General features: G+C 35.0%; 15 protein-coding genes across 23 annotated transcripts; 9 read left to right on the top strand and 6 right to left on the bottom strand.

Annotated features, from left to right (window-relative positions):
* LOC109724603 (cation transporter HKT8-like) lies at positions 12,559 to 15,483 on the top strand. Its single transcript, XM_020253479.1, has 3 exons — positions 12,559 to 13,758; positions 14,377 to 14,604; positions 15,011 to 15,483. Exons 1-3 carry the CDS (start codon positions 12,638 to 12,640, stop codon positions 15,207 to 15,209), a joined length of 1,548 nt encoding a protein of 515 aa, XP_020109068.1. The 5' UTR covers positions 12,559 to 12,637; the 3' UTR covers positions 15,210 to 15,483.
* Positions 16,834 to 19,099, top strand: LOC109725066 (probable cation transporter HKT6). The gene is made up of 3 exons (XM_020254125.1): positions 16,834 to 17,996; positions 18,071 to 18,298; positions 18,630 to 19,099. The coding sequence occupies exons 1-3, from the start codon at positions 16,885 to 16,887 to the stop codon at positions 18,826 to 18,828; spliced, it is 1,539 nt and encodes a 512-aa protein (XP_020109714.1). The 5' UTR covers positions 16,834 to 16,884; the 3' UTR covers positions 18,829 to 19,099.
* Positions 22,092 to 27,098, top strand: LOC109724902 (basic leucine zipper 9). The gene is made up of 6 exons (XM_020253881.1): positions 22,092 to 22,441; positions 24,209 to 24,311; positions 25,016 to 25,169; positions 25,490 to 25,565; positions 26,098 to 26,223; positions 26,341 to 27,098. Exons 1-6 carry the CDS (start codon positions 22,184 to 22,186, stop codon positions 26,704 to 26,706), a joined length of 1,083 nt encoding a protein of 360 aa, XP_020109470.1. The 5' UTR covers positions 22,092 to 22,183; the 3' UTR covers positions 26,707 to 27,098.
* LOC109724801 lies at positions 27,644 to 30,889 on the bottom strand. Its single transcript, XM_020253730.1, has 4 exons — positions 29,789 to 30,889; positions 29,414 to 29,550; positions 29,064 to 29,287; positions 27,644 to 28,499 (listed from the first exon to the last, which is right to left on the bottom strand). The coding sequence occupies exons 1-4, from the start codon at positions 30,804 to 30,806 to the stop codon at positions 27,878 to 27,880; spliced, it is 2,001 nt and encodes a 666-aa protein (XP_020109319.1). The 5' UTR covers positions 30,807 to 30,889; the 3' UTR covers positions 27,644 to 27,877.
* Positions 47,303 to 53,338, top strand: LOC109724622 (CAP-Gly domain-containing linker protein 1-like). Of its 2 annotated transcripts, XM_020253503.1 has the most exons (17): positions 47,303 to 47,542; positions 47,644 to 47,742; positions 47,815 to 47,913; positions 48,301 to 48,428; positions 48,511 to 48,582; positions 48,650 to 48,763; positions 48,976 to 49,044; positions 49,118 to 49,174; positions 50,008 to 50,061; positions 50,138 to 50,200; positions 50,336 to 50,398; positions 50,558 to 50,722; positions 50,841 to 50,996; positions 51,470 to 51,550; positions 51,664 to 51,725; positions 51,819 to 51,915; positions 52,824 to 53,338. In XM_020253503.1, exons 1-17 carry the CDS (start codon positions 47,383 to 47,385, stop codon positions 52,830 to 52,832), a joined length of 1,548 nt encoding a protein of 515 aa, XP_020109092.1. In that variant the 5' UTR covers positions 47,303 to 47,382; the 3' UTR covers positions 52,833 to 53,338. The 2 variants fall into 2 exon arrangements, 1 of the variants encoding a protein (XP_020109092.1); XR_002219983.1 differs by lacking the exon at positions 51,664 to 51,725.
* LOC109724849 (V-type proton ATPase catalytic subunit A) lies at positions 56,275 to 63,352 on the top strand. The gene is made up of 20 exons (XM_020253791.1): positions 56,275 to 56,566; positions 58,044 to 58,170; positions 58,315 to 58,370; positions 58,460 to 58,516; positions 58,729 to 58,840; positions 58,978 to 59,015; positions 59,146 to 59,247; positions 59,353 to 59,409; positions 59,493 to 59,564; positions 59,656 to 59,757; positions 59,861 to 59,923; positions 59,999 to 60,131; positions 60,215 to 60,321; positions 60,937 to 61,131; positions 61,230 to 61,316; positions 61,704 to 61,808; positions 62,230 to 62,327; positions 62,416 to 62,494; positions 62,584 to 62,672; positions 62,950 to 63,352. The coding sequence occupies exons 1-20, from the start codon at positions 56,495 to 56,497 to the stop codon at positions 63,062 to 63,064; spliced, it is 1,866 nt and encodes a 621-aa protein (XP_020109380.1). The 5' UTR covers positions 56,275 to 56,494; the 3' UTR covers positions 63,065 to 63,352.
* Positions 67,228 to 73,112, top strand: LOC109725194. The gene is made up of 11 exons (XM_020254294.1): positions 67,228 to 67,458; positions 68,048 to 68,577; positions 69,421 to 69,519; positions 70,266 to 70,366; positions 70,450 to 70,521; positions 70,752 to 70,842; positions 71,259 to 71,339; positions 71,608 to 71,670; positions 71,757 to 71,879; positions 71,971 to 72,009; positions 72,572 to 73,112. The coding sequence occupies exons 2-11, from the start codon at positions 68,233 to 68,235 to the stop codon at positions 72,698 to 72,700; spliced, it is 1,143 nt and encodes a 380-aa protein (XP_020109883.1). The 5' UTR covers positions 67,228 to 67,458; positions 68,048 to 68,232; the 3' UTR covers positions 72,701 to 73,112.
* On the bottom strand, positions 75,207 to 80,957 carry LOC109725051 (aldo-keto reductase family 4 member C9-like). The gene is made up of 7 exons (XM_020254103.1): positions 80,767 to 80,957; positions 78,202 to 78,252; positions 77,634 to 77,710; positions 77,412 to 77,499; positions 76,607 to 76,882; positions 76,021 to 76,266; positions 75,207 to 75,514 (listed from the first exon to the last, which is right to left on the bottom strand). Exons 1-7 carry the CDS (start codon positions 80,875 to 80,877, stop codon positions 75,431 to 75,433), a joined length of 933 nt encoding a protein of 310 aa, XP_020109692.1. The 5' UTR covers positions 80,878 to 80,957; the 3' UTR covers positions 75,207 to 75,430.
* Positions 84,454 to 87,600, top strand: LOC109724557 (putative RNA methyltransferase At5g10620). 2 transcript variants are annotated; one of them, XM_020253410.1, is made up of 8 exons: positions 84,454 to 84,611; positions 84,723 to 84,760; positions 85,068 to 85,210; positions 85,883 to 85,949; positions 86,293 to 86,370; positions 86,628 to 86,773; positions 86,964 to 87,030; positions 87,217 to 87,600. In XM_020253410.1, the coding sequence occupies exons 1-7, from the start codon at positions 84,527 to 84,529 to the stop codon at positions 86,968 to 86,970; spliced, it is 564 nt and encodes a 187-aa protein (XP_020108999.1). In that variant the 5' UTR covers positions 84,454 to 84,526; the 3' UTR covers positions 86,971 to 87,030; positions 87,217 to 87,600. The 2 variants fall into 2 exon arrangements, with proteins under 2 accessions (XP_020108999.1, XP_020108998.1); XM_020253409.1 differs by having other exon boundaries at positions 86,909 to 87,030.
* LOC109724619 (cryptochrome DASH, chloroplastic/mitochondrial) lies at positions 88,310 to 93,602 on the top strand. The gene is made up of 13 exons (XM_020253498.1): positions 88,310 to 88,757; positions 89,740 to 89,879; positions 90,283 to 90,492; positions 90,578 to 90,718; positions 91,081 to 91,155; positions 91,468 to 91,584; positions 91,673 to 91,719; positions 91,852 to 91,928; positions 92,269 to 92,344; positions 92,465 to 92,534; positions 92,681 to 92,804; positions 92,993 to 93,042; positions 93,230 to 93,602. Exons 1-13 carry the CDS (start codon positions 88,343 to 88,345, stop codon positions 93,419 to 93,421), a joined length of 1,734 nt encoding a protein of 577 aa, XP_020109087.1. The 5' UTR covers positions 88,310 to 88,342; the 3' UTR covers positions 93,422 to 93,602.
* On the top strand, positions 93,008 to 104,483 carry LOC109724618 (TBC1 domain family member 5-like). 2 transcript variants are annotated; one of them, XM_020253497.1, is made up of 5 exons: positions 93,008 to 93,042; positions 101,025 to 101,128; positions 101,650 to 101,826; positions 102,032 to 103,599; positions 104,134 to 104,483. In XM_020253497.1, exons 3-5 carry the CDS (start codon positions 101,655 to 101,657, stop codon positions 104,278 to 104,280), a joined length of 1,887 nt encoding a protein of 628 aa, XP_020109086.1. In that variant the 5' UTR covers positions 93,008 to 93,042; positions 101,025 to 101,128; positions 101,650 to 101,654; the 3' UTR covers positions 104,281 to 104,483. The 2 variants fall into 2 exon arrangements, with proteins under 2 accessions (XP_020109086.1, XP_020109085.1); XM_020253496.1 differs by lacking the exon at positions 93,008 to 93,042 and adding an exon at positions 99,535 to 99,853.
* Positions 94,208 to 96,172, bottom strand: LOC109724620. Of its 2 annotated transcripts, none has more exons than XM_020253499.1 (5): positions 96,013 to 96,172; positions 95,387 to 95,469; positions 95,140 to 95,272; positions 94,757 to 94,820; positions 94,208 to 94,570 (listed from the first exon to the last, which is right to left on the bottom strand). In XM_020253499.1, exons 2-5 carry the CDS (start codon positions 95,427 to 95,429, stop codon positions 94,481 to 94,483), a joined length of 330 nt encoding a protein of 109 aa, XP_020109088.1. In that variant the 5' UTR covers positions 95,430 to 95,469; positions 96,013 to 96,172; the 3' UTR covers positions 94,208 to 94,480. The 2 variants fall into 2 exon arrangements, with proteins under 2 accessions (XP_020109088.1, XP_020109089.1); XM_020253500.1 differs by having other exon boundaries at positions 95,387 to 95,456.
* LOC109725273 (diphthamide biosynthesis protein 3) lies at positions 108,007 to 110,975 on the bottom strand. 3 transcript variants are annotated; one of them, XM_020254395.1, is made up of 2 exons: positions 110,667 to 110,975; positions 108,007 to 108,421 (listed from the first exon to the last, which is right to left on the bottom strand). In XM_020254395.1, exon 1 carries the CDS (start codon positions 110,910 to 110,912, stop codon positions 110,676 to 110,678), a length of 237 nt encoding a protein of 78 aa, XP_020109984.1. In that variant the 5' UTR covers positions 110,913 to 110,975; the 3' UTR covers positions 108,007 to 108,421; positions 110,667 to 110,675. The 3 variants fall into 3 exon arrangements, with proteins under 3 accessions (XP_020109984.1, XP_020109983.1, XP_020109982.1); XM_020254394.1 differs by having other exon boundaries at positions 108,007 to 108,408; XM_020254393.1 differs by having other exon boundaries at positions 108,007 to 108,382.
* On the bottom strand, positions 111,653 to 118,290 carry LOC109725006 (mediator of RNA polymerase II transcription subunit 8). Of its 3 annotated transcripts, none has more exons than XM_020254042.1 (12): positions 117,963 to 118,289; positions 117,280 to 117,404; positions 116,762 to 116,886; positions 116,227 to 116,410; positions 115,679 to 115,786; positions 115,477 to 115,544; positions 114,798 to 115,082; positions 113,542 to 113,598; positions 113,249 to 113,449; positions 112,936 to 113,028; positions 112,553 to 112,613; positions 111,653 to 112,131 (listed from the first exon to the last, which is right to left on the bottom strand). In XM_020254042.1, the coding sequence occupies exons 1-12, from the start codon at positions 118,193 to 118,195 to the stop codon at positions 111,956 to 111,958; spliced, it is 1,716 nt and encodes a 571-aa protein (XP_020109631.1). In that variant the 5' UTR covers positions 118,196 to 118,289; the 3' UTR covers positions 111,653 to 111,955. The 3 variants fall into 3 exon arrangements, with proteins under 3 accessions (XP_020109631.1, XP_020109633.1, XP_020109634.1); XM_020254044.1 differs by lacking the exon at positions 112,936 to 113,028 and adding an exon at positions 112,839 to 112,895 and having other exon boundaries at positions 111,956 to 112,131; positions 117,963 to 118,288; XM_020254045.1 differs by lacking the exons at positions 111,653 to 112,131; positions 112,553 to 112,613 and having other exon boundaries at positions 112,936 to 113,031; positions 117,963 to 118,290.
* Positions 119,196 to 121,739, bottom strand: LOC109725207. Its single transcript, XM_020254309.1, has 3 exons — positions 121,234 to 121,739; positions 120,111 to 120,212; positions 119,196 to 119,655 (listed from the first exon to the last, which is right to left on the bottom strand). Exons 1-2 carry the CDS (start codon positions 121,661 to 121,663, stop codon positions 120,142 to 120,144), a joined length of 501 nt encoding a protein of 166 aa, XP_020109898.1. The 5' UTR covers positions 121,664 to 121,739; the 3' UTR covers positions 119,196 to 119,655; positions 120,111 to 120,141.

The following is a 124,982-nucleotide window of genomic DNA, read 5'->3' as shown; positions in this document are numbered from 1 at the left end:
ATATATATATATATATATATATATAGAGTAGAGCTACTGTGCTATTAGGAGCACAGCACCCCTTGTGCTCCTAACTTTCTAACCACCCATCAAGTTTGATGGATGATTAGAATGAGATAGAGAGGAGATATTGAAGAGAAATTTAAGGAGATGAGAAATTGAAACACTCAATTTCTCCCCAATATCTCCTCCCTCTCTTATTCTAACCGCCCATCAAACTTGATGGGTGGTTAGAAAGTTAGGAGCACAAGGAGTACTGTGCTCCTAATAGCACAGTAGCTCTACTCTATATATATATATATATATATATATATTCCTATTTTTAACATTTTTAAGTTACTTGGGCTTGTGCTATGATCTTCTTGTTTTCAGTGTATTATACGGCGAAAAGTAAAATTGCATCATGGGAGAATGGCGGTTTGTTTATTTTTTAAAAAAAATAAATTTAGCTGAAAAATATGAAGTAATTAAATTTAAAATTTAAAATTTTGAGTGCCAATCATAATCTTTTATCATTTGCTTTAGGAAGTTAGAGTTGTTGCTCACATTATTTTGAGGAAGAGTTCAATTTTCCTAGGTTAATGCAACATGCATGCTATTTCATAAGATTAGGACTTATTTATGTTTATCTTTGGGTATAATACTGTTTGATAAAATATTATTTAAATAGTATTATTAGAATTTTATCTATTTGACAATATATAAGTATATTTCCAATATTTTGTAACAGTGGCAAAATTAAAAACACTGAATTTGAGTTTCTGCGTTTGCATTAATTCCAAGAAGTAAAAAAAAAGAAAATTTGAATCTCTACATCGTGGGGACCACATAATATATTGAAGAGAAAATTTAATTTTACGATAAACTTTAGATTATTCAACTTAGAAAAAAAATAATAGCTATTGATTATAGAAATAAATAAAATATAAAATCAATATTAATGATAATAATAAATAATTAAAAAATGCTTTGGATACTCTCTATTTTCACTGATGAGTTAATCATGTAATATCACCTAGTTAATTTGTGTGTTACATATCAATATGTCAGTACATATCTATAACTTATAATAATTTATTTTGATATGTAATAATAATTGAAACAACTTAAAGATTATATGTGGAACAACAAAATCTAAAAGGTTGATTGAAACAATAATAAAAATGTTATCTCAATTATATAATCCAATTTAACTATACAAGCCATTTTCAGGTTCTTTTACTTGCTCTTCTACTTAGACTAATCAAATAAGAGAAATAACTTGATTTATTCTTTTCTATAAAACCAACCACATTGTGCTATGCATGTTTGCAGGTACAAAAAGGATAAGTGGGATAAATTTTAACCCTATAAAAAAAAACAAAGGAGAGATGGATTTGATGCTTGAGAGAACGTGGCAGGTGATAGGGAGCAAGTTTTGCATGTGAAGCACCATAATGTACAAATTTTTAAATTGCTAAATTATATAAAACTTTTCTGTCAAAATCCAATTTTTCACGTTTTTCTCCTGTCATTTAAAAACCTACACTTTGTCCTCTTGTTAAACGAAAAATGTTCACTTCGTCCCCTACCGTTAGTAATCCGTTAGGATTCCGTTTATGAAATATTATTATATATTTTTTTATGTCAAAAATACCCTCAGCCTTCTCTTCTGTGAACATGATGAGGGGCAAAATGGTGAGAGGCAAAATAGTCATTTTATCATCACAGTTCACACCGTACCCCTGTGAATATTTTTCATTTTATAAGGGAGCAAAGTGTAGATTTTTAAATGACAATGGTGAAAGTGAAAAATCGAGTTTTAACAGAAAGATTTTCTGTAATTTAGTCTTTTTAAATATATTATATTTTGTTGCACAATTATTAAGTTTCACAAAAAAAAAAAAGGTTTACTATTATTGCTACAAGAGCCCATTTAGTTTGTTCTAACTTCTAATCATTTGGTAGTTTGAGCATAATTGACTTTAATATTTAATATGCTGTATAATTATTAAGATTTGGGAATCATTAGTATATCAACTTTTCATGTGTTTCCATTAAATCAATCATTTTAATTCGTACAGTACTTATCACAGGAACTGTAGTTGTTATGCTGTTTTTTATTTTTTTTAGGTATTATTAAAAAAATAATAAAAAACTTCTACATCAATCTTTTTTTCTTTTTTTTTTTAGGTATAATTATTATTATTTTTTAGCTTCAAGGAACACATTGTTTTCTCATGTACAATGATTCTTTTCCTCTTAAAATTTGTGTTAAAAAAGTTTTGCTAACAATTGGAAATATTTGAATGGTGAAGTTTTTGCATAGAAATTTTTTAGTTATGTTCGACTTGTTTCTTATATGGTTTTCAACTGCAGTTATTTGTAATATATTTGACAATTAATGAAACTTAGAACTTCTCATTTTGAGGCCCGAAATTAGTAGCTCCAATGTTAATTTTTTTAAAAAATTTATTACAGACAGAAAGTGTTAAAAGAATCTTAATTCTGTGCTTCTCGTAATAGTACTTCTGATCCAGTAGTATTTTATTGAACAATACTATAACTAATCTACAATAGAGCCAAATAATCTCTAATTATCTTTCCAAAATTTTGTGTTGAAATCGAAATACAAACATTTTACTTGAATGAAGTGAGTCAAATTAGTTTTTCTTTACTCTGGAAGGTTCATACAAAATATGCATAAAATCTTAGATCAGAGCTGCTTATTTAGACCTAATCACATGTTTCTCTGTTTAATTATTTTGTCCCCAAAAAAAACTTAAATTATACCTGTACTTTGGTCAGAGTCTGAATTAATGATCAGTGAGCTGCTACATTGTACTCTAAACACTTGGATTTTGACCTTTAATTTGACCAAATTCTATGTGCTATTAATCTTGTTATTTATAATAACTCCATCCTTTTTCATTATCTTTTCTTGGAAATTCCAAAAAAATTGTTACTAATTAAGGTAAATAAGTTGCTAATTAAGCATGAAAATGCCTTTTTATTATCTTTTATAACTCAAGGGTGTAACGTACTATCCATACGTACTATAAGCCAAAATCTAAATTCTCGAAGCTCCTGTAAAATAAACTCTAATAGATATATATGATATCATTGATTTATACAAGACTCTAATCATCTCTCCAACATTGTCTACATTAATCCTCTACGATAATGCTACGGCATTTTGTGTCACCTCCTCAATTTTTTTTCACACTTACTATCCAATTTAGGTATTGCATTAAAATATTACTCATCAGCAACAATCTCGCTACGATACTCATTTCTCTCAGTCTACTCTAGTGATAAAAGAAACAACTTACGGGGTACGAATCAACTCGAACGAGGCGAACGGTTTAAGTACCTAGCTATGGCCCTAAACTTAGGTCAAAACGCTAAATTTGTGGTGGTGCATCGTATAAGGTAACTTAGGGCTTAAAAAATAAGCTGCATATGGGATTAGCAATATAATTATCTCAACTTATCATTTTCTCATTACTTAACAATAAGAGCTTTTTATTTAAGCACTTCCTAAGTGGGACATGTTGTAAGGAAATTTTTGTTTAAGAGAACCCTAGTGGGAATTTCTGCTAAGTCATGTGATGTCCCTTGAACATTATCAGGCTCTAGTAGTGAGCTTATGATTGAGATTCTCTTCTATTATTTGTTTCTTTTTTTATTTTTTATTTGTTTATTTTTTTTTTAAGTAAGTTTATATTATTTGTTTGCCTCTAGGTACAAATGCAATCTTTGGGCATCAGGTGAAGCAGAAACACTCACCACCAAATTATTTTTTTTAGCAACTAACTTATGTACTCTTTGGTGGTGCTATAAATATAAAATTATCTTGTTCATGATAAAAGAATTATTAAAAAAAAAAGACCTATTGCATGTTAACAAGTTGTTAGTAGTTTTTGACTCGCACCATTCATTGATTGGACTGATCGAACTCGCTCTCCGAACTCAGATAAATAGATATAAAATTTTTCGAATTATAGGTTTTTGTAATATAAGTTGGTTTTATTATACCTTCTCGATTCAATATTAACCTGTCAAGTAAGAAAGATAAAATTAACGATCTTATCTGAATCTGATCCGCCAACGATTGACTTGTACTCAATTTGTATATACTCAGCATATCAATTTGAAGAAATTGTGTTCAATCGATCGAGTCGGGTTGAGCCAACTAGTTTGAATCAAACACCTTCATATGAACTCTAGTTTGAAAATACAAACTCCTTAATTGAAGGGTCATTGGCTGCTAATCTATATATAGCTTCTTCCACTTCCCTTTTTATAATAAAGGGTAACATAAATATATTCGCATTTTTAATACTTAGTGACTTAAATTTTTTTTTTTTTTTTTAACCTCTGCAACAATGTGATGTGAAAACTTTGGACAGTGGGCCATTGACAGTTATTTTAGTTAGTAACAGTTAGTCAAAGCCTAAGTTCCTCTTCTCATCTTTCAAAAATTCCTGTGATTTTTTATTTTTTTTATTTTTTTTTTTAGTGGGTAGTTTGGATCTAAAGGAATGCACATGCCCTTGGTTAGCTATTTGATATATTTTATGTGTTTTTTTTTTTAAAAAAAAATTGGGTGGTTCTCATGCTTCAGCTTGATTGCATGTGATTTTTAGAAGATGACCATTTTAGTCAAAGATGCAACCATCTTTCTCGAAGCACCTTAAATTGTGCTCAGTACTTAGCCTCGAAAATAGAATAAAAAATACATAAAATTAAATGACTTCTTTGTGTTTTAGTGTAAAAATAATAAGAAAAAAGGAATTCAAATGGCTTTCTTATCCTTTAAGGCGCATTTATATTTCGCTAGTCAATAATTTTGTTGACGCACTGTAGGAACATGTATTAATTCCAACTAATTGAAAGTACATATGAGTGTAAAAATAGAGTCGTAACCTTCACATATCATTCTTTTGAAAAATATTTAGAAAAACGGTACACTAAATCCGGCAATTTGAAAATTTGCGAGGGCCCGTACTAATTTTCTATTTCTACTAATCTTGCAATATATATGTATATAATTAGACTATTATACTATCAATAGTATCAGCACTTGGTGTTATTAAGTTTTCAACGCCTGAATGAAGAGATATGCGATTAGGATGATAGAAGTTCTCTAGGATTAACTAGATGGTCGGTTGAATAGTATGATCTAATGGTGAAAATGGTCAAAGTGATAGATCTAACAACGAAAAATTCGATAGTATCAAGCACTTCAATAGTACAGTAAGCGAACTATATATATATATATATATATATATATATATATATATATATATATTCTAATTGACTATTTAGAGGAGCTTCTAACCACATAGCAAATATAGTTACGACAGGATAATTAAGTACAATAATTAACTAAATAAGACTACAATAAATATGCGGTCATTGGATGGGCCATAATAGTTCGTTTAATTGGGATGGTATGAGCCCACGAAATTATAAGCCCAATCCATAGAACACATTTGGGCCCTTCACATTTACTTAGCCTATATGACACCTTTTCGTTTTTTTAAAAACAAGGCTCACGGGTTCTCTCAAACTTGATGGGTGGTTAGAAAATTAGTAGCACAAGAATTGTTGTGCTCCTAATAGCACAGTAGCACTGCTATATATATATATATAGGCTGGAATACTATCAATAGCACCAAACTATTGATGCTATTAGTTTTTTAGCCTTTCGATTGAGAAATGTGTGGTTAGGATAATGTAGGGGTGTAAACGAGCCGAACACAAACGAGCTGGGGCCGGCTCGTGTTCGGTAAACGAGCCNAGATTAGATTAAATATATATATAAAATAAATTTATAAAATCTTATCCACTAGATTTTGATCTAATAGTTGAAACTTTACATATAAATGAGTCTTTTTATAATTAAGCTCGCATTTATATTTTTAGTTTGCTAAAAATTAAATAATAAAAATATATATTATATATAATTATTTATTTACATATAAAAATATAAATTAAATAAATTATATAAATATAAAATATATGTATTCGAGCTATTATCGAGCCGAACACGAGCGAGCTGACCCCAGCTCGTGTTCGGCTCGTTTATTAAATAAGCCGAGAAATTCAGTTCGTGTTCAGCTTGTTTACTAAACGAGCGATTCGATCTCAAGCTGATTTCGAGCCAAGCACGAGCTCGCGAACAACGAGCTGGATTGCCACCCCTAGGATGATGTGGGCCCCCTAGGGTTGAGTGGGTGGTTGGTTGAATAGTATAATCTAACGAATAAAAATAATCAAACGATTAAATCTAACGTGGAAAACTCGATATCACCAAATTCTTGGTGCTATCGATAATATCCCAGCCGGACTATATATATATATATATATATATATATATATATATATAGAGTTGAGCTATGATATTTTTACAAGTATCACCATCATGGTGCTATTAGGTTTTAAGTCATTGGATCTACTTTTTNATATATATATATATATATATATATATATATATATATATATATATATATATATATATATAATTTCAATTTCCATCCCGGGCAGACCGGGCGGGCGAAGGGCCCGGATAAACCCTAAGGTGGCATCCGCCCGGCCCTGCACCGGGCGAGTGGGTCCGGCCAGGCAGCAGCGGGCCTGCAGGCCCCACCTGGCTGCAGCAGGAGCGCGGGCCAGCCCGGCCTGCCTGGGGCCCCACTTTCTTTTCTTTTCTTTTTTTTTTCTTTTTGGGTTTGATTATTTAATAAAAACAGAAAAATTATTTCTTCGTGGTAATTTTTTTTTGTAAGATACACAACAACACAAGAAAAAATATTTTTTTTATGTTTCTGTACCGCTGTACGCCTGTACGGTACATTTTTTATACTTGCGTAGCATACGTGTATTGTTTGTCTTTTATTGATTTACTAGAAAATTTGATGTGGACCCCTAATTAATTAATTTGCGCTTCTAGGGAGTACCTAATCCATGCACTCGTCCTATGCAAATTGTATAGAAAACATGAGAGGAAATTTCCAATTTAGCCTTCAATGAATTTAGGTATGGTCTATATCATAGGACCTTATTCAAATAACCTAAATCACGTTTAAAAACCAGCCTTTTCCAAAAACCAATAAGTTTTTTTTTTTTTTTTTTTTTTTTTTGAGAAATAGGTAGCTTGCTACCTGCTTCATTCATTAAGCAAAATGAACTAGGCTTACATATTGGAGGCAGCCAGGGCCTCCGAAGCGAATCCAACGATTACAAAAAAATGCAAAAGAAAATCTAGACTACCCTATAGCTACCATTACAAATAAGATACGAAAGGCAGAAACACCTCAGTCCGAAGAACTGGTTACCTGACCTCGATCCAATCTGTGATCAAAGAAGTGACTCGTTCAAGAGCCCGGATAGCATTAGGGTTCCCCTCACGGAAGATCCTGTTGTTTCGCTCTGTCCATACCACCCACCAGATTGCCGCCAATCGGGTTAGACTTTTTGCTCTCAACTCGGCATTGTGGATGTTACCTAATTCAGCCCATATCCTCCTGACACCCCCTACTTCCGATTCGCTTATGTCTACAACTCCCGTACAAAGTAGAAGGTATCTGACGAATACACATTCCCGAAAAAGGTGATCACAGGTTTCTGCTATTATAGCACAAAAATTGCAATACTGATCGACGTGACCCCCTCTTCGGATAATTCTGTCTACGGTAAGCAATCTCTTGCGGAGAAGGATCCAAATGAAAATTTTGATTTTTGCCGGAATTCTGAGCCTCCAGAGGTGAACGTACACGGAGTCTCTCTGCCCTGCATTAGTGATGAACTCGTAAAGCAATTTGACCGTAAAGATTTGATCCATAGTCCATCTCCACTTAATTGTATCTGGTGTATCCGATGGGCTATACTGAGCAATCAGATTTTTGAGCAAAGTCCTCTGCTGGCGGGCGTCGATGTCTGTATTCGCAATACGGGTTCTAGTTATAAGATGCCATCTCCACCCTTTATCATTCCAGCATTTTGAAATTGTGGCCTCCTTGTTGACAATACTGGAATGAATACCTGGAAATCTAGTGCTGAGAGCGGTTTCTTCAATCCAAATATCTGACCACAGCCTGATATTTTTCCCATTGCCGAGCACGTACGAAACACCACATTTGAACACTTCTCGACATCTCACCACACTTCTCCACCACTGGGAGTGGAGTCGGAAGGCTCTTCCCTCATATAACGGCCTTCTTCTGGTGTAATATAAAGATTTAATCAACCTCCCCCATAGCTGATTCGGCTCTTTGAAGAAGCGCCACGACCATTTGGTTAGTAGAGCTGTATTCATTGCTTCCATGTCTTTGACCCCTAGTCCCCATTCTTTTTTGCTTCTACAGATTAGTTTCCAACTCACCAGACATGAACCCCCAGTAATTTTCGAACTACCTTTCCAGAAAAACGATCTTCTCAAGCCTTCTATACGGTTCAGCACCGATTGCGGCGCTTTGAATATACTGAAGTAGAATAGCGGTAGGTTCGAAAGTACCGAGTTGACCAGGATCAGTCTACCCCCGTGAGAGAGGAGTTTTGCCTTCCAACCCTCTATGCGTGCCTCAATACGATTAATAATCGGGACCCAATCTTCCTTCCGAAGGGTTCTGGTGTGGAGAGTCAGTCCCAAGTACCGAAATTGTAGCTTGCCTACTCTACATCCCAAAATATCGGCGAGTCTACTAGCTCTACTAACATTGGGTCCCAAGTAGATTAGTTCCGTCTTATTCGTATTTATCTTGAGGCCTGAGGCCCATTCAAATATCTTCCAGAGGAACAGCAGATTCCGCATTGCACCCTTCTTTGGGTTCGAGAAAAATAAAGTATCGTCTGCATACTGAAGAAGTACTGTCTGACAATTTGCCGAAGGGCCGATTCCTTGAATCAGGTTATTCTTCCTAGCTGCTTCCGTGATCCTGGCCAGACAATCGGCCACCAGGATGAAAAGGTAGGGGGAAAGCGAGTCTCCCTGTCTCAGCCCTTTCCTAGTTTTGAACCACATTGTCGGCGTTCCGTTTACCAATATAGCAATTTTGGCATCGCAAATACATTGTTCAATCCATGACCACCATGTCTCATTGAACACAAGCCACCTCATTATGCCATGCAGGAAGTTCCATCTCACATTGTCGTAGGCTTTCTCGAAGTCAACTTTAATGCCGCCACACTTCTTACCGGATTTAGCAAACCAATTAAGGAGTTCACTTGCAGTAACGAAGGAGTCAGCTAGTAGACGACCTTTCAAAAAGGCCGACTGGGCCGGAGATATTATCGTCGGTAAAATGGCCGCAAGTCTGTTCGCCAGCACTTTCGATATGATCTTCTAAATTTCATTTATGAGGCTTATCGGTCGGAAGTGTTCGACTTTACTCGCTCCTTCCTTTTTCGGGATGAGGCAAACGTAAGCATAATCTGTCGAGGTCGTAAGCAAAGCGTTATTTTGCAGATCTAAGAAGATATTAAAAATGTTCTTCCAAAAACCAATAAGTTAAAGGCACCTTTAAACACAAGAGGAGAATCTTTGGCTACAAAAAAAAAAGAAAAGAAAAAATTTGGGGTAAATAATGAACATTATCACCCACCCACCGACTTGGGCTTTTGCTATTTTATATTGCTTCTTTTCCTTTATTATCTCTTCAATGTGGCTAACACAATTCATTCTCCATATAAGGTATATATACCCTTGATGAGGACTTAAGTATAGTTTGTTATGACACTTTGTGTAAGAACATAAATAATAATAATAATTATAATAATCATTAGGTTACTTGTGTAGAACGCAGCGGAAGTATTGGTTCGTACCTTTTGCGGAAGCGATTTGCGCAAGAACACGATGAGCCCGGATCGTTTAGATTGATTCACGTGTCCTCGGATCGTGCTTGAATGTCTTCTCACGCTCCACGAACTCGCGGTGGATCGAACTACAAACGAGCGCGATCGCAAATCCACCGTTCAAGTTCCTCTTAGAATAATAGGTCAATGGAGGATGTGGTTTCTCTCTATTATTTTCTTATTCTCTCTCTTTTTACGTTCTTTCCGTATATTACGTTATGTGGGATCGCCCGCATATTTATAAGGGATTCTAAAATCCTTATGGCGTTAGAGATAAGGCCAAATCGGTTATTAATTGTTATCCTAATATGACTAGGATTTATCTCTAACTAACTTTCCAATTTGAAAGCGAGATTAATTCCAATCCAATTAGATAACATAATATCCGTCGGATCGAACCCGCTTATGGGCGTACCCGATTCGATTTAACCGAATGCCAACAACTTGTGATCACATCATCAAGCATTTCTACTTGTTGCTACTTATTTATTATGTGGTCAATTAGTTTAGTACATTTGACATATTAGTGATGCATGATTACTTTGGTTAACTCTTTTTTGTTTTCTTTTTCCCTTTCAACAAGATAATATAATATATGCATTTGACCATCCACAAAGAATTATACTATTATTTTAACTATGCTTGTATTAAGATTGTTCTTCAATTATTTTCAGAGTTGATTTTGAGTCCAAGTTTTAATTTTCATATCCATCATAATTTACACCTATTATTTAATTTTTTTTTGGCTATGCATTTGACATGGCGGCTTTGTGACGCTTTCGTGACAAAGATAGAGTCAGTTTTATAATTATAAATTTTGTGAAATAATTTGTAAAAAAAAATTATAAGAGGGCCAAATGCAAAAAAACCCCCCACTAAGTATAAGTGCTTCTCCCACTTACATCAAGCGCTAAAGAGGGGAGAATTTGGAGGTTAAGTTGGCATGCATTTGGTGGCACATTATGAAAGCACCAAAAAAAAAAAAAAAAAAAAAAAGGTTCTTGTGGCCATAGTACCAGATACTTAAATAATGAGAAAAATCTTAGCCACTTGAACTAGAGTTTCTGGTAATTAAATATGAGATTAAGTGTTCTAATTAGTGAGGCCCTTGATCCAACGGTTCTCAAAATTCGAAACATCTATTTGGGTACCACGAATTCGAAGGATCTGTACTTAATCTTCTGAAATTTTTTCATAAAATAACTTTTATTGTAGACTTTTCCTTGCATTTTAATAAAGTGTTTCAGTAGGCAAATAACATATCTGTTTGTTTTTCCGAGAACCGCTTTAGAAAAGTTGATGCTTAATATTATATTTTTTTTTCCTATTAAATAGGTTAGTTAGTCATTTTCAGAGAAAATAAAGAGAAGGATATTTGAGTGAAAATATATATATATATATATATATATACAGAGGATATATATATTACGGGGATAACAAGAGATTTAAGGAAAGTATNTATATATATATATATATATATATATATATATATATATATATATATATATATATAAAAGTAACTAGGAATATAACGTAGGGAGGGGAAGCTACTGCTATGCTATATCAGGGTTGTTATCATTTGAAGCAAGCATAAATCAGAATAAAATTGACGAGGAGAATAAGAACCTGTTTTATTGTTGCTTTTTATTCCTTGAGGAGAAGAATAAGTCTTAAAATTGACAAGGAGAATAAGTTTGGTTATTTTTGTATGATCAATAAGCCTTCTTTTGATCATGTAATGCATGTTTTGTACAATTTCTCAACCACATTTTAAAACAGTCACATGATTCCTTTTGATTAGATTCTAACACTGTCACATTATTGCTTTGAATAGTTCTTCAACATAGGAATTTATAAGATGATTGGTTAATCCAGCATCATATAATTGAGCTCGGCTTTATATTTCTTTTACTAAAAATTAAATAATAAAAATATATATTATATATAATTATTTATTTATACATACAAATATATATAAATATAAATTAAATATATTATATAATATAAAATATATGTATTCGAGCTGTTATCGAGCCGAACAAGCGAGTTGACGCCAGCTCATGTTTGGCTTGTTTATTAAATAAGTTTAAAAATTTAGCTCGTATTCGGCTCGTTTACTAAACGAGCGATTCGATCTGGACCTCATTTAGAGCCGAACACAAGCTGACTCGCGAAAAGCAAGCTAGATTTTCACCCCTACCTGCAATATATATATATATATATAAAAGAATTTTAATTAAGAAGAAAGAGTAACGAAGTAAAAAAAAAAATTCACTCCAAAATTATTATAAAATAAAGATTTTGCGAAACAATTATTTTCTCTCACTACTTAGCACTTGATTGTGGGCTCAAAATTTTTGAATAGGCACGTGACAAGAACTTGAATTAAAAAAAAATAAAATTAATTATACTAAAAATCTGTTACTCAAACTCAGAATCTTTTAATATGTTATAAAATTAGTGTCTCTGTTTTAATTTGTTTTAGACAACTGCTCAGTTGTTTTTTTTTCTTTTACATTTGGTTAATTTAGATTGTCTGCTAACTTTTTGAATAGTAATTGCGTGGAAATACTAGTTTATATTGTGTATTTTTTTTCTATCTTTTTATCAACGGCACAAAAAATTACAACCCCCACCCCAACCCAAAAAAGAAAACTCAACTTACTACAATACTACTCATACCTCTCCCTATATATAACATAGTTCCTCATAAATTTCCACCCATCCTACACTACCCCAAATATTTCTATATCTACATCCACTATACACTCCCTACTAATCCACCTTCACAGTACTAAACATGGAAACCTCTCCTCCTCAGAAAAGATCACCACTTCATCTTCACACTCCATTGCACCTACTTAGCTCTCTCTACCGATTCGCGCTCCATCGCGTGCACCCATTTTGGATCCAACTCTTCTACTTCATCTTCGTCTCCTGCATCGGCTTCATCCTTCTAAGATCACTCCCTATGAGGAGAAGAGCATTGGCGGTCGATAGGCCCGCGGACTTGGACCTCTTCTTCATGTCGCTCTCCGCAACCTCGCTCTCCAGCATGGATGTGGTTGAGATGGAGAGCTTCTCCACCTCCCAACTCTTAGTATTCACCCTTTTGATGCTACTTGGTGGAGAGGTCTTTGTTTCCATGCTTGGTCTCCACTTCATGAAGATAAAATTACCCAAAAAGGAAACATCACATAATAGTGCAACTATGGAACTCACCTCCAACGACCAAGTTGAGCTTGAATCAATAAAGCCCACTGTTACTACTCCCTCAATAACTTCGGATCACTTAAGATACAATTCTATAAGATACCTAGGGTTTATAGTATTGGGTTATCTCATGCTAGTCCATTTCACAGGCTACATACTCATATTATGGTACATAACCCTAAACCCTAGTGCAGGAGAAGTGCTTTCGCGCAAAGCGATAAGCCGACACACCTTTGCTGTCTTCACCACCGTCTCGTCCTTCGGGAACTGCGGCTTCCTCCCAACGAACGAGAACATGATCGTGTTCAAGAAAAATCCGGGGCTTCTGCTGCTGGTCATGCCACAAATCCTCGCGGGGAACACGTTGTACCCCGCGTTCTTGCGATCGGCTGTGTGGGTACTGGAAAAGTGCACTAAGAAAGAAGAGTTTGGATACATATTGAGGAAACATGGAGAGATTGGATATGATCACTTGTTTCCGAAGCTTCATACCTCGCTTTTGGGTCTCACTGTGGTGGGGCTTATCGTGGTGCAGTTACTTGCTTTTTGCTTCTCGGAGTGGAGAGTTGAGGGGTTGGAGGGGATGAGTTCATATGAGAAGCTTGTCGGCGCACTTTTCATGTCGGTGAACTCGCGCCACTCGGGGGAGATGATTTTGGATCTCTCCACACTCTCCTCGGCTATGTTGGTGCTATATGTGGTGATGATGTATAAACCTTCTCTACTATATATACTCTCCTTATTAGTTATTATTAGTATTAGTAACAATTGAAGCAACAATAAACCAGTAATGTTACTTGTTTAGGTTTTTACTACTTGAATTAGTGGTTCAATTACTTGGTTTCGTTAGCGGATTCTGATGAGTCTAAATCTAGATATATAGCCCGTTGAGTGTATTTTATTCATTAGTTTGGTCTATCTACAAATTAACTAGAACTGTTTGATCTAACTTGAGCTTCTGTATATGTACTGCTTGAGAAGAGTTAACAGATCTAATTCGGTAATGCAATCGACGTCTTTAAGTAGACGATTCGATGCTTTAGAGCTCCAAAGAGCATCAAAAAGCACTTTAAACTTCACTCTTCCAGTGCCAAAATAATGATGAAATTAAATTAAACTTAAATGCTTTTTGGGTGACGCAGTTACACGAAGCTTTTGCTTTTGAACTTCAAACTCATTTGGCTCCCTATTTATCAAATATCTATTTTTTTTATTTCTCAGCTTGTTTCATAAGTCAGGTCAAACATGCACCCTAGTCGTGTTATGGCTATCGAAGAGTGCTAACAGTAAGCTTTTTTTTTTTCTTTTTTTTTGGTTCTTTCTCAGGTATCTACCACCGTACACTTATTTCCTTCCGCTCGACGGCGATGATCATAATAAGCATTCGAGAGATCGAAACAACGAGAAGAGGACAAGCATTTTGCAAAGGCTAATGTTTTCACAGGTCACGTACTTAGCCATTTTTGTCATTATCATTTGCATCACCGAGAAAAGAGGGCTCTCCAAAGATCCCCTTAACTACAATGTGTTAAACATTGTTGTGGAGGTAGTAAGGTACAAATTTATTTTAGTCCCAAGTATTATTATTATATTTTATCAATTTTGGTAAGTATTTTAATAACTATTGCTTCACAAATATACTGATCCACTTGAAACTTTGATTTGTTACATTCAATCAAGTGCTTAAACTATTATATAATTTCAATTTCAGTCTCAGAACTCTATTTTCTAAACTTAATTTGAACTTTGCATTTTAGGTCTTTTTTTCCTAAGAAATTTTCTTTTTTAACTCATTTATAATTTGATGCTTCGAGACCGGTATCTTGCTTGGTCAATAGATATCTTTTCTTTTCGAGAATTTATTATTTAAAAAGTCAGGCCAAATAAGCACTACTTTTCCGTGACACAACTTATCGTTGTTATTACGCCCTAATTTAGAGCTATAAATTGATCATGGTAGTGCATATGGGAATGTGGGCTTCTCGACCGGCTACAGCTGCAAGCGGCAGCTGAAGCCCGACGGGTTTTGTAGAGACGAATGGATCGGCTTCTCGGGGAAGTGGAGCAGCAAAGGTAAGCTAACTCTCATGGCGGTCATGCTATTCGGAAGGCTCAAGATGTTCAGCATGTCTGGGGGCTCGGGTTGGAAGCTAAACTGATCTCGACCGATCTGAACTAAATTTAAACCCGAGTTATTCGATTCAGTGGAGCCTTTTTCTTTTTGTTAATAGATTTAGGATAGAGTCAGATGAGAAATGAATGCTCGTGCAACGGAAGCACCATCGGGGGCGTGAAGGATATGCTTGCTTTGATTAGAAAGTGCATGGAGTGTTTTCCAGTTGTTTATCTGCGTAGTTGTTCTACTTTTTAAGGAATATGCATAAGAAACTATTAAATATAAAAATATATAAATATCATTCTCTAACAGCTTAATATTGGTTATATTTGTACTCTAAAAGTTATTAATATTGGTTGTGCATCCAATCATTTCTACGCAAAGTCGAAGCTCAAGCCCGGTCCAATAATATATATTTGGGTTTTTCCAAGATCACTAAACATAACATTTTCGCTCAAATTAATGCGTGGCAGGATCAGGTAAATCATGTAGAATGTAAATATATATTAGTCATTAAGCCGTGGGCACGAAGAACTGAAACTAAATAAACATCACAAAACTGTTTGTGTTTAGGACGGAAAATTGATGTAATAAGAAACATTATGGGAACAGTTTTTCACATATTGCTTAAGAAGCTGCTAAAGAGAGCTTCTCCAATGCTCTTCAAATCGGAACCAAATCACAATTTCTTTAAGATTCTGGTCCATGGAATAAGCTTTCTTTTCGCAACCAGCATCTCTCTGTTTTGATGAAGAGACTCGCGTATCTTGCATGAGATGCAACATGTCAATGCTGAGATTTGTAGAATGGCATTACAAAAGGTGGCATCTTTCTATTTATGTGTTATTTGTGAAACCATAAATACAAAAACAGCTATGGATGAGTATAAAGGTCTACATATCTATGATACTCAATATAAAATATCAAAAAAAAAAAAAANCATATTTGATGAATGAGCAAAATTTGTATGCCGCTTATAAAGTCTGCCTTATCCCAAATCTCATGCTGTCAGATTTGTTGGTGTGAAAAAAAAAAAAATACTGTGCACTAACAGCTTAAGCTTGTAGAAATGAAATAGCTGTTTGTTAACCATGTTCGACACGCAATCAGGAAACAAGAACAAATCACCAAGTTGAAGCAACATATCTCAATGGCACGATTTCGTTTTAAAGCAAATTCGTACTTTGAATGATCAGGAAAATTGGTAGATTACTAATGCGATGTAATCAAGACGTGACAGCGAATCGTATCAAATCCTACGACTTTTAAGCAAAAAGATTAAAGAAGAGAATGCGAAATCAATAGAACACTGAAGAATAGTCATCAGAAAGGGGTTCATGTTCTCAGATGACCAAATATGACTCTCAGTTTTTGCCTCACAATAGTTTTTCACTTGCGTGTAGTACTTTCGCAGAACATTACAGTAAAGGAACCACCTTAGTGACACCATTTGTAGTTGCACCTGAAGAGAACTAATTCCTGTCTCAATAATTTCACATTATTCGCCACTATATATAGTGAACATCACTAATCAATTATACATCACTTTCCCCATCCTTTTCATATTCCATACTTTTTATGCAGATCCTGCAACAATTCCCTACAGGGAACAAATCTAGAGATCAACAAAACTATTTTGAGTAGGGCTAATGTGTACTATAAATGTCACTTAAGCAAGTTCCAAGTTCAACTCTCCAAAACCATTTTCGCCAAGCAAAATGCATACTACTCTTACCGCATTTGTTGAAAAGTTTCAGTATCCGCATTCGTACATACCAGCGAAACTATTTTCTTCTACCATACTTGCTCGAGATCGTGCGAAGTGCTCCTACCGATTCTTGCAGCGTAATCTCTTCCTACTCCAGTTTCTTTACTTCACCTCAGTCTCATTTGGTGGCTTTCTAGCTCTGAAGACTCTAAAGTCAAGTAATGAAACCAATAGTCCGAATGGCTTAGATTTATTCTTTACCGCCGTCTCTGCTTTAACTGTTTCGAGCATGGGGACGGTCGAAATGGAGGATTTTTCGAACCCTCAGCTTTGGGTCTTAATCATTTTAATGCTGATCGGCGGCGAGGTCTTCACTTCGATGATCAGCCTACAATTCACGAAGTTAAGACTCGCGAAAGAGAAGTCGATCAATAAAAGATCCAAACCACTTTGCGCAGATATCGAATCCGCCGATTCCCTGAATTTCGATCATCTGAAGCATGAGGCTGTCGCGTCTTTGGGCTACGTCGTACTCGGCTATCTCACACTAGTAAATGTCAGTGGCTCTCTACTTATCTCGCTGTATCTCATCCTCGTATCGAGTGCGGGCGACATACTGCGAAGCAAAGGCATCGACATCTCCACGTTCTCCATTTTCACGGCCGTTTCCTCGTTCGGAAACTGCGGCTTCACTCCCGTGAACGAGAACATGATGCCGTTTAAGAACAACTCCATGCTTCTGTTGCTGATCATTCCTCAAATCCTAGCAGGGAACACTCTGTTTCCGCCGTTCTTGAGACTCGCCATATGGGTCATGAAGAAGTTCACAGGAAGAGAAGGATACAGCTACATTCTCGAGCATCCGAGCGCGACGGGATACAAACATTTGCTCCCCCATCGGCAATCCGTGTACTTGGCTTCGACAGTTTTGGGCTTCATTTCGGTGCAAAGCGCATTCTTCTGCGCCTTGGAGTGGAATTCTGACGGACTGGCAGGAATGAGCTGTCGTCAGAAAATAGCAGCAGCGCTTTTTCAGTCGGTGAATTCACGACATGCCGGCGAATCCGTCGTCGATTTATCGACCCTTTCTTCGGCAGTCCTAGTGTTGTACGTAGCCATGATGTAAGTTCTCTCGAACCGTACCGAATTCAATGCGAATTTCGAGCGTAATATCTCTAAGATCGACTATTTCGCAGGTACCTTCCTCCGTATACTTCGTTTCTCCCCGTGAGCGACGACGAACAGGGTTCGGAAGATGAAAAAGAGGAGAACAGCAAAAGCAACAGAACAGTGGACAATTTGGTTTTCTCTCAGATCTCTTATTTGGTAATCTTTGTTGTTCTAATTTGCATTACCGAAAAGCGCGCGATGTCCGCGGACCCGTTGAACTTCAATGTCTTCAACATAGTCTTTGAAGTGATCAGGCAAGTTGTATATGTTCAATGCGAGATCTTAGTTTTAACACATCCTATCTAATGATGCAGAGTCATCTAAGACATTTTCAGAGAATTCAAATTTTGGCGGGGATTATTGAAATACATAATTTGTGGTACAATGTAATGTTAATTGCCCTGATTTGATATAAAGATCGCAAATTAACCACATTATCATAAATTACCAAGTTTTGTACAATTTAGAAACAGGAATAAATAATGAGTCAACAACATGAGAAACTATTCAAGACTCATAAAAGTTTCATTTTTGGCAATTTCATATCTTTTTTTTTTGTTTTTCTGATCAACAATAATGTTGCAGTGCGTACGGAAATGTCGGATACTCGTTCGGCTACAGCTGCAGAAGATTACTGAAGCAAGATACATACTGCAGAGATTTTTCGTATGGTTTCGTCGGAAAATGGAGCGCGAAAGGAAAATTGATCCTCATTTTGGTTATGTTTTTCGGAAGGCTTAAGAAATTTAACATGGAAGGAGGAAAAGCTTGGAGGCTTTGCTAGTACATAATTTCAGTATCTTAAACTCCTATCTCTATATAATTGTCCCACATTACTTTTGAAGTATGAAACATTTTAGTGAGTTAGGCTGGTATACTATCGGTAGCACGGAGCCCTCCGTGCTGCCAAGTTGTTTTCAATGATGTAGCTTCTAAATCGACGATCGGCTTCGTTAGACTTGATCTATACTATTGAAAGTATTCAGAAACTAAATTTTATAGTTTTTCGACATCGTTTACTCATCAAACGAATGGTCTAAAACTGAAAAACTGAACGGCTGAAAATAAAAATCTCATAAAAAATAATGATAAAAGACTTGAATTTAAGATCAGAGATACTGATCTTATTCTAAATAGTGAAAAGAATTTTTTTATAAAGGTTTCATCGGATTTGAATTATTTTATACCGTTAAATTCACAAACGCATCATATCGACCATTAAAATAGTCACTTTTTAGACTTTTGATCACTATCTAAATAATGTCGAATAATTATAAAATTTAGTTTCTAAATACTTTTAATAGTGTAGATCAAGTCTAACGGAGCCGATCGTCGATTTGGAAGCCGCATCATTGAAAGTAACTTGGTAGCACGGAGGCCTCCGTGCTACTGATAGTATACTAGCCTAGCTCTATTTTAGTGAACAAACAAAATGAGTAAAATTTTTCATAAGTGATCAAAATTTTCAACAAGTTTTAGAACTCGACTTTGTTTCATTTTCAATCTTTGTCACACTTGTTCAGTTCTATAATCTCAGCAAATTAATCAGAGTATTAATTTATTTTAATTTTTGGGCTTTTAAGTTCATGTTTAGTTCAAATAGATCTAAAATTGCAAACAAACAGAAGAACCAAAAAAGGGTTAATTATTAACTGGACTAAAAAGATGAAGAGATATTCATAATTACAATCTAAGTTTAAGTACAAATTAAACCATGAATCATTACTACAAAAAATTGCTAATATTTATTGTTTATGAGAGAGTTTAGATCCTGTTTAGTCCAACGAGAAGCTCCAAATAAAGAATAAGATCCAATTTATAAATGAGAATCATCTAACATTATTGAGTTATAAAAGAAAAATATAATAAAAACATAAAGTGATGCAGTTCTTTTTCAGTAAAAAGTATAAAGAAATAAATTTTAACTAAACAAGTACACTAAAAATTAATAAAATTCACCCAAAAGCACTAGTACTATTATTATATACATTGTTCTCATGTGGCTGTAACCAATACCAATAATTTTCTGTTAAAAAATTATCTCACGTGACAATTTATTATATTCAATAAAAGAGGGGTAATTTATTGTTTTGGTCTTCAACCTATGGACTGCGTTATTTTAGTCCTTAAATTTTAATTTACTTTAATTCTTTACTCAAATTTTTTGAACTTTTACAATTAAATTTCAAAACCAAAATTTCTAACACAATGTTGATAAATTAATAATATAAAAGTGTTGTAATAATATCGCAACTGATAATGTAAAAATAATTAAGATACAACATCATTTTTATATTAATAATTTATTAATATTTAATCAAAAAAATTAAATTGTAATAATTTAAAACTTTTGAATAAAAAAACATTTGTGGATCAAAGTGTAATTTACACTTGAAAAAAAGAAAAGCACCCTACCGTATTTCACGCAAACATACTTATAATAATAATAATAATAATAGAGAAAACTTCAAATACCATTCCTATGATTTCGCACTTTTTTATTCTAGTACTATGTAGTTGAAGTGTATCAATTTACTACCACATGGTTTCATTTTTCTCTTTTTATTGTTTCCTCCACTAATTTTTTTCAGTAAATCAGTGACAAAGTTAAAATTAAAATGTATTAAAGCAACTATTCAATAAACTTAGATAGAATATCTGCAATTTTTTTGCATATAATTTAATAAAAATATTAATAAAAATAGCTGATAAAAAAAAATCACATGACACTAAATGAATATACTTTAAATCACAGAAAAAAATACGAATAATAGAGTTAATTAAAGTTTATTAAAGTTTACCCATAATAATAATAATAATAATAATAATAATAATAATTTTATTATTGTTACGCACTCAATAATAGAGAAAGAGAAATGCTAGGGGCACTGACGTCACCTCACCATCATCTACATCACTTGTTTCCTCTCCCACACAAATTCATACATTCCTCCACGTCCCATTGGTCAAATCCAACAAGGGGCAGGAGCTGACCAATAATATTACAACACGTGGCGTAGTCTTGAAAAAGTGTGTATCGTACCGAGCAGCGGATCCGGGGAGCGGGTGACGTGGAAGGGGATGGAAAATTAAAAAAGAAACAAGAGAAAAAGAAGGAAAGGGGGCGCTTTCGTACGTGGTGTTCATATGACACCCAGCTTTACACGACCGGTGCGGATCCAAATCAACCTCCATTTTCCCGCCCAGTGAATTTCCCAAATTACCCCTCCTACGTCCCCATATTTACCACCAAATCCTCACCCTTTCTATAGCAAATTTTTCTTTCATCAATTAAAAATTGTTACCGACTATCCCTACCGCAAGTGGCAACGGACTCGGTGGTTGGTATCCGAGGTCCGAAATTCGAATCCTAGTTGATTTACATTGCTAGCTAAGTTTTTTTTTTTTTTTTTTTTTTGAGAGATAGGTAGCACGCTACCCGCTTCGTTTATTTCATTTAGAAATAAACTTAGCTGGAAATGTGAATCAACTAGGATTCGAACTTGGGTTTCGGATACCAACGATCAAGTATTTGATAATAAAACGTAATTTTAATACATAATTTTAATATTTTTCGGTATTGTTTGAGTTTATGTACACATGAAAAGATTAAGCACAATAGTTTTACCTTTTTTCAGCGGATATTTTGAATTTTATTTTTCTATAATTCACTACGTTATGAATCGTCTGAATAAAGCTCATTTTAAATAAATAAAGAAATTATTTTATACGTAAAATTTTTTTGTGTATAGAATTATACGTAATGTGCAAATTTTATGAACTATATCTTATCTATTATATTTAAAAAAATTTACACAAAATTAGAAATCTATAAAAGCCTTTCAAATTATATATATATACGAACAATGCCTATATTATACTAGTATATAATCCTATATATAAGTATTAATATAGATATGATTAAAAGATTAACATAATATATAACGGGGAATGGGCATTTCCGTAATTGTAAGAAACGCAAATGGCAAATGCACAGGCTTGTCTCTTTTCGCGGCCTACTTCTGCTTCTTTTCTTTCTTTTTTTTTTTTTCCACTCCCGCAGCTCGCCGCACGTTCGTCTTTTTGCGTTCCCCCCGAACACCCCCGAACACCGCAAACCCCGAAACCCTAGTCTACTAATGGAGAAGGCGACGCCGAATCCCTCCGCGGGGAGAGGAGGAGGAGGAGGAGTCGGCGACGAGATCGGCGCGGGGATGAAGAAGTCGTTGTCGGAGCTGGTCCTCGAGGCGCTGCTGCAGCCGCAGGAGGGCGGGGAGGAGCTCCTCCTCCGCCCCTCGTCGGAGAACAAGCCCCGCGGCGGCGGCAGAGGCGGCGCCGCCGTACCCTTCGCCAACGTTTGCGGCGGCGATCTAGGGTTCGGCTTCGGCGCCGATCGGGTAAGCTCGCGATCGAACTCCTTAATTGTGTGGGTTTTACGGAATCGCGGCTTTTAGGGTTTTGTTTGATCGGTAGTAGCTAAGCGATATAGTTCGGAATTGTAGTTTCAAACTTGATGCGATTGATTACTCATTTGTTTGGCCTGTGTGAATCAGTGAAGTGAGAAGTGTTTGATTTGAGATAATTAAGTATAGCGAGAAGTGTTCGATCTGTAGTAAATTTTTTAAAGTAAAAAAGTAAGTAAATAAATAAATAGATAAATTTTGAGAACTTAGATTTAGCACCTTTTTTTCTAGGAGAAAAAGAAAATTTTTTAGGCATGATTTGCTAATCTCGATGTTGTATTTATTTTAAATTTAATATATTATGTAACTACATGTGATGGAATTTTTTTTTTTTTTACGTAGCTGGTTAGCTTACATGATAAAAAGTTTTGTTGTCAAATTTTTATTTTTTTAAATAAATTATTAGAGATGTAGATTGCTAGTATTTTGTCATCTGCATGAATAATCTATCACGTAAATTTGTTATCTACAGATGTAAAAATATAGCAGCTATATTAAACAAAATTTAGAGATTAATTATTTTGTAGAGTAAGTCTCCTATACTTTCGAAAGTACGGAGACCTCCGTGCTCGTAAGTTGTTTTCGATGATAGGAAATCCGATTCGACGATCGGCTCCATTAAGTATAATCTACCCTACTGGAACTATTTAGAAACCAAATTTTATAATTTTTTGACATCATTTACCAAGCGATCAAAAGGTTTCAAAAATGACTATTTTAACGGCCGATGTAGCACGTTTTTAAGTTCAACGGTGTAGAAGTATCCAAATTAAATGAAAATTTAATAGAAAAATCTACTTAACATCAATAGCAATTCCAATACTTTCGATTTGAAATTCGAGTCCTTTATCACCGTTTTTTATGAGATTTTTATTTTCAGCCATTCATTTTGAGGCTATTAGTTTACTAGACAAACGAAGTCAAAAAATTATGAAATTTGGTTTCTAGGTAGTTCTAATAACGTAAATTATGTCTAATAGAACCGATTGCCGAATCGGATGTCTCATCATTGAAAACAACTTACAAGTACGGAGGCTTCCGTACTTTCGAAAGCATAGGAGCCTAGCTCTTATTTTGTATTACTTTGAAACTATATTTTCTCACTACCATAATACCATTTCTTACACAATGCAAGGACATTCAATTGTCCCTTCTATTTACAAGCTATATATTGATGAGGAGAATTAATAACTGGACACTTGCCCTTGGTACGGTCACCACACGTTCCGATCACGGCCGTTCAATTTATGGACGGTCGTGATTAACTGAGAATGTGTCTGACGGCCCAAACCAACTGCCGGATATTGAGCTGGTTTTCTGATCCTTTTACTTTCTAGCTAATGTCCCTGTAATTTCACGTTTTTCATGTTTAGATAAAATTCTAATTTTTGCATGCATGTAGCTAACTTGAGAAGCATAAACACTTATTTCCATTTTATATTGGTAAAAACACAAATACTCTATAACGCATTTTGAAACTGGCACAAAGGGTGGACGGAAATAATTTATGTCCGAAAAAAGGAATAAATTGAACATCATATTATAAGAAGAGATAATTCTGAGTTAGGTGTAGTATAATCACAGTGAAAAGCCTTATTCCTAATTTTTCATGAACTTGTTGCAGCTGGCATAGACAAATAATTTTTTTATTTTTTTTTCTTGCTTTGGTTTTTTGTTTGATGATATTCAAACTTTGAGCAGGATTCGATAAGCGGGAGCATCAACAACCAACTTTGGTCTCATAACCTTAACCTGCGACATTCGAGTGTTTCTGCAACAATCGAATCCCCATCCTCTATCTGTGGTAGATGAATTTATAACTAATTTCTTAATTCTTCTTCTGGTAACTAGTGCTAAGTTTTCTCGATTGAACGTTATAATTAGCATCTCAAGTATGGTTTTGATCTAGCATAATTCATTCTAATTAAATAGCATACTCGCACTTTTTTTTTTTTGGTGGTTTTGTACTTGAAACTTTCATCGTGCCAAGTAAATTTCTAAAACATTAGCGTAATCGTCCGAGTCCTTCCCATTGACTTTGATGGAAGCAAAGTAGTCAAAGCCGCACCCAGGTGCAAGGCGCTACAGATGAGGCACACATTTGCACAGATTATCAGAAACGTAAAAATACTCTTTGAAATGACCTGCATAAAGATATCACAAGAAAGATTCAAAAGTATAACACAACCAGAAAATCACTTAAATGATACAAATTGGGTATGGAGAGTGCTAAAAACCCAAAAATTATCTAAAGCCCGCATCTTAGCCGTTTGTATGGGCATCAGAAAGCTGTTTCTGTAAACCTCTTGACTTAGACATACAAATCCTAGCTTTTAGCACCTATTCTGCATCTTAGCTTCGCATATTCTGATTTGCATCTTCCACCTATGCCAAGGCGGAGTCTTTGCTTTTAGGCTCCAAGGTACGCGCCTGAGGCACACCTTTTCAAGGTATGAAAGTCATTTTTCTCTGACTTCTAATGCTCTCATTTTTCTAAATCTTTGATAGCGCTGAGTCCAACTTCACCTCACAAACCCAATGGGAAAGAGAATCAAGCTCTCGGAGGAACGAGTGGTTCTGAGCAGTCGGATGACGAATCACTGGAAGAACTTGGGGCATGCGAACAGAGTGCGAATGTTGTTGATATAAAGCGCATGAGAAGGTACAGCCATGCTTTTAATTGGCTTTTTCCAGGAAAGCATTAAGAGAAGATGTCTTAACCAATAATCTTCTTTCTGGATCCTTCCATCCAACCTAAGAACATTGCTAATTTTGTGTTTCCGTACAATACAAAATTACATACTTCAAATGCTCGTTAACTTTTGAAAGCATGCCCAACAAACTGCGTAGTACTTTTGTATAATTTGCTGTACCTCTGCAACTTAACGCGTCAAGTGACCATTGAGTCTTCTGATCTTGAGAGTTGACGAACAAATCCCTATGTTAAAACACTCTATCCCGCTCCCTATTGTTTATTTCAAGGATGGTGTCCAATCGGGAGTCAGCGAGACGTTCAAGAAAGAGAAAGCAAGCCCATTTGGCCGATCTCGAGACGCAGGTACGATCTTTCGGTCAGTGTAAGTTTATAATTTTTTCTAATTTCACGCCCAATTTATGATTATCTTCTTAATACATTTGTAAACAAGGTTATACGCTCCAGAATGACATTAATTTTTATGCGGCTATCCGAATAAAGGGAGCCAAACATGTCATCTCTTCCCCGCTTATCATGGCATGTCTAAAGAGTTATTTGGCTGTTGCTCTTCATTTGAATGAGCCTAACTAAACTGCATTCAAGATGGTCGATTATGTATTTTACATGCCTCGATTAGCTTTATAGCTGTCGTCGCTCTGTTCGCTCTCCCGCACCAACTTCTGGAAAGATGATTCTAGGTTGAAGGCTGATCGATGGAAGTCTACCAATATACATGGAAACTGACATTATGTTCTCTTTCTGTTACACCAGTTGCTTTCTTTTACTCCGTCGAATCTATCTGTGTTCTCTGATAAATCCGCAGTTATGTCAAAACTCGAGAAGAAATTTAAAAGTTCCATTACATATGCGGATTCACCTTAGTCTATTTTACCAGGTCGACCGGCTTAGAGGAGATAACGCATCTCTGTATAAACAGTTGACGGATGCCAACCATCAATTCACTGATTCTGTCACGGAGAATCGAATTCTCAAGTCAGATGTGGAAGCTTTGAGAGTAAAGGTACCTATTTCTAGGTCATTCTAGTCACTGGGACTAAATCGGCAAGTTAATTTTTCTTTCTAACCGGCAATATTTTGACGAAAGAGTGGATGCATAAATTTCCCGAATATGCTGCAGGTAAAGATGGCAGAAGATATGGTTACTAGAGGTGCTTTAACATGTAGCATAGATCATCTCCTCCAAAGCCATATAGGATCCCCGCAGATTCTAAATACTCGGCACCCGTGTCGAGCTTCCTCAGAAGTGCTTCCGAACTTGGATTTTCAAGCAGATGACCCGTGTTATATCGGAATGACGAACACCGGACAAGTAGACAACGCGCGGATGGACAACAACATCGAGGAAATGAGGTCGAGACTCAACCAAAACTCGCCGATCCAAAGCATCACAAGCTTGGAGAGCTTGGAGAACAGGATTGCTAGCGAAGTTACGAGCTGCGGCGCCGACATTTGGCAGTGGGAAGCTCGCTCGGGGACAATGTAGAGGCAGCTCCAACAAAATTTCGATCTGGTATTATGTAGGGAGCTTAAAATTTAAACTGCTGTCGCCGCACTTGGACAATGATGGTCTCCGTATTTTACTTTCATTGTCTAGAGGATTCTCTGTTCTTGTCCAGCTGTAAGAACTTAGAAGACTCTTAATAAGGGCTTGTTTGCTTAGGTGGAGTTTCAGCTTTATTTGAGTAGAGCTGTTTGAAACTTTGAATTCATTGAAAAACTCTTAGCTTTATACGTCGCGGACGATCAGAAAAGCTGTTTTAAGTCAAATTAGATCACTGCAATTGGGCGGTTGCCTCTGTGCCCATTTTAGTTTAGTACTTTAATTATCTTTACTGAAGCGGCGAGCAAAATAAAAGATGTTTTTTAAGTTTTCAATGTTGCCAAAAATTGACAGAAAATTATTGTTTCACAACGAAAGTTCTACGTTGGAGGGTGTTTTATAGCAGCTTATTTTTTTGTTATATGTATATATATATATAGAGTGCAGCTAGGATGCTTTTGGAAGTACGGAAGGCTCCATGCTTTTACTTTGTTTTCGATGTTCGGACTTTTAAATCGACCATCGGCTCTGTTAGATTTAATCTAAAGTATTTGAAGTATGTAGAAAATAAATTTTAAGATTTTTCGATATCATTTGCCTAGTGATCGAAGTGGCTCAAAATCAACGACTGAAAATAAAAATCTTACAAAATATAAGGATATGACATTAAAATTTTAGATCAAAGTTATTGATCTTGTTTTATATGGTATAAAGAATTTTCTATCAAAATTTCATGTAATTTGAATATTTCTACACCGTTAAACTTGCAACCGGCTCACCACGGTCATTAAAATTATTTATTTTGAGCCCCTTCGATCACTAGGCAAATAATATCGAAAAATCACAAAATTTATTTTCTAAATACTTCAAATACTCTAGATCAACTCTAACGGAACCGGTCGTCGATTCAAAAGTCCGAACATCGAAAACAACTTAAAAACACGGAGGGCTCCGTGACATGGAGGGTTCCGTGCTTTTATAAGCATATCAGCCGACTCTATATATATATCTATATATTACTTTTGAGATAAATATTTACAAATCAAATTTTGAATCCGTTGGAATATGTAATAATCAGAATTAAAACCCATCATAGAAAGATTTTAAACTAAATTCACATCACCAGAGTTCGCTCCTCCTCCGCCCTTTCGTTCTCCTCCTCCTCCTCCTCTTCCTCCTGTTGGAGTGCCCTCACCAAATCCTCGAAACCCTCCGCCGCCGCCCCCGCGAGCTCCGCCGCCGCACCCACGGCCTCCGCCGCACCCGCCGCCACCGCCCTCTCCCCTTCCCCCTCCGCCACCTCCGTCTCCTCCCCCCTCCGCCGCCTCCGCCCCTCAGCCGCCGCCTTCGCCGCCGCCGCAGCGAAGGACTCGATCGCCTCCGCCGCCGCCTCCTCCCTCACCCCCTCGACCACCCGCGCCAACGCCACGCACATCCCGTACACCGGCGGCGGCGGCAGCGGCGCCGGCACCGGGCCGGGGAGCGGCGGCGGAGCGCAGCGGGAGATCCACCCGGCGAGGGCGGCGGCGTAGGCGCGCTGGGCGCCGACCCAGGACGCGAGGGAGGCGCGCAGGACGCGGAGCTCCGCCGCGAGCACGGCGGCGGCGCGGTGGGTTCGCCGCGGCGGCGCCGCCTCTCTCGCGGCGGCGGAGGAGGAGAGGAGGAGCTTGGCCTCGTCTAACGTGCGCCTCTGGATCCGGTGCGACTCCGCCATGGCTCGCCACATCCGCGCTAACCTGCGCCCGCCCCAACTAAATCGTGCGCACAACAAACTTTTTTTGTTTTTTACATTTGGTCCCCAAGCTTTAGCGCATTCTCATTTTGGTCCTCGACTTTCAAGTTTGTGAATTTTTTACAGTTCGGAGTATGAACCATTGCCTACAAGTCTACAACCCAACGCATCTGTGCACGTACGTACCAATGTATGAAATTTTGTGAAAAGTTCCAGGACTACATTGAAAATTTATTAAAAAAGTTCAAAAGTTTAAGGCCTTTAATATCCAAAGTATTTGAGGACCAAAATGAAACTGCGCTCAAAGTTCGGGGACTGCTATGCAATTTACAAAAAAAAAAAAGAAAAAAAAAAGCAGGTCTCAACTCTCAACTATTATTTTCTGCACAAACAGCTCTGTCTCTTGGAACACCTAACACTTCACAGACAACATTTCATGTTTGTGTGTTCAAATGCAAACTTGGGTGTGTTAAAAATCTAACCAAACTAGAAAAAGAAATTAAACAACATAAAAGAAAATCTTTTTCTTCTTTTCAAATTAGTAAGTAGAGAGCCATTTAGAAAGTACCCTTTTATCAGCTCCACAAGTTGCGGGTGCAGCTCCTCGTCTCGCAGAACTTCGATTCGTTCCGATATATACTCGATCGCGCTTATCGAAACTCTCAGCTTAGTTTGCAGATCTCTTATCGCCGCCCTCGTCTTGTCGACGGCAGAAGGTTCTGCTCCGTTCTCGTCCTGCTTCTTCAACTGCATGCATTTCTTCTCGTACGCGTACCGTATTTGTTCCTCTAACTGCATTCAGAAGATTTTCTTTTTTCTTTCTTTAGTACTTTGTGTTCTAAGATCTAGAAATTAAGCGCAAAATATCTGATCTTATTTGAGGTAGTAGTTTCTTGTTCAAATATTGAAGTGAAATACCTTCACTTCCTCGTACAGCTTCTTCTCCCACATGTACAACCTATCCAATGTTGATTTGTGGCTCTTGAATATCTCCAAAGATTCCTCCGTGTTATCGCCACCGCTCTCGTTGCCAATGTTGTTTGGAGAAGTAGAAGCTTGAACGAGCAGGGATAGTGATTAGTAGAACAAAGTCGCGGAGTTTGAAACTCTAGAGAAGAGCAACTATATTCTAGGTAGAGTTCATGAAATGATATGAAACATTAGGCTGTTTTTCGCCGATAGAGTTTCGCCAATGCAAACATATACAAAATCTCCTTCCGGAAAAAAGGAAAAACAAATGACGAAATATGTGCAAGTTTTAAACCGAAACATAGGTAAGCATGATGAGCATACCTCGAGGTAAGTTTGGGAATCGTTCCGTTGTTCTTGTTGTCTCTAGCAGTACAGAGACCTCGCTAGAAGAATCACAAATTTTCGCAAATTCGCTCTCGAGATCCTTCATGACCTCCGCCATGCTCGTCGGTCTACTATTAACATATACTACGAATCCACGAGTTTCTTCTTCGCCGACTTGCGCACTTCCAACGATCCTCCTCCGCTCGTTATTTACCTCCACCGTTCTTCGTTCCTCTGAGGCATTCGATCTGTTTATTGGATGTGTATTCAATTCCTGTCCTTCATTTGCATCCTCCGTTTTGTTTTCCGCTTCACAGGGCTCTCCATTATCGATAGCTTTGCTGTTGCTCCTCGAGTAAACCGGAGAGCTCTCGATCTTCTTGTTATCTTCTTCTGCCTCTTCTTCCAGATCAGGAACTCCCTCGTCTTCCCGAGCCTGCCTTAGCCCTTCATCAGTAATCAAACGGTCGGGAGTACTCTGAAAGGTATATCCATATCCATCTGTTGGTGAAAAAGGGTTCCAGAAGTCCCACTGAGGCGGTTCTTGTAAGTAGTTTTGTGCAATGTAAGGAGACGAAAAGAATGGCGGGTTCGTTCTCGTATCAGGTTCTCGAAGATCAATAGGGTAATAAGATTCGAGTCTAATGGTTTCCGGAGATTGAGGCCACCATTGCTCCATAGTGATTAATGGATTTCCTACTGATCTCAAGCAATTCACAGTGAGAGAGATCCCCTCGGATTGTTTAGCAAGCATCATTTTTTCAGGGACCAAAATTTCCGCAGGTTTAGATGGGATGCTCGTATCGAAATTCAAGAAATGGCGGCGCTCATCGCCTTCGAAGAAATAACAAAGAGCAAAGGAGACTCGAAGAAGGGAATGAATATACGCGACGTGGGAAAAAGCAAATCGGTTTCTTTGCTCGATGGCTTGTTTGATGAAATTCCTCCTATCCCTGCAAATTCGGACGGCGTCGTCGTCGTCATTATCATTTACCTTCGACGAAGAACAGCCCATATGTTTGAAATCTATCTAGGAGCTCTTTGGGTTTGAATTGGTGGTATGGTGCTGCACAAGACCCAGGAGAATTTTGCAGTACCATGTTGTGGTACATGATGCATTTGAATAGGGATATGTGTTCACTAGTATTACAAGGAAAGCACATTTCTAAGGAGAAGTAAGAGAAAAACGTAGGGAACAGAAAAAACAGTTGAAAGGATTCTATGCTTCTTTATCAAGTTATTATTGTTGGCACAAAGCTTTGCTAGAGAGGAGACATGCTGTGAGAAGAAACTTTAGTGGTCTTCTTTGTACTACGAATATGCTTATTCTCGTATATATTTTAGTATAAACTTTAAATACCACCTCTATAATTTCGCACTTTCTTATTGTAATGTTCTGTGGTTTAAAATGTATTAAGTTAGTATTCCGTGGTTTCAATTTTTTTTTTAGTCAGCTCCTCCGTTAATATTTTGTTAAATTATATTAAAAAAAACTTCAGATACCACATCTAAATTTATCGAATATTCACTTCAATACCCTTTAATTTTAACTTTGTCACTGATTTAACGAAAAAAAAAATTAATGAAATAGATAATAAAAAGAAAAAAAAATCACCTAGTACTAAATTGATACACTTTAAATCACAGGGTACTAAAGTGAGAAAATGCGAAACTACATAGATAGTATTTGAAAATATTTCTTTATTTTAACAAAAAAATGGAAGGAAAAGAAGAGAAACAGAGAGAACGAGCACAAAAGGAATGTTATGTAGGGAAAATTAAGCTGATGATAAATGGGAGATTTTACTAAGTGGATGAAGCTATTTGAGGAGGCTTTCAATTTTTTTTAAAAAAAACGTCATTTAAAAATCTACACTGTTTTATCTGCTTTGTCACTGTCTTAGTAACAAAGAAAAGGAGTGTTTTAGCTCTATTGGTGTGTGGTTAATTATGTTTTTTTCTTTTTCAGTTTTGTTTGATGATGGTGAATTTCCCTCCTGGAGCTGTAGTCCTCGAGGAAGGATAAGTGTAGATATTTTGAATTCCAATGCACAAGAAATTCCTAACCTACTGTATTTTTATGGATGGTGAGATTAACAAATGCGTAAAAATTTCGTGCAAATCAGAACTGCACAAAATATAACAGTTTTTGCTACCATGCTTAAAACACAAACCCTAGTTTGCTTGAGGACTACAATGATGTAAACAAAGCATTCGTTCACTCGCATAATTTTTTGTGCATTTATTTTTTTCATAAAAGCTAAGGATCTAATATATAATATGGAATTGGAAAGGGTTAAAAAGATTTTTTTTTTTTTGAGAGATAGATAGCATGCTAGCTGTTTTGTTTATTTCATTTAGAGAAATAAACTTAGTTAGAAATATGAATCAACCACGATTCGAACTTAGGATCTCGGGTACCAACCATCAAGTTCTTTACCACTTGCGTTAGGAACGGTCGGTGGTTAATAAAGATTTTTGGTTTGGAGAGTTGCACAGATATAGAATTTCAAAAGGGTGATACTTTAGCTGGCCCAAAAAGTGTCCAAAAGAGAGATTCGGCTCAAACACTCCAATGCCGACTTGGTATTGTTCGACTTTTCCAGATTTAGGTTTTGTTTGGGATTACAGAAAAAATTGCGTTACGTACGGTGAGAAAGTACGATAAAAAAATAGTATATTTATTTTCATACGTAATATTACGTTCAGAATATCACGATAAGTCAATTACGATATATTTTCTACAGTTCCATCGGAGAATGCAAAAATATATCCTATGTACTTTTATCCTAACTCCATTTTATCTAATAGCGTCAGATAGACCTCAATACCAAACTACGCCTTAGTCGTAGATAAATATTATCTGATTTTCCCAAAAAATATATTATTATTAAAAGTTGAGCTAGAATACACCTGGAAGCACCTCTCTTGATGCTTCTAGGTTTATAATCTTTAGATCTACAATTTGACTACTAATAGTCTTTGGATCAAATACTATTCCACCTATCACCACCTACCGCCATCATCCTATCCCTCCGTTACTCCATCCAAAGACTACAAACCTAAAAGCACCAACCCCTTACCCTTAGCTACCGTTTGGTTCGGGGTTAAGGAAAAACTAATTATTCCAGAAATAGGATTAAGTTCAGGATTAAGGTGGAGTTAGAGTATTTTTGTATTTGATTGGGGGTTGGAGTTAATCCATAATAGTGAAAAATAGTATTTGATTGGAGTAGGTGGGATAAGAAGGATAGTGAATTTTTATGAATAGAAAATAATGTTTGATTGGGATTTGGTGGGATTAGGTGGGGTTAGCTAACCCCACCCAAAATGGGCTATCCCTTAGGTAAGATTAGCTAACCCACCCATTTTTGAAAGTGTTTGGAGATAATATGGAGGTTAAAGGATTATTCCACCCGTTAATCCCGAACCAAACAAAAGCTTAATGATTTTAAGAATATTCTAGCTCAATTCTTATTATTAATATATTATTATTCTTATATATGATAATTTACTGTACAAAAATTGTCTACAGTATTTATCGAGTACGACTTCACTGTAGAGCGTCTTGACGAAAACTCAAATGAGACGCTTTAATTGAGCCATGTAATTTACTCCGCACCCGAATCTTAAATATCTGTTTCCATTTAAAAGTTATATCTGTTTCCATTTAAAAGTTATTCGTCTGAATCTCAATAGTGTATAGGATGGTAAATTTAGAAGGGATAGAGGAAAATGGGACGCTCTCCCTCCGTTCAAATTTTTCCTATGTTTGTCTCAAATAAACCAGCGACCTGACACCATTCATGATGTTGAACTCGATAACTAGGATTCCTTATCAATCAAATACATCTGTAATGCAAATAACTAGGATTCGCTTTTTGGAAATTGAGCCATATCATGTCCATAGTAAAAATGTGAAACATAAGATATTGAATTTGATTCGTAGATAGTATTGGAATTTGATTTGTAGATTGTATTTGGATTGAGAAAAGCTATCCTATGATATTTGAATCTGCACCCACTCTTTTTTTCTTTTTCTTTTTTTGGTTTCAAATTTGCACCCTCTTTTTTTTTAAAAAAAATGATAGGTAACATACTAGACATTTCATTTATTTCATTTTAAAAATAAATTTAGCTGAAAATATGAATCAACTAAAATTCAAACTTAGAACTTCGGATACCAACCACCCTCTTACAAAAATCTACCTTAATCTCGGAGCTGCTATTTCCATCCATTCCAATAGAAATGGGCTAGTAGGATAAACTACTTTTGCCGACCATTCCTAGAGCAAGTAGCAAATGACTTAATGGTTAGTACCCGAGACCTAGGTTCGAATCCTACTTGATTCATATTTCTAGCTAAATGAAATAAACTAAACGGATAGCATACTACCTATCTCTCGAAAAAAAAAAAAAAAAAGAATAAACTACTTTTTGTACGGCCTTTAATTAAGAATATAGAAAGAAGGATCTTTTTATAATTTTTTTATTTTTTTTCCTATTAACGAGCTGCCCAAAGGCTCCTTAAACCCAGTCCTTATAACTCCATGGAAACAAGGACGAAACGGCCCATTATCATGACAGGTAAATATTGGGTATTATCAAACATTTGGGCCGGCACATTTAAGACGATTTCTAAATCAAACCTGAGTTTAAAGAACACGGCTACAAACTTGTTAGATCATTGGTGTGGGAACCCAAAACTCACCCAGGTCTCACCACGTTCCTTTTTTTTTTTCTTTTTTTTTTTTGAAAGAGAGAAAGGAGTGTATCCGCTTCGTTTGGTTTTTTTTAAAAATAAATTTAATTAAAAATATAAATAGATTAGAGCTTATACTTCCAGTATCAATCACCAAGCTCTTTACTACCTGTGCTCGAAATAATCGGTCCAAGCATATTGACGATAGACTACCAATGTTTTGGTATACAAGAAATTTTGAGCAGCTTTAATTTCATAAATGGATGGCTATCCTGCAAATATCGAGTTAGCTTGTAACCTAATTCCTCGTCTTTTTACCCGGTCTAGTTTACAACAAATTTCTGTATTTCTGATATGATACCATTGGATTTGTAGAAGGTAGCGGACCAAAAATAGTTACTCATTACAACTAAAATATTCTTTTTGTCAAATTAGACTTTCTATTTAGGAGCCTTAAATTTTATTTCTAATTTTCATTACAACAAAAGTATTCTCTTTTGTCAAATTTTGTAAAAATAATTATTACCTAGTGCTAACCGACTGTCCCTAACGTAAGTGACAAAGGAATTGGTGATTAGTACTCGAGATTTTAAATTCGAAACTTAATTGCTTCACATTTCTAACTAAATTTATTATTTTTAAAAAATAAACGAAACGGATAATATACTACTTTTCTTAAAAAAATAAAAAATTAAAGCCTCGCAGGAGCTTGTTGTGCTCTAATTCTTTATAAATTAATATTCATTTAGAGTTGTTTTAAAAAAAAAGAAAAAGAAAAAAGAGACAAAGCTAAAAGTGCTTTCTTGTAACTATTTCTAGTCTGCCGATAACAATAATGCTTTCTTCTAATCGCCTCTTGGGAAGAAATTCGGTAGTAGTTTTTTTTTATTTTTTTTTATTTTTTATTTTTTATTTTTTATTTTTTTTATTTTTTTTAAACCTTTGAGGTCCTGGTTGCCTCACTCTTATAGTCTAATTTATCCTTCCAATGAATGAAGCAGGTAGCGTGCTACCTATTCTCTCAAAAACAAAATGCTTCTCAATGTCTTTGCGGAAATTGTGGCATCTTTATACAGCCCGAGCTTAAACCCAGCTTCTTTTTTTTTTTTTTTTTTTTTNGTTGTTTTAAAAAAAAAGAAAAAGAAAAAAGAGACAAAGCTAAAAGTGCTTTCTTGTAACTATTTCTAGTCTGCCGATAACAATAATGCTTTCTTCTAGAGAGATAGATAACACGCTATCCGCTTCGTTTATTTCATTTAGAAATAAATTTAGCTGAAAATGTGAATCAACTAGGATTCGAACTTGAGACCTCGGGTACCAACCACCAAGCTCTTTGCCACTTGCTCTAGGGACGGTCCGTTAAACCCAACTTGTTTTGCATCCCAAATAGCAAATAAATCAACCGCCTATTCAACCTACAAACTAGAATTTTTTTATTTGAAAATCGAAAATGCAATCCCTAATATTCTAAATATTCTGTGCGATTCCCAACCTGCCCTGAACGAAGAGATAAATAAAAGACAAAAAAAAAGGAAAAAAAAGCCCATCCCAATTTGCTAAGGAGATAGAGCAGGAAAAGAATGACTCTATTCTATCTTTGATCCATTTCAATCCGTAAAAATTTACCAAATATTCACTCTCGCATCAATCCGTTCTGAATAGAGTGACAAATAAATATAAAAATATGATAAAAATTAACTAATTTCGAATCCCTTCTGATCCGCCAAAAGAACGGAATAAAATGTGTTCAATTTATATCCTGCGTTGTCCGACAGCGGCACGAGAGATGTCCGTACTAGCAAGATTTGGAGATTTCGAATATTATTAAAAGTGAAAGTATTTTGCTGGCTCGTCCTCAAAAAGAGGCCTCTTACTGCACATAATCTCCTTAAGAGATGATGGCTTAGCAACACGATCTGTGTGCTGTGTGAGACTGAAGAGAAAACTGTCGACCACTTATTTACTCAGTGTGTGTTTTTCAAATTTCTTATAGTGATGACCTTAGAAAATGTCCAGTCAGGAGATTTGGGCGATGATGTGAATTTGGTCTGGAATAGATGAATAGATGGAAAGGAACGCAATCTATCAGTAACCGAGCTAATTGGATTTATAGCCTGCTGGTAGGTTATTTGAAAGGTCAGGAGTAGTGTGATTTTTAGGATGACCCAGCCAAACGCAATCCATCTCTAGCGCAAGTGGTAAAAAATTTAGTAATTGATACTCGAAGTTTCAGATTGGAATCCTAGTTGATTCATATTTCTAATTAAGTTTATTTTTTTAAAAAAAATAAGCGAAACGGATAACATACAATATGCTATCTTTCTCTCAAAAAAAAAAATCTATGTTAGTGATAAACAAAGATTCTAAATATTATCGGAACAAAACGTAGTTGAGCACAAAAAATCTTATCAAAGTGATAAGATACTGGGGAAATTGAACTAGCAGGCGTCTTACTTGATAGATAAATAGCATGAATCTTTCATTTCATGTGAGTATAAATTTCCAAGAAATTCCGTTACGTAATGGAGGTCAAACGGACACGTTTCGAAATGACACTGGGGGAAGCACACAATGCTTTTAGTTTGGAATCCAATTCTGTCACCCAAAAACAAAAGGGCCCGTAAAATTCTAAGCCCACTGACCCCAATTTGCTGCGTATAGAGTCACCAATATTATTATATATTATCTTTATAGGGATAATTCCATACAGCTCTCTATAAATATATTGAATAACAAATATATTTTCATAAAGTTTAAGTTTTCAAATCTATTCTTTCAAAATTCAATAATATTCATATTTTTTCTTTTAGTTTGTTACCGTTAATTTACTGATTATTTTTTAACAAAAAATAAATGAAATGTTAATTTGCCATCATAAATATGTTCCTCCAAGAACTAGAATAATGCAGAAATGTCCTTTTAAAAAAATTTCAATAATCATCTTCTTTCTCTATAAAAATTAACCTAATACACTATTGTTGTAATCTTTTTTCTACCTCTCTCTCGCTCCTTATCATCTTTACCTATCTAATACTAATTATCCGACGCTCGACATGGGGAGAAACAACAAGCATTATGGATGAATGAGGATGAAGAAACCCTAGTTACAAATTCGAAACTAACACGAAGGGAAGAGAAAATAAGGAAGAGGAAGAAGAAAATGAGGTCCTATTAGTAGAATTTTGATTGAGAGAATAAGGTATAATATCAAAAGGATAGAAAGGTCAAAGTACTTCACTCACTAATCGAGATTTAAGTATTTTACATGTGTTTAACTATATTTTTCTAACGGACACTTAACAAACTAATAGAAATTTTTTAGGGATAAATATAAAACTTAATTTTTATAGAAATATATCTGTTATTCGATATGTTTACAGGGAGCTGTATAAAATTATCCCATCTTTATAAGTACCAACCAAAAAAGTACGAAATGTCCTTTGCAAGGAAATAATTTAAATTTACTCACCTAGATGGCCTTTTGTCAAATTCCACTAGAATTTTTTAAGAAAAAAAGTCCACTAGAATAATTTGATGCCCTTCACACTAACCAAGCCCATAGGGCCCAAATTTCTTGGTTACGACCGGTTAATGACCGCTCACTCATAAATAAAATAAAAAACAACAAGAAAAATGCTTGTGGAAAAAGCAAGTTTACGAAATGCCAATTTAGTAAAAGTTGTGACGACCTGAATAATCAGGGTTATATTCGTTCGATAAAATAATAAGTAAAAAAGAGCAGATATTCAATGCTGTTATGTAGCAGCATTTTCTCAAAACACGTGGCATATATAATAGCAATTGTACAGATTTGTATTTGTATTTTTATTTTTTATGTTTTGAAAGATCGAAAAAGAGTCTGGAACTACCATAGAACCCAAAAAACTTTGGAAATTATAGGGATGATCAATGCTTTTTTTTTTTTGGTGGATTTCTTAATGCAGCATGGAGACTTGCAAATTAAACCAAAATCAGCATAAAATAAGTGAAGAATAATAAAAATTTGTCTAAATGACCTAATGATAGCTCGGATCCATAAAAAAAGAGAAAGTTATTGGTCCACAAAACGCTACCTAAGTAAGTTTGAATCCACAAGGTATGAAAGGAAAAAACAACTGCCACTTTGGTCAAGTAAAAAAGGAAACCAAAATGAATAGCTATAAAAGGCAAAGGCCTACTATTCTAATTGCAGATTCTCATTTTAAATTGCTTAATTTAAATCATAAGCCACAAAAGCAACCTCTACTAGTCTACTACCACATTTCTCCTTTAAATGTAAATTCTCTTCCCACAACAAAACTAGCAAAAATTTCAAAATATGGCAACTTCCTCTAAGAGGTGGACATCTCCATTCTCTACACCTCCACTATAGAAAAAGGAAATAGGGGCCCAATTATTTTGTTTTTTTTTTTTGCCCTCATCATCTCCAACCCAAATAGGAAAAGTTTGAATTGGCACCACATATCCCATTTTTTAATCCTATCTTGTGGAATTCCTACATAGAATAATAAAAGAGATCTTATTATTCCTTCTACCATCCATGGCCAACCAAAATTAAACAGTCACATAGACAAGCAAAACCACTACTATAGTCTACTCCTACCTATATATAGAGAGAGTGAGAGATATACCAACATCGATGAATGAATGAAGCAGCAGAAGATTGAAGAGATGATGGTCTTACCTCGCCGAAGTTGTTCATCGACGGCCGTGCGTGAACGGTCAGAGAGTGGAATGCAGCCAAGGATGACTTGCCGGCATTGGCCTAAGAGGAACAAATGCATACCGACATACGCACAGACATGCGTACGTACGTATGTATAGACATATGTATTGTATAACTCCATTGCATTTGACGGCGAGTTTGTCCTTGGCTACGTATCACTCTCTTCTCCTCACGTAAGGCTTTTGCATGACTTGGACCGTTTCTGCTCCTGCTGCCAAAGTATTAGTATTACATTAGTTGCATGATATTGGTACGTACCAAAAGGTAATTACTGTGCATCTCTTTTGTGTTTGTTTGCATTGGAGAGAATGCAGAGTAGACAAGAGAAAATAGGGGGGAGAAGAGAAGATAAATGATTTTCTCATCAATTGTGCAGATATATCAAAGAGAAAAAGAAGAAAATAAACTCTTGATTGGTTTATTCTCTTTCCACTTTCTCGTCTACATTCTCATAATTTTATTGTATATACTTTCATATATGCAAGAAAACACGCCAACATATAGGAAACCTAGCATTCCAGTTATGAGGAAGCAAAAATTACTGATCGTAATTTTCATTAGTAACTTATGATTTTGACACATTATTGAAGTCTATTTGGGAGTCTAATTCAACAGTTTTATCTATGTCTTTAAAGCAATGACCTCAACTGGGCCTACATGAGCATTGGACAGATGTAGCAAGACAGATGGCAGTAACACTACATACTGTTTTTCTTGGTCTGTCCGGCCTGACCGCAATTGTCGATCTTTCAGCAAAAGATCAATGTTGGCATCTGATTTTACCTGCAGGGTAAAGGATGATATTACATACTGGAAATATCATTTAAAGAAAAAAAATTCCAAAAACCATACAATATGAACGCAGATCTAGGATATCTGCCAACTAGTAAGAGGTACTGCACTATTATGAGGTACAGAGAAAGAGACAGAGCAAGGCATGTTCATGTGATTGTTGATTTTCAAGTGGGTGATGGTGTTTGTGCAAGTAAATAGAATTTTCCAATGGAGGCACTGTAATAAGTATGAGAACAAAAGGTATTTTTAATTCCTAATAGCATGATACTCTCACAGGAAATTTCCCACCATCCCATGGCAGGCATGCTACTAGGCATATCATTTGCAAAATAAGGGACGTCTCTCTCAATCTCGGGGAAGTTATAGCTTCTTTTGCCTAGGTTGTGCATTGAGTTGTCCAGCGCATGCATGCATGCAAACATCAAATGCAGACATTACATCTATATCATATAATGTAAGATACTGAAGATCATGATTACAACAAAAAGATAGATACCTCATGATACAGTAGGAGCATCATTGGAAACCTAAGGTTCATACTCTTTCTTTTCTTAGAACAGTGTTCTTCTATTAGTACCACTTACACCGTTAATCATAAAAATAGTCAAGATTCTAGTTTGCAAGAGAAACACCTAACATCATCCCATATTTCTTTGAGATGGCAATTTTAGATTTCGACCTTTCTTCATCTTCAAAAAGATAGACAAGATTCTAGTTTGCAAGAGAAACACCTAACATCATCCCATATTTCGTTGAGATGGCAGTTTTAGTTTTTGACCTTCCTTCATCTTCATATAGAACACGAAAAGCCACCAAATTCTAATCAGAACAGGCAATGTTTTAAGTTTTACTTATTTCTGGTCACTCTGCAACACTGAAATGAAGATCTTATCATAGAATTTTTAAACATGATGGAAAGTATGCTGAATTTTTAAATTAACAACTTTCTGTATGAGGTCATGAAATAATTCGAAATTTATAATCCTCAGTTTTGGATTAAGGGCACTAATCAAATCAAAATTACAAGGTGATATTTGACATAAATATAATTACACTTCCCATCCACAAAAATTATCTGTAGATGACATATTATAATGCAGAGTCACGTATGCTTGTCATCTTATAGCTAATAAATGCAGATAACTCCCCAAAATACATCACATTTGTAGTTTACCTCCTTGGAAATAAAATCTACAGATACATATAAGAAAATTTATTTTATTTGATCCAGTCCATAAAATCAGATCATGCTAGGAATTTCTGATTAAATACATAAGATTAGAGACGTGCAACTTTCGAAGTTTTCACTATTGAATTGACAACAGAATATCCAAATTATGAAATAGACAGAAAGTGTAGTTTAAAGTCAATATTCCCTGCACTAAGAGTTAGTAATTTATATTGTTTATTCGTAATAAAAAAAAAGAAGAATTTACAGCACATGCTTTAGGACTTTTTTTTTATGCGTTAAATTTTTGAGGTATTCAAACAGCATAAATGAGCATTTAATAAACCAACTTTTCTGCATTTGATATTCCATTTCTTTGTCCTGCATGTATTGCTGTCTTTACCTAGCATTAAGGCACTTAAATACCCTACTTCAGACAATTCTAGGAATCCTCAAACGAATTTTTGACATTTTGTCTGAACTTGAGCCATTGAACATTTTATGTTTCTATGCTAACAAATTTTGCCAAAAAATCAATTAGGTAATGTGATCCCAAAAAAAGCAATGTTCCTCCACTCAACATGTCAACATTCTGCAATAATAAAGCATTTCATCATTTTAATCCTCACTCTAAATAGTTTAATTATGTAATGAAGTAAACTAATTAAGACATCAAGATTTAGTCTGCAAGGGGAAAATGTGTGTTCAATTTTTGTTTGTATGATTCCAGTGAGCTATTTTTTCGACATTCCAATATGTTAATGTTATACTTGGTTTGGCCTACTGTTGCTCAAAATTCATATTAGAATACAAGTAATTATTTAATAACTTCACATGCGAAATCCATTTAATTCAGTTAAGTTACACGCCTTAGCCTATGTAACTTTATCAAAAAGAAAACAAAAGAAAGGAAAACATGGTAAATTTACAGAAATCCTGGAATCACCAATTGGTCATTACCACAGAGTGGAATTTAGCTTGTGCGGTACAAATCTTGGAGATTTTCTGTAACTATGAATAAGATGAATGCTGGTTAGCTTAGCATCCAATAACAGATAATAAGTTTAGCCTTGCAAATGACCATATTGACTCCAATAGTCTAAGTATTCACCACATTGGAATTTCAGAAGAATATGCATTCCAAACTGTACTGTAAATTCTTTACACACAATGTTGCTGCTGAGTATCCTTCAGTCAGTATATTACCTATCTTGAAAAGGGGAGGGAGAAAAAAGTCTGTCTGCACTTCTGTACAAACTTCTCCGATTCAATAGTTCACTACACGCAATGTGAATGTGCTTCACTCCTTTAAAGGCCCTTCTACTGAGAAAAGCTATGTATTTATTTTAGTTACACCATATTCTCCACTATACTTTAGTTTGTTCGCTTTGCTTTTTGCTTATCTAATTTTATTCCTTACAAATTACAATAGCAAAACAGTTAATAAATTTAGTACCGAGCAATATAATTCGCATTTCCCAGACAATCCCATGATTTGTGATTTTGGATAATTAGATTCAAGTTCAATTAGTTGTTCAATCCTCTGAGACTCTAAAAGTGTCTCGAAATGCCATGAGCAAATATCCATATGCTAAATCACTAGTTCGGTAGCCTATGAACATAAAAATCAACATGAATTAGCAAAGAATAAGTATTTTGTATTGCTGTAATCTGCATGCAGTTGCCTAGAATCAGTGCGCCATTTAAAGAAGCTATTTCACTGTCTATTAGTGTCTATCAAAAGCAGAAGAAAGACCAAAGTCCAAACAGACCAAATCATAAAACAATTTGAAATGAATTCACCAATGGGATGTTTATCAATCCAAATCCAGCATAATCCCTTACGACACTAAAAGGGATTAGATCAGTACGCTATTTATTAATTAAGAGGAAATGGAAAGAAACTAGGAAAACGCCTGAACAAACATGTAGCATTGAAGACAACTCACGATGGCCAACAAAATAGCATGAGAAAGATTGACCCAATTCAATCAAATGAACGAGAAGCTAAAGGCATATCAACCACATTTTTCACAGAATAAGTGCCTTTAACAAATACAAAAATCTTTTGTAGGTTCTATTTACCACATAATGTGCTAAGAACGGACCCTCCTGCATCTCATTCTCCACTCTACGATTCTCTTTGTGCAACCATACAATAAAACTTTATGCTACTTATTCTTCAAATAATTTCAACCCAGCCCTCCCTTTGGTGTTATCGCCCCCCCCTTTAAAAGAACATCGCCCATAGATCTACATTTCAGAATGAAAGATCTTTCCATACGAAGAAATATTGCGGGCGGTATGGTCAGAGTTGCAGATTGGGAATCAGTAAATAGCACATCCCTTTTCGAAATTTTGTCAAGCATGATGAATAAGAATCCAGAGATTTCTGTTGCTTTTCATGATGCTGGTGTCTTTGAAAGAGAACATGGCAAGCAACTCATTAACATTATAATCATATATATATAGGGACATTATTATTCATGAATTGAAGGCAAGAGATAATAAAGGAGAGTTTAAGATTTCTCCGATCATTCAGTCAATAACACGAGAATGAGATTTTTGTTATGGCCGCCTTACGTGAAGGAGCAGAGAATGGAATTCAGCCAAGGATGACTTGCCGGCATAATCTCTAACAAGATTTTCAATCTGCCGGCAGGTTGTCCTTAGCTAAATTTGACTCTCCTCTTCTCATGCAAGGCTCATGCAAGTCCCAGGCTGTTAGTTGGTGAAAACTCTGCTCAAACTTGGGAGATAAAATAGCTGCTGGTTGCTGTCAATAGCAGCAATGAGTCTTGATGCAAGGTATAGCACTTTCTCAATTTTACGTTCATCTATAGATACCTAAAAGCATACATATATATAATTTCATTCATAAACTACAGGGATGTCTCAACTTTGCCTAAATAATGCCTCCCTATTCCTAAAGAAAGTAGCTAGATATTAATCCAGTAACCTACGAACATTAAGATCAATTTGAACTCTATCACTTTTATAAAAGTAGAAAAACTTTGGATTCCTATTGCGCCATTTGAATTGGTGACTCATTTAACTTAAACACCTCTGTTGCTGTCAAGTGTTTAACCGTTAATGGAATCAGCATATACATCAGCTAAAAAGCAGGTAAAACCATTAATCACCATTAATTTTCACAAAATTCCTAATTCATTTGATTGGAGTAACTTAAATCAAAGCAATCTAAAGTTGAAGGGATCTTCATACATTTTAATCTACCAGTATCCGATCATCAAATAGCTCCATTAGTGAGATCTATAACTTACGATTGCATAAATAATCCGTGAGGCCATGCTTTGAATGATCTCATGATCTATAATCTAATAGTAATCCATTCATAGAGGTATTCAAACGTAGAAAAAGAGGAGATGGTGATGGATTTGAGAGGTGCGGTGGAGAGATTTGGAAACCTTCGGGGTGAGGACGATCGAAGCGAAACACTAGCGCCTCCTCTCCTTCGCCTTCTTCGTCGTGAATCCGAAGAGGCAACGATGATGGAGATCGAGATCGAGATCGAGATCGAGAGAGAGAGGGAGATAGAGTGCGGGAGATGAATAGTTTCCGGGGATGATGAGGGGTTTTCTCTTTCAAAATTTAAAATGGGGGCGTTTCGATCTTTTAAAAAGCGTTTTAATTTCGCGCCATTTGCTGCAGGAAGCGAACACCCGCTTGAGGGTGGAATGGTCATTTTGTCACTATCAATAAATTAATGCCGTATTTGGCATCCGGCTGTGATACTTGTAAAAACATCAAGCACTCGGTGTTTATAAATTTTTTACCATTAAATTTATTTTTTTGATCTTTTTTATCCATTAAATCATACTATTTAACCAACCACCTACTAAACTCTAAGGGTCCCATATTATCCTAACCACACATCTCTTAATCCAATGATCAAAAATTTACAAGCACCAATAACTTGATACTTTTAAAAATATAGGAGCTCAATTCTGGCAATAATTAGGGAGTGCGGGGCGTTTCATTTTGGACAAAAATTTTTCTAGATATAATAGCTTGGAGATTGTTCGGATTGGCGCCACGTGGCAATCTGTATCCATCTCAACTGTCCAAAAAATATTTAAAAATTTTATTTTTGTTGGGTGGTTGATATTAATTCGACTTGCCACGTAGCACCAATCTGGACAATCCCCAAAATATTATATTTGAGAACTATCTCCACCAAATTTTTGTCCTTTGGTTTTTTTAAAAATATTCTGAAAATTAGTTTTTTAATCAAAAAAATGTTATTTTAGTTTCTCAAAAAAGGTTCCAAATAAATGAAAATATACAGTGTTTTCGATTTTTAGACTTGTTATTTAGAAAAAAGACTTATATTTCTTTTCTTTTTTTTTACGATAAACCAAAGCTATCTTTTGGAGCAACTAAATTAAGCTTAAACTGAGTACCATGTATAATAATCGTACTCGTATATTATACACAATGACCAAGTATATTTTAAAGTGCAATTGATAATATTTCTTCGTCCGAATTGTTGCATACTTGATTCTTCTTGGTTTAATTTTTTTAAAAAAAAACATAAACTTGCGCTACAATTAAAAACAGGAATAATGTTTTACATTTCAAAGATAAAAATTTCAATAAATTTTCTGCTTCTAATACAACAAGTAAGATTAAAAAAATTATTATGTTATACCCTTTTTTTTTTCCTAATTGCATTATTTAAATATTACTTTTTATAAAATATTCTCAAAGTTTTTATACATACCAGTATAAATTCAAAGGTATGAGTCATATACGCACACATATCTATATAAAAATTTTTTTTTTTTTGAGAGATAAAGAGCATGCTACCCACTTCGTTTATTTTATTTAAAAATAGACTTAGTTGATAATGTGAATCAACTAGAAATCGAACTTTGATCTCGGATACCAACCACCAAGTGCTTTGTCACTTGCTCTAAGAATGATCAGTATGAGAACTAATAATAATATCGTCCTAATTAAAAAAAACTAAATTATGACTAAATATAATATAATTGATCTGACAATATTAAATTTAACTCTTAAAATATATTTATTTAATATAAAAAAAATAAAATTTTGAATTCAAATCCAGCTTACGCGTTGAGCAGGTGTATCAAACAACCTAACCAGCCCAGTGGCTCACTGGCTCGGCACGATTTTCCCTTTTCCTTCCTTTTCACTTTTTTATTTTTTTCTCTCTTAAATATAATAAATTTAAGGGTAAATTTCAAATACCTTCCCAGTAGTTTCATACTTTTTCACTTTAGTACTCTTTGATTTAAAGTATATCAAGTTAATCCCTATGGTTTCACACTTTCTCACTTTAGTATCATGTGGTTTAAAGTGTATCAAGTTAGTACTCTGTGGTTTATTTTTTTCTTTTTATTATTCATTTCACTAATTTTTTTGTTAAATTAGTGAACAAAGTTAAAATTAAAGGGTACTAAAGTGAATATTGATAAATTTATGTAGGGTATCTGAAGTTTTTTGTATATAATTTAACGAAATATTAACGGAGGGAAAAAAAATTAATGATAAAGTTAAAACTAAAGAGTACTAAAGTAAATATTCGATAAACCTAGGTAGGATATCTGAAGTTTTTTGTGCATAATTTAATGAAAATATTAACAGAAAAATCGACGAAAAGAGAAAAATGAAACAACAAGGTACTAAATTGATGCACTTTAAATCGCAGGGTATATTAAAGTGAGAAAGTGCAAAACCACAGAGTACTAAATTGATACACTTTAAACTATTGAGTACTAAAGTAAAAAAATATGAAACCACCGGGTGATATTTGAAGTTTTCCCTAAATTTAAACTAAATTACTACGAAGATGCGTGCGGCGCTTGCTCGCGTTGGATCATCACGGTCCACCGCTGATCTACCCGGGCCGGGGGATTATTCTCAACCCTTCACTCACAGTGAATCAACGGTCAGATCTTGGCCACGACAAAACCTCAGCACATCCTCGTGTGGTAACACACGTGTCACGCGAACGTTCCTTCCGCTCCGAAACGTGTCGACACAATTTACACTTTTTCTTTTTAAAAAAACATATATATATATATATATATATATATATATATATATATATAAATAAATAAATAAAACTCTTCCCCCTCATTCTCCCGCGTTCTCCTCTCCTCTCCCTCTCCTCTCGAAAAGCGAAAAGTAGAAGAGGTTCCCCTTCGAAAATGGCGGATTCGAAGCTTCTTGTGGTTCTGATTCTACTCTTCGTATTGCTCTGTTGCGACCGATGCGATGCGGTGATAGGCGACGTGATTGATACAGAGGCCTTGGATTTGAAGCCAAATCAGGAAATAGAGAAGCTCAAATCGAAGATCGAAACCCTAGGTGAGCTCAAATTTCTCGCCTTGTTTATTTTTAAATACGACGTGTTAATTTCAACTTTTTCGTGTTTCATCTCTTTAATTCGAATTTTAGCAACCTTTTAGGTATTAAATACGAGATAGGGGACGCGATCGATTCAGAAGCCTTGGATTTGAAGCCAGAGCAGGAAATCGAGAAGCTTAAATCGAAGATTGAAACTCTAGGTGAGCTCAATTTTCTCGCATTGTTTTATTTTTAAATACGGTATCTCAATCTCGATTTTACCAACTTTTTAGGTATTAAATACGAGATAGGCGACGCGATCGACTCAGAGGCCTTCGATTTGAAGCCAAAACAGGAAATCGAGAAGCTTAAATCGAAGATCGAATCCCTAGGTGAGTCCAAATTTCTCGCCTTGTTTTATTTTTAAGTACGAGATCTTAATCTCAACTTCTTCGTGTTTCATCCCTTTAATCCGAATTTTAGCAACTTTTTAGGTACAAATTTGTTAATTTGGATTATAATAATAAATTCTACTATTTATTCATGTAAGAGTTCACTGCTTCTGTAAAATTGATGTGATTGGAGTTGTTTGTATATGCTTCATAAGCAACTGTGATTTATTAGTTAATTTGTGGTTCCATACTTGATGTGCGAGCTTAATCTCTCTTGATTGATGTTTTATATCTTTAATTTGGATTTTAGCAACATTTAGGTATTAAAAAAATGCGAACATTTGTTACTTGGGTTACAACAATGAGTTCTACTATTCCTATATGTAGAATCCACTGCTTTGGAAAGAATAAATGAGCTCAAGAGAAAGAATGATCAAATCAGGCATTTGGAAGATGCAATTAAGGAGAAATCAGCTTACATTGGTTCGTTAATCAGTGAGATAGCGTTGCTTCAGGTGAAAATGCTGTGCCTATTCTTTCGATTCATCTGAGATTAAGCAATGTATTTGATCTATGAACTTTGGTATTATTTGGTAGGAGAAAGGAGTTATGGAAGACGAGGAAGCGGTGCGAAAGGTGCACGCACACAATGAAGAACTTCAGAACCGGGTACGGGAGAAAGTGCAATTTGTTTTGTAATGAATGATTGTGGTTGTGATCGTTAATTTGTTACTAGATTGCGAAGCTTCAAAGCGAATTAGAGATTAAAAGAAAGAGAAGAGAAGCTTTTGAGGTTCGGGGTAGTGAAGCAGAGAAGGAAGTAAATAAATTGATCAGAAAATTAGAAAAAGTAAGTACATATATAAGTTTTTTTTCCCTCCCTGATGTTTAGTACATATATGAATTGTGAATTGTTGTTTGTAGAATTTTTGGCTTGTCTACTTTATCTCCCATCTATAAATTGTTAGGAGAGATGCTTGTCTAGAAATAATTCCCTTTTTTTGTGTTATAGTATTGCTTATGGTAATATCTTCTTTACTCGTGATTTGCTTCTTTTTCTAGGTTGAAAAGACAAATGGTGAACAAAGGGCAAAAATTCATGATATTGAACATTCTCTCCAAGTAGCAGAGGTCTGTGGGTTGGTAAAAAGGATCTCCCCTTTTTCCTTACGTGCAATTTAGTGCCACTCTTACTCTTTTGCAGAAGGATTTAATGGGAGCACAACGAGAAGCTAGAACAAAAGCAAAGGAGTTGACGGAGGTAAAATATGAGCGTTATATCTGGCTATTTTGATTTAGGTTTAGTTGCATTCAGTGGAAAAATAATTGCATTTAGTTTTCAGCCCTGATCAATGGCTGTGAGTAGAACTGCCAATTCACTGCATGATCCTTGTGCTTGGTTCTTTCTATTTATTTGGGAACAGATATGATGTAGGAAAGTCATTGGTGATGTATTGTTTTCCTGAAGTTCTTCTTCTGCACCGAAAGAAGTAAATTTATTTGCACCATGGAAATTGGATCTCAAGACCAATAAGAAAACAAAGCCTAGTTGTTTCACATTTTCAGCTAAGTTTATTTCTAAAAAAAAATAAACAAAGCAGATAGCATGCTATCTTTCTCTCTCTAAAAAAAAATGACTAGTAAGAAAAGAAAATAGGAGCAATGGAATACCACAGACATGCCAATAACAGTGAGTTTACTTTTGGTTGATGTCCTTAGAAATTTTATTTTCCTCTTCTTCTAGAAGGCGTATATCCATCTGTGATGCATCTTTCCTTCAGTATTTCTCTTTCCTTCTCTTCTTCTATTATCTTGCTTATCGTTTGAACTTTTCTGGTTTTCATATCTGGTTGTTTTCTGGTGTTTGTAACCTTAATAAGGGTACGAGTGGAAATCTTTGATTTGGAACCCTCATTGCCCACTAAGGCTGGGGATAGATGGCTTATATAATCACCTGTCTTGAATGCTATTATGTGCTTTCAACATGTTTGTTTCTTTATCATTATTCTTTTGTTGTTTTATTTGGTTTAAAATTTTTTTATTAACTTATGTTTAGCTTGCTTAGTTAGGAAGATTTCCATTGTTCTTTTTCAGTTTTATAGGGTGTGGTTACCACATTGGCTGGTGATGCATGTAGTGTATTTTCAGGTACATTTGAAACTCTTTTCATAAAAAAAACTTAAACATGTGCTTGCTCTCATCTATTTATAAATTCCTCTTGCAGGATCTTGCATCAACTAGATGGGATAGACATGGAAGACCTGCTATTGATTTTTGCCTGCAAAAGGTGCATCTTTTGCAGATTTAGATAACATAATTTAGCATCATATAGGATGAAAAGGTTGTAATTTGAATAGATGCTTGAAACATCATATCTTGATATCTTTATTTAGTGGAAATTTGGATCTCAAACCTATGTCAGGTTGCTGAGAAAGCAGCCCAGTCAAGGAAATGGATGGAACCACACCTTAATGCAGCTAAAACTGTGAGCTTTTCCTCTTAATTACTCCATGTCCATGTTAGTGCAGTATGTTTTGACCATAATGTGCAATATATAGTTGTTATTCTTCCTTCTCAATTCTGGACATTCTTTTGTAATGCATGGATCTCATGGTTTTGTACCTTGTCTTGGCCTATTTTGAAGGTATGGATCCCTACAATCAGAGATCACTGCATGACCATAGCAAATTTTGCTGAGCACTATGTTCGAATGACATCTGGTAAAACAGTTGAGGCATACGGAGCCTGCAGAAGTACCATTAACCAACATATTATCAACTTAAAAGAAAAAATAGATCCATTTGTGCAGGTATCTTAGCGGTAATAAAGGTTTGCTTTATTATGCAATTACTTAGCTGCATCTCTCTACCGCTTTTAGTTTTCCACCGGTTAATTGTTTATTTACTTCTTTGAACTTTCCTTTGTAGGAAGCTAAGAAATTATCCGAGCCTCACATCAACAAAATTTCTACAATCACTGGCCCTCATGTTGCACAAGTCCACCTCGCCTTTGAGCCCTACAAGAAGCATGTAGTTTTGTCTTTCCAGAAGTTCTTAGAAACAGCAAGTTCATATCGTCACCAGGTATCCAATTTTTATATATCTCTCTTGATCTTTCATCTTCAAATTTGTGATGCCAGATCTCAAGTACTGAGCAAAGCTGGAAAAATATAACATATCTGTTATACACGTGTATTTTTTTCCTGAATGTCTGAGATGTAATATTTTTATGTTTTTTCCCGCAAAAAAAGTTCAATATGTAAGCATCTGGAGTCTTCTATTTGAAAATTCGTACTTTTGGCCCAAATGGCACAAAACAAGCTCAGAAAGCATAAATTACAGGGCATATATTCTTTTCCTAGAAAAGAGGGGTTTCAATCTATCTATAAAATTTGGGCAGAACTAGTCAAGTCGGAAGTTGTTGGCTTCGTTTTGTCCAAATTGACCAATTTCAGTTGGAAAAGGTCGGGGTTACTGGCGAAGTTAATACCTTTCTGTAGACTATCTCTGCATGTTCACAAACTAAACATCTGAAATGTTTATTTTTCAATTTATAGGTTCACAACGCTGTCCAGGAGAACCTGAAGAAGCATGAATTGACAAAACCTCTTGCAACTAAAATGCTGGGGTGGTGCATGGTATAAGTTATGATTTATTTATTTTTTATTTTTTTTGCTTTTCTATTCTTAGATTTCACAATGAATATCATGTCTTATTTCGATCTAAGGCTTTCTTTATCACATCATTGCAGGGCATTGCTTTGTCTGCCTCGACTCTTTTATGTCTATACAAAATATTTTCTGTTATTTACCGGTTGATCAGCATTTCCTTTGCTTTTCTTATTTAATCTTTCCCTCCCTTTCCAAGAATGAAAATATCATAATTGGTTATACTTATATATTGCAGCAAAAGAATAAGGAGAACTGGAAAAATGAGTAGTCCGAACCATCCATCACGTAGGCACAAGCGCAGGCATGTTGATAAGAAGAATGTTTATGTGGAGGTATGATTGCTGTACAATTAGTAATTGAACATCCTTGTGACTGGCAATTATGATTCTGTTTTTTTCTCGATAACTTATGATGGCCAGCAAGTTGATGGCCAGCAAGTTGTCTTCTAAAGGTACATAAAAATGAGTTGAAAATCTATTTACTTGCCACATAAAAAGGAAAATAAAATTAAAATCCTTGTTTAGTATCTATTACGGTGATTCTTTTGTTTTTTCCAAACTCAAAATTATGGGTAATTGAATATTTGAATGCGTTGTCAAATGGCGAATTATGTGCAATCTACACACTGGTAGCAAATTTCCTTGCTTTTTTTTCTTAAAGAAATAGTTTGTAAACCAACCAGCAATAACAAGAGCAGAGAATCCATCAGCCGAACAGGAATTTTAAGTTTGGAACAAACAAACAAACATAAGCGATAGCAAACGAAGCCTACACTTGCATTTTAAGTGAAATTTCCCTCTCCTCACTAGTGAATCAAGTTGTCTGATTTCAGTTTTACATTATGTCTGAGCTGATTCTACATTATGTCGCCTTGATGTTCTTTTTTTTTCCAGGTTTTTCACAAAGTTCTTCACCGTAGTTTCTGACTGTTCCATATGATGTCCTGATTTGAATGTCTGCAGAATCCAGTTTACACAGTAAACCAGCTCGAATAGATTTCTAGTTTGCAGGCTTACATTAAGAAACTCGCATTAAGTTAATCTAATCTTAACCTCTGTCAATATTTAACGTTTTGAATAGCCATCCACGTATGTTGCTTTCATTCGACATGAACAGTCGTGGTTGAAGATTATGTTTTTTGTGATTTGAGAGTTAATCTTATTATCCACTAAGCAGTAGCATGCTAAGAGTTATCTTGTTATTTCCTTAGATAAACAATGACAGAAATTTTCTTTTTCAGGGCATGTAATCGATTCGAAGCTACAGTACGATATATACAAATGCACGGCTGCGGAGCTTTGAATGAGCCCTTTCAGGGAATATAAAGAACACACGTACAGTGAATAGATGCCTCCATAAACTAACACGCCTTTGAAGTTAGAGATGCACACTTGTTGTGCCTCTTTACGTTTCCGACTTCGTTGGCTTTGTTGATTACTGTTTCACGGATGAGTAGCTGTTTATCTGCGTATTTGCTGGGTTAGAACTGCATGTATTTTATGTTTCTTTAGCGAGTTTTACTTAAATTACTCAAATTGGTGGCAGGTTTACGTGTCTGTATCTTAGTTTGGTAATGTGATAAGTAGAGAGTATCTATTTTGACTATTTAGAAGGTCTAAAAATGTTGAAGTATTTATGCGTTTTTTCAATTACGGTTGTTTTTGTATAAGAAAAAAATACCCCTTTGCTACGGCTGTTTGCTGATCCAGATATGGCGGATCACGAATCACGTTTATTGAGATTTTCTTTTTCTAATTTTTTGCTAATTTTTTAATGGATGTACGGTTTACGGGTTTAAAGAGTTTAGTGGCGCTAAAAGGGAAAAATTTACGGTTGGATGTGTTTCCATTGTTGGCGAGCGTAGTGTTGAAACGCATCTGATCGATTACACGTGGCGGTAAATGATTCGAAGCAGACATATTCTTCCACCGGCTCTTCACATTATCTCTGTTTGCTGTATTAAGGGCAAAATTTTATGAACATAGGTACCGTTTGGTACGGATATAAGCAAGAATTAGCTATTACATAAATAGATATAAGTATTAAATAGATATAAGTATGAGAATAAGAAAAATAATGTTTAGATTAAAATTGGGTTGTTTTCGGGAATAAGAATAATTTTAAATAATTTTATATAGAAAATGAAAGTGTTGGTGGGGATAACTAAGAATTGCTATTCTCGGATAAAAAATTAGCATTTTGGAATAAAAGGGGGATAAGGGTATATTTCTATTCCTATCCCCTAACCAAATGCTGCCATAGTGTCCAAATTAATATCTTTGGAGACGTTCTCGATGGGTGTCACGTGGCTCGCAGGCGTTTATTCCCCTTTTTCTTCCTCTACTTTTTTTTCTCTAAAAAAAAATCATATTATTTTAAGAAAGAAAAAGGGACGGTGAGATGAGTGTTCTGTGAGCCACGTGGCGCCTATCCAGTGCATCTCCAAAATTGTTAATGTGGATACTATGTCCACACAATCTTTGCCCCTGTATTAAGGCTTGCACATGATCTGAATCACCAATTAAGAGAAGGAGTTTACTCATTGTGTTTTGTTACCAGAAACCCCCCCAACTGTGTACAATTTCATACAGGTCCTTAACTTCAATTTCTAATTTTCTTTTTAATTTAAAATAAACCAAGAGTAAACTAGAAATTCCTTAAATTAATAATTTTATCAGTTGTTGATCGTTTGTTAACAGAAGTAATTAAACATTAAATTTAAAAGTTATTAGTAGATTTAATAAACTTTTTTGATTAATTTGATAAAAATAATCAAAATGGTAACAATTAAAAGTTGAATTATATATAAAAAAACAAAAGTGAAAAAGAAGGAAATTTGCCTGAATTATGACATATTCTGGTCTGACTCGTACTAGTTTTTAACATGGGGAATCTAAAATTTAAAGATACTTGATTTAAAATATTTGATGATTATCTTGTATAGATTCGGATACATTACTGTTTTTATAAAAATATAGTAATGTAAAATATGTAAATTTTTTTTTATCGAAGCTATTAAAAACAAATGACATAAACATTGGATAATCTAAACAAATCTATTAAGATAAACTATATATTCAATCTTTGAAGTGAAAAGCTATTAAATAACTCAAGTCATATGAATTAAAATGTTTAGATAATAAAGTTAATTTTTTTTTAAAAAATAGATAGTTGGATCAAAAAATATATATTTTTTCCCATTTGAGCATGCTAAATTGGTGCTCCTTGTTAGATGAGGGGAGGCTCATGCAACAAACTGTGCTCTCTCTCATACTATATGTCTGCTATTCATCGAGCCTATTCGGCTCACTGAATCGGTGTATATAGCACGATTCGATCAAAATAATTTATCATTAAGCTAGATATTAGTATTATGCTGGAATACTTATAAAAATGGGGCAATTTTATTCGTACTCCTGAAAAGTTCAAAATTATCGTAGATGCCTTACATAATTTGAAATATCAAAATTGCCCCTACAAATATTTACGTTGTTTCAAAAATACCCTCAACTGTTGAGGGGCATATAAATGTATGTGGTCCATATTTTTTTAAATTTTCTTTATCCATTTAGATTTCAAATATTATAATCAATTAATAAAGAAATTCAATTAATAGGTTAATTAGCTAATAATAATTAACTATTAAATGAATTTTTGCTAGTTTCAACTGAAAATTAGTCAAAGGTATTAAATTTAATGGAATAATTATCTTAATTTGTGAAAAATTTTCATTTTCTAAATTTTTTTCAATTTATTATTTAAAACAATTATTGGTTTATGTAAAGTCCGTTGATTACAAAAATTTAGTTTGTTTTTCATAATATAACTATTTTTTTTATTTGAGGTCAGATTTTATACTAATACTCTTAGTTGTAATGTATTCATAATAACAAATTTTCTCTATATTAAGTAGTCAAATAAAAAAAATTTATTACTTTACAATTGATGTAGTAAAAAAAGTAGATATAACTAAAATAAATTATCTTCTCATTCTGACATTAAAGCAAAATGAAATTTAATTTAACTATAATTTATTCCAAATAGAAATATTTATTTAATTAAAATGAATAATTTTTCAAACTAAAATCAATTGAATTTTACTAAATTTTTAGTCTAGATAGAATTTAATTAATTTTGAAATATAAAAAAGGGTATTTATAAAATAGAATTATTAATTGACCAATGAATAATTAAGAGGGGTAAAGTTGGAATATAAATATTATTAATTTTAATATGGATGGGGATTTGATGGCAGGGGTATTTTTGAAAGTTTTTTAAATTTGAGGGGTATACATGATATTTCAATTTTTAAAGGGTCATTTATGAAATCAGATGCTTTTAGAAGGGTATAGAGGAAATTTTCCCTATAAAAATATTACTATTTATGTGCTTCACCCTTTGTAGCACTTTGATGCTTGGAGTTTAGCGAGGGTAGGTGAAAATAGTATATTCATGGGTGAAAAATTAAAAATATGTAAGTAATAATTTTATAAGCGTTCTAATTCTTAACTCCAAATCTAAAACATTTTCACCTTCGAGGGAGGAATTTCAAAATATCCTATAGATGGGGGGCATATTCATACATTTTTATTTTCTGATTAATTAATTAATTAATTAATTAATTAATTTTATCTGATGCGATCGCTCTCTCGCATAGCGTTATTTCCGTGTACCACATCTCTCTCCCTTATTCGTGGCACCCTCCTCATCCCTCCATTTTTGGTCTCATTCCCCCCCCCTCTCTCTCTCTCTCTCTCGCTCTCTCTCCTCATCTAGATCTCGTCCTCGTCCTCTATCTCCACCACCAAAACCCTCGTCCCTGATCCCCTCTCCTCCGATCCGATCTCCGATTCGGAACCTAGGGTTCCGATCTCACCCTTCCTCGCCGCGATCCTCCGATCCCCATCGGCCATGGCGTACGGCGATCGCCTCACGACCTTCGAGGACTCGGAGAAGGAGAGCGAGTACGGATACGTCCGTAAGGTATCGCTCTTGAGCTATCCGTATCTCAACTATTGTATCCCGATGATGCTCGTTCGCTTCCATTTGATCGATGATTGTGTTGTTTCCCATGTGAGATTTGAGATTAAGATGGAACTATTTGGGATCCACCTTTATTTATAGCTGTTTTAGGTTTGATTGATCGTGTTCTAGTTGAGAGAGCTCTACACTTAGACTTTGACCGCTGGAAACCTTAGGTGCTATCTACACTAAGATACGGCTAACTAAATTTTGTGTTTTTGGAAAAAGGAAGCAATGAGACTGTTTTATTCCTCTTCTGATCGGTGGAGAGGGTTTTGCTAAAGTAATTAGAGTTGACTTTACGCTGATTGTATAAGACAATTCACTACAGTGGATTTCCACTACATTGGATTTGAGTGGTTTTTTTTTTCTTTGATTGGGGATTGGGGGGGGGGAAGGGGGGATGGGGGGGTAGGGGGGGGAGGTGTTCTAATGCTCTATGCTTGATTGTGAAACTTAAATTGTGTTACCTTCTTAGATATGATCTACTAGTGGAAATATTCTCACGCCGTTGCAATATATCAATTAGAGGACTTTGAGTTACATGTTATGATATACCAGTTTGTACTATAATCATTGCCAAATAAGACAATCCATTGTGATAGATTTAAGGTTTTTCGAACTTGTGGTCAGGCTCCTTTGTTTTATTATTAGCTGGAATATTAATCATCCTAAGGTTCATTGTGGGATTTTTTAGTGCAATAGTCTTTTTCTAAAATTTTATTTTAAAAATAGACCTGTTAAATATTTATTTGTAAATATAGTGCTATAAAAGCGGTGAATGGTTCACCGCTTTTAAAAGCGACCGCTTTTATTCTTTTTCTACTTCTAATGAGAAGTTATGAATGCGGTGAATCATTCACCGCATTTAGAGGTTTATTTTTATAATTATTTTTTTAAAAAAACTATTTTTACAATTATAAAAATTGATAGGATTATTTATAAAAAAAATTCTTCATTGTGGATCATTTTCAATAGAAGCAAGTGGGAAGCAAATGTGCTTGCCCTACTCAGAAATGTGGACATGGCTCTAGAGAGCAGAGCAGGTCTCCCAAAATTTAGGATTCTCTTACTTAAAGTTAGCTCAGTTTTTAGCACATAGTGAACCTAATGCACTTTTCTGTTATAAGCTGCAAAGTGTTATTCTGTGGGGCTTCATTCAGTTGCATATTTTGTTTGCTTACTGCCATTGTCCTTGTACAGCACCACTTTTGTATAATTGCCACCTTCATCCTTTATTGTCTTTTTAGTTTCTACTTCTTTAGCAGCAACTTAGATGCGATTATGTTCTGCGACGAATACATCTTTGACTCCTGAATTGGGGCTTTAACTAGATATGTGATTTTCTTCATTTTCTAATTGCAACTTGTGTTATTCTTTGATAACTGCGCTGGAATGAATTAGTTGTTTGACCTTTTACTTTCCTGGAAACTTTCAGGTTTCTGGGCCAGTCGTCGTGGCAGATGGAATGGGAGGTGCTGCCATGTATGAACTTGTTCGTGTCGGTCATGATAATCTTATTGGAGAGATTATTCGTCTTGAGGGAGATTCAGCTACTATTCAGGGTAAACAATGAGAAACTTATTTATCATACCCTGAAAGATTACTCGAGTCCATGCCATTATTCCACTTTTTACTGCTTGTTTCCTTCTGGCTTAGTACAAAAGAATTTGGAATTCATGGTACATATTGTTGCTCTTGAATTTCAGTGTATGAAGAAACTGCTGGCTTGACGGTTAATGATCCTGTTTTAAGAACTCGAAAGGTATATCATAAAGTATTGTTTTTAAGTACATGAAACATTGCATACCAATTATGTAGGTTCCCTTTACACAATGGTTTTTCCCTCTGCAGCCTCTGTCAGTGGAGTTGGGACCTGGGATTTTGGGCAACATTTTTGATGGGATTCAGGTTTGTTAATATTTTGTGTGATGCTTACAAAAGCTTGTTTTCTTCATTATATATTGTTGTAATTATTTTTCACTTTACTTCAGGGACAATTTCATGTATTAAACTTTGTATAATTGTGCTTTCTTTATTTTTGATGGTTCATCTACTTGACCTTTCGGAATTTGAGACTATATTATTCTGACCAGGATGTTTCTTTGATCTTTCCAATGCAGCGCCCATTAAAAACTATTGCTTTGAAGTCTGGTGATGTCTACATCCCTCGTGGAGTTTCAGTGCCTGCCCTTGACAAAGATATTTTGTGGGAATTTGAGCCAAAAAAGCTAGGTAAGGAAATCAAATAATTTGAACACCAATGATCCAAAATTCCTGATTTTATTCTTTGAATCTGATTTCTTAACTTTGAAACTTTGATTGAATCTGCTTTCTTAAATTTGAGAGTTTGATGTTTATGGTTATTTCAGCTGTTGGAGACCTTCTCACTGGTGGAGATTTATATGCGGTAAGTTATATTGCTACATTCAATTGTTGTATAATGGCTGATGAATGTTGTTGCAAAATATTGTAGAGAATCTCCTAAAATTATATCTCATCTCTAGATAGCTGACTGTATTCATTCATTATGTTAACAGACTGTCTATGAGAATACGTTGATGAAACACTATGTTACACTTCCTCCGGGATCGATGGGGAAAATAACTTATGTTGCACCAGCTGGTCAATATGCCCTCAAGGTCTGTAAGGACTTATAATTTGAACTTAAGTTCTCTTCACTTTATATGGTTTGAACTTCTTCCTCTTATTCGAATTCTATATCCTTTCTGTTGCCTTATGTGCAGGATACTGTACTTGAATTGGAATTTCAAGGTGTCAAAAAACAGTTTACTATGCTTCAGGTTTATAACGAGTTGTATTCTTATCTCTTAAGTGCAAATTCCTTTTGATGCATAATTCTGAAATTGTCTTGCTTCTTTTGCAGACATGGCCTGTACGTACACCAAGGCCTGTAGCTGCAAAGCTTGCTGCCGATACACCCCTTTTAACAGGACAGGTAATTATTAATAAAGAAATATTGGAATAGAATATCCTTTTCTTTTTGGTCCATTATGGTTTCAATACTCAAGTGTTCAAACTATTTTCAGCGGGTTCTTGATGCCCTCTTCCCATCTGTTCTGGGAGGAACTTGTGCTATTCCTGGAGCTTTTGGTTGTGGGAAGACTGTCATTAGTCAGGCGCTTTCAAAGGTAACTATTTTACTGACCAACAAATTGTCCTCTTCTTTTCATGTTGTCTTCTGGCTGCTGCTGTTGCCTTTTATCTTCTACTTATGCTTATCGCCTTCTACAGTATTCTAACTCAGACACTGTTGTATACGTGGGCTGTGGAGAGAGAGGAAATGAGATGGCTGAGGTTTGCTTCAGTTTTCTGTTTGCTTATTCCTCTTTATCTTTTGATATGTAATAATCTGCATCAAACTTTGTCCAGGTCCTCATGGACTTCCCCCAATTGACAATGACTTTACCTGATGGGCGTGAGGAGTCTGTCATGAAGCGAACTACACTGGTGGCTAACACTTCCAACATGCCTGTGGCTGCTCGTGAGGCCTCTATATATACAGGTACGAATTATTGTCACCTTTTGGAAAAGTGCCAGTTTTAAATTAAACTCCATTTCTTAAATTAGTTATTTAAATGTTTTCAGGCATTACAATTGCTGAATACTTCCGTGATATGGGCTACAATGTTAGTATGATGGCTGACTCCACCTCTCGTTGGGCTGAAGCTTTACGTGAAATTTCTGGACGACTGGTACGAACTCTACTCTTTTCAGTCTTCTGTTTCCTAAGTAACATTTACAACTTCTAATGCTTTTTTTCTCCAAATTATTTGAAATTACTTGACAATGTCGTCTTGGGCCGTCATATTCTTGTCTCACTTTGAGTATTCTCTTATAACTTCATTGATCTATACATGCAGTTTAGCTGAGTACCAAGCCCCGGAAATTGCTGAATACATCATCAAGATAGAAAATACGATTAAATACTTAATGAAGGAAAATATGATAGGTCATTAGGATATCACATAGTGGAAGTTTATTGCATAGACAAATTAGTCTTATGAATATTTTGTAAATCCATGTACTTGGTGTTTTTGCAAGGCTATCAATTAAAAGAAATTAACTTATATTCAAGATCATAATTACTAGGCTCACTCACTGAGAGACGTTTATAATTAAACAGATTTCCTGGTCTATCCCTTTCCATTTTCAACTTTATAATCTTGAAATAAAGTAGTCATCATCATCATCCAAGCCTTGTGCAACAAAATGGCACTCTCTCCTGAAAATCTTGTGAAACATAGAAATTGTCTAATTTCTAAATGGTTGCAATATGAAATTTAATGATAAAAATGTGATCTCTTCAGGCTGAAATGCCAGCAGATAGTGGTTATCCTGCATATTTGGCTGCCCGTTTAGCGTCGTTCTATGAACGTGCTGGCAAAGTGAAATGTCTTGGCACTCCGGACAGAACCGGCAGCGTGACCATTGTCGGTGCTGTTTCTCCTCCTGGAGGTGATTTTTCAGATCCTGTAACTTCTGCAACTCTTGGTATAGTGCAGGTAAAGGAACCTTAATGATAATTTCTGTTACTAATACTGGTATCCTTTATTGATAACCAACTGCTGGATAAACCCTTGCCCTAGTAACTTGTTTGCAGGTCTTCTGGGGGCTGGATAAGAAACTCGCTCAGAGGAAACATTTCCCATCAGTGAATTGGCTTATTTCTTACTCAAAATACTCAAAGGTTTCCTTTATGCTTTTCTTTTGAACTCCAATTCAATGTGGAAATAGTTTATTACTTCTTTTATGTTTCATATCATATCTTAATTTGGATCACTAAATGGCACTTGGAAATCCAGTTTTATGTTGTTGATTTGGTGTTGTGTATTGAGGTTACTGCTATGTCGAGCTGTCTTTACTCTCCAAGTTTGAGAGCTTTGATCAGTTTGATTCGTGGGAAGAACATGCACTAACATGGACACTGCATTATTGCTTGTTTTGTTTTGTTTTTTTATAACTGATGTGATGCCTAAGATTTATGTTATAAGTACTTTTTTTCTGGGTTTATTACTGGCAATTTTTCTTTTCTGTGGAATTCATTCAAGTAACTCAATGATTTACTGCTCTGTAGGCCCTGGAATCATTCTATGAGAAATTTGATCCGGATTTTATTGAAATTAGAACAAAAGCTCGTGAAGTGTTGCAAAGAGAAGATGATCTAAATGAAATTGTCCAGGTAATTTTTTTTGGCATTGTACTTTATTTGTTCTCTTCAAAATCCTTTAAATTTCAATCCTCGTTTCTTTTATGAACATTTAGTTTTTAAGTTTATAAATGAAAAGTTCATATTTTCCAATGATTGAACGGAAATTTCGTATTTTCGAATAACCCATCATGTTGTGCAGCACTCTTTATCATATCTTTTCCCAGTGTATGGAATCTGCTGTCTTTTTCCCACTTACCGAACTCATTGCAAACCTTTGATCTGTTTTTCCCTTTTTCTAAATTTATCTTCACATGGTACCATCAGTAAGTTTTGATTAATGTAGTGTAATTAAGTTATAATTGTGCGGATTTAAACCTTAATATGGTTTGTTATCTTTTAGTTTGTATAATGCAAACTCAGTGGGGTTTTTGAACTATTATTTTGACCTCAGCTTGTCGGTAAAGATGCATTGGCGGAAACTGATAAAGTTACCCTGGAGACTGCAAAGCTTCTTAGAGAGGATTACTTGGCACAAAATGCTTTTACTCCGTAAGTGTTACTCATCATAACTAATTTCTTGCTGTTATATGTGGAGCTTTTGTCAATTTCAACTTAAAACCTTCAACAATTGTAACAGATACGATAAATTTTGCCCATTCTACAAATCTGTATGGATGATGCGCAACATTATCCATTTCCACACTCTGGCAAATCAGGTAAATTCTTGGATTATGGTTTTCTTATTTGGATTCCTGTTTCACATAAGAACAATGAATTTTTTTCCCTATTTTTGATTCATTTGTAGGCGGTGGAGCGGGCAGCAGGTCCTGATGGCCAGAAAATAACATACAGTGTCATCAAACACCGGTTGGGTGACCTTTTCTACCGTCTAGTGTAAGTCAACAATGGCCCATATTCATGTCTGATTTATCCCTAAGTAGAACTTTAAACCTTATTATTCTGGGATCCACCTAAATTTTGAGGAAATAGACAAATAGTACGAGGGTCTTCGTATAATTTTCTTAGTTAACGAAACTTAAGATAGTTGAATTTGGTTGCAGAGGGTGAAAAATTGAGTCTAATGATTGGCCCGAAATGCTTGCTTGCTCTTTTTTCTTGGGTTTTGAAATCAATTCCTTGAAGCTTGAGTGCATGTTCTTCACCTTTACAGGTCCCAGAAATTCGAAGACCCTGCAGAAGGCGAGGAGGCTTTGGTTGCGAAGTTCAAGAAACTATACGACGACCTCACCGTTGCATTCCGCAACCTCGAGGATGAAATGCGGTAAATAGGCAGTACACCTACCAGGTGAAAACACAAATGCCCATTTTTGTTGTCTTCCAAATCTCATCATGCCCGTATGTTTTACACCACAGCGCGGTCTGTGTGTTTTTAGAAGTTTTGAATGCCTTTGAACATTCGATTGTTTGATATATCGGCCTCCGTGTTTTTCGTGTAGTATTTCGGATGACTAGGTTGTGATTTATATATTCCATCTTGCAATAAGAGGTGGACGCGCATTGTTAATTAATCAAACACCGCGCTCCATACCTTTGTAGCGGCAACTCTTTTGCTATATCTGAAACCAACAATTGTTTGTTTACTCCCTTGTTTCTGTGTAAGATCCATTTTATTTAATTTCTGATCTATGCACTGCTTTTGCACAGTTGGTTCTTAAAAAACCGCAGCATAAATAGATTCATATTTATATTTGAAAAAATTGCACTGTTGAACTATAAACCGTTTCGCTTCATTTTCAAACTTTCAAATTCGGTACTTATATTCAAACTTTTGGGGAAATTCATTTGCCTGCGCCCGGTGTATCATTGTGTTTGTCTATTTGTCACTTCTCCCATCTCATATTTCAATCCCTTTGTTGTTGAGTTGCCATATTTTCTCGATTTAAAAATTAGATCACCAAGTAAAAGATTGGTTGCGGGTCAATCGATTGGTCAATCGGTTTATGGTGCGCTAATGTACGTATGCACTTTTTTTTTTTTTTTCTTTTTTCTAACTAGGTGATTAGGATTAAAGCGACGAACTAGACGTTTTTGGAAAATTAAATATTTAGCTTCAAACTTTGAAGAACTACACCTAACTAGTATGGTACAATTCTTTTCTTTTCTTTTTTTTCTTTTTTTTTTTTTCTTTTATAAGCTTTGTGTCATTATCTTGAAAGGTTAGGGCGACAGTTAGTAATGGGCTAATGGGTTATGTCTCTTTTTAACCCTTTCTATGAGTGAAAGAGAAACGCCACCACAGGAAGAGCTTTTTCTGTGTTACTTGCGAGTAATTATAGGATGTTATCTTTTGTTTTCGATGTGCTCTTCCTTTTTATCCTTTTTACGCTCTTTTCTGATCAAAAATTATAATAAAAGTTAATCCGTTGGGATAAGCTCCGACCCGCTAAAGAAATGGATCCCCACCCAAATTGCATTCCTATGAGAATGTTGCCACTTGCAAAATGTTTGCCAAGGACATTTCTGGCCAAGGACATTTCTGGAAAGACACGTGCCACAAATCCCTAGAACGTTCTTTCACTCTCTCTCTCTCTCTCTCTCAACATTCTAACGTATGGGCTAATCGCAATTTAATTAAATTTAAAGGCTGAGAATACCGTTAATTAAAACTAGGCAGCTAAGAGGGCTATTATTATTATTATTATTATTATTATTATTATTATTATTATTAAACATTAATACCAAATCAGATTTGCCTAAGGGTCCTGTTTGCTGATGAGTGGCATCTATCAGTGGCTGTAAAATAGAGTCCGGTTCATATACTTTTATAAGTACGATTCTCTTCATACTCATAAGTCGATTTTGATAATAGAACTTTCGAATCGATAATCCATACGGCTAAATATTATTTAGAGCATTCAAATTATATATAGAGTCCGGCTACTATACTATCGATAGTACTAAGCCCTTGATACTATTGAGTTTTCTACCGTTAGATCTACCCTTTGATCATTTCCACCCGTTAGATTATACTATTAAACCAACCATCCACTCAACCCTAGGGGACCACTATCAATTTAACCGGAGACCACTATCATCCTAACCGCGCATCCTTTTATCCAACGGCCCAAAACTCAAGAGTACCAAAGGCTTAGTACTATTAATAGTATAGTAGCATAATTCTATATATATATATNTTAATAGAAAATTTTATTCACCATCTAAATAAAGATTAATGACTCCGGTCTTAAATTAAAGGATCCGATCATCTATTTTTAGAACGTCATTCGATTTTAATCATTCATTTTATACCCGCTTGATGGACTTTATTATGATTTCGAAAAGTTACGAAATTTATTTTCTATAAATTTCAAATATTCTAGATCATGTTTAACGATGTGGATCATAAAAAACAACTTATGAGTACGAAGGACTCTATACTCATATACTCTATACTCATAAAAATATAGGGATAACTTCAGAAACCCCCCCGTGGTTTCGCATTTTCTCACTTTAGTATCCTGTTGTTTAGAGTGTATCAACTTGCCCCCCTATAGTTTCGTTTTTCTCTTTTTTTATCAATTTTATTATTTTTTTTCCTTAAATCAGTGACAAAATTAAAATTAAAGGGTACTAAAGTAAATATTCGGTAAATCTAGATGGATATTTGATGTTTTTTTGTATATAATTTAACGAAATATTAAGAGAAAAGCTATGGAAAAGATAAAAATAAAATCACAGGGGAGTAAATTGATACACTTTAAACCACAGGGTACTAAAGTGAGAAAGTTAGAAACCACAGGGGGGTGTTTTGAAGTTTTCCCAAAAATATAATAACCCTACTCATATATATATATATATATATATATATANTATTATAATATGCTTCCTATCCATTATGGCTAAATATAATGACTAAATTATTAAGATAATGCCAAACATTATATTTTTAGGCATTTAATGGATATAAAATAAAAATAATGAGCTTAAGATAAGGAGGTTATTTTGATGGCAACATGTTATAATACATTTAGGGAAGGTGAAAATGTATAAAATTTATCTAAATAATATCCTATTTCTGATTTAGTTATCTAATCTTTTCTTAAAAATAATTTCACTAGCTTACCTTTTAAATCAAATAAATTAGAAAAATTTAGTAAAATTAAAATTCTCAAATCTAATTAACTGAATTAAAATTGGTCATAATTCAGTTCTGCTCAGTTCCACCCTATTTTTCACAGGTGAATATTTTGTTTTCGTATTTTTTTTTTTAAAAAAATAGTTTTTGCAACTACTGATCCCAACAGCATGAAATATACAATAAATAAATAATTTTCCGTGCACCGTGTTTCCTAGACTGGGTAAATGAAGAGCTTCAGCAACGGAAGGACTCAAGTATTATATCCCGGTACCACGCTCTTTAACACTGCAGTTATGATGATGTGGCACACTCGGTCCACCCGATAATTCCTATACGAGCATTGTAGAGGGAGATGAAAGAAACGGAGGGAGCGCGCTAAAAATACCTAGCATTAATACGCCTCTAAAAACTAAAGAGTGTGCGCATACCCTGTACAATATCAATATTACAATTCAATCCTATACTTTTCACCAAGCAGTCCCTCAATTTTATATATATATACATATAGAGTTGATCTAGGATACTTTTACAAGTATCATCCCCATGTTGCTATCACGTTTTTAGCCATTGGATCTACTTTTTGAATACAAATAGCCTTTGGATCAAACACTATTCCACCTACCACCACCTACCACCATCATCTCAACCTCACATCTCTCCATCCAAGGGCTAAAAACACACAAGTATCACTTGGGTGATACTTGTAAAAGTATTCTAGCCCTACTCCATATATATATATATATATATATATATATATATATATATATATATATCACAGTTTAGCCTCCAATTCGGACTATCTTAAAAAATTTATAATTTTTAGGATAAACTTCAAATATCAACTCCATGGTTTTGAACTTTCTCATTTTAGTATCCTCTGATTTAAAATATATAAGTTAGTACCATGTGATTTTATTTTTCTCTTTTCGTCAGCTCCTCCGTTAATATTTCGTTAAATTATATACAAAAAACTCTAGATAATCCATCTAGATTTATCGAATATTCATTTTAGTATCCTTTAGTTTTAACTTTGTCACTGATTTAACGAAAAAAATAAAATCACATGGTACTAAATTGATACCAATCACAGAGTACTAAAATAAAAAAGTGCAAAATTATAGATACGGTATTTGAAGTTTTTCTAATTTTTATTGTAAAAGGGATAATAAGTGAGCCATTTTATAAATAAATAAATAAACTAGTTACACTTCTTTTGACGTACATAACAACTAAAAGACAAATATATGTACAGTACAGGTACTCAACCATAACACTAATACTGTACAGCGACAATCCATACATTTTACTATTTCCTTCTCTTTTTTTTTTCCCTAATATTCTCTCTCTACAGCATAACCTCTTCCAATTCCCCTTCTCTCTCTCTCTCTCTCTCTCTCTCCTTTTTTACACAAAAATCCCCTCCATTTGTACATATTTTATCAACGTCTCCCCTTTCCCTCCTACCCTAACGGATCTCACTCACCTCTCTCTCTCTCTCTCTCTCTCTCTCTCTCTCTCTCTCTCTTCGTCTTCATCGCAGATCCCCGATCTTCGAGCTACTCTACGGCTCACTTCGTACAGGTAATCGATCGATCTCCTTTTAGTTCGCATTTGATTCCTGTTTTGATGCGATTAAGTGCGTATTTGATCTGTTTAGAGTACAATTTATATAGTTTTTGGTGATTATTTTTTTCTTCCTCCTAATTTTTCCTCTCTGGAAAGCGCAGGAATCGTTGATGCTTGTTGTTCTGTTTGTGTTGGTGATTAAATCTTCTATTCTTATGGGGTTTGATGTGTAATTTGAGGTTCTGTAGCTAAAAAATCTCGCAAATGGAGTTGAGTTGGTAATTGGAGAAAGCTTATATAGCTTTTGTGGATTTCGAAGAAGAAAATCCATTAGGGATAGCTAGTTATTTGAAAGGAAATGCTGATCCATTGTATTCCAAAATGAAATATTTTTGCTTGTAGATGGAACAATATAATGATTTGTCTACGGGCTTAGCCTTGTTCTCATACTAATGTTTTTTTGAAGTACAATGTAGTATTACTTATTATTGTGGTTTATTCTCTCGGTTTGGCTTTTTTTCCATCATAGCTTAAGAAAAAGACAAATTTTTGCTTTTTTGGTATGTAACTGTGTGGATTATATCTTTTTTTTTTGCTGTTGCAGCGAAATCACACTCAGAGCATAGCATTTTTCACTCTTTGCAATGTTCGTTGTTGTCTAACCTCATCGTGGATGATCGTTAAAGCTGATAGTAAGGAGAGAGTAATGGTGGCTGATGGTGGTGAGGTTTTTGCAAAGAAAAGTATGAGATGAAAATACCGTAAACATGGGAACTCGCCATTAGGGACATGACGATCATGCCGGCTCCCCGCCACAGGGCTGCTTCTAGACGACCCACGTGGATAATCGTCTTAATTTCTTTGGTCTGCGTAACATTGATTGGGGCTTATGTGTACCCACCTCGGCGTTACTCTGCTTGCTACTTCTTCGCTTCAAGTGTTTGCAGTCCTTTCAAGGATTGGCTTCCTGCTAAGCGTTTGCGGGTACTAACAGATGGCGAGATTGCTTCTCGTGTCGTCTTTAGTGACCTTATTGCTATGCCTACAGTTCAGTCGAAGAATCCTAAAATTGCTTTCATGTTCTTGACTCCTGGTACATTGCCGTTTGAGAGATTGTGGGCGAAATTTTTTCAGGTAAGGTTCAAATTTGAACTTGTTACTTGTTTGTCAATGTATGAATGTTGGCTTAGATGATAGAAAGAATTTTTTAAGGCATTTGAGTATTGCCTAGAACCCTGCAACAGCTTGTAGACTTTCAGGAGTCTCTTTCCGAACAGTGTACCCATATTCGGAGAAGAAATAGAGTTTTGTTGAAAGTACATGATCTTTGCTTCCAAAGGCCACGTATCTTAAGTGCACTGCGAGACAGGTGATGGCAGACCTACGAGATCTGTACAACATGTGGGACTCTTATTGCGTTTAGCTAAGTGGATTTTGTTTTTTTTTTTTTTTTTCCGAAGCCCAGTTGTTTCCCATCGATGCTAAATTCACCTACCCTATGAATGAAGCAGTAGCATGCTACCTTTATCTCAAAAAAAAAAAAAGGCCATGTATCTTCAGTTGTTGAGGACTAAAACAACTTGTTCCATTAAGGAAAAGATGGTGAACATTGAATAGTACCAAAGTGGGTCAACAGTGATATTATGTTTCAGACGGGGTATAAAGTGGATATATAATGGCTTAGTTGTTGGTAAAAGTGAGCTAAGAGTGAAAATATGTCATCTTTATTTATTTATTCAAACTTTATTGTAGACCTTTATTATGCTTACAAATTAACCCTTTCACAAACAAAAATAATCATAAAAAGATAATGTTAAAAAGGAAATTTCTTTAACAAAAAATTTGATCACTCTTGGCAACAACGCTGCTATATTTTGTGGGAAGGTGGGTAAATTGGTACTGCCAATGTTTTACTAAAGCCTTTTCTTGTGAGGTAAAACTTCTGTATGTTGACATGTTTACTACTTGTATTTATAGGGACATCAGGGAAGATACTCCATTTATATTCATGCGTCAAGGGAAAAGCCTGTACATGTTAGTCCTCTATTTAGTGATCGAGAAATTCGCAGTGAGAAGGTACTGTCTCTCTTAGATATCTCACTATTTTTTTTTCCTGCGCATGTGAATGAAGGATCGACTTTTTTATCAACATAATATATGAAGGAGATGAACATGGAAATGTGTTACTTATCATAACCAGTAATTGGACTGATTTAAGTCATTATCAATATTCACAAAGTATTTTTTTTAATTGTGTTATATAATAGGGAAAGTTAGTTATATGATGAGTGGGCATAACAACTTATGTGATGATGTTTGACCCTGCAATTTTTTTTTTTTTTTAGATCGACTTGATATCTATTTTGTATGTTCTTTTAACTGTTGTTGTATGTCAGTCCATATACTGATCGTGGTATCTAAGCCTGTACTATAAATGATTATAGTTGAAAAAAATTATGTTGAAGAACAGCAATTTATTGTGGAGGGGCTTCAGGAATGAACCCTGTCAAAACTACCGTAACATCAGAGGCCCTTTAGGAGTGACCTTTCTTTTATCCTTATTGATTTTTATCTAATTTCACATTTTTCTATATGCCCAGAGGTTTCCCTTGTTTCTATTTGTGCATAAGAGGTACTGCTAGATAGACTAACCTATTCTTATGTATGGATAGACATGAAATGTGCTAGTCAATCTGTGATAGTTAGTTCCCTAGCAAATTTGCTACCTGTTATTCTCAATAATTTTTATACTGCTTGACTAGTTTTATCCACTTGTTACTTCTTCGAAACTATATTTGGAACTCAAAAGTTTATTTATACAGGTGGTATGGGGGAAGGTATCGATGGTTGATGCAGAAAAGAGACTCCTGGCGAATGCGCTCCAGGACAGTGATAACCAGCATTTTGTGTTGCTTTCTGACAGGTACTGAGCAACTCTGCTGTATTTTGAAATTTCTTTTGATTCTTTGCATTAGTGTACTAAATACCAATGTGTTTGTATGGCAGCTGTGTTCCGCTTCATAATTTCGATTATGTATATAATTATCTGATGGGAACCAATATCAGCTTTATTGACTGGTAAGACACTATACTGCCGAATCTATTTTTAGTTCCATTTAAGGTACAATCTTAGGCATCACTTATCAAACCAAAAAGACCGATGTGAAGCCATGATGACACTCTCAGGAGAATCTTCTTGGTGTAACAGATTGCTACCTGTTGCTGTCTATCTGATAAGAAAATTTCACTGATTGTTTAAGAAAATTTCCTTGTTTCATCTTGTTAATGTTATCTGCCTTCATTGTCAGTTTTCAGGATCCTGGCCCACATGGCAATGGCAGGTATTCTAAGCACATGCTACCTGAGATTGAGGAGGACGACTTTAGAAAGGGAGCACAGGTAACTTTTTTCTTACAAAATGCATAAAATGACTGACGGTGTTTTTATGAGGAAGGCAAAAAAGTGTTAGCTTCTGTTCATAAGCTAGTGACTAATTATAATTGGTGATGTTTTTGGCTTATGTTAACAATCAGAATAAGGTTTGCCTTTTCCAATACCTTGCATCAATTTGTTGTCGGTTCATGTTAACAATGAAGCCATAGTAAATATGGTAACAGCAAGGCCATACGAGGAGGCCATAAACAGGCACTTTGGTTATGTCAACAATTAGTCCATACTAAATGTTCGAGGCTTTACTTTTCGAAAGAGATTAAGTGTCATTTTGCTTAAGTAGGAGCCTCCATTGTTTGACAGACTCTTGTTTTTGCAATTTGAGAAAAGATAGTATCAAACATTTTTGAGTCTGTATATTGCAGTGGTTCTCAATCAAGCGGCAACATGCTTTGGTGATTCTGGCAGACAGTCTTTACTACACAAAGTTCAAGCTTTATTGCAAGGTAATTGTACAGCTGTATATCTTTCAATTCCTTCGCACAATCTTAAAGAACCTAACTTAAATACCAAAGGTAGTGTAAAAGCGACAAGCTTAAATATGTTGTATAACTGTAAAAGAATGATTGCTGGACCGTAATGTTGTTTTTGCCAGACAAAAGTAGAACAACTCTATTTTTTGGCTAGAAGAAGCTGAACTGTTTTGAAATCGTCAATGGGGGTTACTATTACAAAAACATGTGGTGATATTGCTTTTCTTCTGTTTATTCACAGCCAGGGATGGAGGGACGACGCAATTGCTATGCTGATGAGCATTATTTGCCAACCCTATTTTATGTAAGCAAATTAAAACCTTTCAGACCCTTTTATATGCTATTTCTTTCTTTAATTCGCTTGCTAATTTAATGAACTTAAACGTGCAGATGATTGATCCAACTGGAATTGCCAATTGGTCAGTGACACATGTTGATTGGTCAGAAGGAAAGTGGCATCCAAAGGCATATCGGGCTAAGGATGTCACTTTTGAGCTCCTGAAGAATATAACAGTATGTTTACCTCTCCGCTACTCTCTATATTTGTTGTATTCTCCATTTTATGTGGTTTTAACTTGGAGTTTCTGATTTTGTGTTGCGGCAGTCTATTGATGAGAGTTTTCATGTTACAAGCGATGAAAAGGTATGCATAGCAATTCCTTTCTGCTCGTATTGATCTCTATGCTCTTACTTAAGTAATGGTTATGTTTCTCATTGCCATAAAGGCCTCGTTTATTTTAAGTGGTGCGATCACAAATATATCCGCACATTGCACAAGTTATTATTACAGGATAACTTGTTTCAACATCCAAACTGATCCTTAATGTTCACATTCCATGATATATCAAGTGGAACAGTTTCTTCTACCCTTTTTATTGGATGCGGTGATCGAACCATCTACTAGTTTACAAATCTAATAAGATAATTGGGTATAAAACATCAATGCCTCTTCACACATATCAGTACAAAGCCTAGTAATAGGACGTTACGTTACATAAGCATAGTCCAAAAATTATCAAATTTGCTGCTGCTTCTGAGAATTTTCCTCAAACAGACCAGCAGTGATATTTGTGTTACCATTTATGCTATGTTCAGTTGGTATCATACATTATATTTATAATTTTTTTGGTTGTAACCATGAAATACTTTAAATATATATTGAAGAACTGGCTCTTTTTTTTTTTTTTTTCTGGTTTTTGTTGCAGAAAGTGGTGATGCGGAAACCCTGCTTGTGGAATGGGATGAAGAGACCATGTTATCTATTTGCGCGGAAATTCTATCCTGAAGCTCTGGACAACCTGATGAACTTATTCTCCAACTACACAACTATTTGAATTAGTCCACTCGATTCTTTCGTCGAGTGCCTCCCCTTCGTAATTATTTTTTTCTTTTTAATTTTCATAAATCATCAGGCGTGAACCGGGGAATCTGGCTCTGGAAACAGGAGAAGGGTTGCTGCGGCAATTTGGAAGGCTCAGAATTCTGAGCCCTCATTCAGGGCTGAGGTGTCTGTCTATTTTAATGGCACACTATATGCCCTCTCAACATGATTTATTCCTGTATTATCCAGTTTTTTTTTTCTTTTTTTCTCTTTTTTTTTTTCTTGGTTCTTTTTAGTGTTCTAGTGCTGCTCTAGTGAACAGCAATTTTTGTTAGTCTATTAACCTAATATAATCTAATCCAATTTTCCTTTCTTAACATTGTGAAATGATGAACAGTTACATTTTTATTTTTTCTTTTTTGTTCTGTTTCTTGTCATCTGTATAGAATCTATAGATTCACCTCTTTTGCAGTTGGGTATATCACAATATTTTGAGTTAGCCTTTCAATGATAGTGTGGGTTATTATACCATATTATATTATCCTGAGTTGTATTCTTGGATTTACTTTGCCAGATCCGTGTCGAATGGGGCAGTAAGTGGGGGTCAAAATTTAGAAATTTTTTTTTCAAATCTGTTCCAATTCGCTAAAAAGATGGAGCGAGGGGTGCGGACATCTTTTTTTTCTTGGCCCTTCCTGATCTGTCAAAAAAAATTTACTCCAATTAGTTTGGAGTAATAAGTGAAAATAAAAAATAAAATAAAAATCAATCCGCCTCAAATTAGTTCCTATTTGTCGAAAAAAAAAAAAGACACGTCTTTGTGCCCACGGACCCGCCCTGTCAGAATCCTTGCTACTAGAGATTTCGACGGGTCGGATTCGGGACTGACTTGAAAATTCGAATCTGAAATCCGAACTTAGAACCTGATCCCGAATTTGGCGGATTTTGAAAATTCATATCCAAAATTGCATCAGGCCAAAAACTCAAAATCCGAATCCTCTTTGATTTCGACGGAAAATTCGTATAAAAAATACGGCGTATAATTTATTTTTGTTGTTATGTAGCTCATTTTCAATTCTCCACGTAAGGATCCTTTTTAAAGCAATATATTACTAAAACAATATGGAAAAAAAAAATTTAAAAAAAAGGTCTAGTAGTACGTGGTACGCGCCCGGGGGATTTTCTAAAATATGGGCCCAGCCCAAAGTAAACTCGGCCTAATATCCATGGGCTTTTGTGGGCTTAAGTTGATGCTTTTTTGTAAAGTTTGTTTTAAGGTAGTAAGAGGATTACTTGGGCTAATGAAATGGGCCTTTATATGTATTATTGTGCCATTCATTTCATCTCTCCAGTTTTTATAAGGACTTGCTTTGACAATAAAAAGGAAGAGATTTTATTATATGTCTATTTATTTCATGATTTGATCCTCCTACATTATCATGTTCTTTATTGAATTAGTTTTTTAGTTCTTTTTTTTGAGAAAAGGTAGCATGCTACCACTTCATTCAATCAGAAAGTGAATTGAGCTGCAAACTGAGGCAAATGGGCCTTGAAAAAAAAAAAAAAAAAAAAAAAAAAAAAAAAAAAAAAAAAAAAAAAAAAAAAAAAAAACTAGAGAACAAGAGCCCACATATCTCTGAGTGAGCGGGATTCAAACGCTAGGTGGGAAATAGGGCGTCTAGAATTCTCAAAAATTCTTTTGTTTCGTTCCAACCAGACCGTCCACCACGTCGCGGCGATAGAAGCAAGTTCCCTAAATCCTAAGGTACCTTCTTTACGCCTACTATCCTCCCAGAGTAGATTAACTGACGTACAGTTAGAGATGAACTGCTTGTTTGGTAGAAACCTACTTAACAGCGTCTTAGTACTATAGCACTCCGAGAAAAGGTGGTCCACCGTCTCACTAGCCTCGAGGCAGAAAACACACCTTTCGTAACCACCCCAGCCCCTCTTACGTAGGTTGTCCACTGTGAATATCTTTTTGAGTAGCACAAGCCACACAAAAATCTTAACTTTCAAGGGTACTTTAATCTTCCACAGTTGGACGAAAAAGCTATTGTGGGCCCCCCGTCTTGCAGGAAGATATAAAGAGATTTGACCGTAAATTTATCAGACCGTGTCCATCTCCAAACGGCCTTGTCCGGTCCATTGTAGATCGACGTCTCCGAGAGCAGCTCTTTAAGGATTCTAATCGAATCCAATTCGACAAGAGAGGTAGGATTAAACCCTGCCAAAATTTTACGCCACCTCCATCCATTCCTACCCCAGCAGTCAGAAACCCGGAGATTCTTGTTTACCACCTTGTCGTATACTCATGGGAAGAGAGTGCTCAGGGGGGGTTGGTCTAACCAGATATCACTCCAAAACCTTACTACACGGCCATTCCCGAGAGAGTAGGTCAGTTCTGAGAAGTCAAAACAGTGTTATGTTCTGAGGGAAACAAGATATGCATGTTCTGAGAACTTTAAAGCAACTTGTAAAAGTAGACGAAAATTTAAGATCTCATATACAACACTTGATCATCATAAAAAACGTGTCTGGATCATGCAACTCACTTAAACACATGAAATATATGAGAAAGTTGATACATATTGCATATAAATTCAATTAAAACCAACAAGGAAGTGTACATGGTAACTGTGAGAAACAACAATCGTCCGAAAAGGGAGAAGTGGTACTCCTTTATGAAAAACGCAACACACATTAATATTTTACTTTAACTAAAAACAATTCATCTAAGTGCTTAGATTTCGCCATCCCAGAGCTCCTCGACACTTTTGTAAATGCTCTGAGGGTGGATAAACCAATCTCCCCGAACTAGCTTAACCTGCAGATCACAGTCAAATGAACTTATACAAACCATCCAAAACCGAAATTTGCTGTAATTAAAAAGTTTGTTTTCATGACACATAATATACTAATATTTGATAATGCAAATGTCATAATACTCCTGACTCCTATTTTCTATCTGTTTAAATCGTAGTGCATAGTGGGAAGCAAAAAAAAGGGGTACTTTGGCAAGTGGATGAGAAACCAACAATACTACATGGTATAGTAACAAATATACCGCTAAAATGTAATTGAAAATAACCATAAAACATAGGACTTTACTTCCACTCTATTCCGATATCACGATAAATTTTCAAAACTCGTGATAAAAGGTCTCCACTACTGCATTTTTCTCTGTTCATTCTAAAAAATGAACAAGTATAGAAATGCACAGCTGCAGTTATCTATTTTCGTTACTTGAAAACTTAAAATCACTCATCCTAGCTTAAAACATAAATGTTCAGATCATTCAGATTGTTGCGCAAAAACAATGCTGCGACTTGCCTGTTCGATTTCACTGATCTCGGCAAGCAAGTCTTCAGGAATCGACCAATCAAACAGATCCAAATTCTCCTTCATCCTCGACTCGTTTGTGCTCTTGGGAAGCACACTTTGACCCATCTGAAGGCCCCAGCGAAGAGCTATTTGCGCGGGAGTTTTGCCCAGACTCTCTGCTGCTGTTTGTAGGATGGGGTTTGTTAAGATTTTGGTTTTCTGCGTCGACCCTGGTTGACCTAATGGTCTATATGCCTGTAGGAACGACCGTCGGAAAATAAATTGACAATCAAGAACAAAAGAGAAAATATGCTAATTTTGAACCATAAATTGCCCTTCCACTATAGGACTACCAAGCACAATTTTTGAATGATCGGCGCACTGTTAGGAACTAAAGTAGAGTACCTTTGAACAATGCATCTATCACTCAAGTCTATAAGTTCACCACTCAAAACTTATGAATCGCGAAGTCTTATAGTGGTCGGTTACTTGATACTACAAAATCTGTGGCTAAAGTGGATATCCACCAATTTTTAAATAATAACCAAAAAAAAGATCACTGGAATAAGCCAAATGAGTATATGAAAACACTCACAGAGATATGAACACCCTGCGATTGGCAAAATGATCTGAGCTTAGCTTGTTGCCAGTAAGGGTGGCACTCCACTTGATTCACGGCGGGAGGCACGCGTGCTGTGGAAAGCAAATCCCCCAATTTCTTGGAAGAAAAATTACTCACTCCGATCGCATGAGCTTTACCGGAATCGTATAGTTCTTCCATTGCCGTCCACGTGGCGCGCATATCGAGCTCGAGAAAGTTTTCGGGGATAAAATCACTAGTTCCCTTCTTCATCCGAAAAGGCCAGTGAATCTTTGACACATAACAGAATGATTAGTAAGAACGAAACTGCGAGGAAAGCGCAGCGATCTCTCTAAAATAGTAGAGAAAATGTTGATGCGTACATCTCGAGAGGAGAATGTTTTTCAAGTGCTGAATGCTGATTAGAGTGGAGTAGAATTTTAGATCATATATGCATCTTTTTCCAGTGTAAGCCTCCTTAAGAAAGTACTAGTTCTAAATTCCATTATTCTGAAAAGCTTAATATTAACAATCCTCACACATTACATTAGGAATGACATGTTAGAATGAAGCTACCAAGTTGCTACGACTATTGCAGAGTCATTGATTCTAAAATAGCATTCACAACTCCCATGGTAATAAAAGATAAAACAACTATCATGGTTATTCCTTCACATTGTTGGATCGTTGGTGCTAACCATTAATTCCAAAAACTCGAGCTGATAGAAATACGCAACCGGTTCATTTAACGCAAACAGATACGCAACCAGACTCAAAGAAATAGCACTCAGCAGAGCTGTAACCATGGATACAAACTTACAAGATAAAGATCTATATAGTCGAGCTGTAAATCCGCTAAAGTTGCATCCAATGCATCCGGTACATCTTCTGGGGCAAGATCGCTGCACCTGCAAAATAAGATGTTCATTCTTTTAAGAAAATGTTTAGTAAAAAGAGCGGCAAAACTGAAAAGTTAGTTTTTCTTAAACATGAATGAAAGTGCTACACTATTTAGTCTGTTAAACCAAGAAAAGAAACCTACCAAAGTTTCGAGGTGATAAACAGATCTTCACGCTTGATTACACCATCATCAAACAGGCTCTTTAGAGCGTCGCCAATCTATGAATACGGAAAGTTCATTACAGCAGTGGAGATTTTAGTTGTACCGCGGTTAGTGAAACTAGTTTATAGTAAGATTTAAGAACTGGAACTAAAATAAAAGGCTAGGTACACTTAAGAAAACAAGCTGATACTTGAAATGAATCCCACTGCATAAACATGTTTATTGTTGGCTATCTGATCTCTCCGATTGTTTTAAACGCGAATTCTCTTAACTTCTTTGCGGAAGCAAAAGCTGCAGCTTTAAGATCAGAAGTGGCAGAGATAAACTTAGACCTGTTTTAGACAACAAATATGCTGAAAGTAACAAAGATCGTGCAGATTTTTCTTTAAATTCCTGAATCCTGGTTCTTGAAAATTTCCAAATTCCATAATCATACCTAACATAACAAATATACAATAGTATATCGGCAATTCTATTGCAATAAATGGTGTTACAATCCAAAGGAAAAAAGCATCAGTATCAATGAAAGCGCGATAACCACAATTACCTCTTTCTCATTCTTGTATAGTCGGGCACAATCTATATGTCGGTAACCAGCCTGCATTTATACAGAGATAAATAAGAATTTCGGCACCACAAAGAAAATCCAAATAACAAGATTTCATTGTGAGACAATAGCATTGATACATTGCATTCTTATTATGTGATAAGAAGAGAGGAAAACCTAAAAGCTACATCGCAAGGATGAAGATCCCAACAGTTTCTCTCTAGAGCTGAATCAAAAGTTTCAAGCTACTATATTGAGGCCTAAAATTTTATTTCTATTTCTTAATAGAGACTCTGGGAATGTTGTGCTAAAAGTGACTGCAGGTGTGAAAGCAAACGTACAAACTTTTTTTTTTTTTTTTTGAGAGATAGGTAGCACGCTACCCGCTTCGTTTATTTCATTTAGAAATAAACTTAGTTAAAAATCTGAATCAACTAAGATTCGAACTTGGGTCTCGGATAACAACCACCAAGTTCTTTGCCACTTGCTCTAGGGACGGTCGGTGCAAAAGTACAAAGTTAGTCGGGTGGACCGGTCCAAGTAAGTACTTTTGTATAATACTGTTTAATAACGTGCTCTTACGTACTGCTATTTGAAAAAGCATTTTATTAAGATCCCCGCAACAACTTCTCTCTCTAGGGAGAATCTCAACATGTAAATTGTAGCTTCTGCTTTTAGGCTCCAAATCTCAATCCTATTTCCTACAGCTCATGAATTGAAAAATAAACCTAAGGCGCTGAGATGGGCATTCATATTTATTTGACATTTGCAATAGATCGCAGAATCAATATTTTAACAGCTCCAAATAATATAATCAAAAGAATGGAGACAAAAGTAGAATCTCGAATATTCGCTTTAAAAAAAAGGGAAAAAGAGAATTGAAACAAATAATGTCCACCGCTAGTGCGTGTTTCTATTTTTGTTGGTATTTATTTTAAAAGTGTGAGTTAAAACTTTATTTTAGCCTATGGGTCTCATGGGTAGACCAAATTAAACAAAGCTGTACCTGAGAGTCCGTGCATAATTTATTATATATGAATTTAGTTCCAAATAATGAAAAATTCAAGACATTAGTAGTAGCGCCTTGTATACTCCATTACATTCAAACTAGTTGGTTGGGTGATAATGATCAGAGTGGTGCCATCTATTAAACACATGCACGTACGCACGGCACAAGCCAGGCATGGTCGGGCGGGCATGGGGCAGCAGCAGCGGCGTGCAGTCTTAGCTACCCGGTTCGATTCACCTTCACTTGAGCTTCTCCACTACCTTGGAGACGGGCCGACGGATAACTCGTCGTCATTGTATTGTTAGAAATAATTACTGGAGTCTCACACGTGAAGAGGCAATCTTATTTTTAGGATAATATATAGCACATCTCGACCCACATACTATATCTAAACTTTTTATCTTCACACATATATATATATATATATAGAGTGAGGCTACTATGCTATCGGAAGCACGGAGCCTTCCGTGCTTCCAGCTCGTTTTCGATGTTGCGACTTTCGAATCGTCGATCGGCTCCGTTAAACTTGATCTAGAGTATTTGGAGTACCTAGAAAATAAATTTTATTATTTTTCGATATCATTTGCCTAGTGATCAAATGGGCTCAAAATCAACAAATTTCAATGGCCGTAGTAAGCCGTTTGCAAGTTTAACGGTGTAGAAATATCCAAATCACGTGAAATTTTGATAGAAAATTCTTTATACTATATAAAACAAGATCAATATCTTTGATTTAAAATTTTAATGTCATATTATTACATTTTATAAGATTTTTATTTTCAGCCGTTGATTTTGAACCCCTTCGTTCACTAGGCAAATGATATCGTAAAATCATAAAATTTATTTTCTAGATACTTCAAATACTCTAGATCAAGTTTAACGGAACCGATCGACGATTCGAAAGTCGCAACATCGAAAACGAGCTGGAAGCACGAAAGGCTCCGTGCTTCCGATAGCATAGTAACCTCACTCTATATATATATATATAGATATATATATATATATATAGAATTGAGCTCCTATACTTTTAAAAGTACCAAGTCATTAGTGCTTGTAAGTTTTCAGCCCTTGGATTAAAGGATGTGCGGTTAGGATAATGTGGGCTCCCTAGGGTTGAGTGGGTGGTTGGTTGAATAGTACAATTTAATGGATAAAAATGATCAAAAACATAGATCTAAGGATAAAATATTTACAAGCACCAAGTGCTTGGTACTTCTACAAGTACCATAGCCGGACTCTATATATATATATATATATATTATTGTTGAGTTTTGTATTCGTTGTTATATATAAAAGAGTTATTTAGAGGTTTCAAATCAAAATATTTACAAGATTTATTTTTACTATAAGAATAGCGAGATTTTTCCAACACTACATATTGATCTGTGGATTTAGATTAATTTCTTCCAAATTAAAGCACACATGCAAACGAATCAGGCGAAAGGTATAAAATCAATCGAAGCCTCGGAGAATCGAATCGAGAATTCATAGAGATATGAGAGATAAAAAAGGACGAGTTTAATACAATTTTTTAAAAAATTTAAATTAGGAAGAACCTTAACGGCGGTGATAACGGCGTCTCCGACGACGTTGGGGGCGGCGCTGTAGGTGCCCAGGCCGATGGAAGGGATCTTCGCCCCGGTGTTTAGCGTGAAGTACTTCGCCATTTTTTTATTTTATTTTATTTTATTTTCGCTTCTAGCTCAGAGAGAGAGAGAGAGAGAGAGAGAGAGGAGATGTGGAGGAAATGGGTGAGTGATTGATTATATATATATATATTTTTTCATTTGATATAAGATTATTAAAATAGCTAGTAAAAATAATTTATTGGTTCAAATTACTAACTTAAAATATTTAAATTAAATTATTATTATAAAATAGATATTTTAAATTAATTTTTTTTATTTAATATGAAATTATTGGGACGTTATACGGGAGCACATCGGGTTCAGCTTGTTTTGCGCATGATATGTACTTTGCTTTAAAAAGTATTTTTTTTAGAGAGAAAGGTGACGGGTTACCTATATATTTATTATTTTTTGAATAAATTCAGCAAGGTTAAATTTTGTGTTTTGAAATGTTCAATGCTAACTATTGAGTGTATTTATCTACTTCAATTTTTTTTTTATAAATATATTTAGTAAATTTATATTTACATACATAATTCTCTTTTTATTATGAAAGCTTCGATATTTTTTAAGTTGAACACGATTACGAGATTGCCATATTTAAACACGATAAATGAATCACCACATTCATATTCACACTCTAATATTTTTTTAACTTAGGAGTGATAAAAATACAAAAAAAATATAGGTGATTCAATCACTGTGCTCTAATATTTTAATTGAATCACCGTATTCAATTTAAAAACGTCATCTGCGCATTCAAGTGATAGGAAAAGAAATGTTTATGTAAATATAAATTTATTACAATTATTTATAAATTTTTTTTGAGAAAGTTATATGCAAAAAAATCCTACTATTAAGACCAAACACGTAAATGTATGCTCGCGTATCCAATTGAAAATTTATAAGTAGTTTGTCCTACTTTGGCTGTCCCATCATATTTTAATCTTGATTAGTGGAGTGATATCTGTATATATCTTAAAAAAAAAGTGAATATTTAAATACTCTCATTCTAGAATTTGGATATTATATTTAAATAAATTTTTAGTTAAAAAATATATATAATAGAACTAATATAAAAAATAAATTTAAATAAATAAAAGGGCGTAAAATTTACATTTATTTTTTTAGTTGTAGGATATTATGGATGCACCGCAATCTATGTGGAGAAAAGTTCGATTCGATTTATCGAATTCAACTTGGTTTTGTATACCGCCTAAATGGATGGATTCCAATTGGTGATGAATCTATTTAACCAAGTGTCGGTCAAAGGTTCCCATCAACGCCTTAATTTGACACGGAGCTTAGTTTATAAAGTAGAGGGCTCTTTGTGGCCAAGCGCTACTCAGAAAGATACTTATGATAAGGACGTGTTTGGTTCATAATTAAAATAAAAAATAAAAAATAAAATAATATTATATTGGAATAAAATATAGAATGACGAATAGTTTAAAAATATTTGGATTATTACTGAAATGCAAAATGGAAATGAACATTTAGTATTTTGAAAGAGAGGAGAGTGACGAAGGGACGGGAGAAAAAGGTGTCTGTGAAATGAAGCTTTGAGAGGTTTATTTTGAAATAGATTAATTAATTCGTAACTCAAAGCAGCTAGATTGAGTCATAAATAGATTGGATCATTTTTATTCTAGAGTGGAGTGAAAATTAAAATTCGATTCTTATAGAATAAATAATAATTATTGAGACTCGTGGGTGTTGTGTCTGTACGATTTAAGTGAGTTTATTGCATATTTCTAATAGTTCGAGTTTTTGGAATTACTGATTAGCGTCAACAATCCAACATATTTAACTATTCACGACTATAGCGACTGTGCTGATCTGGACGGCTTTAATTCGAGATTTAGTTAGATTACAAAGTGGATGGAGCTTGTGACGTTATGTTAGAATTGAAACAAAAAAAATCTAGTTCGTCGAGTGCGAAAGTACCAAAAAAGAATCGAGAACGAGAGAAAAAAAAGATAAACCACGCAATATTTACATGGCTCGGCCACAAACATACGTCAACGAGTGAAGATAGAGCGAAGCGGAAATCTTCATTATAATCAGGATGGTGTACAAAATATGACTCTTTCAGAAAACTCTAATTCCAAAAATACACCCATACTCTTTCTCATCTGCCTAATCTACTGCACCAAATCATAAATGGTATATTTATAATAGCGACTAATTAAATTCTAATACGATTAGAAATACAAATTCATTAAGAATATGAATACCTTAGGAATATGAATACCTTAATTAGATTATGCATAATATAAATTTAACTTAATGGGATAATCAAAACAGAATAGAGTTAGAAAATCTTATGATTCTAGAATTCGAGACATATCTAACACAGTCAAAAGAGCTAATGCTAGCTAACTGACAATTTCTGTAAGACAGACAATAATACAGCTTTATCAGAAACTTGCTGCAAGGTTGAGATCTAAATAGTCAAGCTGCAAGTCAGTCAAATTGGATCCATTGCCATAGGCACATCTTGTGGTGAGTGGTCACTGCACCTGAGAAAATTATCCTCCTTGTATTAGGAGAAGAATAAAAAGAGAGTTGCAACCACCTGAAAAAAATTATCCTCCTTGTAAAACACTTTTTGTTTTTTTAGAATTTTTTTTTTTTTTTGAGAAAGGTAATATACTATACGCTTCGTTTATTTTTTTAAGAAATAAATTTTGCCGAAAAATATAAAATAATCAGGCTTTAAATTTGAAATTTCACGTATCAATTATTAAATTTTTTGCCATTTGCACTAAAAACTATCGGAAAAAAAAATTGTATATTAGCGCTGCTGTGGTAACATTAGATTAAGAAGAGCCAAGAGCCATGAAGTTAAAATTTAGGAGTGCGGGACTGTTTTAATTCACCTTCCTCTAACTGCCATTCCTAGCTATGCCATCTATCTATCTATTACTATATACTAAAGTCCGTGGAGCATTGTTCTTTACTTGACACGTGTCCGACTCAATGACTCGATACACCCGGTGCACCGTAGGCCATCCCAGTGCACTGTAATTTTTAAAAAATATTACTTTATTTTAATATATATATATATATATATATATTTAAATTTTATATTTGTTAATATAAAGATATTTTAATAGTATTCCAGTCTAATTCTATATATATATATATATATATATATATATATATATATATATATATATATATATCCTATATTTTAAAAATATAATTAAAAATATATTCATCTTACCCGCAGCAAAGCGCGGGTACATTACTAGTATTTTCTAATTATTTTCTGGGGCATATATAACTTATTGAGTGTTTCAAAGACTTATCTCTCTTTATCATATTTCAAAATATTATATTAAAGTTTAAATTTTTTAAAAAAATTTAAATATAACATCAAATATTTATGTATTATATAATGTAAAATTAATTTATGTTCGGTCCAGGTTCGGATCTGTTATAGACAAAATTCATATCTAAATTTAAATTTATCAAACTTTAATTTTTTTTATCTGTGTTTCACATTATATTTATTTAGAATCAGGTAAATTTGCTCATCTGAAATTTAAGTTTGGATAAAATTTTGGGTGTCCGCGTCCATTCATATCCCAACCTGCTCCTACTTCACCCGTTCATTAATTAAAAAAAAAAAAATCAAAACCCTCGCACTCTCTCTCTCTCTCTCTCTCTCTCTCTCTCTCTCATGGAGCTCTACTGTCGCTACTACAGCAACACCCATCTCTCTCCTCCGAAGAACAGCACGAATCTCAAAGCAAATCCATCCCCAGGTAATCAATCTGCACCGTATTTCCCCTCTCTATATATATTTCTTCTTCGCATTGAATCCCTAGCCCCATTTTTTCCAAAATGTTTTTTATTTTTTATTTTTTATTTTTCAGCTAGTAGGAGGAGATCCAAATACTCGGGACAATCCATCGTAAGACCCCCAAAATTTCCTCTTTTCTTTCTAATCTCTACACGGCATAATTATTACAGTAATTAAACTCCTCAATCTCTCTATTAAGGGTTTCAAGTAAATTTGGGTCCAATTTCGAGGACCAAAAATAAATGCTCTCTATTATATATACGGCTTGGGGAATTTATTAAGCACGAATTTGGGAAAACGCTGGGTTAGAAAAGTAATAATCTGTTATTTTATGTAACATAATTAAGTAATAATACATCGAAGGAGCTACTTTACTATGTAAAAATGGTGTAATTAATTATATACCCATTTTTTATAGAGAGCAATACCTATACGTATATTAACCGTTGGAAAGAAGAGGTCTCAAGGGATCCAACTTATTGTTGAAGAGTACAAGGAGAAGCTCAAGTACTACTGTGGCGTTGAGGATGTTCTTATTAAATCTAATCCAAAAACCACAAGGTAAATACATATTATTATTTTGTAATCTAAATTACCAAATTTGGACAATTTTATTCTCTTCTTATTTAAATTGCTTAGTGTTTAGTTTTACAATGTTTATTTATAGCTGAGATGTGAATGTTGAGATGGATCAAATTTTGGGTAAACAACCCTATGGTTTTGTGCTTTTTCACTTTACGACTATGCGGTTCGAAGTAAAATATTTTTTGAAAACCATAGGGTTGTATCCTATTTTATGATAGGTCTTTACGGTGAAATAAAAATAAAATTACGAGATATTTTTTGAACTACAAAGTGAAAATGCGGTAAATCGCAGGGTAGTTAAATGCAACCTTTGAACTGCAGAATAATAAAGCGAAAATGCGCTAAATTATTGTACGGTGAATTGAATTTTATCCTAAATTTTAGTCTAAATTTTGATGATGTGAGAATATTTTTGTGATTATTCTTACGAAACACATCAAGATCGAATGCGTAGAAACCTTGGTTCTAGTAATTAGTTGATACTGTGTCCCTGTAATCGATTTTTGTTTGCTCCTTTTCTTTTTTCTTCGACGTATTTGTTGCCCGAGTATTCTATCGGTTGCATCAACCAACATGTAAATAGCCTTTTCTTGTAGAAATTCGATCTCTGCTCGAAATTCCTAGTTGATGCTTTCATATGTTGAGCAGCGACATGAAGGCCCAGATTGAAGCAGAGGACGCGGCTATGATGCAACACATCAAACCTGAAGATTGGGTATGGTATTACGGAAACTTGTCATTTCGACGGGTGCATCGCCTCCTTTTCTCCTTTTTCCACTTTTCTCGTCTTTAGTTTGCGCAGATGTTTACGCCAATCAACGAAAAGCTACATGTAGTAATCAGTATATTCACATTCTTTCTTCATTTCATCGTAAATTTTGTAAACCAGATATCAACTAAAATGTTACTGTAAATGTTGCAAAGTATGCGATTACAATAATTCAAAATATATGTTGAGTTTCTCAGCTTCCAAATTTTTGTTGTGCTAAACACATTGCTCGCTAATTCCGTGATTTCGGCTGCTTATTACCTCCTTTCCTTTTTGTTCTGGCTTTTAGGTCGTCATGTTACATGAGAATGGAAGAGAGATTAATTCTGAGCAAATGGCTGATTTGTTAGGAGATGCGGGAAAAACGGTATGTGCTGGACCTGCCATTCATTCAGTGCTTATAAGATTTGATTATTTTTGAAAACATTAGTCCTCGCGACTTTCATGTTCTCCTTAAAGCTTTGTCTCGACATGATTTCGATACTTATTTGTCATATTAGAAGGTAAGCTAGTTTAGTGACTTATAAAGCGCTGAAAAGATGCATGACTAATACCGAATTAGCTATTGCTTTTCTTTTGTTGTCGTTTCTGTGCAAATTATACTGAGGAAGCATCATCTTTTAGGGATCGTCATGCCTCACATTTTGTATCGGTGGCCCATACGGTCATGGGCCGCTAGTGCGCGAGCGTGCTGACGCGGCAATTAGATTGTCCTCACTGGTTTTGAATCACCAAGTTGCGTTAGTAGTCCTGGTGGAGCAACTTTACAGGTAAAGGGCTTTCCTTTATTGAACTTATTTTTGCTTACAAATTATGTGATCTCGCCTTACTAAAATACATTTCGGCTCCCATTTATATTGTATTGAGAATCGATTAATACAAACATTTACTGCATGTTTCTACAGGGCGTGGACTATTGTTAAAGGGCAAAAATACCACCACTAACACTTCTTATTTTAGCTATTAGAATCTTCTCAATCAGAGAAACGAGCCCGTTGCAGCATATCTCTTCTTGATGATGTTCCGGGTACTGTATTTTGTCATCGACACCTTAAACCACTGCTTGTACTCATCAAATATTTGTTTCTTTGAGAGCACTTGCCAGATTTGTTTATTTGCCAGGATTAAAACTGCTTCTGTCAGAAATTTTCTTCTGTCGTAAGTCGATGCATTTTGCAAATTTTGGAGCACTGATTTTCAAAATTCCATGCAGGATGCGCACGATGTGATACTATACAAATCTGAAGGCCCTTGCATGCAAACTTTGCAACGCTAAAGTTGTATAGCCGTAATGGATTTCGAGAGTCGCGAGCGCAGATGAAGCAAACAGTAGGGAAAGAATAGCAGGGGAAAGTTGAAACTCAGCTTGAAATCTTATAGATGGATCTTTGACTGAGAAATTTATGGATAGATCATACTAGGAAAAATGTGAAGAACCTCTAAATTACAATATCTGTATTAGAAAATCAGAAGAGTTTGTTCAAATTTAATCTGTTGCATATTCATTTTTTAATTTGAAACTCGAGAGGCGCCTGTTGGTTTGATCCAAATGGAGTCGATTTGATTTTCAGTGTTGGTATTATCCGATTTGATTTTCCGTGTTAGTGTTTTTGCTATTTTCAGCTATTTCTTTTAAAAGATTGTAGTTGCCTAAGAACTTCATGAAAAATGATATTGATCTGTGTGAGTAATGTTGTACAATTTGCTCAAAATGATATCCAAAGTTCATGTTGGATTGGTATCCAAATAGTGTTTTATTACTTCTTGAGTCTGAAAATGAAATCTGAAACAACTAGTTTTGACTCACAACCCCAAAAATTGTGCAATTTAAAACATCATATTTTTTTGAAAATTTATTTATTTGTGTACCAAGCACTAATACTTTTTAAAAAATCATTTTTGAGATAACTCTGACGTTTTGGATGATAAATTTTAAAAACTGTTCCATAGTTTATACTTGGATTTTAAAAACCTCTTAGCTGTGGGCTCACGCAGTGAACCAGGTCCAGGACACCGGTTCGCCCTCGGCCACTCACGGATCGACACGTAGCAGTACTTCGCGAGTTGCGCGGGTGTCTTGTGTTCATTGCTCATGGGATCACGCATTTAAATTCGCGGCTCTCATTCGCCCACGGATCCCACATCCAACCATTGGCCAGTTTAACGCCACGTGTTCAATCTACGTCGTGTACACGTGGCACTCTTCCCCTCGCTTCCCTCCTCCTCTCCTCGTTCCGAAACATCGTCGCGTTTCCCCTCGCGTTTCCCCTCCCCTAACGGAACGTCAAGGAACGTCACTTAAAAAAAAAAATTTCTAACTCCCTCGAGCCCTAATCCAAATGCTTCATCTTCTCTCCCCTCCCCACTCCACCCCACTCAAATCCCTAATTTTCTCTCCAGTTCCTACCCCAATTCGCTTCCTCTTCCGCTCCAATCTCACCATGAGCCTCTCTTCGTCCTCAATTCCCCTTTCCAACGATCGCCTCCGCCCTGTTCGATGCTATATGGTGCCTGGATTAAGCTCCGAGGAGGCGGAAATGGCCTCCGATGAAGCGTTTAGGAGGTACTCCTCTCCCAGTCTGAAGAGGACGGGGAAAGGGGTGGCGATCGTGTGGTTCCGGAACGATCTTAGGGTTCTCGACAACGAGGCGTTGGTTCGGGCGTGGGCGACGTCGGAATCGGTACTCCCTGTGTATTGTGTGGATCCTCGCAACTTTGGGACTACTCATTACTTCGGTTTCCCCAAAACCGGAGGTATGGAGATCGATTTTGATGTATTGTTCATTTTCTTTTAAATGCCGATGGATTAGATCGTAGTGTTCTCCTTAGAATTGTGCAGTAAAATTTGTGATTTTTTGTTCTCCAAATTATTGTAGATTTCATGGAAATGCTAATTAATGTGCTTATTGTAGCTTGTTAAGATTAGATTACTGGGAGGAGAGTAAATGGTTAAACTGTTCTGGTAATGTGTGGATTTAATTTGTCTATACTTAGTTCCCTTTTTATGGAGCTAATTATAATGTTGAGCAACGTTTGTGGCACTTTGGAGAGAGGAGAGGGAATATATATATAGAGTTGAGCTGGAATGCTATCGGTAGCAAACGGGCTCCGTTGCCATCTATTTGTTTTCGATGATGGAGCCTTCAAATCGACGATCGGCAACGTTGAACATGATCTATATCACTTGAAGCATCTAGAAATCAAATTTCAAATCTTTTCAACATCATTAACCTAATGATCAAAGGGTTTCAAAATTTGTAATTTTAATGGTTGATATGAGGCGTTTTCTCGTTTAACGGTGTAAAACTATCCAAATTAATTGAATTTTGGTTAGAAAATTTTTTAAACTATTTAGAACAAGATCTAACTCTCGATCTTGATTACAAAATTCCTATCATCACTTTTTAGAGGATATTCATTTTCAGCCGTTCATTTTTACGCCGACTTGATGAACAAGAGAACAATATCGGAAAAGCATAAAATTTGATTTCTAGATACTTCAAGTGGTATAGATCATTTTCAACGGTACCGATCGTTGATTTGGAGGCTCCATCATCGAAAACAAATTGGTGGCAACGGAGCCCGTTTGCTACCGATAGTATTCCAGCTCAACTATATATATATATATATATATAGTGTCATATGCAAAATCATGTTATGCTATGTTTTATGATTTGTTGAGTATGGTGTTAATTTCCCCTTCTTCGCTAATTAATTGTTTATTTTATTTTAACAGCTCTCAGGGCACAATTTTTGATAGAGTGTCTTGCCGATCTAAAAAAGAATTTGATCAAAAAAGGGCTAAATTTGCTGGTGAAACATGGGAAGCCCGAAGATATCCTTCCTTCAGTCGTAAAAGCTTTTGGTGTCCACACAGTGAGTCTCTCTCTCTCTCTCTCTCTCTCTCTCTCTCACGCACACGCACACGCACACGCACGCACGCACACACGCACGCACACACATGCACCAAACATCCAAACACACACACACGCACGCACGAAAAGTTACAACATTTTACACTGATGAACTCATTATTTTTCGCATATAGTGTTTTTTTCGGTATTATGTTTCAATATTCACATTCCCATGCCTCTTGTGCCTTCACTGTGTAATGTTGGTCTTCGCTACCAGAGCAAATGGCTTAATTAAAGATCATAAAATCTTTCAAGAAAAACGTGATTTTTTTTTTTGGGGGGGGGGGNGGGCTGCATAGTCCTGTATGCCACTGGTAGTGTGTTTCTTAGTTAATTTTTTAGTGATCTGTTTCTATTTGGTTTAGGTCTATGCTCATAAGGAAACATGCAGTGAGGAACTTCTCGTTGAACATCGTGTTCTCAAAAGATTGCAACAAGTAGTGTTACCTCAATCACCTGATCAGGAACCGATAAATCCCAAATTGCAACTTATTTGGGGAACAACTATGTATCACATTGATGACCTTCCATTCAGCATAAGGGACTTACCAGATGTTTATACACAATTTCGCAAGGTATAGTCTGAGATTCCAAGTTTTCTTTTTCTTCTATTTCATTTGTTGGCAACAGAGACATTTATTTGTCGTTGCATTTATGCAGGCTGTTGAGTCTAAGTGCTTAACTAGGAGCTGCTGCAAGTTGCCATTGTCATTTGGGCCACCTCCGAGCGCTAGTTTAGATGAGATTGGTGGGTGGGGAGACATTCCTTCGCTCGAACAATTGGGACTCGAAGAAAAAAAGGCAGGTCAATGAATCTTTCTTGCTGCTTAGACACCTTGTATATCTTCTTCTTTGTGCATTCCTAGATTGATAAAGCCGCCAAATATGTTGGAAAATCTCTCTTCATATGATTTGCACTTTCATTGCTATAGCTCTATCTTTTTCTTTTTCTTTTTCTTTTTCTTTTTTCTTTCCTGATTTACTAAATACATAACACCATCAGACTGTAAGTTGTAGCTCTTTTAAGAGACTAGTAGTACCTAAGAATAAGAGTGGCTTCTAAATGATAAACATTATTTATTCTCTATTGATTATTTTGTGTGCGTCTGTTCGCTCGCACGTGTTTTAACTTTTAACTCTTTATATTCATTTGCTAAATGCAGTGTGACAAAGGAATGAGTTTTGTTGGAGGTGAAAATGCAGCTATAGGGAGAGTTACTGAGTACTTCTGGAAGAAGGTAGCTTTTCAAGAAAGTTGTTTTTTCTTTTTTCACCCTCACTATGTAAATTATAATCCTCAGCTTTGTCGCATATCATTAAATTCTATGTCAAGTATCTTTGTTTGTGAGTATAAACATTATGCAGTAATAAAGTATGAAATTTTTTATCGGTGTTAGCACTTTGTAAAGGGAAAGAGTGGGTGTCACAAGGGGCAAAGTACAAATCAAATTTGGGCCCTTAGTGGGTTCTATTCTTATTATCTTGTACAGTATAAAAATTCAACTGATTGAGTAGTTGTTATGATCTAAGAAAAGATCGTTTACGCGCAGGATAAATTAAGGGTCTATAAGGAAACAAGGAATGGCATGTTAGGACCAGATTATTCAACGAAATTCTCATCGTGGCTTGCTTCTGGCAGCCTCTCTCCACGTTATATTTATGAAGAGGTTTCATGTTAAACCGATCTTAATAACTGCTGGATTTGATACTGCCCACCACGAAATTTTTTGCTTATGCACACTTGTGATTTAATAGGTTAAGAGATATGAGAAGCAGAGGATATCAAATGATTCAACATACTGGTAAGTCATCTTATACCCATACACCACAATCACTTGATATACAAGATTTTTCGAGTTTGCTGGTTCGCTTGCTTGGACACTGCACGGAATCATATCGTGAAGTTTCTTTTCCTTTTATTTTTCTATTTTCAGGGTTTTGTTTGAGCTCATATGGAGGGACTACTTCAGATTTCTTTCAATAAAATACGGAAATTCCATCTTCCATCTAGGTTAGTACTTGTCTCATGTCTTTTTTCTTTACTGTGTAGCTTATATTTGCTTCCTCGACATCTTGGCTAATAAGTTTGCCCTCTCCAATGATAAACATCTTAAACTGTGTTTCCTACATTCGTTTCATTCTGTTAACAACTTCGTCGTTTCATTCTGTTAACAACTTCTATATTTTAGTTTCAACCGCATCATGGCTTTTCAAGCTTTGAGTACTCCAAACAGATATAATACAACATCGCGTCTGTAACGTTTTAAACCATTTAGATGGAACCATTTAGTATGAAATAGAATGAACAGTTCGATGGCCGAAGTGGATAATCTTTTTCCTTTTCAATGTAGGCGGACCTCGGAAAATAGTGAGCAACTGGAGCCAGGATCGGGCACTCTTTGAGGCCTGGAGAGATGGCCGTACTGGGTATGTTCCAATAATTTTTCCATCTATTTTTTTAGTTTGGAAAAAACCAAATATGTTGTATCAGAGTTTAACGAAATAGATAGCCTCGTAATATGCTTTGCATTTTTCGGTCAATGTTAGTTACCCTATCATCGACGCGAACATGAAAGAGCTGTCAACCACTGGATTCATGTCGAACCGAGGACGGCAGGTAATGTCGGACTTCTTATAATAATAACTCACTGTTGCAGTTCAAGAGAAGCAAACAGTGCCCCGGCACAAAGCAAAATATAATTTGAACTCAGTTGTTTAGGAAAATCAGCAACATTCCAATTCCAATTTGATTTGTTTCCGCAGATTGTGTGCTCGTTTCTGGTTCGAGATATGGGCATCGACTGGCGAATGGGAGCGGAATGGTTTGAGACATGTCTCTTAGATTATGATCCAGCTTCCAATTACGGTAACTGGACTTATGGAGCAGGTTAGCTCTTTTTTCCCCTCCTTTTTGTTCTGTAAAAAGCTACTAGTACACTGGAATTAAAGAAATAAAACACGAGAACAAATAAATTTCTTTTTAGTTAGCACATCAGATCAAGCTCTGTAAAGTCACCTAGCAAGAGTTTTTATAATTAGCATTGCAAAGCTAAATGTATATGTTTTGCTGTATAGGAGTCGGCAACGATCCAAGAGAAGATCGCTACTTCAGCATCCCCAAGCAGGTATGATCTCATTACATTCGTATTCTGATAAAGTTACAAACATAACATTTTAACAACACTACTAGATGAAAAATAGAATCACTGAACTGAATATTAGAGAAGCTTCCCATACTGAATAGCATACTTAACGCAAATTTTAGAGATTAGTATACAAATAGAATATAGTGATCTACTCGCTTCATTGTAGGCAAAAACCTATGATCCTGAAGGTGAATATGTTGCATATTGGTTGCCGGAGCTCCGCTCACTTCCAAAGGAGAGAAGGAACTTTCCAGGAAATTCATACACTAAGCAAATCGTACCATTAAAATTTGATACTACATATCAGAAGAAAGATTATAGCAAAAGAGAGAGAGCGGATAAAATGTATGTTAGATGATGAGTGGCAGTAGAAGCAGATTGATAGCTTCACAATGTAGTGTTTTGGATAGTTATTTTTATTTATTACCGAAATATACAAAGATGGGTATTGATTAGATGGGTACTATTAATGTAACGATCCGACCCGCTAGCAATAATAATTCATTGGATCTCAAAATACTTAAGTCCAGTTATTATTATTAGAGTGTGTGGTCTTATATTTCAATTCATTATTTTTTCCTCTGATGTGGGACTTGGGATGTTAAACTTCTTCCGTTTAGACCCTAATGTCTTCAGACATATAGACCAGAATATTAAGCGATGTGAGATTCTAGAGATGGCTCTTATGGGTTCAAGCCTTCTGCTTAGACCCCAATGTCCTCAGACATATAGACTAGATTATCGCGATGTGAGATTATAGATATGGCTCCTATGGGTTTAAGCCCCCCGCTTAGACCCCAATGTCCTCAGAAATATAGACCAAATTACCAGGTGATGTGAGATTCTAGAGGTGGCTCTTATGAGTTCAAGAGGTGGCTTTCACCAAACTTGTGGTGTTGCACTTTGTGCTACATAATACTTAGCTTTCACACTTTCGACAGATATTTAGCTCCGATACCAAATCTGGTAGCAATAATAAATCGTTGGCTCCAAATCACCGGCTCAAAATGTTTAAGTCCAATTATTATTACCAGCGTGTGAGGCCTCATATATTCTAATTAGAATCATTTTCTCATCCGATATGGAACTATTGACGCGTTACAACCAAACCGATCAATATAGCTCTTAAAACCCTGTGAAGGTATAAATTCATGAGAGTGACTCTGGAGACATTTATTCATGAAAACCGACTCACAGTTTGTCTTTAAAAACTTGCCATGAAGATATGTACACGATGCGAAGACGATTAAAAGCAACAAAAACCAAGCTAAAGAGCTCTCTAGAACAGATAAACTACGCAACAATTTGCCGATAAAATCAGAGAAATGAAGGTGATTATTTCGGAACAAAAAAGACGCTCCTTAAGTCGTCAAAATTGGTAGAATTGGGTATCAAGAGATGATACTTGTAAGGCCTTTTACACCATTTGCTCTCTGAATAGTGAATCGCGAATAAGAGGATTGCTTTCGCGAATCGGAGGGGATCCAGCATAGTATGGTGGTGAAGCCTGTAGCATATAACATTCTGATTTTAGGGTTCATTAAGTGAAAAGGAGAAAGTTTGGTAAGCTCAAATGCTAAAAAGAAGCATAAAGAACAGCAAAGTGCTCCGAAAATTAAGAATAGCTAGAAAAATTGCTAATAGTGTGCTTGAAACCATTTGAATTCAAATAGTGATCAGTATAGTCACAAACCATGCTTGCAATGCTGTCGGAAAGATCTGTTATAGCCTTTAATTCATTATGCTCTCTACGCGACCTGCATTTTGCAAAATATAAAGGAAGTCACAAGTATGAAAAAAAAAAAAAAACTAACAAATTCGACTGCAACAAAAAGTAAGTGAAATTGCAGTGCATTTGATCTCAAACTACATGTAAGCTACAAGAATATGTTGGTAAGGGACTAAATAATGTCTAATTCCTTAATAAGAAAATCAAATAAAGATATGGAAATTCACTGATCCAGAAGAAAGAAATGAAACCGATAATCAAGTATTGTTCTACTGCAACTCGATAATTCGATTCACAATCAAAAACATCAAATTTTCATCAGAATAGCTTATATGAAAGAGAGAAACCTGGTAAGTTTCCTTGGTATAGGACACATGATCACTTCATTCTTAATTTGGCATTTCGCTATCATCAAATCCGTCCTTAATTTTCCGAGTTCTTCCATTTCTTCGACTAATTTCTTTTGATACACCGTGGACCCTGTTTGCAAAACATGTATAAATATCTACATATCCAGTTCAAATGAAGGTAAAATATTTGTCTAATTTATTTGGTGGAATGCCAAAATAGTTTGAAACAGAGAATGAATAGAACCTGGTGGAAGATCCATCACACTCATCAAATGGTCCATTTCCATTCAATGGCAAAGAGGTAAATATTGCTCCTAAACAGGTTTACTGCACAAATCAGTTCAATTGAAACAGTAAAAAATTGTCCTATTCAAAAAAAAGAAAAAGAAAAAGCATTATTCACATTTGCATTTGAAAAAAAAAAAAACAAGTAAAAACAAACATCATATAAGATTATAATCAAATAGTAAACAACAAAAAAGAAATAATAACAATAGTAATGCTCTCCTCACTCAATTTCCATCAAGAAAACTATACAAAAAAAATTAAATAGACAAAAACGGCCAAATATTTGTGAATCGGTTTCAGCAATTAGATATTCATTAGACAAAAAATGGATTTATAATTAAAGAAAAACCCAGAAGCATAATTAAAATGAAAAAATTTCCATCCAACCATCAACAAGTATTAAAAAGATTCCTCTCAAAAAACAAAAAAAAACAAGTGTTAAAAAGAAAATGTGAAAAATATTAAGGAAAAAAACAGAGAGAGAACCTTTTGACATTAGAGTCTATCATAGCAGTTGAAAAAAAAAAAAAAAAAAACCCAAGAGGAGCAAAAAAAATTTAAAAAATAAATTAAAAACCTTGCCTTATTTGATCTCGTATAGGGAGACAATATATTGATAGAATTTTTATTTTTTTATCCTCCTCGCTCTCACTCTCCCAGAGAGAGAGAGGGAGAGAGAGAGAGAGAGGAGTGGGCGAAAGAGGGATAGGATTGGATTTGGGGCGAATGAGTGTGTGTGTTGTGTATATATTATGTATATATATTATATGGTAAATACGTGCTATTTATTAAATGACTAAAATGCCCTCATGCGGAAACGTGGAAGAGTGAAGGGAAAGGACAAGGATAGGGGTGGAACTGGGCCGGGCTTGGGTCGGGTATTACTATGCCCAAGTCCGGCCCAAAAAAATGTTGGGCTTCGGGTCAGGCTTTTACCCAATTTTTTTAAAAAATTAAGGCCCGGCCCAAGCCTAAGCCCAATGCCCAATACCCATCGGGCTTTGTGGAGGCCCATTTTATGCATTTATCATATAATACATAAATACTTTTATTTGTATAAAATTAAAATAAAATACCTATTTTTAGTTTTATCACATCAAAGAAATTAATATCTAACATCAAATATATCATAATATAGAACTAAATATTTTGTTAATATATAATATATCCTCATATATATAAGTACATATCATTATTAACAATATATACTATATATGATATACTATAGATAAATAATATATATAATTAAATATTTTATTTTGATAATAATATATCGGGCTTTTGGGTCGGGCTCGGGTCGGGCTGGACACGCCCAAATAGGCCCAAAATTTTTTCGGGCCTAAATTTTTAAACCCGGCCCGAACCCAAAGTTGTATTTTCAATACCCAAAGCCCGGCCCAAACATGGCCCATTGGACCGGGCCTTGTTTAGGCTCGGGCCCAGTTCTACCCCTAGACAAGGATAACGAGTAGCGTTGCCCCGTTTCTTATCAAACCAAAAATAATTAACTTATATGTTTATTCTAGTTTTAGCTCTCAATTATCACTTCGTTTGGAACGGATTTGAATAGAGACGAATTATTTGCATGTAGATTTAAATGGAAGCTTATTTTTGACGATTTTTTGCGGATAGCGGTGGATTAAAAGAAAAAGGATTCTTCTATTTTTTACTTTATTTTTTTTTAGCGGGACAGATTTTGAAAAAATCTATATTTTTTTATATTTTTCTGTTCTTCGTTATCGTCCCTTTCGGAGAGAATCAGAGAAGAAACTCTACCAACCCAGATCCATTTACCTACCTAATAGTGGGGTGGTGTGAAAAAGACTCAAAAAAATAAAAATAAAAAATTACATAACTTACTATTACTTTATTTTTTAATTTGTTTGATTTAAACGCTTTAACTTTAAAATTTCTACAAATTATTTATTTTAATAAATTTATAATTATAAAAATTATATAAAATATATAAACTAAATTTGTATAGATAAATTTGGATTATTGCACCTATATCATAAGGCTTCGTTTGGTTCGGGTATAAATAAGAATTAGCTTATATCAGGAATAGATACAAGTTTAGGTATAAGCGAGAACTAGACCAATTTTGTGTTTGCATTAAAATTTGGTTGTTCCCGAAAATAAGAAAAATAGAGTTTGGATAGATAAGATGAAATAAGATGAATAGTTGATAGTTATAAATAGAAAATAATGGTATTACCTTTCTTATTATATTTGAATTTGAATTTTTAAATTTAAAATTTAAATTTTTAACTTTTAAATTTTAAAATTTGAAATTAAAATTTAAAAATTTAATTTTTAAATTTTAAATTTAATACCAAATTTAAATTTAAAAATATAAAATATCAAATTTTAAATTTAAAATTTTAAAATATCAAATTTAAAATTTAAACTTTAAAATTTAGAATTTTAAATTATAAATTCTAATTTTGAGATTACAATTTTTAAAATTTTAAAAATTTAAATTCTAATTTAAAATAAAAATATCTCTCTCTCTACCAGGGGAACAAGTTCCCACCCACCCAACTTCTTATTTGGACACAAGAGGAGGGATAAAATCTTTATCCCCTTTTTTTTTTTTGGGAAAACTTCAAAACCCCCTCTGTGGTTCCACACTTTTTCATTTTAGTACCCTGTGGTTTAAAGTGTATCAAGTTAGTACCCTGTGGTTTCTCACTTTATCACTTTAGTACCCTGTGGTTTAAAGTGTATCAAGTTAGTACCCTGTGGTTTTGCACTTTATCACTTTAGTACCCTGTGGTTTCACACTTTATCACTTTAGTACCCTATAGTTTAAAAAACCACAGGGTACTAATTTGATACAAAATCAAAACCACAGGGTACTAAAGTGATAAAATGCAAAACCACAGGGTACTAACTTGATACACTTTAAACCACAGGGTACTAAAGTGATAAAGTGAGAAACCACAGGGTACTAACTTGATACACTTNCGTGCTTTTTTTTTTTTTTTTTTTTTTTGTACCCAATCGAAACTGTGGCCAAGTATAAATGTATAATAAATATATATTCAAAACCAACAATGGAAAAGGACAATAGCTTCTTTAGTAACCCAAAGCATCTCACTGTGAGATATTTTAATGCTCAGTGGACATTCCATTTGTCTATGCTGCTGATGCGGCATTTTGTTATTTTATGCCAAGTGGAATATGCCAATGGATCCTAGAGGATAATATAATATTAATATTAATAATAATAGTAATAACTAGATATATTTTTTCATCTCATATATTTGTATTCTTTACTTACTTGTGATATTAATATCGTACTTTCAAATTTTAAATTTATTAAATAAGATATATAACATTTTTAAAATTATTGATATTAGCGGGTTTTAAAATTCAATAATAAATCCGTAATAAATGGTAGATTTATCTAACTAACTAGATTCTAATTAAGATTCTTATGACATATAATTGTAAATGTACAGTGTAAGATATCCGGGTTATTATTTCACCTATCTTGTTTTTATTCTCATTTTCTCATATATTAGAATGAAATAGACAACAATAACATCTGACGCATGTCAAATGACAAAAATATTAATAATTAAGAATTGAGCTCCTATGCTTTTAAAAGTACCAAATTATTGGTGCTTATAAGTTTTTAGCCCTTGGATTAAGGAATGTGCGGTTAAGATGATGTGGGCCCTCTAGGGTTGAGTGGGTTATTGGTTGAATAGTATAATCTAACGGATGAAAATGATTAAAGGCGTAGATCTAACAGTAAAAAATTTACAAATATCAAATACTTGGTACTTTTACCAGCACCATAGCCGAACTCAGTAATTAATATTCGAGATTTCAATTTCAAAATTTATTTCCTTCGTATTTTTAGTTAAATTTATTTTTTCAAAAATAAATAAAGTTACTATTTTTTTAAAAAAATTAAAAATTAAAAGATAAAATCGGCTGTATTCAGCAAAATTCAAACTAGAATTTGATAAATGGATACATGAGGTTCAATTTCTTTTTAAAGGAAAAAAAATAGCCATGTAAAAAGAAAAAGGAAAAGAAAAAGGAAAAAAGGAAAAAGGGAAATCACATATTTAACCCCTCAACACCTCGGCTCCTCATCTCTCTCTCTCTCTCTCTCTCTCTCTCTCTCCCAATTCAAATCCCCTCGTATTAGATTTTTCTCCTCTCCATTTCCCCCCAAATTCGATCTCCCCAAATCCGATCTCGATGTTGTGATCTGGAATTGGTGGGGAGGCGAGAGAGAGAGGGAGAGAGAGAGAGAAATGGCGATTTCCTCATCCGGGGAGCGGTTTCCGAGGCAGAGGTTCGGGAGCCTTCGAGGGGTTCGGTGGCGAGTCGATCTCGGGATCCTGCCGAGCTCCGCCGCCTCGATCGAGGAGATCCGAAGAGTCGCCGCGGATTCTCGGAGGAGGTCGAATTTACGAATCTTTTTCCCTTTTTCTTTTCCCCCTTAATTCTTTTCTAATTTTGTTAGATCGAATCTTTGAGAAAACCCTTATCTCGAATCGGTTCTGGTATTTAAGTTTATAATTTTGATTCAATTAAAGTAGGGTTTCTTGCGCTCAAGAATGCTGCAATTAACTATGGGCATTGGTGTTTGCTTGTTGATCTATTGATAAGGAAACGATATAGGTTTTGGGAATCTCATTTTGTTTATAGAATTTGTGATTGATAACTTTTGAGCCCTAATTATTATTCCAGTGTAGAAAACTGGGAGTTTATGCAGGTTCTTGGAGATTGTAGATTGGATTATTCTTAATCCCTTTATCCTTGTGATTTTATGTTTCAACAAAGAACAAAATCCGGCCACATTTGATTGGTAGGGTTTGATAATTAACCGCAGATGTTGGTGGTTTTATTGCGAACAAGCCATTTAATCATGATTAGCATTTAAAAGTTACGTATTCTTCCATTTATTTGGCTAAAAAGGTACAAATGTTACCTGCGCTATAGAGCGTATGTTGAAATGGCTGATTGAAATTTGGAAATTTTGATTTTACTACCCTTTGTTGCTCATGTTACAAAATATCACGTCAAAAATTTAGAAGTAGCATTTATTTCGGAGAGTGAGGTTGCTAAATCAAATATGTTGTGTAATAAAATCAAATTTTTTTTTACAGTTTCAGTATTTATTTGAAAATGCACCATAATTTAGATTAGGTCTAATACATTTTTAACATTTGTTTCATTAATATTCTTTAATTCCCTTTTCTAATACGTTTTTAACATTTGTTTCACTAAAATTCCTTAATTCCCTTTTCGTCTCATTTTGGACATTTGTTTCATTAACATTCCTTAATTCCTTTTTTGTCTCATTTTGGATTCGCACTGTCATGATTGATCATTTTTCTCTGCTTGTCTCTATCATGAAAAGGCTATGTTAGTTCTGACCAATTTGTTTATTGTTAGAGAGTTTGCTTTGAGGCACAAAGATGAAGTGTTCACTTTGATGACGAATTTGGAGAATTTGGCGAATCATACTTCCCTGCTTTAGTCATAAATTATTCTATATTCTCAGATTGCAATATCTGAAGAGATCAATATTTTTATTCTTTTCTTCTCTATTGTGTTTCTATTGATAGATATGCTAGTTTGAGGCGTCAACTTCTCATTGATCCACATCTCTTGAAGGATGAAAGCAAGCCTCCTGATCCCATTGTGGAAAATCCATTGTCGCAAAATCCAGGTATATTTTTCTTATTTGCTCCTGAAGAATATTAACTTTTCTCGGATGGAAGTTCTGAAGGATATAATATAGGTTGAGAATTGTTTGAATCCACATTCTAGTGTTTCTTTCGAGCAGATGATCTAAGTAATTATAAGCTTCTGCAGTTTTCTACACTTTTTTGAATTTGAAGTTTTCTCGGTTGGGATTAGCTAATATGACTAATTAAAGGTCGGGGTTATTATGATCACCTGATTTGTGATATCGACCGACATTGTAACTTAATTTGCAGTTTGATAGTTAAAGCATTTTCTTCAATATTACTCAGCATTCTTATTAATACTTCCCATCCTGGATGCTGGAAGATTTTTAAGATGCAAATTTGTCTTCTTATAGATGCACATGTTTTCATTACATATAACCGCATTTTCATTTCCTAACATCTATGAGTGAAGAGGGCCCAAATTAGCTACTCTCTTAAGGCCAGAATTCATGATTCCTATTTAAGTTATTGCATATTTTGCTTTATGCTACCTCTGTAGACAGCATGTGGGGCCGCTTTTTCCAGAATGCTGAACTAGAGAAAACGCTCAATCAAGATCTATCACGGCTCTATCCTGAAGAAGGGAGCTACTTCCAAACAGCAGCATGCCAATCCATGCTAGGTCGCATACTATTGGTGTGGTGTCTTAAGCACCCAGAGTACGGATACAGGCAAGGCAAGTGCTTTTCTTATTTTTTACAAAAGAAAAATCATCTTGAATGATATTATGCACTTTTAAATTGTCTTGATGCCTTATATATATATTTTATTAAATCTTCTTTCGTTATCAAACTCATTCTAGTAATCAGGCTAGCAATAAAATTTATCTATTTTATGCATTTGACATTTGTTATCATGTGCATATTTTTACTTTCTTACAGGAATGCATGAACTTTTAGCTCCTCTGCTATATGTACTTCATGTTGATGTGCAGCACTCCTCTCAAGCACACGGCCTCGAAGAAGACCGCCTTATTGGCGATTATAACAGTTCAGCTTTTCCAGAAAGAGATATAATTTCTGACTACAAATCAGAGGAGCCAACGAATGTAAGGACAAACAAGAATGGCTCTTCTTGGCAGAATGCTTCCGAAATAAGCAGTTTGGATGAGCTCGATCCTGATACAAGGGAGCTATTTTTGATGAACGATGCTTATGGAGCGGAAGGCGAGTTGGGTATTGTCATATCTGAGAAATTCCTCGAACATGACACCTATTGCATGTTTGATGGTTTAATGAACGGTGCAAGTGGTATAATTGCTATAGCCGATTTTTTCTCTGTATCTCTTCCTAAGGAATCCAATACAGGACTAGCACCAGTGCTCGAAGCGTCAGAGGCAATATATCATTTGCTCTCAAGCATTGATTTATCTCTTTACAGCCACCTCACTGAATTGGGGGTAGAACCTCAATACTTTTCTCTACGGTGGCTTCGAGTTTTATTTGGGCGTGAATTTTCACTCGAAAATCTCTTGGCTGTTTGGGATGAGATCTTCTATTATCCGAATAGTACATTCAACACGGATAAAGAGAACAGAGGGGATTATAAGGTATTATCTTCTCCTCGCGGAGCATTCATTATATCAATGGCTATATCAATGCTGCTTCACCTAAGATCATCACTATTGGCTAGTGAGCATGCGACTACCTGTCTTCAGAGATTGGTGAACTTCCCGGAAGATATAAATGTGAGGAAATTGATCGGGAAGGCAAAATCACTGCAAAGTCTTGCTCTTGATATAAACTTTTCTTCTTGCCAACAGAGGACCTTCAGGAATTATGTAAAAGGTGATGGGATGATTGCTTTGGATCACCCCAAGACTTCATCAGACTACTGGGAAGAGAAGTGGAAGGTGATTTATGATACAGAAGTTCTATCTAAGATTACTCGTGGTGGTTCCATTATTAGTAAGACGAGAAAAGGTCTGTTCAACAAGAGATTACTCTCTCCTCAAGCAGAATCTGATGCTGATAAAACAGTTGCGAGCAAGAAAAAGGATCATTGGTCTACTCTTAGACGCATAATTTTGGATGGTAGAAATCACGCTGATGAAAACTCTGACATGCCGAGAGCAAGTGGTTTTACTCCCTCAGGTTCAGAAGAAGGAATCAATTGTGCCGATGAAGAAGAGATTAATCATGACGTTGTGAGTTGTAGACGAAGTGATGCTTCACCATTTATTGCTAATTATATTGATGAATTTCGTCATGTGGAGGAGCTAGGAAGCAGTAGTATTGATGCCGAAACACGTAAAGCGTTTAATAAAGAAAAGGATTTTAAGCCCCAAAATTCTTCTGGGAATGAAGTGATTTCTCAGGATATATTAAGTATTTTGGCTTCTTGTGAGCGTTGTCATTCCTGCGGAGTTAGCTTGAATCCAGAAGCGGGAGATGGAGAGGTGATGAACACCTTTAGGTGTCTTGGCCGCTCAATTCTTGCTAATATCCAGGTAAAAAATACTTCATACGAGACACTCGTACATTCAGTTCTAAACTTCTAATATGAGGCTTTTTTAGAGATCCTATCTGGCATTGCTCAAACATAATTGTCATCTCTGAATTGTATGTCAGTCTGCATTAATATATGTGCATGCATATGTACGCATAGTTCCTTCAAGGATGTCATCAGCATATCGATAGAGCTCGAAGGTTGGAACATACTAACCTTCTCTATAACTTATCTTGCCTTTAGATTTTGTTTATATGCTTTGTCTTCGTAAGCAAATTCACAGGACCGTGGAATGCACCTTGCTGGCAGCTATAATCATTATTACCATCAAACAAACACTACTACGAGCATATTACACAATCAGCAAGAAGGGCTTGTGCCTAACACATATTCTACTATTTTTGAACCTTATTAACAAGGAAAGGTCAAACAATAGTTTAGATGCGAGTGCAATCGGTGCATATTTTATCGTTTGGTCTCTTATCTTTTATCTTTTTAATGCAACTTTGTAATAATCTAACTGTTGTAATGGTAGGTGATCGAGTCGTTTTTTGAGCAAGACTTGGGCCTGGATTTGGTGGATAACCTAACAAACGCTGCGAGCAACAGAGGCAAGGAGCAAGAAGCTATAGCTGCTCTAAAAGAACTTCGAAAAATTGGTAACTTGTTTTCTGGATCCTGAGATTTTCACTGTACATTCCCTCGTTCAAGTGCTTGGTAAGTAATTCATGTTCTAACATATTACTCCTGTGAGTAGAAGTAAATATATATTCAATCCTGTGTAAGTAATCAAAACAGTTTCTGCGGTAAAAGAATGTAGACAGTTTGTGGAATCAAATTCTTTACATTTTTTTAGTATTTACAGATCATAAAGTTTCAGAGTTTTGTCTCAGAGTTTAGTTCAAAAATAAAGTACGTACAAATATGACGTAGTCGGTTTCCTAATAATTGTATCATATATGTATTCTTCTACTTCAAACTTTGTGAATTGCTTGTCATTGTGAGCAAATTATTGCAGAGAGGATCGAGTACGAATGTTATCTATCTATCGTAAGGGTATTCTGATGATATCGCATGATGCAAAAGAACACACCGAACCTAAGTTTACTCCAAGGTTTAATGTATCACTCTATGCCGGTCAGCACGGGACGATACGTACCGTACCACCAATTAAGGAGCACCAATTAAGGAGCACGGTCGAGAGGGATTTCTCTTGGACCCTCCCATGTTGTGTGGCGCAATATCCAAAGAGTATCGTCCAAGCCATGGCGATATCCAAACGGTATCGTGGCAACCCTTTTTTTTTCCTTTTTTTTTTTTTTTTTTTTGTTTTTTTTGTTGCCCACGCACATCCCTCTCTTATTCTCTTCTATGTTTTTTTTTTCTTTTCACGTCGCTCTTTTAATCTTTTTTTTTTCTTCTTGCTATTTCTTCGTCTTTTTTTTTTCTTCTATTTTTTCCTCCTTTTTTTTCATAATATTTTTTCTTATTTTTTCTTTTATTTTTTTTTTTTTATTTCTGCTTTGATCATTTTGATCTTAAGAGAAAAGGTAAAAAAATAGCAAATTGAAGATATGCTTATTAGGTAAGTAAAAAAAATTATAATTTTATTTTTTTCATATATTTTGAATGTTCTGGCTTGTAAAGTTTTTGTTTTGAAGAAATATGAAGTTATGCAAATATTTATGAACTAGGCTAGAATACTATTAATAGCACCAATAACTTAGTGCTATTAAGTTTTTCACCATTGGATTAAAAGATGTGCGGTTAGGATGATGTGGGTCTTCTTAGGGGTGAGTGGGTGGTTGGTTGAATAGTATAATCTAACAGGTAAAAATAATCAAATGGGTTAATCTAACGGCTGAAAACTTAATAGCATTAAGTGCTTGGTGCTATCGATAGCATAGCAGCAGGACTCTTTATTTATTTATAATTTATAAAAATTTAAAAATAAATATACTTGATAAAGCCATTATGTAATTTAATTTTAAATTATTTTAAATAAATCTAGTACTGAATTTGAGGCTGGCCAATTTGCATAAAAAACTTAATGATTTTGAAATTTTGCAATAGTGAGTGTTTTTTTTTCTTTTTTTTTTTTTCAGATTTGATCTGAATTTTCAGCAAATTGATTAAAATACTTTTATTTATTTTTCTCGTTTTTTTTCTTCTTCGTCTTTTTCTCTCCGACCCTCATCATCTCCTCCGCCATGTCTGCTGCGGTCCTTTGCGATGCCTTCTCTCCCTATGATGGGTGCTCAAAAAGGACTCAAAGTGGGCATGAGCAGGGGTAAAGCGGGTGGAGGTAATGAGATCGTGGCTGAGGCGATGCTCGTCGTCGCCCGTGAGGGTGAGAACGAAGACGCACTTCCGCTTCTCCAAGGAGCACAAAAGATGAGCCTTGTTCTTGTCTTTTTTTATGAGCTTGATTAAGTATTTTTTAGAAAGCGCTTAATATTTTTATACTCGTCATGATGAATAGTTTTTTTTTGGGGGGTGGGGGGGTGGGGGTGTGTTCACCGAAGCCACTGCATCATGTAGATTATCACTAATATTTTTCTGAATTGATACGGCATTGATCGCAAAGGTGAGCTTCCGGTGAAGTCTATGGCAATGGATGGCAACGGCGATTAAAAAAAAGAAATCCAAACGGTGAAAAAAAAAAAAGAAATAATAAAAAATAGAAAAGTATATATATATATATATATTTTCCTTCCAACGCTGTTATAGAAAGGTCAAAAATCAAAGAGGAAAGAAGAAAAAGAAAAGATCAAAAATTAAAAAGAAAAGAAAATAAAATTACATTGTTTAAGATAAATATTATATTTTTTGAGATAAAAATTATACTTTTTGAGATAAAATTTAGACTTTTCGAGTGAAAATTATATTATTTAGATAAAAATTGTACTATTTGAATGAAAATTTTATTATTTGAGATGAAAATTATATTTTTTAAACGAAAATTATATTTTTTTTAACAAAAATTGCACTATTTAAAATCATTTGAGACCATATAAAATAAAATTTGCACTTTTTAAAAAAAATTGTACCATTTAAAATTATTTAAAACTAAGTTATACTATTTGAAACTTAGCCTCAAACAGTTCAATAGTCTAAAACAGTGTAACTTTTATTTTGTATACTGCAATTTTTATTTAAACAATACAACTTTCGTTTCAAAAAGTACAACTTTTGTATAAAAAAAATACAACTTTATACTTTTGTCTTAAATAATATTATTTTTTTTCTTGTCATTTTCTATAGCAGTGACAACATATAATCTTCCCTAGAGAAAAAATATATTTTTTTTCCACCTATATATTTTTTTTCGGCTATTGCTCTTCCTCCCTTGCTTGACACTCCCACTCAATCGTCTTTAAATTCTTTGGTATCCTCGTTGCTATCGGCATCTGTAGCCATGCGCTCCGCAACACGCTCACCTCCGCATTGACGGCCAGGTTAAAGAGTGGAAGAGGAAAATGGAGAAGAAGCAAAGAAGAAGAGTGGGAAGACGAAATGGTAGCAAAAAATAACGAACAAGAGGAAAAAAAAAAAATCTATCCATTTACTGAAAATTCAGACCATATCTACAAAAACGAAAAAGATAGTCCATATTTGCAAAATTTCAAAACCAATAAACTTCTTATGCAAAGTGGCCTCTGAGATTTGCAATAAAAAAATTTTCAACTTTGAAAATTCAATTTTTAAATTTAGAAAATAAAAAATACTAATAAATATAAAAAATTAAATTTAAATAATTTAATATTTAAATTTATTTAATTATTCGTCATATAGTTTATTGTTACATATTTACATAAGATTTTACAATTCTTTTAAAAAAAATTTAGTAAAAAATAATTTTTCCCTTCAAATTTCAAATAAATATTTTTTAAAAATTAAACAAAACACTGAAATAATTAAATANTTTTTTAGATGTGTATATAAAATAAAATATGACTATGACTTACAGGAAATGAAAAGTAAAAATTGATTAACTTTAAATTTTTTTTTCAATTCTATTTAACCTAGTCATCATGAAATCTCTCGTCATATTGATGAATCATACAAATTCTATAAAAAATTTAAAAAATAATTTTTTTCTAATTTTATATTTTATAATTTTTGTAAGTTCGAATAAAAATAGAATTGAAAAAAAAATTTAAAGTTAATCAATTTTTACTTTTCATTTCCTGTAAGTCATAGTCATATTTTATTTTATATACACATCTAAAAAATCTACCACTATATTAATTGTTATAGGTAGTAAACTATACATAACTAATATTTATAATTATTTTAAAAAAATTTCAAAATTTAATTTTATATTATATATGTTAAAAATCTACTACTATGTCCTGGCACGGCCACGACACCTTAACCCTTAGTTTACTCCTATCAAATTTGAATGTTATAAAAAAGAAAATTTTTTAAAAAATAAACTGCCGAGAAACTGCGTTCCAAGTGTAGAAATAGCCGATTAGGTACACATATCCAATAACCCTCCCTTCTCTTTTATACAATCCTCTCTATAATAAAAATAATAAAAAGAAACAGGTAGAGACAACAATAGACGTACCAAGTATTCAGATCTCATAGGCCAAGTCGAGAACCATTGTAGAGATCGCCATTGCCGTATCTCCAACGAAGCAAAAATTGATTTCAACCCTCCGCTCAAATCATCACTTACCTCGGAAAGCAATGAGCTAGAAAGAATGCGATGGATTTGAGATTAAATACTTCAAAATGTTGTGTGTCCGCCGGACGAAGAATCTCCTTCCAACGTGCTGGCAAACCCATACAGCAATTTAGACTGCATACACAAACTAATGAATAGTCGGTCGTATCATTATGTCTGCCGACCCATCAACAACATGCAAGTCTAGCACTCCAGGAACTATAGAAGACTTGTTGCAATACTACTAATATTTTAGACCTATCAGGGAAAATATTTTGGCCTCCGCTAAGTAGCATCACAGATTACCTCCTTCCTACAATAAAGAATCTTTCTATCCTCTACAAGCATAAATAAAGTGGGGCATCAAATATTTATATCACTAAGAAGAACACACACACACACACACACATATATATATATATATATATATATATATAGAGAGAGAGAGAGAGAGAGAGAGAGAGAGAGAGAGAGAGCGAGAGAGCGCTAGGCTAGTATACTATCGATAACACGGAGGCCTCCGTGTTAGCAAGTAGTTTTCAATGATGCGGCTTCCAAATCAACGATCGGCTCTGTTAGACTTGATCTACACTATTAAAAGCATTTGGAAACTAAATTTCATAATTTTTCAATATCATTTGGCTAGTGATCAAAATGTCTCAAAATTGACAATTTTAATGATCGATGTGATGCGTTTGTCAATTTAACGGTATAAAACAATTCAAATCTGATAAAATTTTTATAGATATTTTTTTTCACTTTTAAAATAAGATCAGTACTTCTAATCTTAAATTCAAGTCTTTTATCATCATTTTTTATGATATTTTTATTTTCAGCTGTTCATTTTTAGACTACTCGTTTGATATGTAAATGATATCGAAAAATTATAAGATTTAGTTTTTAAATACTTTCAATAGTGTAGATCAAGTCTAACGGAGTTGATCGTTGATTTGGAAACCGCAATGTCGAAAATAACTTGGTAGCACGGAGGCTTTCGTGCTACTGATAGTATACCAGCTGAATTCTCTCTCTCTCTCTCTCTCTCTCTCTCTCTCTCTCTCTCTCTCTCTCTCTATATATATATATATATATATATGACGAGTGAAAAAAAAAAAAGAAGAGTGCTTACGAGATGCTGATTCAGATAAATGTACTTCAACTTTGCATTCCAAATGAATTTCCTTGGAGAAACAGAAAAGTTGGAAAGATGTATGTCTATGGAATTCAGATTGTTGGTTTGCCTATGAAAATAGAGTAAAGAATATGCCACTTTATGCATTTATAAAGTATAGTTCATGTGGAGTAACAGAAGATCTTATTCACTGCAGACCACTAAACATGATATGCACCCAGAACCGAATATAATATCAAACTCTATACTAGACAAATGCAGGATAATCAGCAGATAAGGAAAATAAATAACAATCCACGAAAGAACCCCAACTCCAAATTAGATTGAATTTAACAATACCCAGAAAAGGAGAGGGGTCGCCGCTGTAGGGCATAAAATAACTGGCCATATTTTCATCTGGCAATTCATATTATTCACCCATAAGCATCAGCTGATGCTGCGGAACACTAGTGATAACCTATCAGCATAACTGGCCGTGATCTATGAACATATGTAAAATCTAATGGATGACCATATCGACAGCTACAATAGGATGAATAGGAACTTGTTGCACGACAACATGTAAATTGTAACTAATTTGCATGTACTCAATTCAATCACCCAAGATTTCATGAGGCCATTATTTTCTACTTCTAAATCAATTATATATTTCCCTAATCTTGATTATAACAAAGACTATTTTCTAAATTAGGCAGATAATGATGGAGAACCTTCTATAATCTTATTCACATCAATTAAGACACCCTCACCCATTCCAAGAATCCGTATGCTGGAATCATGATCGGTTATTTCTAAGGACACAAGATTAAAACCCTAACCACACAAGATCAAAACGATAAATATTAATCACGAGCTAAAGTAAAACACAAGCATAACTACTAAAAAACTACGAAAGTGCAACCAGCGATAGCATGATGCCATGACAATTCTAACAAATTGTAACAAATCCAGATGTATTACTCAAAACCACCCACCAAAGATTTGATTGGGCCATTATCGTCCACCGCTACATCAATTTGTATTTCCCTAATCTTGCTTAGGGGGTTAAATAAAAAAGAGGCTATTATCTAAACATCAATTGAAACGGCCATCCATACCAAGAATTAGAAAACAAAACGAACACAAAGCAATCAAACTTAACACGAACCCTAGCTGACCGCTAGAAAAAATCAGGATCCCCCTACTTTCAATCACACAAGATCAAAACCCTAACTACACAAGATCAAAACCCTGACGACGCAAGATCAAAACCCTAACTGACCTGATCGCCTCAGGCGACGGCGATTGGCTGAGGATTCGTCTTCTTCTGGGGCTTATCCGCGAAGTCCTCGGGGTTGTAGACGACGGTGATGAAGAGGGAGCAAGAGGGGCACCGGGCGATCTCCTCCCCGGCGCGGAGGTCGTCCATGGTGATCTGGAAGAGGTCACCACAGGGGCAGGGGTAGGTGTACGCCTTGAGCTCCTCGCTCCACTCCATGTCCTCGATCTCCACCTCGTCGTACGACATCTCAAACCCTAGATCGAGATGCGACACGAGAACGACAAGAGAACGGGAGTAGGGGAGCGGGGAAACAAAAACCCTTGGGTTCGAGGGTATATTTATAGGGGGAAAAGAAAAGGCGGTGTAGGTAACTATCGGATCGGGTTGGATCCGGTACCCGTTAAGGGTCTTTAGGTGCAAATTTGGACTCATAGTAAGTTCTAAGATCCTTTATTATTGAACATAGTGTCACATATGTATTAGTTTTTGTTATTTTTATCATTAACACTAATATTAGCTGTTATTTTTTTTTGTTCTCTCCTCCATATTTTTTTAAGTTTTAAAAAAGCATATAAGTACTTTTTATAAATTTTATTTTTAGATGAAACAAAAATTTTCCAATCATCACACGAGGCTAGCTATTGTAACCGTAGCTTTAGCTTTTTGATTTATACAAAGGGAAAGAAATTATTCTATTCCATCATTCGAATTCCTGCAAATTTTTCTTATATAGCAAACTAGGAGACAGTTAAGTACACGAACATGCTCTTATATTCTACAACTGTAAGATGTAATGGGATTTTTTTGTAGGCTTCAATCCTTTTAGTTTGAATTACAAAAATATGGTAGAACTTTAACAAAACCAAATTAGTTTTCTTGCAAAGTTGGACTAAGAACATAAGAAGACCAAAATGTTAAACAAATATAGAGCTAAAGAGGAGAAACACACAAGAAAAGAAATTCAAGATAAACAACAGCAAAAGGTATGCAGTGCACACTACGAAAAATTCACATTCATTCTCATCACCAAATTAGAATAACTAGGATTGTTAGGTACATACAGAAACCCGAAACGTTGATTCGCTCTCTCTCCTTCCGAATCTTAAATCCCAAGTACATGGTGGTATTATTATCCCACTCCGATTTTATACAAGGGACCGAAAAATTTACACAAACAGCCCCTCCGTGGCTCTAATCACACTTGCCATATGAAGCAGTCGATCTTTAACTCACCACATCTTGTTGGGTTTTACTGTAAGAAGCTTAATGGCTCAAGGAAGGTTTGTGGATTACTGCTGATTCTGCTGCCTCTGTTGTGGGAAATTGGGGTTTTGTGTCGGGTTTGGAAGGGTTACCATACCAGGTTGGAGATTTTGAACATTCGTCTGCATGTTTCCAAATACGCTTTGTTGCTGTTGTTGCATTCCCACCATGCTGGAAGGGTTTGAGGCCCCCATACCGAACACTAGTTTGGGAGGGGGGACAAAAAAAAAAAGAAGCTATTTTAGTCGCAACATCGATGACTAGTATGAACAAATGAACACAGCAAAATCTAAGACGGATTCGAGTAGCGTAATTATGATTGCACAGTAACAACATCTTCAGTATCAATACAGATTGTCAGAACGTAACAATACCGGTAACGAAATTTAAGGATCAGAAAGAAGATATGCCCTTTCCGAGTTTTTGGGCAAATGTCACTAATGACCAGTCCAACTACTCATAACTTCTCTTATTACAGAGAAAAGGAATGAAACATACAACACTATTCCAACTAGTCCTCACACCATAAAATCATTCAACTGCAAATACTATTCTCAGTCACATAATCCAATTTCAATATTACTATTTTATAGTTTAGAGAAGGAAAAGGTTGAATCACATACTCTGATCATTTAGCATTTGGGAAGCATGATTCCTTTGAGGATGTCCACCATTTAACCCAAACTGATCCAAAAGAAGAAAAAGTAAGTCATACACGACACCAAAAAAAAAACCCATGAAATTACGTAACATACTTAACTGGTAGTCAGAAATCAGCACAAAAAAAAGAGGAAAAAACATTGTCTTGCTAACACCTAATACTTCTCAATCAGCAATTTTTTTTTTTTTCTTGGGGGGCGGGGGGGAGGGGGAGAAAAAGAAAAATGGAACTCTTTGCCAAACACTGACCTGCTGCATTCGTGGCAAAAATGATTGTGATTGCATTGCGGTTGAGATGTTTGAAATCTGAAATAGAGAAAGAATATAAGAACATACATATTCTTACCAAGTTCTGCATTACTTTGTCTGCTATGTACATCAGAATATCCATAGCCCTCAAACTAGTAAGTGGTTTGCTTTTCTTGAAGGTAAAGCTGGACTACTAACAAAAGTCAAAAGTCACTATTATAATATCAACAAAGTGAGTTTCAGCATTTAACCACATAGAAGGTGAGTGGAGATAACTAGTAGAGGTTATGGTGACACGCTAACTTTCTTATCTGCTGCAAGAAGTCCAAAAAATAAACTCGAATAGATTGAAAGAAAAATTGCAGCTAATTTAGGCTGCAATAATCCAATCAGGAAAGAAACAAACTTACCATTTGAGAGTTAGGTGATGCCTGGGCGGCATTTAACAAAGCATTGTTACCAGCTCCAGTGAACTGGCTCAAATGGCTCCTTAGTTGGCTTCCTTGGTTGAGTTGGTTTTGTGCCATGTTCTGCTGCATAGATTGCATCTGTCTATTTTGGAAATGTTGTGATAGTGACTGGGAGTATTGCATCTGGTGCTGTCCAGGGAGCTGCAGAGAAAAATCAGTCTTTAATTGAGGACAAGAATGCAATCAAATCAAGAGCACTGACAAGGGAAAACAATTGGGTTTTGCATAATTGCCTGCTGCAACTTTTGTTGAGCCTGACCCTGTAGATCATGCAGCTGAGACATTGTACTCTGCAAAGAATATATAAATCATACAACACCAAATTGTTGCTAAGGATATTGGTGGATACTAAAAATATTACAGATAAATAATCTCCAAAGAAATAGTACAAAATACAAATAATACAATAAATAGTTGCAAGAGTAGAAAACAGAATGATTTTTAAGTATTTCCATCTAAAACAACAGCAAATGAGATAGAATTTCAAAATTTGGGAAGTAAAAACTGTAGAAATTAAAAAATAAATGCTACTGAAGAGACGGTCTAAGCCACTCTTCTCAGTCAGAATTAGAAAAATAAAAACGTTTCCAACTAGAGTGCAAGGTCACAATAATGTCCAGGAGCTGCATTTTCAATGGTTTCCTCTTCTTTAGTGTAAAGAAAGAAGAGCAAAGTATCTTAAAAGATCACAGAGAATTATGAATCTACCCTCCAGATGATACGCATAATCACTTGATGTCTGCTAAATAATTTCCCTTCGCTTCCTGCTATGGTCTTTAATAATGTGTTAAATCTTTTGATCATCAAATACTGCTATTCCGATGCTATATAAGAGCAAAGAGAATATTAAGATAAGTCATAAAAGTTTTAGTATACCCTCCAACTGTGCAAGTATGTAATATTTAATATCACGAACTTTTCAACTCCCTTTCAGTAGACGCAGTTACTTTAGCATGATGCATCTAGCACTAGCCTTTTGCCATCTCTATAGCTTTGAAAAATGGAAACTGATTTAGAAAGTGAACAAGTTTTCGCAATCTACACTATTCATCAGAACTGAATCTTGAAGTAGCAAGAAAAGTATACAGCTGTTCCTGGTGCACAACATAAATGTTCACAACGTTTAAATTAAACACATAGTTGTCTCCAAATATGCAAGATCCAATCAAGAAAAAAAAAATGTACATACATAGATATCTTTGGGCAAAATCAACCAATACATATATATCCTTAAAGGTCAGATATTTATATATAACCCTCAAGTTCAGTTTCTTGCTAAAACATCCATTTATCAAGTGAAGATGGAGATGGAGATAGAGTATTGGTTTCATATTAGGAAACTTTCACAAAGACGGGCATTTTTGTAAGAACAAGAGTTTGTATGTAAGATATTTACCAATTAAGGGTCTATATGAAAATTTGGATTTTAAATGTCTATACATATGTAAATAGATAATTTGGCAGAGACATCTCAAATTAATAGTCTTACCTGTCCCAAAACCCCAGGAGTTGAAGATGGCCTCAACTGCTGTTGCGAATGAAGTTGCTGCTGGTGCTGAGAAGGCACTTGCATCATTTTCTGCCTCTGCTGTTGCTGCTGTTGGAGCTGCTGTTGGAGCTGCTGCTGTGGTGACGGGGTGTTCATCATATTCGTGCTAGATCGAGGGGAATTAGCGTATGGCATTGGAGGTGTAGATGCATTATCAAAATTACCAGTTCCTGATACACCCGAAGGTGATGGAGCTGATCTCCCAATTTGTTGTGCTCCGGGAGCCTACACGTAGAATCAAGTAACAAAGTAATACACAGTCAGCCTAAACTCTTCCTAATGTTTTACTGGGAATAAAGAAAAGACCATATTTATCTACAAAAGACAATGTTGAAAAAGGTATAAGCTCTGTTGTAGAATAGAATGAGTATTGAATAGTCAGTTGGTAGCGTCAAATGTAACTTATTCTTTTAGCTACATTTAGCCAATGAATTCCTTGAGACTGTCATACATAATTAACTAATAGTTCTGCAGTAATTAACTGTTAGTTCTGCAGGTGTGAATATCATCTTACAGGTTGTTACTTCAAAATTCTCTGAGAAATAAATTTCCTAACAAACATCAAACATCTGTTCTCTTGTATTTCCAAACAAAAAGCTAGATACGTGATAAATAAAACCTGAATTGGAGTTCCCTGGTTGTTCACAGCATTAGATGTAAATGCAGGAGTATTTTTTGAGTAGACACCTGGACAGAAGAACTATTAGTTCGAACAAAACTGAATTAAGTAAAATAGATTCATCAAATATCTTAAATAACTTCATACAAAATATAACCAAGAAAAGGAATAGATCAGTGCATAACTAGCATATGCAATTTACCAGAATTATCCCCAAAATTTTGTGTATTATCTCCAAAGGAGAGCACATCCACTAAATGACTAGGAAGAGAAGACGGCAGCTGCCTTTGATCTCCAGGCATCCGTAATCCTGGAAATCAAATCTTTCTTAATTAATTAAGGACCAATAAGTCATACGTAGTGCATAAAATACAGGCATATCACATATTCTTTAAAAACAAACAATAAAGGTGTTTTACATAACTACATAAGTATCCTCGAAAAATCATCTATTACACATATACCCATGTAAATTTGAATTTTTACATATTGCCACTTATCTCAAGTTAGGTAGTCATCCAATTTATATGTAGAAGTTAATTTTTATACCTAAATAAGTTATTTGAAGAAGGTATTTTTGTAGCACAAGAAAATAAATGTATGAAATTTGTTTCTTGAAGGGCGCATAAGAAAATTTTGCTCTCGGTGGGATATGCACACGAATAGATATTTCTGTATGAATATCTCTAAAAAAATTTCATAGAAATTCCAGACAATTTTGAGAGAAAGATATATAAAAAGCAACAACACCTTCGCCAAAATTTACTGCAGCTCTAAGTAGGTTCTCTTGTTCTTGAATTTTTGCAGCTTGCACCTTATCGAGGGTTGGCACAAGGGATGGTCCTTGACGTGAAGCTAATCCGTAAGCTTTGCGACAATCAGCAATGACTTTCTCAGCAGCTTCACAGGCTGATCCGATCATATCAATTCTAGCCTGAGAAACTCCAAATGTTATTATCACACTTTGAAGATGAAAATTAAATGAGCATCTTATTCAACATATCTCATTTGTTCACTCAAGGGGCACGTGGTAATTGGTTGATAAGGAGTATGACAAGTCGTCTACAACTGTATATTATAAACAATTTCTAATTCATTTTTCTCAAAATATGATTAAAATATGATTACTCACCACGTACGTAGAATTAATTATCCTGAGTTCATCATTACAAGGACCTTGCAATGAACTAAAATCAAATTCCTAGGTTGCAATCACAAAAATGAAAACTTCATGCCATACAAGTTATCACCAAATACCTCCAAGCAGGCCCTAGAAGCAAATTACCTTTAACTTCTCAATTTGTGTATGTATGGGGAGATTTGTTATTCCGTATAACAATTGCTCCCTCTTCGTATTATCCTCTGCTTCCATCTCCGGCAATAACTTTGATGACAGCATTACAGGCAGTACTGCAATAATTGAACCCATAAATCAGAAAATGTTGGATAAGAAAAATCAAAAGTTAGGCATTGGAAATGCAAAATGTATGTAGCCTAACTCGGTTCAGGTTTCGTATCACACACAAAGTGGGTTAAACAAATGAATCCTCAAAAGCAATTATATGGGATTAGTCATATGAATCCTCCTTTGCCACTCGCACCTACAATGAGCCGTGACCTTCCATAAACTGATAAACATGCATGCATTACACTTTTGGCACCAAAATATCGAGAACTGTTTTGCAAGCAAAATTATTTACATAAATCTGCAGAAGCACTAAAGAGTATAAATTTGCATACAAAGAAGAAATAAATTTGCCCCAGTTTATAACATAGAGAACAGAGATTGGTATAACAGCATACTTGCGGCATTTTCCGCACTAACATTTCTCGGATACACGGCGAACGCCTTGGAAACTTTCTTGATGTCTTCCACAATGTTGAAGAGCTCCATGCTTACCATGGAAAACTGTCCGATTACGTCTTGCCTGCAATAGAAAGCCCCAGAATATCATTGACAGGCAAGGGAAAATCATCTTTAGATCCTTGCACAGCAGTGAAATTGCAGATTTACCCCCTAAAAACTTTAATTATGAGAACCGAATATGAACTAAGTATAAGCCATTCTTTCGACATACTTTTACCGCCTTTTCTTTTCATTTCTAATTTCTCTATTTCATCCCTGTACCATTCTACATGAATGCTAAATCCGAGTGCCTATAAATATCTTAAAAAATAATTTTTTTTTTTCAAGCTACGAAATTAGGAGTTCAACTAGCCCAGACAAATCTACAGCACTTTGAGACTTCGAAGGGATACATTCGACAACTAAACAATTTTTTTGCAGGATAAATCCACGATGAGCAAATTTTTGCAGGAAGAGACAAGCTAGGACTAGAACATGCCCCCAAAAAATTCTTCTTTATCCGATCACGCTTAGCAAAAACTTCCAACATCTACGAAAACAAGGAAGAAAATCTAGGGCTGAGGAACTAAATTTAGGGTTTTGTGGGGGCTGGGGTGGGGTTTTGTGGAGAGGGTAGTACCATTTGGGGGAGGAGTTGGCGCGGGCGTAGGCGTCGAAGTCCCCGAGGATGCGGGAGATGGCCTTGTCGAGGCCGAGGGCGCGCGTCTTCACCGACTCCAGGTTCAGCTGCTGCACCACCGCCGCGTTCAGCCGCTCCGCCGCCGGCCGCGGCGCCGCCGCCGCCTCCGCCGCCGCTCCGGGCGGCGGCTGCTGCTGCCCCTGGGGCGGCGCCGCCCCTCCTCCCATCTCCATCGCCCCACCCCTCGGTTTGAGAGGTAGTAACAGAGAGAGAGAGAGAGAGAGAGAGAGAGAGAGGGGAATGTGTTGGCTCGGCCTCGTCCCTGGTGGAGAGAATCGGGGAAGAAGAGAGGTGGGAATGGATCGGGCTTGAAGTGGATCGGGTCGGAATGAACTAGAGTCCAACAGTCCAACTACATTGAAAAAATTTTACAGCGTTTAGAGTGCTTTATATATATATATATATATATAGAGTGAGGCTACTATGCTATCGGAAGCACGGAGCCTTCCGTGCTTCCAACTCGTTTTCGGTGTTGCGACTTTCGAATCGTCGATCGGCTCCGTTAAACTTGATCTAGAGTATTTGGAGTACCTAGAAAATAAATTTTATTATTTTTCGATATCATTTGCCTAGTGATCGAATGAGCTCAAAATCAACAAATTTCAATGGCCGTAGTGAGCCGTTTGCAAGTTTAACGGTGTAGAAATATCCAAATCACGTGAAATTTTGATAGAAAATNGATTATTTACCTTAGTTTTTAAATAATTAACTTAAAAATCTGATTACTAATATGATGTTTCATTCTAAACTTTTAATTATAATATTCATTTATCAAATACTATAAATTTTTTAAACAATTTAAAAAATTTTTATCGAACAAAATATTTAATAGTCCAAATAAGATCTTTGTAGCATTAATTTATATTTTCGTATAAACGTATGTAAACTCCCACAAGTATACTTTTTAATTCTTTAATTTTTTAATTAAAACAAAATTTTTTTATTAAATTCGATCATTTTGTTAACAATTAACTATTAATTATTTTGTATTATTTGGTATCAAGCGGTTAAATTATTAAATTTAATAAATTTGCCTAACAAACATAATAAAATTTTTAATTTACTTAAACTAAATCATACAATCTAAAAAAAACCAAAAAAATAAAAGGTTAAAAAAAAAAAAAAGTATCAGCAATAAAAGATTTGGGGAAGTCATCTCAGAATGCCCTGTAATCAAGAGTCCCATTCTCATAAATCTTTACTCATTTGCTTTTGAATATAATGGACCAACAATTCACATCATCATCACAGGAAAAAAAATAAAAAAAAAAATTCCGCAGCAGCTTAAGCTGTTTTCGCAACACGAAAAGCAGAAGCCATGTATGTAGGCGAAAGCTGCTGTGTTCGCAAACTATTACAAACTTTGTGCATAATCACAGGTTTCAACGAACCGATAAAATGCAACCCCTTCTGTAAAATTATGTTTGTAACTGAAACATTACCGCCGTTAAGTCCCTCCTGAATCGATTATAACAACTTCGTTATTTTATAAATTTTCATCGTTATTACAACGGATGATACATCGCAGCATTTGATCTTAATAGCAAAGTTAAGCTACATCAACCTTCTTCTTATGTACAAACTGCGCCAGCCGGACAGCGACGTAAGCATTCCGATCCACGTGCGAAAGAGCCTGCGCATTGAAGAGTTTCAGCTTAGTTCCACATATTTTAAGATGTCCACAAAGCATAGATTAAATCTGGAATAATTTTATAAGGAAATGGATAAGCAAAAAAGGAGGCTGTTTGGATGCTTGATCATTCTATCTTTAAATATCTTGTCCATTCTTAGTGCTCGTTTGACTCAGCTTCTTGAGAAGCTTCTCTATCCGAGAAATAGAAGCCTAGCGCCCGTTTGGCAAGCACAAAGTTAGGAGTTAGATAAGCTTACGGGTTCTAAAAGCAAAAGTTCCAATTTGAAGCTCCGTGCTTGTAGCTACAATGCGGAGCTTGTGAGGTATTTCAAGTATACAAATGAAAAAGAAAGAAGCTTTTTTTTTGCAGAAGGCCCTGGCCAAGTCAAATATGATATTACAATGCAGCAAGTAGATAAAAGTTCGTCATACAGAAGGGGTCGGAAATAACTCACTCCATGTTCCATTGTTCCGCTGGAAAAGCACTCAACTTTCTTCATCATCGCTTAGAATTGTGACAACTTCTGGCCTGCTCTTCACTGTATGTGGAGACACACCTGTTAATCAATGAAGTTTACCAATCAAATGAGAGGAAGGGTATTTCTCAAATCTAGATTCTCCATCCTCTTATAAGATGAAGCTCGAACACATCTGTCCTACTACACGAATCATGTATTTGTTGAAGTTTTAGCACTACGTTTTAGAGGATTAATATCGAGATAACAACCAACGAAAGCAATTTGACATTTACTCATGGATTGTCATCTTACTGAAATACGTACAATTTGAATACATATGTACATACAACAAATTGCACACGTATACATGAATACGAACATAGATTATTGCCAGACTCCCTAGTTTCACAGTAGGTGCAGTTCTTATAAATGAGGTTTCAAGTTTCAACTGAAACAATAGTAACTATCTAACCTCAGATGAACAAAATCTAAGAATTCTGTGCGTATACAATATGCAATAAACCACGTTAGATCAAGTAATCATCAGCGAATCCATATGTGAATGACCACTAATCAATCACACAAATAACATACATATCAAATATTTTCAACATATACTGATCAGCTAATTTGCCTGCGACTGAGGAGATTTTATTTGCTTTCAAATTGACAAAGTTGCATTCACATCTTAATAATAAGCTTAAAAGATTAACTTAAAAGCCCAAAAAATCAACTAAAATTTCAATTTTCTACAATATGACTAAACCAAAAGTCCAGGATTTCAAAAACAGGAGCTTGATTAGTAACTTATTTCCCTTTTTACAGATAAAAAAAAAAGAATCTAAGAAAAAGCCATAGGCCTATGATAGATCAGGAAATCTGAGTAAATAACATTATGTTCAAAGCTTAATTAATTAAGAAAATGACAATTGCAAATATCCCCAAATTATAGATCATCAGGGTAACATTGACCAAAAACCACCGGGGATCTTAAAGGTGTCGCTTTTTAGCCCAAGCAAATCACGAATCAACTAAATTCCATCAATTCCGAGCAATTTACCACAGATCAAAGCCACAACTACGCGAAATCACAAACCCTAACCGCGATCTCGGATCTCACCTTCCACGAAGTACTCGGACGAGGGCCATCCCCGCGCGGTGGTGAAGGAGAGCTCCTCCTCCTCCGTCATGGGGCTAAAAACGTGGGCGCCAACGATCTCGACGAGGCCGAGGGCCCGGCCCCGCCTCCGCCGCCCCCGCCCCAGCGGCCGCGGTGGCGGGACCCAGTAAGAGGCGCCGGGGACGAAGGGGAGCCACTCGGGGGCGGATCGCCGCGCGAGGACGCGGTGGATCGCCTCCTCGAGGCGCCGCGCGCCGAGGAGCTCCGTCTCCGGCGACTCAGCCTCTATCTCCACCTCGACGAGCTCCACCTTCTCGGGGCGGCTCGAGCGGCCGCGGCGGCCGCCGACGAGGACGGAGGCGGCGGAGGGGAGGCGGGCGAGGGCGTGGACGGGGTCGCGGACTAGGGTTTGCGAGAGGAGGCGAGCCATGAGAGAGAGAGAGAGAGAGAGAGAGAGAGAGAGGAGATGGGAACGGTAATGGAGAGGTAATGCGTTGGATAACGCAAGCGAAGGGTGGTTGTATGGGTATGTGTATCAACTTTTTAAACCCAAAAAATTACGGATAAAACGGGTGGGTACCCATTAAGCTATGGATATTTTGGATAACCCGCGGGTATCCCGGATACCCGCACATTTATTTTTTAATTAAAAAATATACTTTTTTAATTAAAATATATATATTTTTATTTATTTATCCTAATTTCTTATCGCATCTTTTATATTGCGAATTTTTTTTGTTTTAAGATTTTAAATATTTTTATTGTATATTATGATATTTTAAATAATGAATTATGTTATATTTTTAAAGCTTATATATATATTTGCATTTAAAAATATAAGAGAAAAAAAGAAAAAAATTGCGGGTAACCCGCGTACCCACCCGCCCACCTGTGGGCGTGTATGAGTAAAGATGTTGGCTATCAAAAAATTTGCGGGTAAATTTTACCCATGCCCAAGTAATCCGCGGGTACAACGACCGGCTCGCGGGTTACCCAACCCGCCCGTTTGCCAGGTCTCCACGGTTTGAGCACTTACCTTTCAAATCCTACCAAGGACTAAAATAAAACTAACAAACAGTTGAGGGACTGGCAATGCAATTTAGTCCTCCTTTTGTTCTACCGGTCGTGCAGTTCATTTCAAAATAAAATTTTAATTAAATTAAAATTTAGATAGAAATTATTTTTTATTTACTGTTTGTTTTTTATAGTTGTGATATATTTGTGAAAGTAAAGTTTTTCTACTTATATGTTGTTTATTTGATAGAAAATTTACGATTCACAAAATTTTTCCACTCTCTATGTTTGCTTCACCGAAGTTTTTATTTAGATGTATAAATATCTTATTTGATATATTTTTTGATTTATTCAAAAAATTTTTATGCTTGATAAATAAGAAATATGATCAAATATTTAAAATGTAATAACATATTCGGCCTATAAATCATTTTTCTCATAATAAGAAAAATTAGTCCGTAGATAAAATATGATGTTCTATTAATGCATATACAGCAAAACCTTTAAAGGAAAAAAAAAATCAAACTTCTGAGCTATAATCATACTAGAAAAAGTCCAAACAAAAATTATTGAAACCCTGAAACGATAGCATGTTTATCTCCTACACAGTTCTCTAGGCATACGATATTATTATACTTTGAAAACTAGTAAATTAAAATATAATAAATAAATAACTAATATAATTTTATCCAAAGGCCGAAGATACTAGTTCTAACAAATTTGCGTACTATCAACTGTTTTTAGAGCAAATGGCAAACAATTTGGTGGTAGGTACCTGAGGTCTCAAGTTCGAATCCTAGTTAATTCATATTTCAAGTTAAGCTTATTTCTAAATGAAATAAACGAAGCGGGTAGCGTGCTACCTATCTCGCTCAAAAACAAATTTCCAAACTCATCGATTTCTATCAAACATCTCAATTTGGAATTTTGTGGCCATCCTTCAATATTTACTTTAATATTAGCCCAAAGTTGTGATATTAAAATTATATTTATATTTTTATGCAAAACATAAATATTTAATCAAAATTATTTTTTGTAATTTTATGTTAAAGAAAGATTTTCTTATCAACTAACCAAGCTTCATTAGTCACTATCAGTTGTGTCTTCCTTGAATACAAAACTACGTATTCAAAGGGAAAACAGCCACAAATTCTTTAGTCGTTGAGGAAAAGTTTAGCAAGCAATCTCCAAACAAATTTTTTTTTGAGAAAAAGATAGCGAGCTATCTGCTTTATTCATTAGATAAAATGAACTAGACTTGCATAGTAAAAAACAGTCGAGGCTTCCGAAAAAAGATAAAAAATAAGAGAAATACTTCAATACACCAGATAGTTACCTGCTCAACAGGTTACTATTCGTGTAGTTACCTACTCAACAGGTTACTATTAGTAAGGATAATATGGGAAAACAAATAAAAACTAATTACCAAATTTAATCAACCCTACACGAATATATGTTTCCTTGTTTAATTTTGTCAGTTACCAAATTAGATAATTGTGTACATTAAATTCAATTTTAATTTTAATTTTATTTTCTGAATGAAAAAATTTATGTTTAAATGAATAGTAATAACTTTTATTTTTTATTTAAATTAAAGGCTTCTATTTTTAAAATTAAATTCAAAATTGTTCATTCGATAGTAAAAACAATATTAAAGTTCAAAAATATTAATTAAAATTAAAATTGAATTTTAGATTTAGTTTATATTATAGTTAAAAAAATAAAATTTGTTAACTATTTAAATTAAATTATTCTATGTTTGAAAATTAACTTTCAAACATTCACTTGGGGATAATATTTCATATTCAATTACTAAGAAATTGTATAATATAATTTTTCAGTTGCAATATTTTATATTTACATATAATTTTCGATGCAAAAAATTTTAAATTAGAAACAAATTTAACAGCTTCGGAGAAGAGGAAAGAAGATGGTGGGTGGGAAAAGAAAAAAAAGAAAAGAAAAGAAAAGAAAAAACAGCTTCCGAGAAGAGAAAAGATAATGGTGGGTGGGTGAAAACTTTCCATATGAGTTAATAGATATTTTACATGTTATAAGATGTAAATTTACCAAAATGCCCTTGTTGCAAAAAAAAAGAAATTTGCCCTGTTAAGAGTTGACCGGTACCGATGGTATCAAATACCGGTCATTCTCTTTTAAAGGGTGCATCTTAGCCGTCCATTTAAAAAATTTTAATGGTTAAGATGTTTTTGGTGTATAGGAGCATTGCTCATAAAGAAAAGGAAAAAAAAAAAAAAAAAAAAAAAAAAAAAAAAAAAAAAAAAGAGAGAGGGGTAGCGAGGAGGTAAGTGGAGAGCTAAGTGATAGGGGAGAGAGGATCAAGGGTCGGCGGATAGATCATTCCACGCGGTGATCAAGTGTTTGACACGCTCCAACGAGTGGTAAGGAAGGGGATAGCTGTCGTGGAAGATATAGTTGTTCCTTTCTGTCCAGACCACCCACCAAGTGGCTGACACGAGGGTTGAACTTTTAGTGCTCTTCCCAGCATCGTCTAGGCTATAAGCCCTTCTCCATAGGCTACGAACGTCCTCCAAACAATTGAAGGGTGTAAATTTCCTGTGGTCCTATGCACAGAAATTTCATACACATCGATAGCATGATAATTAATACGGTGGTAATCAACTCCACCGGATTCTACTTTTGCGCCATCTTTAGACCATCATTTTAACGGAAATAAGATCGGCATTTCATATGGGCATCTTAGCCGGTAAATG

The sequence above is a fragment of the Ananas comosus genome, linkage group 19, assembly GCF_001540865.1.
Source record: "Ananas comosus cultivar F153 linkage group 19, ASM154086v1, whole genome shotgun sequence".
In the NCBI taxonomy this organism is placed as follows: Eukaryota; Viridiplantae; Streptophyta; class Magnoliopsida; order Poales; family Bromeliaceae; genus Ananas; species Ananas comosus.
The sequence above is the reverse complement of the archived record's forward strand: the minus strand, read 5'-3'. Positions and strand labels throughout refer to the sequence as shown.

Coding starts and splice junctions, on each gene's coding strand:
- LOC109725006 (XM_020254042.1), bottom strand. CDS start 118,195: ATGGAGATGGGAGGAGGGGCGGCGCCGCCCCAGGGGCAGCAGCAGCCG. Junction 117,405..117,962: donor GCCAACTCCTCCCCCAAATG/GTACTACCCTCT, acceptor TTTCTATTGCAG/GCAAGACGTAATCGGACAGT. Junction 116,887..117,279: donor TAGTGCGGAAAATGCCGCAA/GTATGCTGTTAT, acceptor CAATTATTGCAG/TACTGCCTGTAATGCTGTCA.
- LOC109724603 (XM_020253479.1), top strand. CDS start 12,638: ATGGAAACCTCTCCTCCTCAGAAAAGATCACCACTTCATCTTCACACT. Junction 13,759..14,376: donor GTGCTATATGTGGTGATGAT/GTATAAACCTTC, acceptor GTTCTTTCTCAG/GTATCTACCACCGTACACTT. Junction 14,605..15,010: donor ATTGTTGTGGAGGTAGTAAG/GTACAAATTTAT, acceptor TGATCATGGTAG/TGCATATGGGAATGTGGGCT.
- LOC109725051 (XM_020254103.1), bottom strand. CDS start 80,877: ATGGCGAAGTACTTCACGCTAAACACCGGGGCGAAGATCCCTTCCATC. Junction 78,253..80,766: donor CCGTTATCACCGCCGTTAAG/GTTCTTCCTAAT, acceptor GTATAAATGCAG/GCTGGTTACCGACATATAGA. Junction 76,267..76,606: donor CGCAGGGTGTTCATATCTCT/GTGAGTGTTTTC, acceptor TCGTTCCTACAG/GCATATAGACCATTAGGTCA.
- LOC109724618 (XM_020253496.1), top strand. CDS start 99,705: ATGGCGATTTCCTCATCCGGGGAGCGGTTTCCGAGGCAGAGGTTCGGG. Junction 101,827..102,031: donor AGAGTACGGATACAGGCAAG/GCAAGTGCTTTT, acceptor ACTTTCTTACAG/GAATGCATGAACTTTTAGCT. Junction 103,600..104,133: donor CAATTCTTGCTAATATCCAG/GTAAAAAATACT, acceptor TTGTAATGGTAG/GTGATCGAGTCGTTTTTTGA.
- LOC109724902 (XM_020253881.1), top strand. CDS start 22,184: ATGGAGAAGGCGACGCCGAATCCCTCCGCGGGGAGAGGAGGAGGAGGA. Junction 22,442..24,208: donor TCGGCTTCGGCGCCGATCGG/GTAAGCTCGCGA, acceptor AACTTTGAGCAG/GATTCGATAAGCGGGAGCAT. Junction 26,224..26,340: donor TGGAAGCTTTGAGAGTAAAG/GTACCTATTTCT, acceptor AATATGCTGCAG/GTAAAGATGGCAGAAGATAT.
- LOC109724557 (XM_020253409.1), top strand. CDS start 84,527: ATGGAGCTCTACTGTCGCTACTACAGCAACACCCATCTCTCTCCTCCG. Junction 85,211..85,882: donor TCTAATCCAAAAACCACAAG/GTAAATACATAT, acceptor TATGTTGAGCAG/CGACATGAAGGCCCAGATTG. Junction 86,774..86,908: donor CTGGTGGAGCAACTTTACAG/GTAAAGGGCTTT, acceptor ATGTTTCTACAG/GGCGTGGACTATTGTTAAAG.
- LOC109724620 (XM_020253499.1), bottom strand. CDS start 95,429: ATGGAAATGGACCATTTGATGAGTGTGATGGATCTTCCACCAG. Junction 95,273..95,386: donor TGTGATGGATCTTCCACCAG/GTTCTATTCATT, acceptor TTTTGCAAACAG/GGTCCACGGTGTATCAAAAG. Junction 94,571..94,756: donor CCGACAGCATTGCAAGCATG/GTTTGTGACTAT, acceptor TATATGCTACAG/GCTTCACCACCATACTATGC.
- LOC109724619 (XM_020253498.1), top strand. CDS start 88,343: ATGCTTCATCTTCTCTCCCCTCCCCACTCCACCCCACTCAAATCCCTA. Junction 90,493..90,577: donor TTTATACACAATTTCGCAAG/GTATAGTCTGAG, acceptor GCATTTATGCAG/GCTGTTGAGTCTAAGTGCTT. Junction 92,805..92,992: donor TAACTGGACTTATGGAGCAG/GTTAGCTCTTTT, acceptor TTTGCTGTATAG/GAGTCGGCAACGATCCAAGA.
- LOC109724622 (XM_020253503.1), top strand. CDS start 47,383: ATGGCGGATTCGAAGCTTCTTGTGGTTCTGATTCTACTCTTCGTATTG. Junction 48,429..48,510: donor GTGAGATAGCGTTGCTTCAG/GTGAAAATGCTG, acceptor ATTATTTGGTAG/GAGAAAGGAGTTATGGAAGA. Junction 50,062..50,137: donor TGCATGTAGTGTATTTTCAG/GTACATTTGAAA, acceptor TTCCTCTTGCAG/GATCTTGCATCAACTAGATG.
- LOC109725194 (XM_020254294.1), top strand. CDS start 68,233: ATGACGATCATGCCGGCTCCCCGCCACAGGGCTGCTTCTAGACGACCC. Junction 71,340..71,607: donor AGTTCAAGCTTTATTGCAAG/GTAATTGTACAG, acceptor GTTTATTCACAG/CCAGGGATGGAGGGACGACG. Junction 71,671..71,756: donor ATTTGCCAACCCTATTTTAT/GTAAGCAAATTA, acceptor TTAAACGTGCAG/ATGATTGATCCAACTGGAAT.
- LOC109725207 (XM_020254309.1), bottom strand. CDS start 121,663: ATGGCTCGCCTCCTCTCGCAAACCCTAGTCCGCGACCCCGTCCACGCC. Junction 120,213..121,233: donor GTCCGAGTACTTCGTGGAAG/GTGAGATCCGAG, acceptor ATTGATTAACAG/GTGTGTCTCCACATACAGTG.
- LOC109724801 (XM_020253730.1), bottom strand. CDS start 30,806: ATGGGCTGTTCTTCGTCGAAGGTAAATGATAATGACGACGACGACGCC. Junction 29,551..29,788: donor ATTCCCAAACTTACCTCGAG/GTATGCTCATCA, acceptor TGCTCGTTCAAG/CTTCTACTTCTCCAAACAAC. Junction 28,500..29,063: donor CTTGTGGAGCTGATAAAAGG/GTACTTTCTAAA, acceptor GGGCGGGCGCAG/GTTAGCGCGGATGTGGCGAG.
- LOC109724849 (XM_020253791.1), top strand. CDS start 56,495: ATGGCGTACGGCGATCGCCTCACGACCTTCGAGGACTCGGAGAAGGAG. Junction 59,016..59,145: donor CTGGTGGAGATTTATATGCG/GTAAGTTATATT, acceptor TTATGTTAACAG/ACTGTCTATGAGAATACGTT. Junction 59,410..59,492: donor AACAGTTTACTATGCTTCAG/GTTTATAACGAG, acceptor CTTCTTTTGCAG/ACATGGCCTGTACGTACACC.
- LOC109725066 (XM_020254125.1), top strand. CDS start 16,885: ATGCATACTACTCTTACCGCATTTGTTGAAAAGTTTCAGTATCCGCAT. Junction 17,997..18,070: donor GTGTTGTACGTAGCCATGAT/GTAAGTTCTCTC, acceptor ACTATTTCGCAG/GTACCTTCCTCCGTATACTT. Junction 18,299..18,629: donor ATAGTCTTTGAAGTGATCAG/GCAAGTTGTATA, acceptor ATAATGTTGCAG/TGCGTACGGAAATGTCGGAT.
- LOC109725273 (XM_020254395.1), bottom strand. CDS start 110,912: ATGTCGTACGACGAGGTGGAGATCGAGGACATGGAGTGGAGCGAGGAG.